This window comes from Panicum virgatum, chromosome 6N, assembly GCF_016808335.1.
Source record: "Panicum virgatum strain AP13 chromosome 6N, P.virgatum_v5, whole genome shotgun sequence".
NCBI lineage: Eukaryota > Viridiplantae > Streptophyta > Magnoliopsida > Poales > Poaceae > Panicum > Panicum virgatum.
In genome coordinates this window covers 12,007,754-12,151,932 of record NC_053150.1, presented here as the reverse complement: position 1 = coordinate 12,151,932, position 144,179 = coordinate 12,007,754, and the positions used below count along the sequence as shown (strand labels likewise).

The window sequence follows — 144,179 nt, the reverse complement described above, 5'->3', positions numbered from 1 at the left end:
TGGTTGCCGCAGGGAATTCGCCGATGACGATCATTGCGATCCGCGCATTCTAGCGCATTCGTGTGTTGATCTAATCTGCGTTAACACACCCCGCACACCAGCATGGGCGGGCGGCCGTAGCGCCTCCGCGCTCCGGATGGGCGCGGCCGGAGCCTCGCACCTCGAGGACCACCGAAGAGGAGGCCGGCGCAGCAGAATGGGCAGGCAGCGCCGGAGCAAGCCTTTGCGCGCTGGAGCTGGATGGAGCCGGTGCGATGCAGAGGCCGGCAGGTTCGATGGCAGGGGGACTCGTTGTAGATGGAGTTGGGCTGCTGGCTGTGTAGGCAGCAGGGTAATTCGGTCATTTTTTCCATACCTTTTGAATTGTTCTGAATAAAAAATAGATTGTAATGTCCCGCAGCAACATGGGATAGTTGAAGAGTGTCTTCTAGCAAAGAGATATTTTTTAGTGGTTAGAAGCAGAAATCAACGTTGAAGGATGTCTCCAAGCCAATTTTTTATCTCTTGCAACAGCTCAAAATTTGACTTCAAAACTAATAAATTTAGTTTACTGTCTTTCGTGGTTCTGTGAGTTGTCCTCACAAATTAAGGGATTTAAGAGTTTCTCAAAGCCTTCTTTTGAACATAATATGGGTTCATATATAGGGGCATATTCACACAGCTATGATATCATGCCTCTATTTGCATTAATAGGATTATCAAAGAAAACCAAAAAAGAATAAATCAGTGCAACCTATAGTTTCCAAATTCTTAGAAATCTAAATAATTTATTATTTTCTTTTCAAGGATTATGGATTTGAATTGTCGAGTGAGTCCATTTGTTCAAATATTAGGACCTGAATCAAATAAAAGTTGGGTGACATCAGTTGGGATGAATTATGAAACCTAGTATAGTAGTATCATCACGGCCGAGCCCTTTCCTCATCACAGGCCTCGCAATAAGCCCAATGTTAGTTACAGGTACCGAGGGAAGGATTCAGAGAAGGGAATTTGGGGAATTGGAGAAGCGAGGAATAGAGGTAAGGAAGAACAGAGCAATTGAGATCAGAGGACAGCTTTACTCGGAAGCAAAGTAGATGAGTTCATATATGATTTCTCTCCCCTCTAGATCAGTATATCTGTTGTCGGTCGAAACCCACCGGCGAGCAGCGACAGGCAACACGAAGAGCCGGGAGGTTGCCGGGGCGCTGGCAGGCACTGCTCCCTTGTCGACGGCCCGCAATTCTAGCACACGCCGCGGCTCGTGAAGACGCAGGGCGTGCCACCTGACCTATACCCGATCAGGAAGGTGCGAACGTGCTTGCAATGGTTTGCCTACATACACAAACACATGGAAACATAAGTCCGAGCCGTGGTCGGCTCCCCAGGACGACTCTTGCATCGGCTTTAAAGAGCCGATCAAGTCCCGGTGTCAGATTGGATCTGCATCTATTCGGATATCGATAAATAAAGCAAATGAGTGTAAAGCTGCTTCAATTAAATCTAATCAATGACAGTCAAAGTTTCACTGCTAGATCGGAACATCCTACACGTGATTGGGCCTAATAAACGTAACAGATAACTAAACCATAACCAAAACAGAGGCCTAAGAACTAGCAAGAGCCGATTCCCGGATCAATTCCCTGTTAAGACTATAGCAGAGCATCTAACACGCCACCGGATCATCCAACCCGTTTGCAAGGCCTAACCTAGCAGATATTACGCCAACTCTTAAGAATAAGAGCAAACCATAACAGATTAGATCTACCAGACATAAAAGAAGCAGGGTGTTGTCTTTACGCAGCTAACTCTACGCAACAAGAGCTAGCATAAGATGATGACATGATCGCATAAAGACAACATGATGTTCGTAGATGATAAGCAACTAAGCACAACATATCTACTAAAAGCCATGCTACGAACATCGAGATAACTAGCACTACTCGCCATCAAAAACGCTTCAGTACGAGTAATACCAAGGTAAAGGTAAGAACAACGCTGCCCTGATTGCGAGAAGCGATCAGGGCAGCATGGCGCTTACTTGGATGAAACCCTAAGATTAGGGATGGCGATGCGCCGAGAGTTGTTGTTTGTGAGACGTGATGACGTTCCTTTTTACAAATATCATAGGGTACATATTTATAGTCCGGAGACTTCTTGCCGTGCAAGGCAACCTCTAAACTCTTTCCTAAACGAAGACTAGAGATAGATTACAACTCAATAAAGACTCGAAGATTAGATAACATGATCTGGACTCTTCCCTCCACCAGTCCAGATCTTCATGAAGCTTCCAAATATCAGCCGAAACATGCCGTATAACTGTGGCAGATTCTGGTCGCCCCATTGTTTTGACAGTTCCCGTCGACTCCGAGCGAATCTGGACGTGATTCTAGTTGTATTGGAAAGCTTATCTCCTTAGCTTTCCATGCATATCTAGAACATCCAAAACAGAGTCCATATGTGGCCTGGGCGTCCATTTTTGTCCGGCCTCTTCCTGCAGTCCGAACCAGCCTCGCGAATAGACTGGGCTTCAACATGGATTAGGCCCGTGACCCCATCTCAGCTTGACCCTTGAGTGCCCAATTATCATTGTATTTGGCCAAACTTATGATATAAGCCTGGCTAAGTGGACTCCTTTACCGTGGGCTTCTTCTGACATTTGGCCTACCAATCCTGGTCAAATTCTGGCGATAACAATATCATATAGAGCAATTACATGGGTCGGGCACGAATACGTGCACGCAGGCACCAGCACCACTCATTTCCACTAAACCTTGTCTTGGCTTCCTGGCCTCTTGCATATCATCGGCCCATTACCTGGTAGTAGCATATCCATAAGCACATACCTGACATCCAAGTCCGGTTCGTCGTAGTGTGCATGGCTGCGCCCCCCACCTTCTCAAGCGGCGGGATCCGATGGCCAGATCGACGGCCTGGGCATTCCACCGCGTCGACGGCCGTCTCGATGGCGCACGGAAGTCACACTGTGGCGACGGCGGCGAGCGTTAGGAGTGCTTGCGAAAGCTTTGTTTGGTACAATTTGTGCCGACTCCGACAATAACGACGCCACTGGTGCCGTGTCCCTTGTTGGAGGTGTTGCTGAGGCACTCCTACTCATCGCCAGAGACCTTGCAAAGAAGTGTCTCATGATTCGGACCTCACGCCACTAGCATATCCGATGCCGGCGGCAGCACCTCACGCCGCTCGCGCATAAGCTGCAGGCGGGGGTGCCCAAGGTGGAGGTCGAAGAGGAGAGGATAGGGTCGCAGATCCAGTGGCGACTTCCCGTCTTTGCCAACACGACGACAGTGGCCGTTGCTTACGCATTCTAACAGTGAGCAACGACCTCTCTTTCGCCGGGACAGGTGCTTCTCCAATGGCGACCATTCGGCGTCGCGATGCACCTTGGCGACCCGGTAACGCAAAGAGTCGGCAGCATATTCAACGCTGGATCTAATCCACATTCTGGTTTTTGGATCGAGCGTGGGCTGGTTTGCCAGCTGCAGTGGGGGATATCCGGAAGGCGACATACCACTTTGCCTTCTCGTCGGGCGCTGAGGTGGGATGTCCTTGGATCTCAATTCTTCGACGCCATGGATGCTAGTTGATCTTTAGTACACATTTCTTCAGATACTAAAGTTTCTTTTTGTTTTTAGAATCTGTAATAAGTTTGGCTGTGTGTGGTCACGCAGAGGCTTTGGCTGTGTGCGTTACCGTAGAGACCGGAATGTAATTCCGTTATCTAAAAAAAAACCTGACATCCAAGTTCACCAAAGTCCGAACTGTGTTCATTGTATATTAACTCATTATCGATCTGGTGTGCCCATGAACCAGCAAACCTGGCCCCCCTCCCTCCAACCTCTTTCTACCACTGACTGTTGCTCCTTACTTTTGATGAGATCATGAGATAGGCATTGATTCTTAACCGCAAATTTTACTGTTGATACCGTTTTTTGGCACATGTTTGGCTGATGCGGTGGAGCGAATGGCCGATGGAAGCTGACTGATGCTGGAGCAGAAGGGATGGAATAGAGGAAGATTTGGTGACTTGACATCGCAGCCAATGGAGCAGAATTGATGATGGCAGATTACGTCAGCAAGTTATCGTGTTGAGTTCGAGTCCTGTATGAATCATTTGTTTTAGAAAGTATGTTTCTTTTGGGTCAAGTCATATGATGTCGTGATCGACTAGGAGTCTTAACTTAGGCTATAAATAGCAGACCTCAGAGTTTTTTGTAAACAACTATCATCAAATCAAACAAACTCTTTACATTACCTTGCATCTACTTTTATTTGTCGGCAACTTCGCCAAACCCTAGTTGCAGTAGATTTTCTTTTTACGAGTTCTTCTGGCTGGCAGGGCTGCATCGACGCGACTTCGATCTCCGGCTTGCTTGTAAGTTCCGAGTCGAGTAACGTAGATAGACTCAAAGTTGATGGCGCATCGCTTCTTCCTCTAACTATTTAATTCAAAGTTATCGAATATGTTAGGTCCTAGATTTATGGTGTATCGCCTTTATCTGGATCTGATTTATTCACCAGTTATTGATATTAGCTTTTTCTTGTTAGATTAACATGCTAAGTCTAGCTTGTTTTAGCTTTTATCACAGTTATCTAGCTTAGATTTATCGCATCTATCGGCTTGTACTATGATCTCATCATCACAGTTGATTGGATCTAAATCTAGGTGTTGCTCACGAGCATTGTTAAGTGATTAACATTGCTTGCATCGTTGAATCGGCTAACATACTTACCCAGCGATGAAATCAGCCCACTCACAGTTCATGGTGCTGCCTCTTCAGATCCCACTGCAGAACAAAAGCATTAGGGTTAGGGTTTCAGGACCTTCCTAAGCTACGCGAATGGGGTTGCGGAACTTGCCTCGGAGGAGCTGCGTCGGGTTTCGCGGCGTCGGCCGCCATCAAAGGAGCTGTGTCGAAGGACCTTCCGCCAGCCGGCATCGGAGGAGCTGCAGAAGAGGGGTCTGACCTTGCGCGGATGGGGGAGGGTGGAGGGGCGGCTTGCTGCGCTAGGGCCATGGTGTGCAGGCGGTGGCGGCCATGGAAGCAGCAGATAGAAGAGGGACGAGCAGTAGATCTCGAGCAACAGAGGGAACCGGGAAGAGAGGGAAGAAAGACGAAAGACCGAGAGGAGATGGGGCTCATGACCAAGAAAGAAGAAAAAAAGCTTAACGTTTGTGGGAGGGGCAAAAGGGTCAGCTCATGTTGCAAATAGAAGAAGAAAATGAAAAATGAATTGCAAAAAAATTAAAAGACATTCCAGCAGGATGGCCATATTTTATAATGGCAATCTAGCGAAATCCAATTGTGGGATAGCATTTAGGCAAATCCCACTTTATTTTGACAATAGCCAAATCCCAAATTTCTACTTCTCGTGATAGATGCATATGTTCCGTAGCTTGAGAACGACCCACCGTCCCGTATGTTCACACTTACAGGGACGCTTCAATTCCTTTCTTTCGTGTCGTCTTCGTTTCTGGGCATGCATGCGGTATGTATCGGTATCGGCCTGTGAACTTGCGAGACGAATGCTATTTCTGCCAACGCATCATTCATCACGTATTCCTTGTGCCTTTTTTTTCCATTGGCATGAAAGATAATCTGATCGAGCCAGAGGCTGCTGCTAGTTCCACGTGGTTCGTCGCTCCGCCGTGCTCCGGCTGGCGCCGGCCGGCCGGCCGGCCGTCTGGTCCCCACGCGTGCGGCAGCTTCCTCTAACTGACGCAAACGTTTCAGATGGCACACGTTTCAGACAGAACAGGTCTCCCGTCGGATTGAAAATTTTTCTTTCCGTCGGGAATAATAATTACTAAACTAGAGTGTACTAAATACCGTCGGTTTATAAGTATAAATCTGGTATCTACTATACAGTAGTAGTTGTAACGAACATGGCACCATTTATGCCATTTCGAGTGATTTTGGTGATCGTATGACAACACAATCAATGGGACTAATGGTTTTGTTAAGTGAACATTTCTAGATCCTAGGGATGAAGTAAAAAGTCCATACAAAGCATAACACGAAGAAAGAACTCAAAGAAACGCTGAATTGAACGAGTTCTACTGAAATCAGTAGCACCGGAAGAACCGATACCCATAGCATCGGTGCATCCGATGGTAGTCAAAAGTTCCGACGCCCTGGCATCGGTGAAAATCTGAGCACCAAATAGAGATCAAGCGAAAGACCAAGTCAAGATAGCCAGGTCACCGGTTAAACTGACAGCGTCAAGCTAGGCATCGGTGCATTGGATGTACTATATTCCAGAGACGATGTCAAGCACGCAGGAGCCAAGCCTTCAGCACCGGTTGAACCGGTGGTGCATCGGAGCAAAGCACCGGTGTAATGATGTCAGCAGGAGAGAAAGATGCCAACGGCTAGTTGAGTGTTGTGAGTGACCAGTTTAACCGACACACAGTCATCGGTTAAACCGGTGGTGTCGCAGACAGTGCGTCAGAAGCTCAACGGCTACTTCGGGTCTGAGAGTGACCGGATGAACCGACGCCACCCCAAGCAGAGGCATCGGTTCATCCGATGGTATGCTGTTTTCTGCTAACCGTTGGAGCAACGGCTACAAGACTTGGTGGCCTATATATATGCCTCACCCTGGCCATTTGAAGTTTGCTGGAGTCCCAAGACATCTCATACACACCCAAGAACACCTTCAAGCCATACAGGAGCTCATTGATCATATCCTTAGGTTTTAGCACTAGCTTTGTAAAGTGTGAGTGCTAGATTAGCTCTTGAGTGAGTGAACAAGCAAGATTGAGATCCTTGTGGCTGGTTCTAGAGTGAACCACACTTGTATTACGGTGCGCCGGCCCCTTGGAGCAATTGGTGGCTCACCGGCAAGTCAATGACCCTCCGGCTTGGTGTGGAGCGGCGTCGACGACATTGTGCGGGGGACGGAGACCCCTCCTTTGTGGGCAATCTCACTTAGTGAAGATCGGGATCAAGGTGACCGTGATTGTGTTCACGAAAGAGGCTTGATTGCCGGGAAGCGATACTCTTCGTGAGTGCTTCAACAACTTGGACGTAGGTGCGCCTTTGTGGCAATCCGAACCACAGGATAAATCCTCTTGTCGAGAGTTCGCTTCCTCTCATCACTCTCTTTAAGCTTCCGCATTTCATATTGCAACTTGTGTGCCTTTTCCTTCTTAGTGTAGTATCTTGCTAGAGTTGGCTATAGGTTGCAAAACTCTTTTGGGATGAGGGTTATACACTAAGGTGAACCGTAGTTGCACATCTAATTAGCTTGTTTTAGTTTAAGTTTTGTGCAAACTAGTTGGAGTCATAGGTTAAGATTTTAATAGTGTCTAATTTACCCCCTCCCCCTCTTAGACTAGAGCACAGGGGCGGGCCCAAGATCTAAGAGATGGGTATTCAAAATTTCAAGTGGTACAAAAAAAAATTGACAGTTCCGTATTAGTAGCACAAATTTTCCACAAAATATGAACGAATTTTCACTAACTTTGAAGATTATAAGATCTCGGTTGCCGGCTTGCCCCTTGCTTAGTTGCTTGCGTCTGCTACTCTGCTTGCTGGGTGCAGGCGCTGCTCCCTGGCCGCGGCTCGCCACCCGCTGCACGCGCCTGCGCCTGGCCGCCGACAAGGATGAGGCCGAGGGGCCGAGCAGCCATCGTTTCCTGCATTCCGCGGCGGCGCAGCCCGTCCTTACCAGGCTGCCTCCTGGATGGCTCGCCGCTCACCTACCACGCATGGCCGCCGAGCAGGGCCGTGGCCAAAGCACCGAGCGGCCGCCGTTGACCGCGCCCTGCGGCGGCGTGTTTCCTCCGGCCTCCACGGCTTCGTCCCTGCCGACCTGCATCCTGGTCGCCTGTCCTCTCCGTCTCACCTTGCCGGCCACCGTGCCAAGCGCCGCCGCCGCCGCCTAGGTTGCTGTCTGGAATGGGGAATCGGGAGCTGGAGCCTGGAGGGCAGGGGCAAGGACGCAAGGTGGTGGGCGAGTGTTGTGCACGGGGAGGTGGGGGATCGGGTAGGGCAGTGGCGGGCAACATGGGCCGATCGGTGGGAAGGGGAAGTTGGGCTGCTGTGTATTTTCCAGTTATGCTATTATGCTGTTAGTTTTACATTTTTCCTTCATATACTTAACAAATACTACATGTATAAAATTTTTTGGTAAAAATAATGGGTATTCAGTTGAATACCCTTGATACATGCTAGGCCCGCCTCTGCTAGAGCACCTGATCACTTTCAGTAGTGCGTACATTGTGAGCATCTCTCGAAAAGAAAAATTGAACCTAGCCCACCGCCGGAAGCTTTCAGATAGGATAAAGGTGACCACGCAGAACCCTGGCGCGCTTGCATTGCTTACTTGGGTTCTCACCAGCCACACACGGCCTATCTATCTTGTCGTAGCAGCAGCTAGCAGCTCGATCCTTCAAACTGATGGACCCATCGCTCGATCGGATCGAAAATGATCAACTAACCACATGTAGAAAGGATAATAATACATTTAATTTAGTAGTAAACAATAGACACGTACAAGCATGACGTGGACGTGGCCGTGGGCTCCATATATACACATCGCGTGAATCACGCGCGCTTGTATCCCAAATTAAAGTAGACCTGCAGCTGCTATCGTCTGCATGTGTGGCTAGGTAGCTAGCTACTGCTACACCTGTCGTCGTCCCGTTCCAATGGGGCCAGCCGGGTCACTGCCGTCGCTGTTAGGGGCCGCTACTCGTCTCTCGTTCGCTAGGACCACGTGGAAGCGAACGGCTGTTCGTCGTCTTCTCTCGACGACCACCTCGCCCAGGCCACCCCGCCGCCGCCAACCTCCCCCACCCCTGCCGGCGCTCGCCCCCACCGCCGGTGATGCCTTGCCCATCTCCGGCGGCATAACCGGATTCGCCGCTGCCGTCTCGACCTCCCCCACCCTAACTCGCCGCTGGAGCCTCGTCGCCGCAGCTCGCCCCACCCCGACCCTGCCCAACCGCCGTCCCCCACCGCCTGGCCAGCAGCGCCCCCGCCGCCGCGCCTCGCCGCCCCCACGCCCGCCACCTCTGCCGGGCCGGCCTGCCGCCCCCGGCCTCCCTCTACAGCCGGAGAACTCTGGCGAACCCTAGCAACCCCAAACAAAAACGCCGCCGGCCTCCCACCACTGCCCACGGCCGGCGGAGACCTCGCCGCCGACCGCGCCGTCCACCTCCCGCCCGGGCCGCTTCACCCGCCCTCCACTTCGCCTGCGGCTGGAGGTTGAAGACGACGAACGCGTGGACGAGGGCGTGCCACGTCATCCGTTCGCTGCTATCTCTGGTGGCGCACGCACGCTCTATAAGAAAATCGGTCGCTGTTAGCTACCATTGCTGGATACGTATGGATTCCTGGTTACCATGCATTAGCAAAATGCCCAGCGGCCGTCGCGAAACTACTCTCAGATTGCTGCCATTGTGACGGCCACCGCCATGTGGCTTGTCTCTCTATATGCATTGTATGATTTCTGTAGTGCCTACGATTTTAGTACATACTCCCTCCATTTACAATAATAATTTATTTAAATTTTTTAACCTTAAGTTTAACAACTCGTCCTATTCAAAAAACTGAAGCTGCACGCTGGCATGTCATCTTTTGTTGTAGGAGTAGGGTATCCTCTCCGAGGAGTTGGAAGGGAAAACAAAATTCCATAGGATTTCAAAGTCCACGGTACTGGCCTGGTATAATGAACAAAAACAGCAGAAATAAATCCATTTGGTAGAGATTATGTAAGCAACAACAGAACCCGTAATGGTTTCAATCTCTAATAATAGCACCATTCACCATCTTCTAGATCGGAATCAGACAATTATATATCCTACACCCTCCGTTCCAAATCGTAAGTTGTTTTATCAAATTTAGATTCATAGATTTTACTATGTATCTGGACATAGCGTGTATATGCAGGTTCATAGCAAAAACATTGTATCTAATTTTTTGTCAAAACAAACTTTCAATTTTTTTGCCAAAACGATCTATATTGTGAAACGGCGAGAGTATTCATCATTAAAATACCTTTTAGAATGGAGGAAGTACACCGCAGGCACAATGCATAGGAGATGATTCCTGTCCGTCCAAAAAAACCGGCAAAAAGAAGGGAAACGTACGTTCCAGGAAGAGGTTTATTCGCTGGCTCAGGGGAGAGCCGGAGACGACGCAGCTGCAGCAGTAACGCAGAGCCGGCGACGCACCGAGCCGAACCATCCCGCGCCTTCGCCTGTTGCAGTGCCCTCGGCCCACAACCCCACACCACAACACACGGGCAGGGACCTGGACACGCCTCCGGCGTTCCAGGGCTCTCGCCACCAGCTGGCTATAAAGCGTGGCCCACTCTCTCTTCTCCCTGGCCTCCCCAAACACTCTGAGCACGCGACTAGCGATTCTCTCCAAGCATCACGTGCCAGGCCGGCCGGATCCTAATTTTAGTTTAATCCCGCCCGGATCCCATCGACCGGCGACGACCCATATATGGCTCCCACGGCGGCGCTGGCGGCGCGCGACGCGTCCGGCCACCTCGCGCCGCTCACCATCACTCGCAGGTATGACGACGCGCGCGGCACACCCTCCTAGAAGTGGCGCTGGCGGCTGGCGGCTGGCGCTCCCCATGCCTGGACCTTGTTACCCTTGGAGGGCCAGCCGCCGGCCACATCGATCCAGGGGCCGTTTAGTTCTCAGGGTGTAAATTTTTGGATGTCAAATTGACTGTTTGACTAGATGTCGGGAGGGCTTTTCGGACACTAATTAAAAAACTAATTTCAGAACTCACTTGGAAACCGCGAGACGAATCTTTTGAGATCTTTGACCGTATCATTAGAACATACGGGTTACTGTAGCACTTATGGCTAATCATACAATAATTAGGCTTAAAAGATTCGTCTCGTCGTGTACATCCAAACTGTGTAATTAGTTTTATTATTTAATTACATTTAGTGCTTCATACATGTGTTTAAAGGAAAAGTGGAAATTTTTGGAAACTAAACGGCCCCCTAACCGCGCGCGCGCCCTATCTACCTAGGGCCAGCTCGGCCGCGGTGGCTCGGGTCACGGCCGCCCGGCTGTGCGCCCCAGCGGCGGTGGCGGCGGCGGCGGCGGCGCTGCGAGCCGTCGGATCCGATGGCCACGGTACGGAGCCGGGCGCACGTGCGTGCGTGCATGCCTCCGTGGAATAATCTATCCCCAAAACAGGTCGCATCTTTTGCACGACGATTGGCGAGACGCCACATGCTCTGGTGTTAAGTTTTTGGATCTTTGTGTGTCTTGCTTGAAACTTGAAAACAAACTCATCGGTCCGATGACAGCTTACTGCATGCATGGTAGTACCATCTAAACATTATTGTTGTTACGCCTCGCAATAGTACTACTGAACCCATGAAAATGGTGACAGGAGATTCACTTGTGTTTGGAAGTTTACTAGCACGTTTCCAAGTTGCGTTATTGTCCAATTTTTACATCGGACAGTGCCAAGGCTAAAAACAACCTTATGTACTTGTGGCACACGAATTTGTATTGCAATAGGCTGCCAATATGCTTTTAATTTTCTACACACATGTTTGGTTCTTTCCATCAAAAAAATTTTCATGAAGGAATTTTGTATGCATGGAATACTAAATGAAGTCTATTTGCAAAAATTTTTCACATATGAGTGCAGTTTGACGCGACGAATTTAATGATGGTAATTAATTCATGATTTGCTACAGTAATACTACAGTATCCTTCTAATCGCGTGGTCAAAGATCTCATTAGATTCATCTCGCAAATTTATCCAAGAGTTCTGCAAATGGTTTTGTAATTAGATTTTATTTAATACTTCTAATTAGTGGTTAAAGAAAAAAAAATCATCGAAACCTAACCAAACATGGCCAAGCTAAGGTACGGCTGTCCATATAAAGTGAAGCAGCATCTACGTGCAGTAGTGGCTTGGGTCAAGTCGATGTGATTTGTGGCCGTCAGACTCACAGGCTAGGTCCCTGTGCAACCTATATGTACCTTTTTCTACATGCTCGTGTCTCTATGCCTCGGTTATTTCTTTTGTTTTTTTCTTTTTGATAGGAACTATGCCTCTGCTTTGTTGTCGACCTTTGCTTGGCCAGGGCATTTGATGTCGGTTTCAGCCGGTTACTGTTGTTTGGTGGCCAATGTCAAGAGTAATTAGCTAATTCCATATCTGATTGGATAAACACAAAAATCACATTTATTCACTTGTTCGGTTATTGTAGAGATTTGTGTGGATATACAGTTTCTTCACTAAAGAAAGAAAGACACTGCTGTGTATACAGTTTATTCACTAATAAAGAACAAACTATATAGTAGCTTTGTTTCTGTTTATGGTAGTGTTTCATGTGAATGTACAGTTTGTAACTAAAGAAGGTACTGCTATAAGTGGAGAAACTGAATTTTAGACTTCTTAGGTTGACAAAAAAATTTAGCATATTTCATCTTATTTCAAAATGATTTCTAGCCACCATATATTTTACCGAGGTAATGCTTTGGGGGAAATATTTTTGAAACTTTATTTTAGCAGACAATGCAAGGTTGGAGTTGATCCATGCAAGCCAATAGTGTTTGGGAACAATGCAAGGTTTGAAACTTTATTTGTAGATGGTCCTAGCACCTATCATTGTTGATTGTTACCTTCAAAATAAAGCACAATGGATGTCACAATCATAGACAACACTGGCCAAGGATGGAAACGGATCGGATTCGCACGGATACGGATTCGGATATCTCGGATAACCATATTTGTGTTTCATTCCAATTTCCATCTCTTAGGATGGAAACAGATCGGATTCGCACGGATACGAATTCGGATATCTCGGATATTTTCGGATATCCATTTTTATATTTCCTTACCGTTTCCATCCCTAGCACTGGCCCAGTCGGCCACAGTAGGTGGCTCTGGTGGATCCAGAATTTCCAGTCCTTTCGGGACTAGCCTTTCAAATTTTATTTCTCTCTGTGCTACAAGTTGGGAGATGCTTTTATAGCACTGTCTATTTGATGAAAGAAAAAAAACAGTGTGTTTGCTAAGTTTACTGCCTTTTATACTTGAGTAGTCATTCAAAACTTTGATTTAACCACATGAATTAATTAATTAGTTGGAAAAGGATAGCAACTTGCCCGCATAATAATTCGATTATATATTGCTCGAATATATTACCAATGGTTGGTTTATAGTATAGATGAATGAATCTGCTATGAACATGCTGTCTTGCAGTACCGGATCATACTGTCAATTTATATGTGCTGATGTAGCGATAAAGATTCTGTACTGTGGAATCTGTCACTCTGACCTGCACATCATCGAGAACGAGTGGAATAACGCCATGTACCCCGTGGTCCCTGGGTACGTGACTTTTAACATGCCTTGTTTTAGTTTGTTCCTCACTACTTACTTTACATGAATGTTATTTGAATTTATGTGAACATGCTGATGAAAGAACTGTTCCTCTTCCATGGTTCATGAATGGTGGCAGTCACGAGATCGCCAGAGTGGTGACGGAGGTGGGCAAGAACGTGACCAAGTTCAAGGCCGGCGACCGCGTCGGCGTGGGCTGCATGGTGAACTCGTGCCAGTCCTGCGACCGCTGCGACGAGGGCTTCGAGAACCACTGCCGGAGCATCATCTTCACCTACAACTCCGTCGACCCCGACGGCACCGTCACCTACGGTGGGTACTCGAGGAGCGTGGTGGTCCACGAGCGGTTCGTGGTCCGGTTCCCCGACGCCATGCCGCTGGACCAGGGCGCGCCGCTGCTGTGCGCGGGCATCACCGTGTACAGCCCCATGAAGTACCACGGCCTGAACGCGCCCGGGAAGCACGTCGGCGTTCTTGGCCTGGGAGGGCTCGGCCACGTCGCGGTGAAGTTCGCCAAGGCGTTCAGGATGAAGTGACCGTGATCAGCACGTCGCCGGCGAAGAAGCAGGAGGCCCTGGAGCGGCTGGGCGCAGATGCATTCATCGTCAGCACGAACGCCGACGAAATGAAGGTATACTCCCTCCGTATTGGTAAAGGAAGTCATTTTGGACAAGATTTGGGTCAAATATTGGGAATATAAATCATCAATAACTTTTAAGTTGTTGAGTTTACAAATGTGAAAATTATATGAATAGATTTGTCTTGAAAAATACTTTCATAAAAGTTTACGTATATCACTTTTCTATAAATATTTTTAAAAAAATAAGAGATCAAAGTTGTGTTTTGGAGACCGTGTCGCTGTCCTAAACGACTTCTTTTACCAATACGGAGGGAGTATATCTATCATGCCAGAGATCGCAATACTAACTACTTTTAACTGTTCCAAATTGAACTGAACAATGGTAATGGTAGGATCATGGTTTTCCCACTCACTGTGCAATGTTGGTATTTCTTTTTTGGCAGGTTGCGGCTGCCGCCATGGATGGCATCATCAACACGGTGTCCGCCAACATGTCCATGGCCCCTTACATGGGTCTGCTGAAACCCAACGGCAAGATGATCATTTTTTTTTGAACGAACAAGCACGAGATAGTGCTTATTTCATTGATAAAGAAGAGAGGTTACAAGTCCGGCTAACCGGAGAAGTTCAAAAGAGGTTTTCTGTGCCTGAATTATTGACGCGCTAAAAACGACTCAAGGTGTGCAGCCCCAGCTTGAATCAAAGCCGCTGCCTCATTCTTTATTTTCGCAAAGAGGGAGAGCGCGCTTGACTCCCTATGTTGGAAAATTCTAGCATTTCTCTCCTTCCAGATCTCCCAAATAACAAGCATGGTTAGCGCTTGCACTGCCTTCCGCGGCGTGGATGGGTTTGCCGTGACGTTGGTCCACCATTCCAAAGTGTTGCTACTTGGCTTCCAGTTGGAAGGGCGTAAGCCTGGCAGCACCACCCATGTAGCTACTTGGTCCCAAATTCTTCTGGTGTATCGGCATTCGGACATGAGGTGGTGCGATGTCTCAACTGTTGCTCTGCATAGTGGGCAAGAAGGGCTATGGTCCCAGCCACGTCGAGCCAGCCTGTCTGAGGTCCAGACGCGATCTTGTGTAATGAGCCAGGTGAAGAACTTTTCTTTGGGCAGCGCCCAGGTCTTCCAGATAGAGCAGATTCTAGGTGCCTTTGTACAGCCCAGGAATTGTGCCCTATAGGCCGATGCTGCAGTATAAACTCCTGAGGCCGTGAGCTTCCAAGTGATGCTGTCATCCTGGTTGTCAAGCAAGTGGACGTTACGTATGAGGTTCCACTGGATTGTGAATTGGATGAAGTGTTGAACAGTGAACCCCGTCCTATGATCAAGATCTCTGATCCAGTTATTATCATGTAAGGCGTCAACAACTACACGATTCTTCTTTTTAGATTTGGCATATAGCAGGGGTGCGATGTCCTTAGGTCGCCTCCCTTGGACCCAGCTTGACTTCCAGAAGCTTGCCTTTCAGCCGTTACCAATTCGGATAGTGGTGCAGGCGGCAAATACGAGGCGGTCAGTCTCATCACAAGGAAGCTCCATGGAGACCCATGGTTTGTTTGGTGATACCCAGTCATGCAAGAGCCATCGTAGACGTAAAGCACGAGCGAACTTTTCAAAATTGAGGACTCCCAGCCCCCCTAGTTCTTTGGACATGCACGATTTCGTCCAGTTGACTTTGCATTTTCCCCCGGTCAATTCGGTGCCGTCCGCCCATAAGAAGCGTTTCCTGATTTTATCCAAATCCTCCAGCACCTCTTTCGTCGCCTTCAGACGGCAAGATGATCATGGTCGGCCTGCCCCGTGAAGCCGCTGGAGATGCCGCCGTTTGATCTCATCATGGGTAAGACGATCCTCCTCGCGGAATCAGACTGTTTGTTCGTTCCATGAGAAGTTCAATTTGCATCAGTTTAAACAGGGTACCTGGATCGAGCAAGAATGCCGTTGGTTTTGCATCAGTTTATTCTTGTGTACTCAATGAGCCTTCTGAAACTGTCAAGTAACTAATCCTGGGCGTGCAAAAAAAAAAGAACAAGACCTTGGCGGGGAGCTGCATCGGCGGCATGAGGGACACGCAGGAGATGATCGACGTCGCGGCGAAGCACGGCGTGACGGCGGACATCGAGGTGGTAGGAGCGGAGTGCGTGAACACGGCCATGGAGCGCCTCGCCAAGGCCGACGTCAGGTACCGCTTCGTCATCGACATCAGCAACACCCTCAAGAGCTCCGAGCCTCCGAGTGAGATGATCCCTTCTGGCATTGGCAGCAGCTCTGCTGCTAGCTGCTGCTTGTCTCAGATATATGATGAGCAGTATCTAATATTTCGTGTCAGTGATGTTGTAGCGATGACGGAGATAAGTAGCACCGGTACCTATTCATTACCGTGTACGTTGGCTATGTTCAAATAATGCACCTTCGCATTAGTGCATTGGTTTGCTAGCGATTGTGGATGATTTGCTCGTTACCATGAACCGTGCTATGTTTTTTTTTTGCTAACTCGAGTGATTTGGAGGAATCCATCACTCGAGGAATTAGACCTTGGGTTTCACCCAAAAGAACGATCAGAAAAATTCGAGTGAAACAAGACACGGTATCACATGAAAATTTATAACCGTCAGATCATAGATCAACGAACAAGAAGGAAATGCATTTAGAGAAGGAAATTACACTGCAACATGAACTGTAAGTTTAGAGAACAATAACTAGAAAAGTAATTATAACTGAGAATAAGTCTCATAAAAATATTGGACAACACGATTCATAATGAAAAACAAAAGAAGAAATAAAAAGCAGAAAGTGCAAAATTTTCTGATTTAATTTAAGAAATCCAGAAAGACAAATTACTCAATATTCTACGAATTACAAACATTCATAATTTTGGGGGCAGTATGTAATCCTACAAAATGCAGATGGCAAAATGGCATAACAGAAAAAAGAAACAGATATATAGAAACAATTAATGTAGGAAATTACACCCAAAATAAGTACAACTTACATAATTATAACCACTGGAATTTTAAATGAACACATTCATAATAACTAATGTATCAATCTAAATATCCATGATTCAGGAATAAAGCATCTAAACTAACACAAAACAACTAGCATAAACATAAGCAAGAATGAAATTAATGCATACTACTGACAGCGAATTCACATTAGAATACAAGATACCTAAGGGCATCTCCAACAGTTCCTTATCCCTCTTCCTCATCTTTATTTTTTTGGAAAAAAAGGAAAAAAAAACAGTCTCCAATAGTATCCTATTCTAATTTCTCATCTCCTAACAATTGGCATATTGGCATCTTTGTGCATATAAAAGTACGCACGCTCTCGTCACTCCCGATCGGCTCCCCGCGGGCATTTTTTTTCCGGCACCGGCTTCCTTTGCGCCATCGTCCGCCGTCGTCGTCAGGTACGATCGGCCGCCGTGCTGTGACCGCCCTGCACCTCACCATGCACCTGCTGCCCCCTGCGCCCCTGCCCCTGGCTCCCTGCGCGTCCCCGCCATGCGCCTGCTCTCCCTGCGCACCTAGGCCCTGGCGCCCCTGCCCCTGCCCCTACGCCCTGCACCCTGGCCTGCCCTGCCCCTGGCGCCCTAGCCCCCTGGCGCTCTGCGCCATGGTTGTGGAGCCCTGTTTTCGGCTGTGCCATGATCGGCCTGCTGGCTGCGGCCGGCTAGCTGCTGGAATTTGCGCCTTTGATACTTTCTGAAACTTCTGTTCCCACATATACTGCAAAGAAAAAATATTGTATGAGTGATGAGAATTTTATTTTATCAATACAAATAGAACTTTTATTTGTTAAAAAGGATAATGGTTGCATGTATTTTTCATTGCACTGTACATAGGTTTCGACAATGATGATTTAATATTTTTTTTGGTAGGATGGATCAAATGTCCAATGATTTGTTTTGGACAAAATCAAGATATTTCTGGTTTGGAGGATCCAAATTTTCTTTTGACAAATGAGACCCAGCAAATTGAGGAGACGGCTATTGAAGTACAAGAAATTGATATGGAAGGCGGTGCTGTTGCTTCACACCCTCGCAGTTCAATGTCAAACTCGAAGAGGTCAAAAAGTTTTGACCCGAAGGAGGATTTAGTGGTGGTCTCTGCTTGGCTTAATGTGGGCAAAGATCCTGTGCATTAAGCTAATCAATCTAAAGGAACTTTTTGGAGTAGGATTCATGCTTACTTTGAGGATAACAAGACCACTCCAAGGATGCTATGAAGCAATAGAGCGTAGGAATCAAAGTGATGCAACCAGTCAGGACAAGATAATTGTATTTCTATTATTTTTTTTCCATTTCATTCGTATGGTAAGACAATCACATTGACAAGTATTTATATTCATTTTAGATATCTGATGCAGCAGAGATGTACAAGGGATTAGACCAAGAGAACAAGTCATTCACTCTAATCCACTAGTGGAACAAGTTGAATGATGAAGACAAGTGGAAGGCAAAGAGGAGGGAGCTGGCCGAGCAAGATAAGAGGAACAAAAACAAGAAGCAAAAGGTGCACACACAGTCCACTTCAAGGCAACAGACTGTAGCACAAGAAATGACGATGCACCTGTGCAAGCACAAGTAGAAGGTGCACTTGTACAAGAAGATGCAGAAAAGAGGCCGCCCGGTCAGAAGAAGGAGGTGGTGAGGCTTGTATGGAGGCTTTTTGACAAGATGTGGGCAAAGAAGGAGGCTTTTGACGGGGAGAAAGAAAAGAAGAAAGAGGAAAGATACTTGGCTGCAATAGAGCTAGTGAAAAATCATCTATCTTTAGAGGAGAAAAAGGTGGAGGCGGACCTCATGGAGAAGGAAGACAAGGTTATGTCAATGGGCATGACCTTATCCTTATTGACCCCGATGCACCTGCAGTACTATGAGATTATGCAAGCAAAGATCGTTGCTCGTCGCCTCTCTAATTAGAAATAGCTTAATATCATTTTGTTTGAATTCAGATGCACTTGTCCATTTGGATTCTCTGTTTTCACATACTAAATCGTTATCTGTTTGCACTTGTGCGATTGTGATTTGTGATCAGCTCATATTAGATTTTTAATTGATTTGGTTCAATATAATCAGTTAAGAGAGAAGCAATTGCGCTGTGTTGCAAGCTTGATCCATCAGAACATGCACGTTGATCAAGAGTTCTTGCTAGCTACTGCATTAGTACAAGTTAATAAAATAGTGCTTCATCACTGAATAAAATAGTGCTTTATTACAGAAGCAATTCATCGAACTATTAGTAACAAAATATTCTAAAGATATTAATATTTATCCGGAAAATTCTGCCACACGTGCTTGATGAGGTCTTCTTTTAATTGGTGATGGGTTTCGTTGTCTCTAATCCTTTTGTGTGCATCAATAAATTCCTCGATGGTTCGATTACTCTCATGAGAAGGCTCCACATTTTGTCCACCGTACTCGAAGGCCTCATCAGGGTCAACGGCTCCGTCATCCTCGATGATCATATTGTGCATAATGACACACGCTTTCATGATGTTTCCTAGAGTCTCTCTGTCCCACACACGACTTGGCCCTCGAACAATGGCGAACCTTGATTGAAGAACTCCAAAACCTCTTTCTACATATGGCTGGGCATAATACCCGAAACCCGAACCCCGAACCCGAAAAACCCGAGCCCGAACCAAAAAAACCCGAGCCCGAAAAACCCGAAAACTAATTCGGGTTTCAACTCACGGTATCCGAAATTATTATGGGTAATTTGGGTTTTAACCCACGGTACCCGAACTACTCGAAAAACCCGAATAACAGCCCAACCCAAATAATTTAACTCAGTCCAGCCCACCAAGCCATTCCAGCCCAACCCACCAAGCCGTTCCAGTTTCCTAACCCTAGCTGCCCACCTCCCAGCCCCCACACCACCCCTCGCACTCCAATCCCCAGCCCTCAGCCGCCAGGAGCCAGCCCCCCACGCCCCACGCTGGTCATCGCCTCACGCTGCTCAGCGCTTGCTCACGGACGCGGCCACCGCAGCACCACCCTTGCATCACGACTCCACCGGCCACCGCGGCTCCCATGCGCTGCCAGCCCGCCAGAGCAGGAGCCCAGGAGGCAGGAGCTCGAGTCTGTGCGCCGGATCCACCTATTCCGCGGCCCCAGCTTCCGCTCTGGTCGGCTCCCGTAGCTCTGGAGGCCAGGAGCTCGAGTATGCGCCGCCAGATCCGCCTCCTCTGCAACATCAGCTTCTGCTCCCGGCTCCCGTAGTCCTGCTGGCGGCGGCGGCGGGTGGGGCTTCGAGCCTTCGGCGGCGCGGCGGCCGAGTCCGAGAGCGCCTCCTCCGCCACATGCTAGGAGAGCAGGAGGGGCGGTCGCTAACGCCTGGCCGCATCGCACGCAGGAAGGACGGCGTTGAGCTCGAGCAGCGGCAGTTCGGGTTGTTCGGGTAAACCCGAACCCGAACCCGAAATGTCGGGTTTTGTTTATTTTGAGCAAAATTCGGGTTTGAGTTTTCAAAACCCGAAATTTAGAAAACCCAAAAAACCCGACCCAAAATTTTCGGGTAGCCCGAATGCCCAGGCCTATTTCTACATCCTTCCTTGCAGCTTCCTGTGCTTTTGCAAAATATTTTTCTTATTTCCCATTGGCTGAGAGATAGACTTAACAAAAGTAACCCATGATGGGTATATACCATCAGCTAAATAATATCCCAATGTGTAATCATGCCCATTAATGCTATAGTTCACCTCAGGAGTTGTACCCTCTGCGAGGTTCGCAAACAGATGAGACCGATGCAGGACATTGATATCATTATGCGAACCAAACATATCGAAGAAGGCATGCCATATCCATAGATCTTGAGAAGCAACGGCCACTAAAATAATAGTAGGCTTCTCAACATGCCCTTTGTATTCACCCTGCAAAGCTACTGGACAATTCTTCCATGCCCAATGCTTACCGTCTATGGATCCTAGCATACCAGGAAACCCTCTTTGTTCCCTGAGCGCAAGTAAGCGTGCCGTGCTAGCTTCATTAGGTGATCTCAGGTATCTATCTTCAAAAATATCAACTACTGCAGCCACAAACCTCCGTAGGCTCTCAAGTACTATACTTTCTCCAATGCGAACATACTCATCTGCTGCATTAGCTGGAACTCCATAAGTAAGCATACGGAATGCTGCAGTAACTTTTTGGAAGCCACTCAGTCCAGCTACATTAGCGGCATTCCATTTTTGCACAAAGTAGTCATCATATGATTCTACCGCATTCATTATGCATAAGAAAAGCTCCCTATTCATCCTATACCTACAGAAAACAAATCAAAATAAATAACACATACAAGAATTAGCTAGATATTTTCAACCAAACACAGGTGAATGTGCATGAACCTTCGACTGAATAAATGTGGGGGGCACGTCGGATCATTGGCTGAATAATCTTGAAACAACCTTCCATGGCCGCCTTCTCGATCTCTATACAAAACTTGATGGCCATGGATAGAACCTCCCCATCTTCCTTTTTCATTGGCAAAAGGTTGCACAATTCGAGCTGTTGACAAGATGAAATAATCGTCATCATCATCGGAAGATGACGAATCCAATTCTTTTTGCAAAAGCGATTTCCTAGCAGTCATGGAGAAACAACAGAATGGTCTAGCTCCGTAGCTGCTGGCTCTGTGTCGAACGCCTCTGCTGGCTCTGGTCGAACACCTGGAGGCCGACAGGTCAAGGCAGGGGCGACAGGACCTGTGCTGGCCGATCAGGGAGGGTCCCTGTGAAAGACCCTTGTTTGGTTTTGGTAATTGAGTGACAACTTAGGTGGAATAATAATTGTTCATGTTAAGATACACATGTGATTAGTCCACACAAAGACACTAGTATGAGAAACATGTGCCATGGAGGAGAAATGACTAAGTGTTGATGCTATGCTCATATAGTGTGATGAAAGAACTCATTGCATATGAGACATGACATGGATTCATGTGGCTAGATGGAGGAGATCAAGACAAGACTTTGCGTCGATGGACCGGTTGCAAGTGTGAAGGGCAAGTTGGAGGCTTTGAAGCGACAAACCGCATGTGGCGGGCAAGCTTGAGCAAAGACTTGGTGCCGATGGACCAATGCAACGGTGAAGCTAAGTTGAGATCGATGAACCAATAAGGTCACATGATGATATGAAGTAGATCATATCATTCAAAGAAGATCAAGCCAAGAGTTGCCTCATAATAATGATCAAAAGGCTTGATGAAGGTTGGTGCTTGTGTGGCATCAACATTTGAGAAGATGAAATAGAATGCGTAAGGCAAAGGTATGACTTGTAGAGCATTTCATTTCACCAGTCAAAGGATGCGCAGAGAAGTGCATGACCGGATTTAGGATAGATGGCCGTACTATCAAGAGGGGTAAACTTGTTTGCATATCAGTCATTTAGTGCCACTTGAGCGAGCTAACTTTGCATACATTGCAAGGATCGAGCGGCATTGAAAGTTTTACAAAAAAATGATTTGAAAATGCTAACTAAGGCTTAATGATGTTGATCATCCCGTGGGAGATCATTTGGAGTTGGCATGCTTTGGAAAAATGGTTTTTGTTGTGTTCCTAACTATGGGTTGGATATTGGAATGGAATTCTGGGTTGATCCAGTTTGTTTTGGATCATTTATTTAGTTGGGATGTGTTGTCCTCTGAGTAATTTTTTCATAGAGTCCAAGATCACCTAATTTGGACATCGGAACTAAAAGTTATGGCCGTTTTACCGAGTCTCGGCTGTACTGAAAGTTGAGCTGCGGACGGTCCGCACTAGGGCCGCGGACGGTCCGCCGGTATGATGTTTGAGATTATACAGAACTGGTTTGGTTCTATGTGGGGAGCAAAAGTGAACTGCGGACTGCCCGGCCCCTGGGAGTGGACCTTCCGCCATTAAAACATGAAACAGGCGCATAAACTTGGTGTTTCTGTTTTGGGTGTCCAAATGAATGGTGGACCGTCCGCCATTTGTGAGGTGGAGCATCCGCCTGGGTTGTAACGGTCTACTTCGAGAAGCATTTATTGAGGATATAGCCATTGGATTTGAAATGGTGGACCGTCCAGGCCCTGTGAGACGGACTGTCCACGAAAACTCTGTTTTCACGGGATTTGAGTGTAACGGCTTGTTTGGGGCTTCCCTCTATAAATAGAGATGGTGGCCGGCCATTTGAGAGGTTGAGCACCTTGGGGACTTGGTGTTATTGTGTGAGAGTGCTTGAGAGCCCTCCAACTCACTTGTGTTTCCAAAGAGTGTGATCTGATTGCGAGTGAGTGATTCTAGTGCGTTGCATTAAGAGATTGCAAGAGTTTGGCACTAGGTGATCGAGTTGCAAGCCTGTGGTGCTTGTTACTCTTGGAGATTGCCACCTCCTAGACGGCATGGTGGTGTGTCTCCGTCGTGAAGCCCGCAAGAAGATTGTGCGGTGCTCTGGAGAAGTGATTGTGAGGGATATTGTGCTCATCCCGCGGGAGCCACGAAGAGCAACTCTAGTTGAGCGAGTGTTGGCACTCCTTAGCCTAAACGAATTACTCCGCAAGCGCACAGAGACTGATTGTAGCTTTCACCAGAGAGTATGCTTGGGATATTGAATCCAAGGAACGATAAGCTTCGACTAGTGGTCTGGAGTAATTCAGCCGGACTGCCAAGGAGCAGGGGTACGAGGGTAGAGGGCTTATCTTCAGATAGAATCCTAATTACTAAGATAACTTGATAGACTACTAACTTGATCTGCTTCGGCGGCCTAAGAGAAGGGCTCAGAATGGGATGAGAAGGGAGCCCGACGTCATTCTGCAACTACTGCTATGAAAGCACTCGAACATGGTGGACTACTAAGGACGGACAAGACTGTCACCACTTCCTGCCTACCACTACGGTACCATGGGGTGGAAAACAACCCGGGATAACTAACCAAGCCGAGGCACCACGCCTAAACTATCGAGTTACTGACTTCCGCCTCGCGCTAACGATTACTGTTCTAAATTATGACAAACTTTATGTCATCATGAAAGCTAATCTACAGACGTCACAATTTTATGACAAATTGACAACATTGATTCGTCATAAAATCCGAAAACCTAAAATACTCTATTCTCCCCTCCTTTTCCACACGTGCCCTGTATGGCCCAGCTGCTTCTCAGCTCAGCTCACCCACGCCAGCCCAATCCACCATTCTCTCTCTCTCGCCTATCACTAACAAATGGGTCCCACCTGTCAAGGTCTTCTCCCACCTCTGGTTGGTTCCTCTGCCCTCTACAGCGCGCGTCCCCGGCCACCCGACTCCTCGGGTGTAACATCCCAGATTTTTTCGGAATGTTAAAAAAGTTGAAAATCGTGAATTTTAAAATTTTCTATGTTAATGCTATATTATCTCACTTAATGGTGATTTTTACCTTTTCTAAATTTCTTAGTAATTAAAATTTTAAAAAAGGAATAATAAAATGCTAGTGTGATTTGGAGTTATTCGAATTTTATCGACTCTACCTTGTTTATTCTATTCGAATTTGGATTTATCTTCATTGGGTGAAATTATTAGGAATTTAAATTCGGTGTGCACCCATCAAATTTAAATTCAAATGCTAATTTAACGGAACGAAGATAAATTCAAATTCAAAACATACCCAGATCCGATCCGCAACACATACCCAATCCAAACCCTAGCACGAATTGCCATCAAACCCAACCAGCCCAACTGGCCATCTCAGCCTGCTGTTGCTGTTCTGCGCGGCCCAGCCCGTTTCGCCTTGGCCCGATCCGGCCCACGAGCCCAGCACGGCCATTTTAGACCAAAAGCCGAGCCCTAGCCACCCCTGTTTCCTTCACTTCCGCAGCCGCCACTCCCCTTGCCCTTCTTCCTTCTTCCTGTACGCCGCCTCCCTTCCTGCGTGTGTCGCCGCCAGCCTCCCTGTGCCCAGCCACCGCTCCTCCCTTGCCACTTCCTCTAGCGCCGCTCTCCTCAGCCGAGCGGCGCCCGCCGCCTCGCGCGCAGCCGCCTCGGGGCGCTACCGTTCGCCCAGCGCCGCCGCGCGCAGCGCCGTCGCTGCGCGGCCGCCCGCGCGCAGCCTCCCTGCTCCAAGCCGCCGTCGCCTGCGCGCAGCGGAGCCACCGCCTGCCTCGCCCTCGGCCGCTGCCTCCTTGCTCGGCCGCCGCCTAGCCCCGCGCACAGCGTCGCCCGCGCGGCCGCCGCTGCGCCGAGGCCTCCAGGTGCGCCGCCGCGAGTTCCCCCACGCCGTGGCCGCCGGATTCCTCCTCCGCCGCCCAACAGAGAAGGGAGAAGGGTGAACGCAGGGGGGGGGGACGCCTCCAGCTGGATTTGTCGATTCCATTTCGACCAGATCGAGGCGGCGACGGCCGACGAGGGCAATCTCGACCTCAGCAGCAACGTGTCAACATGCTCGCCACCAAGATCTGCCTCTGATGCGTAGAACTCCGCCACCACCGTTCATGATCTCCTCCTCGGGTTCTCTCTCCCCCCGTTTCCAGGTAATGGGCTAATTTTCTTCTATTAGATCTCTTCCCGCCTCGTATTTGTATCTAATTAAACTTGCTGGTCGCTGCTATTGTGCCAAATTTAATTTTCCAAGAGCTTGCTAGTCTGAGTTACTATCCATAGAGTATCACATCAATGTGTAACCTCGGTTAATATTTGTAGGATAAAGTTTGTTGCTGCCCTATCTGCTTGTTGTTCTAGCTTTGCCTGCCTTAATCTCTATGGTTCGAGCTGAATTTATTTGGGTAGTTCATATAGATTTGCAGCAGGCATACTAGTAACTTGCGATCTCAGATTCTCAGTATTGCTTTCTTTCATTATGTAATTTGACTGTGATAGTCTTTTTTTAGAGTTCCAGGTACAAGGCCCTGGCCCATTATGTGTTGCAATTGGACCCTGTTACATTGTTCGTAGTCAAGGTTCCCCACATGTTAGCACATCAACCAGTGATAACCCAGCACTATCAGTCAATCACAAACGATAATTCAGCAGGAAACACTCATCATCCATACTGAAACCAGAAAAGCAGCAGGAAACACTCATCCTACTGAACGTGCCTGTCTCACTTTTAGATAGCACATTGCAGAACATATGATCCACGCCCATGCAATATTTCAGCCATTTTCATTCTTCGGGATGGTTGATTGTGGCAGCGATTTTTAGTACTAGCTTAATCTTCAACGCATGACTAGTTGTCTGAGTTGGAAGCCATTCTGTAGCTCGAGTTTGTGCCATCCGTCCTAGAATCTTAGTTTCGTTGGAGAAGTTCTTAGCATGAGGTTTAGTTTTTAGCTTGTTATGGTCACTGATTCTTGGGTTCCAGGCTGGCGCTAGGGATGAGTGTTACATTCTTCACTGAATTTGGGATATGTTAATCTGCCTTGCTGTCTGTCACTAATGAATTGTGTGATTGTTACATACTTCACTGAATTTGGGATATGTTAATCTGCCTTGCTGTATTTTGAATATTGACTAGATAGTTAATTGAGATGTCACTCAATAGTAAGATAAATTTGTTCCATATCATGGTTTACTATTGCATATGTAAATTTGTTCCACATTTATTAATTGCCTTGAGTTTAGATTTCCACTAGTTGTGCGGCCTATACGTTTAGTAGGGAAATGGTGTAATATGTTAGCTAGCTTAAGCTACCCTTTTGATGTATATGTTTCTGTACACTTTCTTTATAATTCTATACACTTATTATTTTTGTTCTATTTTAGATAGTTCTATTTGCAGTTTGGTTAATTTTAATATACTGGAACAGGGAATTGTTCCTCTGCACTATCTCTTTGGAGTGCACTAACCCTCTGGAGGATGAGGGAAGGTATGCCTGCTTGCTCCTCTACACTATCTCATGCTCAATTCATCTGTTGTCTAAAGTTTGAGATACATGCTTCATTAGATTTGAATTATTTGATGATGTCACAATACTTAGTTTCTGGAGACAGTAAGTTGTTTATATTGAATGGCTATACGTGTCCCTCAATCAGATTGTTTTTTTGTGAGGGGGTAGGCTCATTCAGTTTTGTTGTTGCTAACTAAAGTACACCTGGCATTTATATAATCTCACTTGCAAATCAGTGTGTATGTAATCTCTTGCCAGTAAGGACTTATGCTCTTAAATTTTTGCACGCTTGTACTTCTAGAGTAGAACTCTGTCTTCATTACGGTTTTGACGTCAGTATGATAAGAGGTACATCTATGCTTGCTGCTTATTAGTTCCACCAGGAGTGATGGCCAAACTATCTGCTTGCTGCATTGATTGTTGTTAGCTCTGTTCTCTCAGAAATAAACTTCTAGCTGATTTATGTCTAAACTGATTGGCCAATACATAGTTCTCTCAGAAACAACTTCTAGATGATTTACATGGCTGTAAGCCTGTAAGCATAACATGTAGGTATGTAACCAAACACATTAGTTTTAGACATGGAAGCCTTCAGTGTTGTAGGCCAGTAGCAATGGTTCTTGTCATCTTCTGATTAGACCATGTTGAATCCTAGTTACTGGTCATGATTGTCTTGTTTACCTGCAGGCTGGAAGGACAAGGGACTAATACGTACTTATGGCGTTTAGCTGATTATAGCCTTTTTGTTATGTATAAATGCTGATTGTAGCCTTTTTGTTATGTATAAATGTTATGTACATGTAAGCTACTCCCTCCTTCCCCATTTATAAGGCATACACGCATATCAAGATTCAAACTTTTCTATCTTTGACCAATAATTTGACTATTAATTTTTTATTTTTATAATGTTAACTTTATATGGTTAGATTCATCATCAAATATGCTTTACCATGATTATAAGTTTATAACCATAAATGATATAACATTTGAGAAATGAATGGTCAAAGTGTTATTTGGAAGACCGTGCCATGTTCTAGTATGCCTTATAAACGTGGAAAGAGGGAGTATTGTGTACCTGCTATTATTATTAATCTATTTCTCTATTTCTATTAAACTGGGATGCAATGCATTTGATGGGCTTGGCCCATTTAATTTGAGATCAATTGTAAATTTGCAAAATCTAGATCTCATTGGGTTTTGTTGGGCTTACTACATGGGCTTTGTTGGGCTATTTATAGTTTTGTGACAAATCAAATTGTCACAATTGGTTTGCCACGTCATATCCTAATTATCACCACGTCATGTGAGGACAGAATTTTGTGACATTTTTTGCCCTTCGTGGCACTTGCTTAGTCAGTCATGGCATTGATTTTGTGATGTTTTTTGGGCTCGGTAGTGACGAAAATCAAGTGTCACAAATTAGTGACATCGTAAGGATTGTCATAAAATTTGTGACAAAAAACATGTTTTCGTTACAGTATACATTTTATGACCCACATTAGGCGACGAATGTATTTTCGTCACCTGGGCGTCACAAAATGCAAAACATAACGAAAATAATCCGTTCTGTGACAAATGGAACGTCGCCTAAAATCAAATCTCTTGTAGTGTAAGGTCGGTTTCCGGCAGTTATTTCAGGTAGTGCTGGTTGTAAGCAACTGTAGAGGCGGTGCTTGATTTCCACGCAAAGGTTGGGCATCGGACGCTGGAAAGTGGGGTCGGGCGGCCTAGCCTAGGCCGGCCAGCCTACCTCTGCCTCTATGTGGCACCGCCTTCCCGTGGGACGGTCCTGATCATCTCTGGAGGTCGGTCCTTCAGGCGGTTTGATCGTCAATCTTTGGGCCGGGCGGCCTACTTGGGGCCCGGCAGCCTGCCTCTGGAGGCCTTTCGATCCTCCGTTGCACCGACACGCTTCTCTCTGGCCATAGATCACTCCTTGATGGGATGGACATCTTGTGTCTAATCATGGCCCAGGTTGTCTTTCACTTTGGATATGGGTTCAAGCCTTCTGGGTCCAAATTGTATGTATTTGGGTCCAACCTATTGGAATGGCTTGAATTCTCCCTCTATGTGACTTTGGTAAAATCTCAATCCAAGATTCCACAGAAAGTATGCCGGTCGACTGGATTCGGGCCTTCCGGTCCAAACAGTGTCCGTTTTAGGTCAACTTTGGATATGCCATTCCTGAAAGCAAATAAACACTAAAACTTGTGGAAATCATTAGTAATAATGGTTATGGTATGTGTCGGTACCCTGTAGCAGGGATACCCACTCTTACTGCGGCAAGGCAGGACCTGCGTAGTTATCCGTAACTGCGTGGAAAGGACGGAGTAGCCAGGCCCCACGGGCCAGGCTCTTCCCTCACCAGGCCAACGGCCCCGGACCCGTTCCCCGCCTGGGGATGGGTCCGGAGACGCCACGTGCCTCTAAGCAAGGGAAGATCCGAGCTGACAGCCGAGACCTCGGATCCCATAGGGGTCCGGGACCTCCTACGCCCGCCGGACCCCCCATTTACCGCGTAGGGGTCCGGAGCCGCCACGTGGCCCGGAGGCGCGGGCTCGAGCGCGAGCCTTCCGCTGGAGGACTCGCTCGCCCACTGCATTTAATGCTGATGGACAAGGCGTGCTCTGCCGCCGCGGAACGCGAGACAGCTTTTGTCAGGCACCGCTGTGCGCCGCGTATTACCAAGGTGCACAGTTCAGCCGCCTGCACCGCACCCGCGCAGTGCCCGTCTGCTGCATTAAATAGATACGACGGCACGACACTTTTCCATCATGCCGCCTACGCCGCAAGCTACACCGCCTGCCTAAGCAACGTGGTGGGCGGCGCCATTAGCTGCATCTGGCACCGACCCGACAAGACAGTGCTAGGACATGGTGGATGAGGGACTCCAGGAGCAGGCAAAGGAATCCAGAGGAGAGATCTCCTTTGCCTGTGACGCTATAATGTATGAACAATACGTTATTTTATACTACGACGTTGGACCCACCTGTCGGGGACCCAACAGCTGTGTACGCGCCCCCTTGAGATATAAAAGGGAGGCGCTCGCTGTGCACAAGATCATCTCCAGACAGACTCAAGCTCTCGTAACCCTCTCGCTCTCGTGGGAAGGCAATACAACACACAGTGGACGTAGGGTATTACGCTCCGGCAGCCCGAACCACTCTAAATCCTGCTGTGTTCATCGTGTTCTTGAGTGAGATCGATCTAAGACTAGCTAACCCCCGAGTACACACCCTCTGGGCTTAGGCGGGTGCCTTCGGCCACCCGGCTGTGGTTTGCAGCACCACGACATTTGGCGCGCCAGGTAGGGGCATTTAGCTGGTCGCATTTCATCCCTTCTTCGTCCCCATGGTTCGCGTGGACGACGTGGAGATGACAGAGGGTGTGGCGTCCTCCACGCCACATGCCTCTCGCGTTCCTGCTCCAGGGGCAACTGTGCCCGTGGAGCAGCCACCGTCGGCGGCGGCACGCGCCGCTCGCCGGCAAGAGTCAGGGCGCCCATCAAGGGCCCCCTCACAGGCTGCGAGCGACGGAGCGCTGGCAGCGGCTAGGGAGTTGCTTCGCAACCCCCCGGCTGAGGCAGCCTCGCCAGACGCCCTGAAGCAGTGGCGGGACGACGTTGACCGTCTCCTCCACCTGGCTCAGGCCTCCCCCAGTTCTGCAAGGACTGGGCAACGACCTCCGCCCGGCAACGCAGTGGTACCTTACCACCAGCGTTAGGGCGGTGCGTCGGCATCCGTGCGCTCCCCTACCGTGAGGGGTGCACGAACAGAAGACCTGCGGGCGGAGCTCAACCGCCGGCGCGCGGGAGAGGATGCCCGCATCTCCGTCGAGAGGGCGCGAGAGCGCCGTCTCAACATTGAGGGTCGCAACCTCAATATTGATCTGGACGCGGTGGCACCCAGGCCTCCGGTGAACGCCCGGATGCAGTCAGGCGCACCAGTGGCTGGGGTGGGCTGTGCTGCACTTGCGGAGCACCTCCGCGCCGTGGCGTGGCCACCCAAGTTCCGCCCCCACCTGCCGGAAAAGTACGACGGTACTACTAACCCGTCGGAATTCCTGTAGGTATACGTTACCGCCATCACAGCGGCTGGTGGTAACGGCGCCGTCATGGCAAGCTACTTTCATGTAGCCTTGTCTGGGCCAGCCCGGACCTGGCTCATGAACCTCACACCTGGGACGATCCAGTCCTGGGAAGAGCTCTGTGCGAGGTTCACAGCGAACTTCGCCAGTGCATACAAGCAGCATGGTGTGGAGGCACACCTTCACACCGTGAGGCAAAAACCCGGGGAAACGCTCCGGGCCTTCATCTCGCGCTTCACCAAGGTACGGGGTACCATTCCTCGTATCTCAGATGCATCTATTATCATTGCTTTCCGCCAGGGGGTGCGTGATGAGAAGATGCTCAAGAAGCTGGCGACGCACGAGGTGGAAAGCGTCACTACGCTTTTCTCCCTGGCAGACAAGTGTGCCAGGGCTGCTGAGGGTCGTGCATGGCACTCAGCCCCCCAAGACGGAGACACCAAGGCTGGTGGCTCCAGTGCTACTGCTCAGGGCGGTGGCAAGAAGAAGAAGAACAAGAACCGGGGTCGCGGGGAGCCGCATTCTGGCGGACCAGTCGTTGCAGCAGCAGCGCCAGCTGCGGCGCCGGCAGCGGCGGCAGCGGCTGGGGGCCAGAATGCACATGGTAAACGCCCTCGCCCGCAAGGTGGAAGCGGAGGTTCATGCCCAGTGCATCCCACCGCTCGCCACAACGCCGCTGACTGCCGCGAGATCCAAAAGCTCGCGAAGCGGGTCAGTGGGCGGTGTGAGCAATCCTCCAAGGACGGTTCACCCCCTCCTCGCCAGCGGGCCGGCAAAGAGAAGGCCTCCGACAGCGGGGCCGCGGCCGGGGAGAAGGAGCTGGGGTACCAATCCCCCGCTCGAGAGCTGAAGGGCGTCTATCACGACGACGACTCCGATTCCGACAACGGCGACCGCCGCAAGAAGCTGTACGTAATGTATGGCGGAAGCTGGGAGCTTGTCTCCCGGCGGGACGTGAAGACCCTTCGCCGGGAGGTCCTTTCGGTGAAGCCGGGGGTCCCGAAGGCGGCGCCGCACCAGAGGTGGATGAACACCACCATCTCTTTCGGGCCATCCGATTGCCCGGAGAATATGGTCGGAGCTGGTGTACTACCTCTAGTCACCGCTCCTGTCATATCCAACGTGAGGCTCTATCACGTGCTGATTGACGGTGGGGCTGGCCTCAACGTCATCAGCTATGCAGCGTTCAAGCAGCTGCAGATTCCGGAGTCCAAGCTGACTCCCTCTCGCCCATTCTCCGGAGTGGGCCCACACCCGGTGTTCCCTCTAGGGAGCATCACATTGCCGGTCACGTTCGGGACCGAGGAGAACTTCCGCACAGAGAGCGTTCTGTTCGATGTTGCGGAGGTGAACCTTCCGTTCAACGCCATCATAGGCCGACCGGCACTCTACCGCTTCATGGCCATTGCTCATTACGGGTATTTGGTCTTGAAGATGCCTTCCCCTGCCGGAGTCCTCACCGTGCAGGGCGACCGCACCGCTGCCGTTGCTGCAGTTGAGAGACTGCATGCTCTAGCGGCAGAGGCTGCACGTTCCGAGGAGGATCCGTCCACCTCGCAACCCAAGGCGCCTGCAAAGGCTCCCAAGGTCCAACCGTCCGATCCGGACCATGTTCCCGTGAAGACGGTGCAGGTTGGAGCGGACTCCACCAGGACCACCCGCATCGCGGGGAACCTGGAGGAGAAATAGGAAGACGCGCTCATCGCTTTCCTCCAGGCAAATGTCGACGTGTTCGCCTGGGAACCGTCACAAATGCCCGGGATCCCCAGGGAAGTGATCGAGCACAATCTGAGGATCTACCCCGACGCCACGCCGGTGCGCCAAAAGCCTCGGAAGCAGTCTGTGGAGCGGCAGAACTTCATCCGTGAAGAAGTCCACAAGCTCCTACACGCCGGCTTCATCGAGGAGGTCCACCACCCCGAGTGGTTGGCCAATCCGGTCGTCGTCCCAAAGGCCAACGGGAAGCTTCGAATGTGCATCGACTACACCAGCCTCAACAAGGCATGTCCAAGAGACCCCTATCCTCTTCCGCGTATCGATCAGATCGTGGACTCTACCTCCGGGTGTGACCTTTTGTCTTTTTCCTAGATGCATACTCTGGTTTCCACCAGATTCAGATGTCTAGAGAGGATAGGAAGCATACTGCCTTTGTAACGGTAGATGGGCTTTATTGCTACATTGTCATGCCATATGGTCTAAGGAATGCCTTACCCACATTTGTACGAGCTATGAGCAAAACCTTCTGTAATCTAATTAGAGATATTGTTGAGGTTTATGTCGATGACATTGTAGTCAAGACTAAGGTAGGGTCAACACTAGTGGAGGACCTGTCCCTCGTCTTCGACCGGCTCCGCGCCACGCGCACAAAGCTGAACCCAGAAAAGTGCATCTTCGGCGTCTCAGCAGGGAAGCTGCTGGGTTTCCTGGTCTCACATCGAGGCATCGAGGCAAACCCAGCCAAGATCAAAGCGATCGAAGCAATGAGGCCTCCTGGCCGCATCAAGGACGTCCAGAAGCTTACTGGGTCTCTCGCTGCTCTTAGCCGCTTCATATCGAGGCTGGCCGAGAGGGCCCTTCCCTTCTTCAAGCTATTGAGGAGGTCCGGTCCATTTTCTTGGACCGAAGAGGCTGAACAGGCCTTCCAGGAGCTGAAGCAGCACCTCACCTCGCTGCCAATATTGGTGGCTCCAGAACCCGGTGAGCCGTTGTTTCTGTATCTTGCTGCGTCTGCAGAGGCAGTCAGCATGGTGCTGGTCGCCGAAAGGACGGAGCAAGCCCGCCAGGGGAACCCCAGGGTCCTCCCGGCCAAGGATGGTGAGCCGGACCCCGGACACGGGGGCCCGTCAGCCTCGCCCCAGCTTGAAGGTCCGGATCCCGCACAAGCGGGTCCGGAGGAGCCTCGTCCCAGTGGGAACCCAGAACCGCTGGGGGGCCAGGGACCTGATGTGGTGGACAAGGGCGAGCTGGACCCGGTAACTAGGGTCCGGACCGTCCAAAAACCAGTCTACTACGTCAGCGAAGTCCTCCACGAGGCAAATGCCAGGTATATTGAGACGCATAAGCTTATCTATGCAATACTTATTGCGTCCAGGAAACTGTGCCACTACTTTCAAGCACACCGAGTTGTTGTAGTGTCCTCTTACCCGTTAAGAGCGATCCTGCACAACTCCAACGCCACAGGCAATATCGCCAAGTGGGCAGCAGAGCTGGCAGAGTTCCAACTGGACTTCCAGCCACGCCATGCGGTCAAGAGCCAAATCCTGGCTGATTTCATAGCGGAGTGGACTCCTTCCCCAAGCAACTCTGGGGGTCCGGTCGTCAACGCTGGACCCCCGGAGCCGGAAATCAGGACACCAGTTTTCACCGAGCCTCACTGGACACTCTTCTTTGACGGGTCCGCCCGCGAGAAGTGGGCCGGAGCTGGTGTGGTCCTCATCGACCCAAACGGGGATCAGCTGAAGTACATGGTGCACCTTGAGTTCAAGGCCACCAACAACATGGCGGAGTACGAAGCTCTGATCTTTGGCCTGACGCAAGCCCTCTCATTGGGGGTCCGGCAGCTTCTGGTGAAGGGGGACTCCCAGCTAATCATCAAGCAGGTCCGAGGGGATTGCAACTGCAACAATCCCCAGCTCGCGGCATACCTCATACATGTGAGGAAGCTCGAGAAGGACTTCGACGCCTTGGAACTGCAACACGTTCCCCGCGAGCACAACTCAGCAGCAGATGATCTCTCTGCGAGAGCATCTACCTGGGCATCCGTGCCCGAGGAGAGATCTCCTTTGCCTGTGACGCTATAATGTATGAACAGTACGTTATTTTATACTACGACGTTGGACCCACCTGTCGGGGACCCAACAGCTGTGTACGCGCCCCCTTGAGATATAAAAGGGAGGCGCTCACTGTGCACAAGATCATCTCCAGACAGACTCAAGCTCTCGCAACCCTCTCGCTCTCGTGGGAAGGCAATACAACACACAGTGGACGTAGGGTATTACGCTCCGGCGGCCCGAACCACTCTAAATCCTGCTGTGTTCATCGTGTTTTTGAGTGAGATCGATCTAAGACTAGCTAACCCCCGAGTACACACCCTCTGGGCTTAGGCGGGTGCCTTCCGCCACCCGGCTGTGGTTTGCAGCACCACGACAGTATGGTTATGGCCTAGCTTTTATGAAATCAGGCAGAGCGTTGGCGGCGAAAATCATCGATATCGACCGCCAACACACCCCCACAGCCAGACTTTGCTCGCCCTGAGCAATAAGGTTGAGAAAAGAGCGAAGACTGGTTTCATGAACTCAAACTATGCATAAGAATTATTTCTTAGCTTTCTTTCTATACCTTGGATCCCAGGTGGCTAACATCGTCATTTTTATCTATTGATCCTCAGAATTTGTTACCAAGAATTAGTACGAGCCTTCCTTCTCAGAGCTTGGAGGTTTTTCAGATTTTCAAAAATAAGGCAAACTCTTGAATGCTCAAATCACTCGGACACTCATGGTGTATGATTCTCTCAAGGCAAAGCCTCTCTCTTGTATGATAACAAAGGTAGGTGCTCATCTTTTCCATTCATTTTGCAGATTCAAACAAAGTTTCTCTAAGTAGCAATGCTATTCAAGTACTTTGATCATGTGCATCTGTAAACAATGACACTTGTCCGTCATCTATACTTTTGCTCTTATCATCTTTCCCTTTCTTTTTTCTGAACAAGGATTCATGAGCATGATGACTCACTTTTCTTGTTTTCTTTTTCTTTCAGGGGGATGACTAACCTTTGTATGATTGTCATGATGGACAGTGGTTGATGTCGTGTATGTGTATGGTGAAAGTAGAGAATGTGCATAGCATAACTTAAGGGGCAACAAGTTTGAACGAGCTCAAAATGTACAAGATAGCTATGTGGAATCATAAAAGCTACTCTCATATATGTATGTGGCATTGATGGTGTCTGAGCATAAGAGAGTTGCCATGGTTTTGGTTTTGAAATAAATTCCTCCATGTCCTTGAATTAGAGCAAGCATGACTTTGGGTCAAAGTATCATAAGAGTCAATAAACAAAAGATCTGATGATCCTAACAAAGTTAAGTTCCGAAGGCGTGTAAATACTTGCATTAGAAATAAGACTTAGGCATATGTTGATTTTCATGAAAGGATTTCATCTTTCTCTAAGTTTTTGTTCAAATTTTTAGTTTGATTAAATCAGGCATCATTTGAACTGATCTTTTAGAGAAGTGAGCTATAGGAATTGCAAACCTGCAGCACGAGAAAGATCTCGGCATTTCGCTAGCAGTGGGACTGGGCGGCCTGATCCTCCACCATTTTGCAAATGGCCTGTTGCGTTGTGTCCGTTGTGCTGCGTGTGTCACAAATCCACTGGGTGTTGCTAGAGATTGCAGAATTGGTATGTCGGTCGGCCTAGATTTGGCCTCCCGACCTTTTCTGCGGCGAATCACTTTCAACTTTTTTCTGGTGCTCTCCATTGGTTTTGTATGTTGTTGTTCCCTGGGTACTTCGTGAAATGTGAGAACAGGGGTGCGGTTGGCAACCACATACAAGATATGGGGAAACTCATTTTATTCAATTCAAAAATTTTGTAAACAAACTAAGGTGCTGGAAAGAGAAACAAAATTAAGGAAAATAAACAGCACCTACTCCTAATCTACTTTTATTCTATCCTCCCTAACTAGACCTAGATCCTCAGGTTCGGGGCTCTATAGAGCTCCTCGTTCCCGGTGGCCTTCACAAGGCGTTTGATCTTGGAACAAATGGCCTTGCGAAGCGTGTCCATCTTGTCGTCCAAGTCCATCCGGTCGATCTCCGACTCCGCCACCCGCTCATCCATATTGTTGAGACGGAGTTTGAGCGCGGCAAGCTGCTCACAGAGTGCGGCGATGTCGTCCTTCTCCTCCTCCTTGTCGCTGTCCATGTAGGCGAGGATCTCTGGAGAGCCCCGGATTTGTGGTGGCGATATGAATCGCCGTACCGACCCCGAGTTGGAGTCAATCGACTCCCTCTCCTCCCGATTCAACGGCAGGCATAGCTCCTTCCTGCGGCCGACCCTCCGTCCAACCACACGGGTGCATGGTGGACTTGGGCTGGCCGGAGAGTACTCCGGGGACTTGGGCATCACTGCCTAGAGGGCAGCGACTTGCGCCACGTGACCGCAGGAAGACGACGGCACGAGACGCTTCCCAATGCCCTTGCGAGGGGAAAGTACCCCAGTGCTCGGCCGTCCAGGAGTGCGCGACCCGAACCGCCCATTGCCCCTTGATGCAGGGCTTCTGGAGGGCGATGTCGCACAAGCTGGAGGTGACCGGCACGAGGGGGAGGCCGGACAACACCCCTAGGCCGGCCGGCTAGGCCAAGTGCCCATTCGCTTGGCGGCGACGAGAGGGTATCAGCCATTGGAATTGGCTCGATGATCCGCAGGCTGTAATCTGAACTTTGGCTCTGCACGGATTTCGTAGGAGCGGATGGAGTGGAACTATCTGTGGCTGCAGATTGTGGAGTTCTGGGCGAGGATTGCGAAGCCATGGACGTTATCTTGGCTCAAGATTTTGTGGACGAAGGCTGGGGTTGCAGGAAGGGATTGGAGTGGCAAGGGGGGAGAGGCCTCCCGGCTTAAATCAACTCCGATCGCTGCACACCCTTCGGAAGTGGAACATTCATCTTACAAGGAGCGTTACTGTGCAACAGTACTCCGGAACGAGTCCGGGAGAGGCCGGGCGGCCTGGGACAGGCCGGGCGACCTGAGACAGGCAGGGCGGCCTGGGCCCTGGTATCTTGGCAGGTGCTCTCTCGTCGTGTCTAGTCCACAATTCTTGGGGTGGTATGTCCAGGGGTAGAAAGGGAAGAAAAGAAAAGAGTAGAGAAGGGTTCTAGTCCTAAGATAAGGCCGGTTTTGGTTCTGGCGAATACCATAGACGAGATTTCATATCTCGGTCAACTCGAAGACGTCTACTTCTTCGAGTTCCGTCATCTCGACTTCTAGGAACACATTCAATCTCTGGCCATTGGCCTTGAAAATGTTCCTGTCATCATCTTGGAGGGTAACCGCGCTGTGATCGGCGGCGTTTAGCACTAAGTAAGGGCCTTCCACTTACTTGTAAGCTTACCATGACCAAACAATCGAATGCGGGAGTTAAAGAGGAGTACCTTATCCCCCGCCTTAAATTGCTTGATCTTGATTCGCTTGTCATGCCAACATTTCGTAGGCTCCTTGTATAACTTGGAGCTCTGGTACGCTTTTTCCCTCCACTCATCCAATTCAGCTAGCTGGATCTTTCTCTTAATTCCAGATGATTGGAGGTCCATATTCCACCTGTTGATAGCCCAATGAGACTTGAATTCTAGCTCAACCGGAAGATGACAGGTTTTGCCATAGACCAATTGGTAAGGTGTCATCCCTATCGGAGTCTTGTAAGCTATCCGATATGCCCAAAGTGTCTTAGGTAAATTGCTCTTCCATCCCTTCCCCATGGCATTTACAGTCTTTTGCAGAATGTTCTTGATTTTCTTGTTCGATGTTTCTGCTTGACCACTCATTTGGGGATGGTATGGAGTAGCAACCCGGTGATCTACTCCAAGTTCGCTGAGGCACTTCCTAAATGTCTTATCGATGAAGTGTGAGCCTCCATCGCTAATCACGACTCTCGGAGCTCCAAAGCGCGGGAATATTGTTTCTTGAAACATTATTTTGGAGCTCCTTGAGTCGGCCGCAATGCAAGGAAGTGCTTCTATCAATTTGGACACGTAGTCCACTACCACCAAGATGTATTCGCACTACTCTGACATAGGAAAGGGACCCATGAAGTCGACTCAACATACGTCAAAAATTTCCACTTGAAGATTGCTCTTCAAGGGCATAGCATCTTGGGAATTGATGTTCCCGTGCTTCTGACATCTTGGGCAACGCCGGACAAATTCCTTAGTGTCTCCATACATGTTTGGCCAGAAGAATCCACTCTGCCAAACTTTTGCATGGGTACGGAATGCTCCATAATGTCCTCCATAAGGTGAGGAGTGACAACGCTCTAGAATTTTCCGGGTCTCACAAAGCGGGATACAGTGGCGGAATAAACCCTCAGCACAGATTTTAAACAGATACATGTCGTCCCAGAGGTGAAATCTGCTGAGGTGTATCAGCCTCCTCTTGTCTTCTCCTGGAGGTATGTATCCAGTCACCATGAAGTTTACTAAGTTGGCGTACTATGGACTGGATGCAGTAACCTTCAGGAGAGTATCATCTCTCAGATAATCGTTGATCAGAAGGTCCAATCCTTGGATTTGCATCTGGGAGAGATGATCAGCTACACGATTAGCTGCTCCTTTCTTATCCCTGATTTCAAGATCGAACTCTTGAAGGAGCAGAATCCAATAGATGAGTCGTGGCTTGGCATCTTTCTTGGTAAGTAGGTACTTAAGTGCAGCATGATCCGTAAATACTATCGCTTTAGCACCAACCAAGTAAGATCTGAACTTGTCCATGGCAAAAACCACAGCCAAAAGTTCCTTCTCCGTTATGGCGTAGTTGAGCTAGGGGCCGGTCAGTGTCTTACTGGCATAAGATATGGCATAGTGTTGCTTATCCTTGCACTGACCGAGCACTGCTCCGACGGTGTAGTCGCTAGCGTCGCACATGATCTCGAAAGGAAGACTCCAATCGGGTGGTTGGATGATGGGTGCGTGAATGAGTCCCTTCTTGAGGGTATAGAAGGCTAGGAGGCAATCGTCATCGAAGTTGAATGGGGCGTCCTTGGCAAGGACATTTGTCAAGGGTCGGGCTATACGAGAGAAATACTTGATGAATCTCCGGTAAAAGCCAGCGTGGCCCAGAAAACTTCTAACCCCTTTGACATTCATCAGGGGTGGCAATTGTTTGATTACCTCTATCTTTGCTCGATCCACTTCTATCCCTCTTTCGGACACTCTATGTCCGAGGACAATCCCTTCTCTGACAATGAAATAGCACTTTTTCCAATTAAGGACCAAGTGCATGTCTTGACATCTCTTGAGAACTTTATCTATGTTCTTGAAGCGTCCCCACTTAAGTAGAGACTAAATGTGATACAAATATCAGTCCTAGGAGGCTGATAACACATTTATTCAACAGATAGTTCAGTCACCGTACAACCTCTATGGAGGAAAATTCTTGATACAAACGATAGCAACTAGTAAAAAGGCTACAATAATACTCCAAAGAAAGAACAGATCGGGGACCGGCTCGGGCTCAGAGTAACGCGCCAGCGAAAGCATCCTAAACAGGGCCAACACCATAGGCAAAGTTGGGTGCGGACGCAACCTCTACTCAACGTCTTCAACCACGAAGTCCGGATCTTCCTCTGAAGCAACGACATATATCGGGGTGAGTACAAAAGTACTTGACAAGTCCAACCTCCTCCACGGAGGGGGGATATAAAGCATATGCACAGGGTATATCAAGGATAAGGCTCAGATTTCATTTGCGGTAAAGCCAGTTTTAGCACATGCAAGGGTTTACTTTGAAAAAGGGTTTTCTTAAAACAAATCTTTAGTAACTGAGTGGGGATGATCCTACACAAGGATCCAAGTTTTAATTTGCTACCGGACTCCTCATCCGCCGTAGCTCATGGCACAACTGCCGGACACAGTCCAAAACAACTCACACCAACACCATCCATCCCAAAGTAAATTCTAGTTATGTAACCAAACCGTAACTCACCCAGCACCGTGGGCACGGCTATCCGGATAGATTTTAAACTCTGCAGAGGTGTACACTTTACCCACAAGCGGGGTACCACAGCATGATCACCTTAGTGTCGGTGCATATCCCATCGAAGCCATTACCCACCTTAGCTAGACCTGAGTAGACAACACGGGATCCACCAAGGGATCATTGACCTACCAACGAGGCCCAACCAGGGTATAAGTCACACAGGTCTTATCCCATCTGCTTGATCACCCGCTGCTCACCAGCTCTCCTGATGACTAACAGACTATCTAGTGGGACTTATGCTAAGCCGTTGCCACACACAACGGTCGAGTAGTTGTACGATAAGTTGAGTTAGGTGAGATGACACATCAATTCGGTCCTTAATTATGACAAGATAGATATCTCCCAACCTTGCTCATCCACAAAGGTATGAGCCCAACACATGGTATTCCACACAGGAATCACCATCCATCTCATCTAAGCATCTCTTTCTTTCATTTTCCAAAAAATCCCATTTTTCCAATACTCACGCTTTTCTTTGTTTAAAAACACATTGTAATCATGTTTGGATTGTAACAAAATGAGTAACTAGTTCCTAAGCATTCTAGCAAATTAAACTGGCCATTAGGTTGTGTTTGTAAAACTGGGTTAAATATGCATCAAAGGATGAGATTGGACTTGCCATCTTCAAAGCCGAGCTCCTGCTCACGGTACTCGTTCTCGGGCTCCGGCTCATAGTACTGCTCCGCGTACTCCTCGGCGTTCTCCTCCTCAGTCACTCCGTCGGCTATGGGCGAGAATGGCACAACGACAAACAAACACAAACAAGCTCAAACATAAAATAAAATGAGCTCAAAGGGGAATGAAAATAGAAGGAATTGATAGCATATGATTTTATAGGAATTTAGGAAAAAGAATCAACGGAATCGGAGCTTGGATGGATGAGATATTGTAGATATAAGATAGGATGCCTAATTAATTCCGAAAAATGGATCAATTAAACATGGAAGGAGATGCACGTGGTGGCTTTGGTGGATCCTTTTTGGGCTGCTCGACTAGTACTTGGGCTGGTTGTTTATCTGTGAATGGGCTTGATAAAAAGGAAAAGGATGAGCAGGTTACGGGAAGGAACAGGGACTTCGTCCCCTTTTTCCCAGTGCCGCCATGGCAGCAAGGACGAGCTCTCTGAGCTCCATCGGAACGGCGCTTCTGGCCTCCATTCTCGATGGCAAGGGCATGGGGGGATAGAGAGGAGGGTGAGTGGATTCCACTTTGGTGACCCCGGGCATGGAAGACCAAGGTGGGTTGCGTCGGCCGCAGCAGCCAGTCTACGGCTCCGCGAGCTGGTCGTGGGGAGCTTGCTGGCAGCAGGGGAAGGGAAAGGTGCAGCTCAGGGGAGGTCGAGGAGGGTACAGGGGTGCTCACATTCGAAGGAATTGGATCGAGATGGCCTAGTGGGGGAGATCGATGGGGTGGCTTTGTTCTTGGTGGAAAACAGAGAAGCGGGAAATTGGAGCAGCGAGGAAGACGAGCGGCGGAGCTGCGCAGCTCGGCGTGCTTGGTGGTGGCGAGGCGAGTGGGCTGGGGCGCCTTTTATAGGCGGCGAGGGCAGAGCTATGCCAGTGCTCCACCGGCCGCCATGAATGCCGGCGACTGTGGCTGCGCGACCACATGTAGGCGTCCGCTAGCGGTGGTGGTGGCGCTAAGGTGACTGCGGCGTTGACGGCGCGTGCGCCGAGGCGGCAAGGCCGGCGAGAGGGCTGGGACGAGGTGGGGACGCGGCAGTGGGCGGCACGGCGTGGTGCTGGCGGTAGTGTGCGGCAGCCTGCGGTGTGGGGGACGCAGCGAAGGGCGAAACGGCGTGATGCCGGCGGTAGTGCGCGGTCCCGTCGCGGGGGTGGCGTGTCGCGCGTGCGACGCGAGCACGGCGAGGGATGGGGGGCCTGGCTTCACGGGCCTGCACGCGGTGAGCTTGTAGCTGAGATGACAGCAGCGTTGATGGTGCATGGCGAGGCATGGCGTGTGAGCTTGCATGCGGTGTTCGTGTGTGCTGCTAGAGCTTGGAGATGAGAGGTGACAAAGGGAGGTGGCGTTTGTGCATTGCAGCACTGCAGTTAATTAGCAAGGAGGCACCAACAGCAATATGGTTTGCATGAATGCGCTTGCATGCTGAATCATGCATTACTCTGATGCTTGTGTGTGTGCGTGCTGCTTGGCTTGCTGGCTCTCGAGTGTAGTTTGCTTGAGGTCTGAACGTGGGAATAGACAGGAAGGAGAGATAGCAAGAGAGATTGTATTAGGAGGAAGAGGATTTGTGCATTGATGGATTGAAGGGAAACATAATTAGATGGATATTAGATATAAGATGGAGCTTAGATGGTAAGGGAGTTGAGCTCAAGAGATAAGTTTTGTAATATGTTTTGAAAATGATTTTTAGCGAGTGAATTTGTTTAGTGAATTTTAAGGATGTTACAATTCTCAAGGCATTCATCAAAGCTCTTTCCATAGACCGAGAAATCATCTATGAAAACTTTCATGATGTTTTCGATCAGGTTAGAGAAGATCGCCATCATACATCGCTGAAAAAAAGCGGGTGCGTTGCATAGAGCAAACGACATTCGCCGGTAGGCGAACGTGCCTTATGGGCAGGTGAAGGTAGTCTTATTCTGGTCATTCGGATGGATAGGAATTTGGTGATAACCAGAATAGCCATCAAGGTAGCAGAAGAAGGAATGCTTGGCCAACCGGCCAAGCATCTCGTCAATGAAGGGGAGATGGAAGTGATCTTTTTGGGTAGCTTTGTTAAGCATCTGGTAATCGATGCACTTTCGCCAACCAGTAACGGTCCTTTGAGGTATGAGCTCATTTCTCTCGTTCTGGACCACTGTCATTGTGGCAGAACCACCTGAATTATCCCGTTTGAAGTGCGTTTGAGCTGTGACACCCTAGGTGTCTGCATAGTAGAATTGTATTTATTTTATGCATCATGTGCTTAATTTGCTTGAAAAAGGATCTTATTGTAAAAATAAAAGGGTAGTTGTGTAAATATGATTTATTGCAGGGTCCTTTCTATAGTTTAATTTGAATAGGGAGAGCTAATATTGCTTTTGTGGAGGATTTATGTGTAAAATTCAGTGTAATCATTACATGGCAGAAAATTTTGCTTTTTAGTTTGTAATTAAACTGAATTTTCAATGGAAAAGATAAAAGTCCATTAAATTCAAAATCATTCCTATGTTTTCAAAATAACTCTTTAACCTTTGGTCAGATCAATTTTTTCACAACATCAAAGTTGTAGATCTTGAAAAGTTGAACAACTTTCATGTTGGACACTTTTTCAATTGAGCCCTAGTTTAAAAGTTATTATTGATTTACAATAGGGTCCCTGGAATTTTCAGAAATTGCAAAACAGTCCACCCTTCTTCAACCTCCTGCCTCCCTCTCTGCTTCACCGCCGCCTACACAGTTAAGCGCCGTCCGCCGCTGAGGAGGGCCGCAGGCCACCTCCTACTTCGCCCACCGCCCCACGCGGCGCCCCCGCGACCTCCTGGACCCACTCCACCTCGCGCTGGAGCCCTGCTCCCCTCGCCACGCCACCCCGACGAGCTCCGCGGCTGCCACCTCGCCGTCGCCATGGACCGCTTGCTGCAGAGCCTTAGCTCCCCAACTCGCGTGCACCTCAGTACCAGGAGCCATCCCGTTTCACTTTCCCCTCCTTGCCTCGCCCGCTCCCTGCTTAGAACCCCCAGAACATCGCCGCCGCCCGCCCGAACGCTGGCGAGCTCGAAGCTCACCGTCGCCCCGCACCGCTAGACCACCTCCGCCCGCGCTGACAACACCAATAGCTCCGCCTTGTCCTCGCGCAGCTCACCGACCCCTCCTCGTCACCTATTCTCCACCGGAGCAACCTCACCGCCATTTCCCGAGCTCCGACCGCCGTTCTTCTCCGCTGCCGTCGCCCTGCTCGCAGTGGACCTCCTCGCTCCGACCATCCCAGACCCGTCCAAGCACACCATTAGGTGCGCCTTGACATCCTCTTGCTCCCACGCCTCTCCACCCTCGCCGCCGGCGACAAACCTCGCTGGGATTCGGCCAGTCAACCCCCTCCCCTGCTCTGACTCCGGCCAGGGGCTTCCCTGCAAATACTTTTAGAATTCTAATGACCTCTCTGCAAGTTTTCAATCCTTTCTCATTTGTTTCTAGGCTGAACTTTGAAAATACCTAGAAATTCATAGAAAACTTAGAAAAATACAAACCCAAATATTTTGGAATCCGTGTTACAAGAACTACAAGTTTTGTTACATGCACATCTTCATTTTTGGTCTGTATTTTAATCCAAGAAAAAGGAAAGAATAAATAGGCTTTATTTGTTCTAGGAGTTCTACTCAGTAACTGTCTGTGATTTTTGGTTTGATTGTGTCTTACAGTGTTACTAGTGCCTGATAAAAATTTGAAATCTTTTTGACATCATTAACTAGGTAAAAGTTTCAAGATTACTAAATCTACTAGTTTTGCTAATTTATTTGTGCTGTTATAAATATTTAAGTTCTGAGTGTGAAACTTTTTCCATACTTACATATCACTACATCCTTGCTGTGACCCAAGTTTGGGAAATTTTAGAGCTCTCTAGCTATATCTTTGATTTAATGCTTTTTAAGTATGCTTTAATTGTGATAAATAGTTTCCTTCCTTAGAAAATTTTGATAAAATTTATGGAACTCTATTTTGGTCATATATTCATGTCTGTAATTGTTTAGAACCAGAAAAATTATATAACTCTATGTAATAATTAGTTTTACCATATGTGATATAATTTTGTCAAAATTATTACTTCAGTTTTATGTCTATATAAATTATGAGAAATTTATGGAACGTTCTTAAGCATACGAAACATGTTCTGAAAACGTTTGAGCTTCATAAGTGTTTTCTTTTGTTCTGTAGAATTCAATCTTGTTCTAGGTGTTGTCTGAGTAAATGAATTTTTCTGAATTATTGGCTGCATGAATTAATATGAAATTTTCAGGATTAATTACTCTGTATACCTTCTATTTAGAGTAATATTTTCTGAGTTTATTGCTGTTTTAGTACTGAGTTGTTGATTTATTAGCAAACCATGTTTTATTTGCTATAGGAAACAACTACCACTTGCTTTATGAAGATAGTGTAATTCTTTTGTGAAGCTGATCATGTTGTTCTGTGGAGTAAGAGATGTTAGTTAACTACTCCATAAATGACTGCCCATGTGTTAAGTTTGTTTGCTAATTGTTAGACTGCAGTTTCTTCACCTCGTGTGTATGTTTATAATACTGTTCTTGCATCACATATAGATACGACTGATCTAGCTGACGGGACGTACGAGTTGATTCCGGATTCTGAAGGAGGTGATCCAGAAGTCCAAGTGAACGCTGTTGTACTGACTGAAGACCCGGACCAAAGTTCGGAAGAGCATAAGGATGTTTTAGCTAGCGAGTACCGAGAAGGCAAGCCCCGGACATAACCCAGTATTTCAAATTATTACAATTTATTGTTATTACTTACTTGTGCATTTACAGTTCTTAGGATTTGAATTGAAACCCTAGATGCATGATCCTAGGAACCTATGTACTGAACACTAGACCTGAGTTCGAATAATTGCTAAGCTTATAGAACCGGTAAAAGTCGAGTGATTGCCTGTCATTCGCGAGCTCTATAGGAATTGCTTATTTACTTTCTGCTATCAATATAAGGACGACGGACGGGGTCGTGTTCGATATCATGACCTTGGGTGAGACCCCGTCTGTATTGATAAATTATGCTAAGGTCGCGGTGTGTGGTTGCGGTGGTTAAGTTTTTGAATGTACTAGCCACATGCCGTAAATATGGTATGTGGTAAGCCTAGTAGCCGATCGGACCGGGGAGTGGATATACCTTTCACTCTCTCTTAGAGATAGGTTTTATTTATGTTTATGTTGCGCAACACCACGGGTGCAGGGAGGAACTTGGTGCCCTATAGTCGAGGAGAGTGACCCTATCCACAAGCCGGAATGAAAGGTCAACGGTTGTTTGGGAACGACCCGATGGTGTTCCAAACGTGTGTGTTAGGTCTGCCTGTCCAGGTCAACAAATTCGATTCGAATCGTCCGCTTCTCACGGTTTGGGACTGCTTGATCCCTTTGCCACACAGAGTAATAAGAGTAACATTATTATGATAAATCTTGATGTTTGCTTAAAGTTCTACCATGATTGAATAGGAGTAGTTGCTTACATAGAATGGTTAATCAACTAGAATCTTGGAAGCTAAAATTTGAAAGTAAGGACCTACTCTTTATTGCTTTTTAGCAAAAGAAAAACTAGAGCCTACAAAATCCTGCATAGTCTAGCTAGGTGGACTAAGTATATCCGTTGACGGTTAAGTCTTGCTGAGTATTAGAATACTCAGCCTTGCTGTTGAAACCTTTTTCAGGTATGAGTTTTGAGGACCAGATCGCTAGTCTGTCTTGGCCCTGCTCTTTGCCTCCTGGCTGGTCCGTAGAGTGGGATCCGTCTTCGGTCGGCAATGATCCCGATGAGTGATACCTTGCTTGGGCTAGCTTGGTATACTTTTGCGACGTGTTGTAGCCGTCGTGTTTTCTTTCCGCTGCTTTTAAACTCTGAACTTTAAACTTATGTCTTGTATAATGTTTTACTAAGTTTGGATCTGTATTAAGTACTTTGAACTTGATGTAATAAATACTATGCCTGTGTTGTAAAATATGTATGGTTGTAATATCTCTGGACTTGCCTTCGTGCGGGGTATGCTTGTTCGATCCGAGAACCGGTGGTTGTATCAGGACATTACTCGACAGACCAAGAATTGTTCCGTTTGAAGTGCGTTTGAGCTGGTGTTGCCTTTATGGTGATGGCCAGCGCACTTGAGCCGGGATAATTCAGGTGGTTCTGCCACAGTCATGCCTCCCTTCTTTGGGACTATTTGAATTGGGCTAACCCGTTCACTATCTTGCATAGGGTATATGATGCTCGCGTGCAGTAACTTCTGAACCTCTTTCTTAACTACCTCCCTTATCGCATCATTAAGCAGTCGCTGATGCTCTCTTGACGGCTTATTGTCCGGTTCCATAGAGATGTGATGGGTGCAAAGGTTGGGGCTGATCCCCTTCAAGTCCTGCAGCGAGTACCCGATGACGGATCAGTACTTCTCCAGGACTGCAACGAGCCACCAAGTCTCACTCTCTGTCAGCTTATTGCTGATGACGACTGGCATGGCTCTATTGTTGTGAAGAAAGGCGTACTTCAGTCCAGGAGGCAGCGGCTTCAGCTCGGGGAGAGAAGGTTGTGGTAGCTCCTCTCCGTCAAGCTTAATCTGGCCGTCCGGTTCTGGCTCCTGAGTGAAATGAGTGGCAACATCATCGAGGGAGGGTTGAGTTTGCCCTTCCTGGATGGTGCACACAGCCTCTTCGAGTGGGTCTTGCTCCGGTCTAGCTTCCACAATTGTGTTGCAAGAATGCACTAAGCTGATCGGGATAACTTCTCTGTCAACCTTAACCTCGAGCGTGGCTCGGTCTCTACTGGGGTTGACGAGAGGCTCTATTGGCCTTCCGACCAAGATGAACTCTACACCTTCCGGGATATCGAAGATGTGGAAGTCCAGGTAGACCCTGTTGTTTCCCATCATGAGGTATACTGTGACATTCCATGATCTGGCCGTCGATCCACTTTAGGTGCTTAGGAGAAAAGGTCAGGGGATACTCGGGTGAGATGTGATATGCTAGGGTTATGGACATCACGTTTACCCCAACCTTCGGATCATAAAAGATCTCTTGCGGAAAGGCATCCCCAATAGCACAGAAGAGAATTCTCGGATTGCGGTAGATCTGAATAATACTACTGTAAGATTCCACTTCTTCTGTCCACTCCCGGCTCATAATGGCAGAAAGACCCTCGATCTGCGAGGTGGCTTTGGGATTGAACGCCTCAGATCGTGAGCAAATGCACTTATGTTCCTTCGGCATGTTTGAAACATGGCCGAGTTCAATGTACTCCTCTTCTGAGAAGAGGTCGGATACGAACATTGGCATATCCTCAAGGAGTGGCTCATGATCTAAGGACTTGGGTGGTTCGGTGATTTCCTCTATGTGTGGTGGAGGTGGAGAGGAAACAATGAAAAGGACGTGGAGTGGCTGCCTTTCGGTGGGGGGATTTGCTGGCTCAGGAGGATCGCCAAAGACATCTGCATACTGAGTAGAGTTAAGGACCTTCTCTAGGATGGTCTTTGCTTCAGACACTGTCTTATACATGACATATCCCTCGGAGGTGAGATTTAAGAAATGCTCGCTTTCCGAGTTGAGGCCGTAAACAAAGTGTTGCATCAGCATCTCCTCCTGGATGTTATGAGGGAGTCCAGAGGTTGCTAGATGCATAAATCGTGCCCACACTGCTCCAAGTGATTCGCCATCGCCTTTCTTAAAAGTAAGCAGTTGAACGCGATGTGGGATCATTTTGGAGACAGGGAAAAAGAACAGTCCAAACTCGTCCTTAAGCTAGATCCAATCTCCTCCAACTCTCACTGCAGTTCGGTTGTACCAAACTTTCGCATTTCCCGCCAGAGAGAACGGGAAAAGCTTCCACCATAGGGTGTTTTGGTTCATTTCGGGTATGCTGAGGAGAGAACAATTCTCCTCGAATTCTTGCGAGTGAGTGTAGGGGCATTCGTCATTTCTACAAGAGAAGGACTTTGCACGAACCATAGCTATGAGACTGGGACGGATCTCGTAGCCATCAGATAGGATGGGATGGCAGGATGGAGGCGGTTCCATATACTCGCGGGATGGAACTGCCGGATAACTAGGAGAAAACTCCATGTGAAAAGATGGATGGATGTATGGATAAGTGTACAGCTGAAAAGCTCTAGTACTAGGGTTGCTACCGTTCCCCGACAACGGAGCCAGAAAGCTTGTTGGCACTCCTTAGCCTAAACGAATTACTCCACAAGCGCACGAAGACCGATTGTAGCTTTCACCAGGGAGTATGCCTGAGATATCGAATCCAAGGAACGATAAGCTTCGACTAGTGGTCTGGAGCGATTCAACCGGACCCGCCAAGGAGCAGAGGTACGAGGGTAGAGGGCTTATCTTCAGATAGAATTCTAATTACTAAGATAACTTGATAGACTACTAACTTGATTAGCTTCGGCGGCCTAAGAGAATGGCTCAGAAAGGGATGAGAAGGGAGCCCGACGTCATTCGGCAACTACTGCTATGAAAGCACCCGAACGTGGTGGACTACTAAGGACGGACAAGGCTGTCACCACTTGCCGCCTACCACTACGGTACCGTGGGGTGGAACACAACCCGAGGTAACTAACCAAGCTGAGGAACCACGCCTAAACTATTGAGTTACTGACTTCCGCCTCGCGCTAAGGCTAGAAGAAACCCCAAATGGATAGAACTTGCTACCCATGCAGACAAGGGATCCCGCAGATCAAAGAAAGTAATTAAGCAAGTGACTTAAGTAAAAAGTAAAACTAGCGAGAAACTAAAGATAAGCGAGAAACTTACTTGATTATAAGATTCCCCTGAGGTGGGTACAAAGTTGGGGTAAGGTCGAGAGAACTCGACTCCGCCCCTTTAGCCCGGCTTCCACCAAAGCTATCACCTCATACTCTCCCTATTCTACTAAGATGGAAACTAAACTATGAGGCACTCAAACTCCAAGTGGTGTGTGTTAGAAGTGAGGTGAGGGGGTCCTATTTACAGCTTGCTAAAGTCGGTACTCGGCAATTATTTCAGGTAGCATCGGTTGTAAGCAACTGTAGAGGCGGTGCTTGACTTCCACGCAAAGGTTGGGCGTCAGACACTGGAAAGTGGGGCTAGGCGGCCTGGCCTCGGCCGGACGGCCTAGCTCTGCCTCCACGTGGCACTGCCTTCCCCTAGGACGGTCCTGATCGTCTCTGGAGGCCGGTCCTTCAGGCGGTTTGATCAATCGTCAATCTTTGGGCCGGGCGGCCGACTTAGGGCCGGGCGGCCTGTCTCTGGAGGCCTTTCGATCCTCCGTTGCACCGACACGCTTCTCTTTGGCCATAGATCACTCCTTGATGGGGTGGACATCTTGTGTCTGATCATGGCCCAAGTTGTCTTTCACTTTGGATATGGATTCAAGCCTTTCGGGTCCAACTTGTATATATGTTTTTGGGTCCAACCCATTGGAATGGTTTGAATTCTCTCTCTATGTGACTTTGGTAAAATCTCATGCCAAGATTCCACAGAAAGTATGCCGGTCGGCCGGATTCGGGCCTTCCGGTCCAAACAGTATCTGTTTTGGGTCAACTTTGGATATGTCGTTCCTGAAAGCAAATAAACACCAATACTTGTGGAACTCATTAGTAATAATGGTTATGGCATAGCTTTCATGAAATTAGGCAGAGCGTTGGCGGCGAAAATCATCGATATCGACCGCCAACAGCGAGACGCGAAGAGCAACCAGTGGTCCGGCCGAATCATGTGCTAGAGCTCGGTGTGAGCACTCCACGTGGGAGAGTGTTACTTGAGAGTCACCACTAGAAAGAGGATCGCCGGCAACCTTGGAGCTTGTCTCAACGAGGATTAGCTTGGTGGCAACCAAGTGAACCTCGAGATAAAAATCACCATATCAACTTTGTCTACTTTTCTCGGTGGTTTGCATTCTCCAAATCACAAGCCTTGTATTTACATTCATTCATATATATATATATATATACACACACATTCATATATATATATATATACACATTCATATATATATATACATTCATATATATATCTTGTGCTTGTGTAGTCACTCTAGTGATTAGTTAGTTTGTGTAGCTTGCTAATCATCTTCTTGCTTATGTAGCATAGAAGTAAAGGTCCTAGTGTAGCTAATTAGCTTGTGTAGCATAATTAGTTGTTGTGCTTAGTTCGTGTAGCTAAGTAAGTTTGAGCCCTTGGATTTGGATTGTGTAGCCTTGACGTTTGTGCATCTAGTGAGCTTAAGTTGGCTTTGTGCTTTTGCTAATTAGAATTGTGTAGGAGCTCTCCCAGTGTGTGAAGTACTAGTGCTTAGATTTGAGTGACCTTGCATTAGAATTGGTTAGGTGAACTCTAGCTATCCCGGCACTCCTTTTGCTTTGTATAGGATCTTTTGGAGGTGCCTTAGAGTTATAGTTAGAGGGGTGAAGTCTTGACTAAGCGAATAGTTTTAATTCCGCATAAGTTTTATTAGCCCGCACAATTGGTTTAAGAAAGGACTATTCACCCCCCCTCTAGTCCGCCATCTAGACCCTACACCCTGCTGGCCGATAGGGAGGGGCGGTGGCAGCTCATGGTGGGGGGCAGGCCTGCAGCAGCAGACAAGACAGGCTGCATGCGTCAAGGAGGGGCGGCAGACGACAGACTATAGTGGCGGCGGGCGGAGCAGTTCGTGTTCACGATGTTTCTCGCGCCACAGATTCTCTTTTTGGAGAGTAAAAATAGAAAACTAATGGAGATGAAGTTTTTTTCGTCCCCATACCTATTTGGGGAGTTGACAAATAACAAGTTTAGGGAAGAAAATATAGGGAATTCTTGGAAATGCTCTAATGACAGTTATTTATGGCTGATTTCACATTAAATATTGGACTGTAAAAACAATAAGAAATAACTGTAAGTACAAAACATAAGGTATCCAATGAACACTTTAAGTAGAAGGATCTGAACACAAAAATTAGAAAAGAGAAATTCATAATAGAGGAACTAGAAACAGATACTAACCCAATTAATCAACAGAAAGGATAGCTAAACAACTAAATTAATTTAACACAAGCAGGAATAATAACCCAAGAAAACACAGAGCTCATAAAAATAAAAGTTAGCCACACAAAAACGATAGAGCAGCTAAAATCCCAAAATCTACAACCAAAGAAACACTGCACCAAGAATACAAAATCTAATCGCTGCAACATATGAAACATAGCTACCCGGATCAGGAATCTCTGCAACAAAGAAAAACTAGGAGTTCGAACAGGATATTGATTTAGATGTAACCAGACTAAAAAAGTAGCAAAACAAACCTAGGAGTTCGTAGGGGGAAAAGAACCAGACCTGCCCTGACCACAAAAACACCGCAATAAAACTATGAGTACTGACGGATGATGAATCAGAGGAACACAAAACAACCATAATCGACACAAATAATGAAGGATTTTCAATGGGAGATGAATGAGAACAAAAGAGAGAACCAAATCGCCAAACTAAATCTACTAATACAAACGGATTATCAATCAGTGGTACCCAAACCACCAAAATCGCCACAAATAACCTAGGAGTTTGAACGACATATGAATCACTGCTACCCAATGTTGAGTTGTGATCCAAATTCAGTTGTACATGTATAAAGGCCGACTTCAGATGGAGCGAAGTGTATATCTATTAGGGTTTCACCTTTATACATACCTCTTTTAAGCCGCCATTCGGGATAAAAAATCATTGTAAATCCCCGGCATTTTGTAACCGCACTCGATATAGTGAAGTTTTGCTGGCTGGCGCTCATGGTTTTTCCCTTCTATCTTGGGAGGGTTTTCCACGTTAAATCTCGTGTCCTCTATGATTGGTTCGTTCCTTTTCATCGTTTATTTGTCATCCGTTTGTAACACCCAAATAACAAATCGCCTTACTAAAACCAGGATTTCCAAGGGGGGACTAGAACAAATAACCTAAACGAACAAACCTAACAACACAGAACGGAAGAAGCATGAGAGCACGAGAGCTACCAAAAGATTGAATGAAATAAACTGATCAAATAGAAGAGATGAGAAGAGATCGGATCGAAATCCTACAAATCGCCGCACCTGGAGAGCTCTGCACAAGCAAAAATGGTGGAGACAACGAAATGAATCTGCCGGAGGGGAAAGGTAACAGGCACGACTCCCAAAATACAAACAGTGAGGGCAAAAGAAGTTGTTGGATACCCCATTTAGTATCGGGTTTCCCAACTAGTACAGTCTCTCCGATACTAAATGGCACCAACCGGTACTAAATTGTTTCATGCCATAAAATAAAGAAAAAAAATAAACCCACACGCGCAACGTAAGTCACATGATTTTTGCACGTGTAAATGCGCATACGCGGTGCATGGGGTTCGAACCCACGATATTTGGCCTCATGCAAGGCTTCCTTACCATCTCACTGACTCATTACCTGTAACTAGATAACTAGATAGGAGATGCAACTAGATGGGAGATACTTACCTTTTGAAGTAACCCATGGAGGGGCCATTAATTTCGTACCGGTTTAAAATGTGTTCGTGACCGGTACTGAGCAGGGGCACCGACGAATGCCCAATTTTCTAGCTGTCGTATAACCACATAGTTAAGGGCAATCCGATCCTAACTCACAGAGCAGTACAGGTTGGCACCGGTTTTTCTGGCATTCAAAAAAGTTATTATAAGTTCTCTAATTTTAAAATCTAGAAATTTTGATGTTTTTCAAACAACCTCGAACATAGAGTAGCTTCATATCAAAGTTGTAGTGTAAGATCTAAAATTTTATTGTTTATGCAATATTCATTTAAGACATTTTATAATTGTAAGATCAATTAAGAGTTGTGCACTACATACGGCTATAATTGTATAGTATCTTATATAACTCAAGTCATACTTTGAGATTTCCATAATCTTAATCCTTATATATTTTTTGAAGTGAAACTGTGGGGGAGTTCCCCACAGCAAATGCATTAAAATAAAACTTTACAGGGAAGGGAAATACTTACAAGAAGAAAGTACAGAGGGAGGGAAGCAAAAAAGCAAGATTAAGAAATTGTCTCTAGCCATTGTACAAAAGGTGGTCTATCTATGTCTCTAACTCTCAAGAGTTGGAGGTGAGCCTGCTGTTTGAAGTTGTGTATCCAGAGCCGACTTGTTGGTCTACCATTGTCAAAGATCTTCGAGTTTCTCAGGTTCCAAATCTCCCAACTTGCTATTACAAATATTTCCATGAAGAAAGGGGTGTTAGAATTCCTAGCTGTCAGGAGAATTCTATCACTGACATTGATTGCAGTTGACCAATGTATCCCTAGTTTTTGCCAGCATGAGGTCGCAAAAGGGCAAAAAAAGAACAAGTCATCAATGTCTTCTATTGAGGATGTGCACATGATACAGAATGTTGGGCTGGACTTGGAAATGTCGTCTGAGCAGCATGGCTTTTGTGTTCAGCCTGTCTACAAGTAAAAGCCATGCAAAGAACTTGATTCTTTGAGTGCATTTAGAGCTCCACATCATTTTGAATGCTGGTGATGTTTGCAAATATTGGTAAACCAGCATATAATATTTTCTACAGGTGTAGATTTGGTTGCCCCATATTAGGCCCTATTTAGATCCCAAAACACAAAATGCAAATTTTTTATAAATCGCTTGCATGGTGTACTAAATGTAGTCAAAAAATAAATCGCATTACACAAATGGACTGTAAATCGCGAAACGAATCTAATGAGCCTAATTAGGACGTGACTAGGCACTAAATTACTACAGTAATGCTACAGTAAACATGCTCTAATGATGGATTACTTAGGCTCATTAAATTCGTCTCGTAAGTTTACAGACAAGATCTGTAATTAGTTTTATGATTAGTCTATATTTAATACTTCAAATGTTGAAGATTCCCTTACAAAAATACAAAAATGCAAAATACAAAGTGATCTAAACAAGGCCTTAATGTCCAGGTATAAGTAGATTCTGCAGTGTAGGTACAAAAATGGGCAGTGTAGGGAATAAGTAGACTGAATCCAGATCTTCAGCGTACATGATGTCACAGTATTCTTTGTATATTGAATATATTTAGCATATTTTTTTGTATGTATAGTTCACAATAACCACAGTGTAGATGTTTTATTTTTTGATTTCTTACTATATTCAATAATTTAAATGAATTTTTGGAATAAAATTAAAATATTTTTAGAAATGGGTTGTGATATCACCCGCTCCTACTGGAACAAGAAGAAAAGAGAAAAAAACATGAGAAGAAAAGACAAAAAAAACATGAGTGTAGTGACGAGCAGAGGCCAATTAACGCCGTCGAGTAGGGGGCACCTGCCCATACGGGCACAGGGTATTTTCCGTACCTCACAAAGATATTCTTTCACGGTAGGGACCTCACAACATACAATTTCATCGTAAGATCATAGTTGTTGTGATCTTTATTTGCAACAACAACAATAACCATTACACAGATTGTACAACATATTCTTTATGATGGGTCTTGATACTGGTAGGACGTGGGATTAATGGTCAAAGTCGAGTCCCGGCGCTCACCATCTGTGCTTTCATGATCGAGCAAACCCAGTGTGATCAAGCGATGATACAACAAACCAACAGTTAGATAAGATACATGACTGCATAGACTAGTTGGTAGTAAACTAGTAATATTTTAATCGTTAAACATATATATAAACTATAACAGTTAACAATTACCTTGGTAGCTCAAGTCAACATACAGTAAGGAGCCAGAGCAAACAAGCAAGCGTGCATGCAGAATTAGGTAGAGTCTGAATGGTGACCCTGAAGATTCAGTATGCCATGGCTCCCCAAGGAAGCTCCCTGAACCTGGTGAAGGGACTGTTCATGAAAGAAGTACAGAACCCCAGCTGCAACCAGACGAAGCTGAGGAGCTCTCCTCCTCTGGCTAGCTGCGCCGCGAGTGTCTCCGGCCGTGCTTTGCTTGCGGCGAAGATTATGAGCTGCATCCACGCGTCCTTGATCTCCTTTAGTATTTCCTTGCGTGTGTGCAAAGTATCAGCTCTATTTTCAACATTTCTCACCCAACTTCTTCCGGCATCGTCTTCCCGACACCATTCTAGCATAGCCACCGAGCTTTGGTCAACAGGCAGCAGGGAAGGGGAAGCAACCATGAGATACATCATGTAGCGGTAGCGGGACAGCTTCCGGCAGTCCTCCACCAAAGCATTAGTGTCCGGATCTGATCTGCGATATTTGATCAGATGTACCTCCGTGCTAAGTATCACCGATACGCGATACGCCGATACGGTACGGGTACGGCGATACGGCGATACGGCGATTTTCAAAAAATAAGGATACGCCGATACATCAAGTATATATATTTTTAAAAATATAAATTGCCAAATAATTCGTAAGAATGAAATAGATAATAAATATTACATTTTCAAAGAGCCAACATACGTAGTAAATGTTCAAGTTCAACCAAATATAGCTAAATGATTAGTTCAACCTGGATGGGCCTACGTTGATGGGCTCCCGATGCTCTTTCAAATGAGGTGTTATTGGCCCAAAAGTATCGGACGGAGTATTGGGAAGTATCGGACGGAGTATCGGGAATTAAATCTTTTATTTTTAAATCATAATTTTTCGATACTTCCCGATACGCGTATCGGGCCGTATCGAGGCGTATCGCCGTATTGGGCCATATCGGATACGGGTACGGCGTCCATTTTGAAGTATCGGTGATTCATAGCCTCCGTGAGCACATGAAAACCAATGACATCTAATAAAAAACCAACCTTCACTCTTTCTTCTCTTAAATAACGATCAATAATGTTTGGCAATTCTCCAGGATTGTGTATGTGTTCGACCCTGTCTACCAGACATTTTAGTAGCACTCCATCCACCTTGATGTGCTCTCTGTCCAACAGCTTGCTGATCCAGAACAGTTTTTCTTTTTCAACGCCAAATAATGTGGCCATCCTTATGATCATGGTCATACTGAATGACCTTGGTATGTGTTGCTCACTTTCGACAGCAATCCAACGATACAAGTTGTACTGTCCCATTGCATTGGACCACAGTGGCCTTTTCTCCGACCACCACCCAAGAGAAAAAGAAAGCCAGGCAAGCTTCTCATTCTTACGAGCATTCAACCATGCCAGTGTCCATGGCGACGCCATGAGACTAATCAGCCCACAAACTTCCAGGAAAAGCCCTCCGACAAATAATGAGTAGGTGATTGCTATGTCTGCTCTGCTATACCTGCTGCCTCTGTCACACGCAAGGAGGAACACTGCAAATGCAATCCATGAACATACCTGAGTCATGCAAAGAAGTATGACACCACCCCTTGTTCTAAGCACAAGAGCCTTGGTGTAGAGATCATCGTACATTATGCCAAGACCAATCTCCAACACCTTGAGGCTCTGCTTCACGCCATGAAAACTATGGCCAAAAGGGTGATTAATAAATCGTAATTCTGACATGCGAGAAGCAAAAATAGAAAAGACTATTGGCATTGAACACACCCAAGCAAACTGTGTTGTGACGGTCCGTATGCTGATCAGTAATCTCTCTTCGATCCACAGGGAGTTTCTCATAGATTTTATCCAGCCATGGCAACTGATACTGATTTCCAGTGGATTCCTCAAGGCTTCCAAACTGCCCACACCTGAGAGACCATATCCTTTCTCCATACTTGATTACCCCCACTATAAACACAAATGTACCTGAAACAAGAAGCCCCACATTGTGCCTTCCGATTGACTTCCAGAAAACATATGCAGCAAGAAAAACCTGCACCGCAAGATTCAACAGATGCCTGAGCCACAAGCTGTTGTCCTCCATGGCAAAAGCGGTGATTGTGTCCTGTCCGCCAAGGTGGACGAGGAGGAAGGGTGCCCAGAAGAAAGCCAGTGGGTGGGCATCCCCATGTCTTGAGAGGTAGCCAAGGGCATAAACTGCTACCATGTCTGCTCCCAAATATGCTATCCAAATGGAAAGCCTGACGTGCAACTTGATGCTGCGCCGGCGAAGGCCGCCAGTGAACAAGAGGAACAACTGTATCGCAAAACTTAGAAGCACCAGCAGCTGAATCTCCCAGTCATTATAGAGCTTGACCAAATTCTCCATTGCGCACAAGATTATTCCTGTCTCTAGGACCACCTGTTTCTGACAACAAGGTATACAAAATGAGTTAGCTAGGTTTGCTTTTTTTTAAGACTACTATGGTTCAATACAAATGGATTTAGCTCCATGTCTGAATATCAAAATTATTTCAAATAATAGACATGGACTTAGCTCATACGACAAGAACTTTGTAAGTACTTATTTTTACAGAACTAATTGCCCCAATATATGAGTAGTGTCGTAAACCGGGATTTATCCTATCTGTATATTTAGATCAGATACAAACAACCGAAGGATTTAAAAGCAAAATTGTAATATGAAAAGGATAAATAAAGGAGGTTGGGACATCTTAGCGCACCCTTTTAATAAATTAATCCATTTATCACAACATTTTTCTGAGATATTTATTACATCATATTAGGTGCCCTATATATGATGATCATGTGTACTTACGTTTTGAGCCTATACACACTGCTACAGAAACTACTTTCAGCACTGACATTTTCACCGCCTATTCTTATGAGACCGGCAGTGAAAATGTTTCACCGCCAGCCTTAGAGTAGTTGCACGCAGCGGTGTACATGGCCGGTAGTGAGAATATACTCCATTTTCACCGCCGGCCCTAGCCACGTCTTGCAATGAAAATCATTTTCACCGCCGGCCCCACACCCAACCACTCTAGAGCTGGCGGTGAAAATCACCAAATATATCCTAAGGTAGCCTCTATGATTAGTGAAGGTTCAATGTAATGCATTATATGCACATCTACACCGGAGAAGATATATCTGTCGGTGACTGACAGGTTAGTACAATTTGAGTATCTTTATATGTTTAGTGTTTTAATATATTTTTTCTATTCTCATTCTTTGTCGAAGCATTTAATTAGGATAACTTGATTATAAATAGATATTCAGTATTTTAATACATTCTTTCTATTCTCATTCTTTGTTGCAGCGTGCAAAGCTTCAAACTTCAGAGCTGCAACTAACTGATATCATATAGCACTTCCAGAGGAGCTTGCTGGATTTATCATGGACCACATAGTGAATCCGGGTGCATAGTTCTGCCTCATCTAGCTTGAATGATTTTGTTTTAAATTTGTGCATCGTATTATGTATGACACTATGTAAGATTGATTTCTATTTACTATGGAGATTTGATGTATTTATTATGTGAGTATAAATTGTATGAATTATGTAGTCATGTGAATTGTATAAAATTATTGAAATGTCGGTAATGATGCTAGAATAAGCTGGCGTAAACAATTATCCCCACTGGTTCGTAACACGGACCGGCGTGATAATCCTATTTGCACTGCCGGTTCGTAACACAGGCCAGCGGTGCTAACAATGTTTTCACCGCCAACGTGTGTTACAGATCGATATTTCACCGCCAGCACCTAAACTGACGGTGAAAATAGGTTTAGGGCATGCGATAAAAATAATTCTATAGTAGTGGCATACCTACTTCTTCATGGACCTATATTTACATTTATAAGAAAAAGATAAGGACTAATAAGTTCTTTCTTAAGTTTGATGAGCTTAGGTAATTTGTATTTTAGGAAGGTTCAGGCCTTACTTAACTACTCTCATTTGTTGATGATTGAAGCATGCGTACAGTCTTCGATTGATCTATGCTATATATAAGTTCCTACTTTCTTTCCTATATGTAGCAATATGATTAGTACATTGTTTGAATATTGATCTGTGCAATATACTCTCGACATTAAAAGTTGTTTATGGTTATAAATTAAATTACCTTTAGGTAACAATATATTTCTTGTCAGATGGTAGCACTAGAGGAAGTAATATTATAATGGATCTGAGACATATAAAATTGATCCAAATATTGTGCTTACCTTAGCATTGGGGATGAAACTTCCTCTACTTTAAGACAAATGTCCAAGTGTTGGCTTGTGGTATTCCATCAGCTTCTGAACAGTAAAGAGGTCCCAGCATTCTCTTCTCGTGAATATATAATGCAAAGGAAGCGTACTGAACAAGCGCTTTTTCCCCCTAGAGATGCTTCTCTCTGGCTGTATGCAACTATGCGAGTCCTTTAATGTATACGTTTCTTGGCGTATGAGCAATGTAAGGTTAGATATGCCTTTCCTTCCTATGCCATCCATGAGTCTGCACCTGCTTTATTTGGAAGGAAAAGTGCTGCAATTATCACCTTTCTCTTTCTCCTTTTTCTTTTGTATGTATGCCGTCTATCTCGCTTCTTATTACAGTTGCCTGTAATGCCGTAGTAACTTGCATGCTTCCTGCTTCCTTTGATACTGAGGCAAAAACCAGGGCCGAATCTAGTGGTGGGTTAGGGGGGCTTGAGCCTCCCCTACCACCGCCGGAGCCATGGAGCCCTCTTGGAGTCCCTACATGAATTTTTGGTGCAAGATACAAGCTGTAGAGGAGGCTGGAGGTGAAAGCTAGACAACCTGCAATTGGACTGCTCATGAGTTGGGCCAAAAAATACAGTATAACGGCCCACTAGGATCTCAAGCCCAAGGCCCAACTGAGACGGAGCAAAGAAAACCATAGTGGCTAGATGCTTTGCGGCCTCCCATCCGACGGCTCAGCGCTTGCGTAGGCAGGGGCTAGACCTGATCATCTATCGGGTCGGGTCGGATTCGGGTCAGGTCACTTCGGGTTTCGGGTCAAAAAATATTGACCCATGTCCGGCCCATGACATGGTCGGGTCGGGTCGGGTTCGGGTTGGATCGGGTTGGCCCCTAACTTTGTGTGTAATTTTCGAGTTGGATTGAGTTTTTTTGAGTTTCGAATCAAATATTTTAGTCTGTACCCGGCCTGTCACTTGGTCGGGTCGGGTTGGATCGGGTTTTTTTCGAACAGATTGGGTCGGATTTATCGGGTCTGGTTGCCGTAATTAGGTCTAGCAGGGGATGGAGCGACAGCAGCCGTCCGGCGAGGAGCGAGCAGCCGCCAGCCGGCCAGGCGCCGGCGCGCGGCGAGCAGAAGGCCACCTAGCCAGTGCCTAGCGCCCAGCCACGGGGTCAGGGTCAGGCGCGGCAAACAGCAGGCGGCCGGCGCGCGGCATGCCTATGCGGCGCGTCAGCGGTGCGCCTATGCGGTGCGGCGCTCCAAGCGCTCACTTGTGTAACGAACATGGCATCATTTATGCCATTTCCAGTGATTTTGGTGATCGTATGACAACGCAATCAATGGAACTAATGGTTTTGTTAAGTGAACATTCTAGATCCCAGGGATGAAGTAAAAAGGCCATGTAAAACAAAATACGAAAAAAGAACTTAAAGAAACGCTGAATTGGACGAGTTCTACTGAAATCAGTAGCACCAGAAGAACCGATGCCCATAGCATCGGTGCATCTGATGGTTGTCGGAAGATCCGACGCCCTAGCATTGGCACAAGTCTGTGCGCATCTGGAGATCAAGTGAAGAAAGAATGAAGCACCGGTTGAACCGACGGTGTCAAGAGAAGCGTCGGTGCATTCAACGTACTATGTTCCAGAGATGTTGTCAAGCGTGCAGCAGCCAAGCTTTCAGCACCGGTTGAACCGGTGGTGCGTCGGAGCAAGGCGTCGGTGCAATGATGTCAGTAAGAGCAACGGCTATCTGCAGATCAAGTGTCACCAGAAGAACCGACGCCTAAGCATCGAATCAACCGATGGTCCCTAAAGGTGCTGCAGCCGTGTCAGAGAAGCCAACAGCTAGTTCAGAGCGCAAAGTGACCTGAAGAACCGATGCACTATGCACCGGATGTTCCAATGCCTACGCAGAAAGCTGCTAACGGCTACAAACGACTAGTTCGACTTGGAGGCCTATATATATGAGCTCCCCCGGCCATTTGAAGTTTGCTGGAGTTGCTGAACATCCCACACACACCCAAGAACATCTCCAAGCCATCCAAGAGCATAAAGATCAAATCCTTAGTCCTTAGCACAAGCTTTGTGAGTGTTAGTGTAAGGTTAGCTCTTGAGTGAGTGATCAAGCAAAGTTTAGATCCTTGTGCTGTGGTTCTAGAGTGAACCATCCTTGTGTCTTGGTGCGCCGGCCATCCTTGGAGCTTTGGTGGCTCGCCGACCCGTCAACGACCCTCCGGCTTGGTGTGGAGCGGCGTCGACAATATTGTGTGGGGGACGGAGACCCCTCTTTCGTGGGCAATCTCCCTTAGTGAAGATCGGGATCAAGATGACTATAATTGTGTTCACGGAGGAGACTTGATTGCCGGGAAGTGATACTCTTAGTGAGTGCTTCAACAACGTGGACATAGGGGCGCCTTTGTGGCAAACCGAACCACGGGATAAATCCTCGTGTCGAGAGTTCGCTTCCTCTCATCCCTCCCTTTAAGCTTCCGCATTTCTTATTGCAATTTGTGTGTCTTTACTTTCTTAGTGTAGTATATTGCTAGGATTGGCTATAGGTTGCAAAACTTTTTTGGGATGAGGGTTTCACACTAAGGTGAACCGTAGTTGCACATCTAGATAGCTTGATCTAATTTAAGTTTTGTGCGAACTAGTTAGAGCCATAGATTAAGATTTTAATAGTGCCTAATTCACCCTCTCCCCCTCTTAGGCTAGAGCACCCGATCACTTTCACACTTGATAAAGATAAAATGATGGCCTGATGGGGCGATGGATGATGGATGATGAGGCAGCTGTTAACTGTTTGGAACTGTTGGAGGACTGGTAGTAAGTTATTTTTCCTCCATAAACCTTTATTTTAGGAGGGACATATCTAGTGCAAACTAAGGTAGCCATGCAAACTTACAAACTATGGGCGTGTTTAGTCCCAAAAAAATTTAGGCAAATTTTGGGCCTTTGTTCCAGGCCATTTGTCCCGGCAGCCTTTGGGCCCGGGACAATAGGTGGCTTTTGTCCCGGGTCCAACGGCTAGCCGGGCCAGCGGGGGGACAGGGGCCTTTTGTCCCGGTTGGATCCACCAACCGGGACAAAAGGACCCCCTTTTGTCCCGGTTGGTGTCTCCAACCGGGACAAAAGGCCTTGGCCCCCTTATCCCCTTCCCTCTCCCCCCCCCCCCCCCCGAGCCATTCAGCTCACTTGTTTTCTTGCTGTTCTTGGCTCGGGATAGAGGAGTTCTTGCTCATTTCTTCACCATATTTGTGAAGATCTTTGATTCCCCATCCATCCATCGGCGCTAAAGGTTTGGGGCTTGTTTTTCTCTTCTTCCTTGGATTGTATAGCTCATTTCATGCTTTAGAAATAGAGAAAATGTGTAGTTAGCTCATTTCTTGGACATTTAGCTAGATTGCATATATATGTAGGTGTGGTTTTCTTTTAGATTTAGATGAGTATGTGGATAGTAGAAATTTTTAGAATGATTGTAGACACTTCATGTGATGTACTTGTATATATGACCATATTGTGGATAGTTGATTTTTTTATTCATGAATGAATTAATGAAATGAGTATATTAGAATTTTTTGTATTATGAATGGATTATTTTGACACTCTAGTGATGTATTTAATCAGGCTCACATTGAAACCATCTAGAAGCTAAAAAAATCTTTATTTCGTAACAAGTATACGTCGTTAATCTCCATTCAATGGTGATGGCACTACCTTTCGGGGATACACGATGCGCTATAAGGACGTCGCAAATCGGTTGGTCGCATCACCAGCACTTCCGATTGATAAGAAGACAGCATTTGACGCAGTCAGCATGCCCGTTGTTGTACTGAGAGCATATCAACGAGCATGCTGCCTGTGCCAAGTGCTGTGCCTATTAATCGTAAATGTTGGTGCTGCGACTGGCCGATTGGTGACATCCTTGTACCGCACCGTGTCCCCCCGAAAGGTAGTGTCATCACCGCAGGGTTGAGGTTACTGACATATACATTTTCAGAAATAAAGGTTTATTTTTCTTCTAGAGGGTTTATGGATATTGAAAAGAGTGTACTCCTGGAACTGAAGGGTGTCAAAGTAATTAGAAGTTATAGAGATTTCTTTCAATTAATTAGAGATTTCTTGAGGATTAATGATACATTTCGTCTTTTTTATCTAATTTCATTATTATTTGCAGGAGTTATTAATCTGATCATTGTAATTGTAATAGTAAATAATTTTTGCTTTGTAATGGTAAGAATTTATAATTTTGTGGAAAATAAAGGTATTTTCAGTAAAATATGGCTTCAGCAGCTGGAGGGAGTGGCGCCGGTGGGGGTGATCGTTGTCCTTCTGGAGAGAAGGGCACAACTCGAGTAGGTCGTCGGTCCAAAAAACCTAGTGCTTTTCATAGGGCAGCGCTCCGTTATTTGGAAAAAGAATATAGAGAATGCATGGCAAGGGGCGAGGAACCTCCGTTTGATCTTGAGGATTTATTGCGGCGTTACGGTTAGTCACCACCAAACTCGGAGGTTTCAGCTCCGCCATCTTCTTCTGCGCCAGCAAGAAATCCGTTAGAACATTCTGCGTTCCAACGCAAGGACGGTTGAAAACCTATGAGTTGTTGACCGAATTTTTAAATTTCATGTATAGTACTCCTTTGTTAAGTTCTGTAATGGATTAAGTACTCCTTTTAATTAATCAAGATGTATGATGGATATTGCATATCTTTTAATTATTCATGTTATGTTACATTTAGTTTAATTTAGGTTTGATATATTTTATTTATTCGATACGTGTAAAGAATTCAAATCGATTTATTTAAAATGCAGATGGACCGGCAATGGATGTACAATGCTGACCGACGTTCGAAAGAATTCATTGATGGCCTGCATTATTTTTTGTCTGTGGCTGAGGCAAACAAGCAGAATGGTTTTATGTGCTGCCCGTGTGTTCATTGCAACAATAACAAGGATTACTCATCTTCAAGAATCCTACACAGCCACATTTTCGCAAATGGTTTCATGAAAAAGTATGTTTGTTGGACGAAGCACGGAGAACAGGGGGTTACCATGGAAGACAATGAAGAAGAAGATTTTGACGACCACTTTCCCGGGAATGCTGGAATCGGTGCACTCGATGACGATATTCCCATGGAAGAGCCCGAAGTAGATGTAGCAGAAAATGATCCCAGCGACGATCTGGGGCAGGCATTGCACAATGTGCAGGCAGACTGTGAGAGTGAAACGGAGAGGTTGAAGTTCCAGAAGTTGTTAGAGGACCACCATAAGTTGTTGTACCCAGATTGTCAAAATGGATTTAAGAAACTTGGCACCACCTTGGAGTTGCTGCAATGGAAGGCGACAAATGGTGTATCCGACAAGGGATTTGGTGAATTACTCAAACTTGTTAAAAAAATGCTTCCTAAGGACAATGAATTGCCTGCCACAACGTATGAAGCCAAACAACTTGTTTGCCCTTTGGGACTGGAAGTCCAAAAGATACATGCATGCCCCAACGACTGCATCCTCTACCGAGGCGAGTACAAGAATTTGGATGCATGTCCCGTATGCAGTGCATTGCGTTACAAGATTAGAAAAGATGATCCTGGAGATGTCGAGGGGGAGCCTCCCCGGAAGAGAGTTCCTGCGAAGGTCATGTGGTATTCGCCTATAATACCACGATTGAAGCGTCTGTTTAGAAATAAAGATAATGCTAAGTTGATGCGATGGCACAAAGAAGAACGCAAGAAAGACTCGATGTTGAGACACCCCGCTGATGGGTCGCAGTGGAGAAAAATAGATAGAACGTACCCTAAATTTGATTTGGATGCGAGAAACATAAGGTTCGGTTTGAGTACGGATGGCATGAATCCTTTTGGTGAGATGAGCAGTGGTCATAGCACTTGGCCCGTGACTCTTTGTCTGTACAATCTTCCACCATGGCTCTGCATGAAACGAAAGTTCATCATGATGCCAGTGCTTATCCCGGGTCCAAAGCAGCCCGGAAATGACATTGATGTGTACCTAAGACCATTGGTCGAAGAACTCTTATTGCTCTGGGGCGATGAAGGTGTACGGATGTGGGATGAATACAAATAGGAAAACTTCAACCTACGAGCATTGCTGTTCGTAACGATCAATGACTGGCCTGCTCTTAGTAACTTGTCAGGACATTCGAACAAGGGATACAAAGCATGCACACACTGTTTAGATGATACCGATAATATATGGTTGACTCACTGTAAGAAGGTTGTATACATGGGTCATCGTCGGTTTCTTCCCATCAGGCATGCGGTACGAAAGAAGGGCAAGCATTTCAAAGGCCAAGCGGACCACCGAACAAAACCGATGCACCGTAGTGGTAAAGACGTCTTCAACATGGTAAAAGATCTAGAAGTTATTTTTGGAAAGGGGTCTGGTAGCCAACCTGTTCCGAACGAAAACGGAATGGCGCCCATATGGAAAAAGAAATATATATTTTGGGAGCTACCATATTGGGAAGTCTTAGATGTTCGTCATGCAATTGATGTGATGCACCTCACGAAGAATTTTTGCGTCAACCTGATAGCATTCTTGGGAGTGTACGGAAAGACAAAAGATACAGTAGAAGCACGTCAAGAATTGCAACGTATGGAAGAACGAGATGCCTTACATCCACAACAGCGAGATAATGGACGACAATACTTAAGTCCTGCCAGCTATACTCTTAGCAAGGAAGAGAAAGAAACCATGTTTGACTGCTTGAGCAGTATAAAGGTTCCATCTGGATACTCATCCAATATAAAAGGAATCTTAAATTTGGCAGAGAAGAAATTTACAAATCTCAAGTCCCATGACTGCCATGTGCTTATGACCGAACTTCTTCCGGTTGTGCTGCGGGGGATTCTGCCTGATAACGTCCGGTTAACCATCGTGAAGATATGTGCTTTCCTCAACGCAGTTTCTCAGAAGATAATTGACCCGGAGAATTTGATAAAGCTGCAAAAAGATGTGGTGCAATGTCTTGTTGGCTTTGAGCTGATATTTCCACCATCTTTCTTCAACATCATGACACATCTTCTAGTGCACCTTGTCAAAGAGATTGATATCCTCGGACCAGTATTTCTACACAACATGTTTCCATTCGAAAGGTTCATGGGGGTACTCAAGAAATGTGTTCGTAATAGAGCTCGTCCAGAAGGAAGCATCGCCAGTGCCTACGGAACTGAGGAGGTCATTGACTTTTGTGTTGACTTTATTGATGACCTTAAACCGATTGGAGTCCCTGAATCGCGATATGAGGGGAGACTAACTGGAAAGGGTACATTAGGAAAGAAATCTTATGTCTGCACAGATGATTTCTCATTCAAGAAAGCGCATTATACGGTTCTTCAACAATCATCCTTGGTTGACCCATATATAGAGGAACACAAGAAAATTCTGCTCTCCAATTTCCCGGAAAAGTCTGAGGCATGGATTACACGTGAGCACATGAACACTTTCTGCAGCTGGTTGCGGAAGCATCTAATGCATAACATGGATATAAGTGAACAACTGTTCTTATTGGGTAGGGGACCATCTTGGAATATCTTAACATACCAAGGGTACGAGATAAATGGAAACACATTTTATACGATAGCCCAAGATAAAAAAGAGTACCAACCAAAACAGCGGTGTTCGTATGGATGCCACGGACAATAATGGAAAAAAGGACACATATTACGGCTACATTGAAGAGATATGGGAGCTGGATTACGGTCCCAATTTCAAGGTGCCTCTATTTCGTTGCCAATGGGTTAAGCTATCTGGAGGAGGGGTAACAAAAGATGAGTATGGGATGACAATAGTTGATCTCAACAATCTTGGGTATAGAGACGAGCCATTTGTCCTAGCCCAGGATGTTGCTCAGGTTTTCTACATTAAGGACATGTCCAGCAAGCCAAAGAAGGGGATAAACAAGCAAAAAGATGAGCCTAAGCGACACATAGTTCTATCAGGAAAGAGAAACATCGTTGGAGTGGAGGACAAGACAGACTTTTCAGAAGAATATAATAATTTTGTTGCCATTCCACCTTTCGAAGTAAATGCAGATCCATGCATCCTGCTAGCCAATGATGATGCTCCATACTTGCGCCGTGATCATAATCAAGGGACATTTGTGAAGAGAAAGTCTGTTACCGCTAATCCTTCATGTACTTGAATCATTTTATATTATTGTATAAAAACATAATCGCAATTCGAATACTTTTATTATATATGTACTGTACAATTATACTTTATGTGTTATATATATTATTTTATATATTTTTCAATTAATTACTAGACTCAATTATAATTTTCATTCAATAATGGATTACTCAACAAATTTTATTTATTTCATGAAATTACATTCACATTAACACACTGTACTCTCTCACTAACACACACAATCTCACTAACACACACTATCTCTCAAACTCACACACTACTCATTAATATCATGAAATTGCTTAATTTTATCTAAAATTCACTTTTTAAACGTTAATATCGTGATAGAATCCACTTTCTGTCGAAAAGCAACAGTTTGAAAAAAAAATCACCTAATATATTTTTGCATGGTCAAAATAACAAATATGATTTCAAAAAAGTTAGATATTTCATTGTCCCAATCACTTGAATGAAAATTAATTATTTTTGTTGCGTGTATCAAGTTTATATAGAGATAAGAAATTTTGTTCCATAATTTTTGGAATCATAATTTTATTAACTGAATTAACAAATGAAAGCCAATTTTAAAAGAGAAGTAAAAAGAAACAAAAACAAACATAAGATTAGGCGGGAACGAGGGAAAACGGGCCCCTTTTGTCCCGGGTGGTAGATCCACCCGGGACTAAAGGTGGGCCGCGGGCTGGGAATTTTCCCGGCCCGCCAAAAAACACCTTTTTGTCCCGGGTGAATCCACCACCCGGGACAAAAGAGGATTTTGTCCCGGGTGGTGGCTTAACCCGGGACAAAAGGCCCCCCATATAACTTCCTCCTTCGCCCTTCCCCTAACACTTGGTTTCTCATCGATCTGCGCCTGGTGCCGCCGCCGTCCCCTGCTCCCCCCACCGCGTGAGCCGAGCACCGCCGCCGCCATCGACGTCGCCGCCGCCCAGAGCCCCGACCTCACGCCGCCGCCCAGAGCCCCGACCAACCCGCCGGAGACCCGCCAGAACACCGCCGCCGCCGTAACGCCCTCGCCGGCGCCGCCATCCCCTGCTCGCCGTCGACCCGCCGCTACCTTTTCCAAAATCAGTATGTGCTAGAGAACATCCAAGTGCTTTGAACCTATTTTATTTCAGAATTGGACTAATATGAGTATGCCTACCTTTATTAGAAGATGTCTTCCCTTCTTCAGCAGAAACCTATAATATACAGATATACACAAGAATTATATTGTATCCAGCAAGCATAACGAGATTAGTAAGGGTAAAATTTGACTGTGCATTGGTTGGTGAAAATCTGACACAATAAATAGCTAGTTCAGTGAAGGCTTGGTACAATTGTGTATGTTGCAATCAAGGCATATGATGCCTGCCATTTTGGTATTATTGTTACAGAAATTAAAATTCAATTTCATAGCATGTATTATGATTGTGTCACAGTTGGAGCCACAAGCTGTGATCCAAACAACAAACTACCAATAAATTTGAAAGCTGAATCCCAAAAGTACAGACAGCTGAAATGTTGATGTTGGTAAAAATAATTTTCCATCTAGATTATATCATTTGCGCATGAAGGATTTACAACATAACAAAATTCAACAGAAAAAGGAATGTATTCTACTTTTGTAGGAATATGACAATTATTACGAACAGCTGCACAGTAAAAAACTATAAACATAACTCAAAAGCTTACAGATAGCAGCCAGTCTACAAATCAAATCACAGTTGTGACCTCGCCTACACACTACATTTTAACTTCTTCACCATATCCAACAACAAAAAGGCCTTTACCACTTTAGAGTAGATTCTGTATAGCCAAACCTAGGCTCTAAAAAAAGTCTAACTAAACAGTTTAAGGATGCTTACTTCACTAATTTACATCTATTGTATGCAAAAATAAACTTGTATCCAGGTTTAGTTGAGTACGCATCCCAGAACTTAATGGGCTATTTGGTTTAATGGTAGAAGTTGGTCTATCACCAACCTGTCTGTAAGAACAAAGGTAGTAGGGGGGGAAGAAGCACACGGCCATCCATGAATTATGGAATGATCCTATGATGGACAAATCAATCTAGGATGGGGTGGTTTGAACTTCAAATAAATAACACTTTAATCTATTGCATAAGTCTAGAATGCAAAAAAAAGAAAGAAAGAAAGAAAGAAAGAAAGAAAGAAAGAGTTGGGCTAGATACCTCAGTCTTCACCACATCTTTTAGTATATTTTTTTCATCTTTCAGAACCTGTATACATAAATAAAGCATACAAGTTTATGCACACCAGTACTTCATCTCAAGTACAAGGATATTCAAGATATTTGAGCACTATTTCATTACTAATTTTGGTTACTTTAGTGTACTTAATGAGAGAATGCAAAAATCATGAACAAAAGATGACTGGCATATCTATTATGCTGCTGTGGCCGCCGGCCAGTCAGGAAGCAAAGCAATCTTGGGCAATGCGTGCTCGGCTACTCCACTGCTAGGGCGCCTAGGAGTCAGCACTCAGCAGAGAATCAGAGAGGGCAAGCGTGCATCCATGGGATTCATGTGAGCTGGCTGGTAGTGGTAGATGAGAAGATGAAACGTCGATACTTGCAAGCAGAAAAAAGATGAGGATGAAGCGTCGGGCGGCCAAGGAACTGATTTTGGCGTGTGTACTAGTGGGGATCATTCCCTGGAAGCAGCTGGGCGTTTTGTGGTTGCGTGGGCTCATCAAATTTAGAGTGAAATCATAATTAGTTGTTAAGAGTGAAATCATAATTAGTTGTGTAAATAAAGGTATATTTACAAATTTTTAAATGTATGAATGTATGTATGTATGTGTAAAGTGAGTTTAAATTTCTTTTAAATATTTCATGTATATTTCTTGAATTACTTAGTGAAAAAACCGTCTAGAATATTTCATATATAGATGATTTCAAGTTTATTTCTTGAATTACTTAGAGAATATTACTCGACCTCGTCCATCGATCGGTACTTAGTGAAAAAACCATCTAGAGTATTTCACAGTCGATACTTAGTGAAATTATAGATAGAATATTTCTCGACCTCATCCATCGATGGGTACTTAGTGAAAAAACCGTCTAGAATATTTCATATATAGAATATTTCAAGTTTATTTCTTGAATTACTTAGAGAATATTACTCGACCTCATCCATCGATCGGTACTTAGTTAAATGCTCGCAAATATGTGGATTATTTAGAGAATTTTTTAAGGGTTTTATTTGTATTCATATTTTAGTTACGATGGACCCGCGACACACAGACGCGGAAGACGAATAGTTCCTGTTGAATATGATTGGCGAAGGTCAAGGAGATGTCCCTGAACAAGCTGATGATGGCAGCAATACCAACATATATTAGAATATGTCCGGTGACGGAATTGAGGCACCATCTATTCAGGATGACGCTGCTGCTGAACAAAGTGCTAATGTACACATCACAACTATACTTATTTGTAGTGACAATCATATTTTCATCTGAATCTATATGAATACTATGAATGTTTTTTTATAGCCGTCTGGATCATCGTCGCAGCAGAAAAAGACGAAGCGAGGCCCAACAAAAAAACTGGAAGGGCGGTTCATTATAACGGAAGTTGGTCCAGATGGTGAACCGATCGCTCCAGAAGCTGCCGCCAAAAAATTCATAAGACAATCCGGATGTATTGTCAGGGACCACATCCCGATCAGCTTCATGCTCTGAAAAGCTTCCAATCCAAGCAAGGAACGGGATGCGGTACCCGAAAGAGAAAAAGAATGGTGCTGGCGGGAGCTTAAGAAAAACTTCACGGTTCCAGCTGAATCCGAAGAGATATGCAAGCACTGGACCCTGAGTAAGATGGCTGAACAGCTGCGATCATTCAAGAAAATTTTGACGAAGAAATATATCAAGACCGGGACCACACCCGTATTTACCGGCGAGCTCGAAAAGCTCAGGGGTCACTGGGATGCATTTGTGGAATACAAGTCTTCAGAGCTTGGGCTTCAGAAGGTGCAGAAGGCCAAAGACAACGCCTCGAAGAAAGTGTACCATCACACTCTAGGCCAAGGAGGCTACAAGCTTGCAGTACCCAAATGGGAGAAGATGGAGCAGGATCTGCTTGACAGAGGCATCCAACCTGCGACCATGAACTGGCCTGAAAGGTCAAGGACCTGGTTTTATGGTCACGGGGGAAGCTTGGACCCAATGACTGGTGACTGCATCTATGGGCCAAACATCCAGCGAGCAGCCCAGAGACTACAGGAGGCCATACAAGCAGCGGCCGAGGGAACATTCCAACCGGATAGAGAGAGGGACGAGCTGACTTACGCCCTTGGGAATCCAGAGCATCCGGGCCGCACAAGAGGCAAAGGCGTGGTTCCGTGGAAGTATGGGTTCAGGGATTACATTGATTCATATAGAAGCCGGCAAAGAAGAAAGAATGATGAGCGGGAGCACTTGCGAAGGCTAGAGGAACGGCTCATGTCACACGATCAAAGACTGGAGGACGAGGTTCAATGCCAAGTGGCCGTAGCAATGAGCCAGCAACAGCAAGCGCAAACGGTGCCTCCAGAGCCTAGTGTCGCAGCCGATCACCTGTCTCAGCGGAAAAGCAGCTGCGCTTCCACAGACGTCGCCATCGCCGAGCCCACGGGGATCCAGGCCGCAGTTGAAGCGTCGGCCCCGCAGCGATTTCCAGTGGATGAGATCACCCACCGGACACCTTGTGACCTGCAGACTGCCGTTAAGAACTTAATGTTCACTGTTGCGTACGGTACCACCATGCCAACCGAACCAGGCGACGTGTACCACGGCCAACAAATTCCGCCTAGATACACAAGAGTTGGCGTGGAGCAGGTGTGCCAGGGTTGGGAGACGCTCGAGCTTGATATTCCTGGAGGCGATGGGGAGAGGACACTAGCAGAAGCCATTCATGGCTACATCCTATGGGATAAGCGCTACATTGTCCTAAAGTCGGATGATCAAACACCAAGACCGGCATCTCAGCATGCCTCTCCAAGACCGGCATCTCCGCAAAACTCCCCAAGGGCAGCACTATCTCGGCAAGGTTCACCGGCACATTCTCCATCACCATCATCTAATGCGCCGATGAACACTCAAGCGTCACCGTCGCCTCCATGGTCACCCCCTCCGCCGCCGGCAAAGAAGCAGAAACGGCCGCCGGCAAAGAAGGTAGCTGCACCAGCTAAGGAGCCTCCAAAGAAGAAGAAGGAAAAGGAGAAGAAAACCAAGGAGGCTCCTATTAAACCCTAGGACATGAGCCTTGAAGAATGCGATCGGATAACTCAAGAAAGAGTTAAAGAGCACTTCAAGCCGAAGCCGGAGCCCGAGAAAGTGATAAATCCGATAGATTTGAAATTTTTTAAGGGAATGTGCGAAGCAAATAAGAGAAAATTCATTCCGAGAGACCCCCCATCAGACTACGAACGCACAATTATCAAAACTACTGAGAAAAAGAAGAGACAATCAAAGTCGTCGTCGTCCGACGTTCCACAGCTCGGAGCCCAAAAGAAACAATCAATAGAGCCTCTCGTAGTGGGACAGACGACACAAGAACAAGACTTTGTTACATTTCTGAAAGAATCAAACCTGACGGCCGCTCAGATTGCAGGGGGAGAAGATATTCCAAAGGCCGATGTGGTCGTCAAATGGACGTTTGAGATCGGCAAAACTCTTGTACCCCCCGAAGTAGTGTCTGTGCTTCCAACACAAATGTATAAGCTGCACCAGCACTACATGCGTGCGATGGCCGATTGCATCTTCATGCAGGGCGCAAAGATTAAAGATGACGATTTCTTACGGGGGGAGGCCATTATATGGATAAACTGGGAAGAAATTTACCAACTATTCCATCGGGAGGCCCTCGACATCTCTATGGTCGGCTTGTGGGTTCTGTAAGTATTTTACTCTCCTTACGTATTGTTTTGCATGATCTCAACATACTGATCTCTTGATTTATTCGGTATCATGTAGAATGGAGATACATACTTGCAGAAGAAAGGGATACTCTCACCTCGGCTTCATCGACCCAATTACTTGTAATTGGAGGCTTCTACATGACAATCCCGATGAGATATTCCAAAACTTGTTCAAGTACATAAGTGTTCATCACAACAAGCAAATGATATTGTTTCCTTACAACTTTGCGTGAGTGATTCCTTCCGTCTAACTCTTTCTATTCTGTAATCGAATTGTTTAAACCTTAACTACCAAGAACTGCCTCCGTATAATCTTGCAGTGAACACTTTGTCCTAATTGTCATAATTCCCGAGAAGAGCCTACTCGTGGTTATGGACTCATTGAGGAGACCTCCAGAACAATACGAAAATCTTCTTAACATGATGAAAAAGTAATTCTACCACTACTCCGTCCATGACCGATAATTTGAATCACTTTGTTACTTGACTATAATTGTTCTAATCATGCACAGGGTTTGGAAAGAATTCGCTAAAAATCATCCAGGCAAATTTGACAAGGAATTGAAGATCAAGACAGATTTTCCGGTACGCGCTTGGATGATTCGTTGCACGATTCATTAGTTTTATTATATATTCATGTAAATACCTGATAATTTCTTCTCTCTTAAAGTGTATGAGGCAGAAACCAGGCACTGTATTGTGCGCGTACTATGTATGCGAGAACATCCATGGTCTGGTAGGTCCTCCAAAGGGCTGGACAGATTGGGAGGAGGAAGTAAGTAAAAAAACTTGTTAATATTTGAACTCGTATTTTAATTAGTCGAAATTAATTATCCCCTTTTTCCATAGGTCGGGGAGATGCGCGATAAACTCATACCGGAGGAAAAGATTATGGCGATTCAAGAACAAATCTCCGGATTTATTGTTGAGCAAGTCCTCGATCCAAAAAGCGAATTCTGCTATGATGGAATATCTAATATTGACAATCACAGCAAATATGACAATATATGCGTATATATGTAATTAAGAACGAATATAACTATGTAAATATATATGTGACTCATAGGTATTAAATTTCTATTTATGAGTATGTATGTATGTATTAAATTTCCAAAAGGCGAATTCTACTATGTAATTAAGAACGAATATACCTATGCAAATATGATGGAGTATGTATGTATTATATATATAAGCACTCCAATAATATATATGTGTATATATATATTTATATAATATTGGTCCTAGACATTTTCATATGTAAAGGAATTCACATGTATAGATATGTGTATACATATATATATATATATAAGTGAATTAATTTATATATGAAAACTATCTAGGACAAATATTATATAAGTAACTATATATATATGTATATATTAGTGGAGATCATACACACTGAATTCCAATACATAAGTTTAATTGAAATGCAAAAGTATAATTGAAATAGAAAAAGAATTGAGAAAAGAAAAACATGAAAAAAAAAGAGACCTTTTGTCCCGGTTGGTAACACCAACCGGGACAAAAGGGTGCGCCAGCCACGTGGGCGCTGGCTGCACCTTTTGTCCCGGTTGGTGTTACCAACCGGGACAAAATGTCCTCTTTTGTCCCGGTTGCCACACCCGGGACAAAAGGGCACCGCCTTTTGTCCCGGACAGGCGTTCCCGGTTGGGAAACCGGGACAACAGCGGTTTCCCAACCGGGACAAATCAACGTTTTTGTAGTAGTGGAGGTCTGTAAGGATCACCGGGGTGTCCGACCCTAGAGGGGGAGGGGGTGAATATGGTCGCTAATCGCTTTTTAACCTAGGGCTCAAACTACTTGCATAAGATAAACCTAACACGTCCTATACATGCTAGTTATGACTAAGGTTTATCTATGCTACTCTCTACTTACTCTTAAAAGACTTGCAACCTAGCCAATCCTAATCATACTAACTAGGAAAGTAAAGGTACGCAAGATAGAGTAAATGCGGAAACGTAATGCGGTAAGTAAAGAGGTAAGTGCAAGAGGGATGCAAACTCCCGAGTAGACACGGTCATGTAACGTGGTTCGGCACAAACGCCTACGTCCACGGGACACCGAGGCTCTTCCGATCACCGTCTTGCACTACGCCACAAATGGCGATGCCGGCAAGCAAAGGCAAGTGCCCACAAGACACCGAGTCTCGTGCACCGCCACCGTCTCTCTCGGTCACCCGGCCGAAATCCACTACGGAGCTTCTCCACCAAGGAAGGGGCCTCCTCTTCCCCTGCACAAAGTGTCGTTGCCACTCCACACCAAGACGGAGGGTCACACGACGGATCACAAGTTGCTTGCCACAGCAAGACTTCTCTTAAGGGAGCTCTCGCAAGAACTAATCCCTATTACAAGCACTAAGCACTCTCACAAGTGTGCTTAAGCCTATATGATGTACAATGAAGCTCTATGGTGGTTGGAGATGTTCTTGGGTGTGTGTGGGATGTCCAGCAACTCCAGCAAACTTCAAATGGCCGGGGTGAGGCGTATATATAGGCCACCAAGTCTTGTAGCCATTGCTCCAACGGTTAGCTGAAAATCTGTGTATCACCGGAAGAACCGATGCCTCTGGCAGGGGTAGCGTCGGTTCTTCCGGTCACTCATAACCCGAAGTAGCCGTTGGACTCCTGACGGCTGACGCAGTGACCACCGGTTGAACCGATGCTTTGCACCGATGCTTCACCGGTTCAACCGGTGCTGAAGGAATCTTCTCCTGGACGCTGACGTCATTACACCGGTGGTATGCACCGATGCACCGTCGGTTGAACCGGTGCTGAAGAAACTTCTTCTGGGCACTTGACATCGTCTCTGGTACAAAGGACTGCCAATGCACCGATGCCCTTTTCTTGGACCGTCGGTTCAACCGGTGCCTAAAGGCTGACTTGGCTTCGATTCCCTTCTGCACCAAAGTGTCATGGCGTCGGTTCTTCCGACTACCACCGGATGCTCCGATGCCCTGGCGTCGGTTCTTCCGGTGCTCCTGAACCGAAGAGCTTTCAGGGCGCTGCCCTGAGACCCGCGAGGGGCGGAATCCCCGTAGGGATGGCCCTTCGGGCCTTGCTACGCCTATCTTCTCTTTCTCTTTGTCATCACTTGAACCTAAAAGCCTGAGAATGGTCATCTTAACAATCATATTAGTCCAAGTGTTGTGTTGTCATTTGATCACCAAAATCACTTGAAATGGCATAAATGGTGCCATGTTCCTTACAAGGTCCCAGCATTCTCTTCTCGTGAATATATAATGCAAAGGAAGCGTACTGAACAAGCGCTTTTCCCCCCTATGGTGGAGATACCAATTGAAAACTATACTATGGTGGATCACAAAATCACGAAACTAGCATGACATGAGCTAAGCTTTCCATAAGTATGTGCACAAAATGATAATGTGAAAATCAAGTGCACAACTAGAAGTAATAATTAGAAAGCTTAGATCATATCATGCACGGAGGTAGCTCTAAAGTAAATAGGATATGACAAAGATACCAATTTAATTAGTTTAGAACCTTGCATACCTCCGGGGGTTACTATGTTTACCTTGTATGTACCAAAAGAAAGTGACTTGCAACCAATTGAAAGTCTTTAAACAAGAAGCACTTGGTACACCAAGGTTAAGCAAATGTATGAGCACATAGCCTACGAACTTAGATATGAGCATTTAAGTTCAATAGAGCATGGCTCAATATGCATGAAAGCACAATTTATCTAACCACTCTTAGAGAGTTATTTGTTCACATTGATCGTGAGAAACATTCTCTTAGAGTGTTAACTCCACGTGAGACTACAAAAGATAAGCTTGAAAACGTGTTAGTCTCAAGAATCACAAGCTATAAAGTGAACTCCCCCTAAATGTGTGCATTTAGTGTTTGAATCACCAAGCAAATGTATGCACATTGATTTTGACACAATTAGGAAGTTTACCCTATAGCTTGTGTTCATGGTACACATATGAAATACATACCTCATGAAGTTCATGTACCATGAAGGGTGACTTTGTGTAGCTTTCTACACACTTATCAAACCATGTAGGTTGCTCATGGGTTAGAGTCATGACATAAGCAACCCACCATATATAACACTAGGTGATGCAATGCAACTATCCTAGCAAAAGGCAATGGAGCTACATGATGCTTGAATTGAATTCTAGCTACTATTACCTTATGGGGGACTTGGGCAACAAATGTCCAAGTTGTGAGCTTAGCTTCTTTGGCTTGAACCTTCACTTCGACTTGTGAGCTAAGCCTCCAAATCCCCCGAAGCCATTCTTGGGCTTCAAGTCTCCTTTGGAACCCACACCATTTGAGGCCCCTTCATATTGATGATGACATCCTTGGGCACCCAAATGGGGCGGTTCCAACTCCTTTCTTGCTTCCCAACCTTGTGAGCAACCACCTTGCCATTTGTTTTCTTCTTGATCACATAGGAGGTGCTCTTTTGCTTGTTCTTGTAGGGATGGCCCTTCGGGCCTTGCTACGCCTATCTTCTCTTTCTCTTTGTCATCACTTGAACCTAAAAGCCTGAGAATGGTCATCTTAACAATCATATTAGTCCAAGTGTTGTGTTGTCATTTGATCACCAAAATCACTTGAAATGGCATAAATGGTGCCATGTTCCTTACAAGGTCCCAGCATTCTCTTCTCGTGAATATATAATGCAAAGGAAGCGTACTGAACAAGCGCTTTTCCCCCCTAGAGATGCTTCTCTCTGGCTGTATGCAACTATGCGAGTCCTTTAATGTATACGTTTCTTGGCGTATGAGCAATGTAAGGTTAGATATGCCTTTCCTTCCTATGCCATCCATGAGTCTGCACCTGCTTTATTTGGAAGGAAAAGTGCTGCAATTATCACCTTTCTCTTTCTCCTTTTTCTTTTGTATGTATGCCGTCTATCTCGCTTCTTATTACAGTTGCCTGTAATGCCGTAGTAACTTGCATGCTTCCTGCTTCCTTTGATACTGAGGCAAAAACCAGGGCCGAATCTAGTGGTGGGTTAGGGGGGCTTGAGCCTCCCCTACCACCGCCGGAGCCATGGAGCCCTCTTGGAGTCCCTACATGAATTTTTGGTGCAAGATACAAGCTGTAGAGGAGGCTGGAGGTGAAAGCTAGACAACCTGCAATTGGACTGCTCATGAGTTGGGCCAAAAAATACAGTATAACGGCCCACTAGGATCTCAAGCCCAAGGCCCAACTGAGACGGAGCAAAGAAAACCATAGTGGCTAGATGCTTTGCGGCCTCCCATCCGACGGCTCAGCGCTTGCGTAGGCAGGGGCTAGACCTGATCATCTATCGGGTCGGGTCGGATTCGGGTCAGGTCACTTCGGGTTTCGGGTCAAAAAATATTGACCCATGTCCGGCCCATGACATGGTCGGGTCGGGTCGGGTTCGGGTTGGATCGGGTTGGCCCCTAATTTTGTGTGTAATTTTCGAGTTGGATTGAGTTTTTTTGAGTTTCGAATCAAATATTTTAGTCTGTACCCGGCCTGTCACTTGGTCGGGTCGGGTTGGATCGGGTTTTTTTCGAACAGATTGGGTCGGATTTATCGGGTCTGGTTGCCGTAATTAGGTCTAGCAGGGGATGGAGCGACAGCAGCCGTCCGGCGAGGAGCGAGCAGCCGCCAGCCGGCCAGGCGCCGGCGCGCGGCGAGCAGAAGGCCACCTAGCCAGTGCCTAGCGCCCAGCCACGGGGTCAGGGTCAGGCGCGGCAAACAGCAGGCGGCCGGCGCGCGGCATGCCTATGCGGTGCGGCGCTCCAAGCGCTCACTTGTGTAACGAACATGGCATCATTTATGCCATTTCCAGTGATTTTGGTGATCGTATGACAACGTAATCAATGGAACTAATGGTTTTGTTAAGTGAACATTCTAGATCCCAGGGATGAAGTAAAAAGGCCATGTAAAACAAAATACGAAAAAAGAACTTAAAGAAACGCTGAATTGGACGAGTTCTACTGAAATCAGTAGCACCAGAAGAACCGATGCCCATAGCATCGGTGCATCTGATGGTTGTCGGAAGATCCGACGCCCTAGCATTGGCACAAGTCTGTGCGCATCTGGAGATCAAGTGAAGAAAGAATGAAGCACCGGTTGAACCGACGGTGTCAAGAGAAGCGTCGGTGCATTCAACGTACTATGTTCCAGAGATGTTGTCAAGCGTGCAGCAGCCAAGCTTTCAGCACCGGTTGAACCGGTGGTGCGTCGGAGCAAGGCGTCGGTGCAATGATGTCAGTAAGAGCAACGGCTATCTGCAGATCAAGTGTCACCAGAAGAACCGACGCCTAAGCATCGAATCAACCGATGGTCCCTAAATTTTTTTGGACTTCTATAACACTAATTAGGAGTATAAATATAGACTAATTATGAAACCAATTACACGGATGGACGAGAAATCGCGGGATTAATCTATTAAGTCTAATTAATCTGTATTAGAGGTTGTTTACTGTAGCATGATATTGTCTAGTCATTGCATAATTAGGTTCATTAGATTCGTCTCGCTATTTTGCTTGGGTTATGGAATGAGTTTTGTCAGTTATCCATATTTAATACTTCTAACTAGTGGTCAAACGTTCGAAGTTACTGAAACGCGTGAAAATTTTTGAGAACTATTTGCACACGCTACTCATCCGATGGTTCCCTTTAGATGAGGGTTCATTTAGCACTTAAACCCCCCACCATTAGAAAAACTAATCACAACACCTCCCGCGTGATCGTTTCGTAGTTTCGGACCGTTCCGTTCGCCCGCTCGACTCCTCGTCGCGCCTCCCGCGAGGTCGCGACTCGCCGGGCCTTGGCCGGGCCGGCCACCTCGCCCGCCGCCCCTTCGCTGCGCGCGCCGTCCTCGCGTGCAGGCGCCCTAGTCGATCAGCGCAACGGCGATCTCGCTCGCCGCCCCTTCACTGCGCGCGCTGTCCTCGCATGCAGGCGTTCCTCTTCGTTTTGCTTGCCCAGTGCCACGCCACGACGAACCCTGCCGCTGCCCGTGGAGTCCCTCAGCCTCACGTCTGCCGCGCGCTGCCGTGAGTCTGCCGCCGCCGATCGTCCAGACCTTAGCCGGCGCCGCCGCCATGAACTCCGGCTCCACCATGGAGTTCGACACCGGCGCCGCCATGGACTCCGACGGGCCAAACGCCATGGAGACCGCCGCCGGCGCCGCCATGAAGTCCGCCGGCGCCGCTGCCATGGAGTCCGCCAGGGCGCACGCCATGGAGCCCGCAGCAATGGAGCAACATCTAAGTGCATATTTGGTTCCCAGTTGCAGTGGTGCCAATCATGGTCCTGTTCCCCAATTTAGTTGATGGTGCAGATTTGAAGCTCATGCCTAATTTCATTATGGAGAAAAGGTGGACAAGTTGATAAATTTGGTTCAGTTTCTGGTGCTGATTAGTGTTGTCATCTGTGTTCTAGTGTTCATTGGTGAGGTAGTAATACTTGTCAAGTGATGTGGTGTGTGTCAGTGATGGAAGATGTAATGTGCATTTCGAAATGTAATTGGTACTATCTTGCAATGAAAATGAAGTTGGCTGCAAATTGGTGACAAGCACCGAGTAGCGAGTACTGAATATTGTAGTGTCAAAAAAAAAACATGTCACACACACTTTCTGTCATCTTCAGAATTCAGAATGCAGTGCTCTTTGTGAATGGAAACAACACATTTAGTTGACTACTGTCATAATTGAGTTGCATAAACATGGCAAATACATCTCAGTTACACATACTGAATTCACATCTCAGATACATGAAAGTAGACACTGAGTTCACATCTAAATTACATTAAAGTAGACACTAAGTTCAGTTCACATCTCGGTTACATGACACGGTTCCCACACAAAAATGAACTGTGCTGTTGGCACAGCAGGAGTAAAAAATGACCCAATCAGTGTCTGGATCCAAAGACAACACTAGCACTCCCGATGAATGACTCAAATTTAGAGTTTGTTTGGATATGGGTGGATTATTGGAGGGGAATGAAGAGGATTGAGTCTAAAATGAACTAATTTCCCTTTCAATCGCTCCCATTCCACTTCAATCCACTAGTATCGGCCTTAAGTATCCATCCAAACATACTCTAAGAATACTTGTATTTTCTTGTGCACAAGAATAAGAATACCTTTAGAATGTACTAGATCTGTATACCACTGGAAAATGATGTCTGTGCAAGGAGTAAACGATGCCGCGTGGCGTTTATTAAGTTGTTTCGAGTCACATTTATAAGTAAATAATAAATAAACAATATCTGACATTTTGAAAATCGACAACCGGCGGCCCAGCATCCACGCTAAAGTTTCGGCCCAGCATTGGTTGCGGCCCAGCTCGCCCGCCCGCGCGGCTCCGTCCGCTTGATAGCCCATGCCGCGAAGGCCCACAGGCCCGCGGGCGCCGTTACGATTGGTTGGACCCAAGAGCACGTCATGTCAAGCCATTTCCGACCGAGCCTTTCGTTCTATCCTCGCCGCCGCCGCCGCCGCCGCGCCGCCGCCTCGTCACCCTCGGAGCCTCCTCGTTCCCGCGCCCTCCCGCCCGCCGCAGGTACGGCCCCCCTCCCTCCGCGGCCAACCACTTCCTCCTCGCGCGCCCCTCCTTGGATTGGCTAGGAATCGCCTCGCAATCCCACACCGCGGGCGCCGATTTCCAGTTAGGGTTTAGCCCCCCATTTCGCTGCCCCGGGGCTGCGATTGCGTGCGGTGGGCGCCTCCCTCCTCCTGCTGAGCAGCTGAGGTTCGTCGGTTCCGTCTGGATGCGGATTGGTACGCGCCCCGGGGGTTGGCAGGGTTCCGGAATCTTTGGTTACCGGAACTTTAGCGCCGCCTTGCGGAGAGATTTGCGGCCATTTGGGGGGGCATGGTTTCCGTCCCTTGTGCCCTGCCCTGTTTGATTGTTGTTTGCCCGCTTTGCCGGTCACAATTCAGTTTTAGTTCGGGATCATTTGTCACGATACGGTGCAAATCAGGGGGGAAGCTAGAGCTCAAACCCGGCAGATGCGCCACTTTGATGTTGTCGTATTAAGGGATACAGATTACCCTATACGTAACTGGCAATACGAACTTTTTGAAGATCGCAGATGCGACAAGCAGTGCTACCTGGACAACTATGTCGGATTCTAACACCCGTGTCGGATTCCAAATGGTTTATGGTGTCCCTGAAAAAGTTGCCGAATCAGACACCTGCACCCAAGTCGGAAGCCGACATCTGCTCATGTGCCCTATTTGTATCATTGTATGTGTGTTCTTATACATAAATAGCAACATAAGGCGACACATGGCACTGGGCTAGCTCAGATGTAAGCGGAAATGCATGACACATTCTGCATTTCTGCTTTTTCTGCACCTAGATCTTGGGTGGAGCAACGTGGCTGACTGGCCCGTGGTACGGTGGATGCTGGGAACATGCCTTTGCAGTAAAGACAGGGTTGGGAGGTCATAAATAGTCAAAATGAGCTGGTAACCAGTACGATTGATCTACGATTTGGGCGTATCTGCACCTCCTTGGCCCTACATAGCTTTGCCCTGAGTGCAACGATTGCTTCTTTCTTTCTCTTATTTGGTACTCAACTCTTAAATTAAGCATTAGTACTTCTTTAAATCAGAAAAAACAATTGCCTTCACGTATAGATTAATTTTGAAATAAAGATTACTCTATTCATTTATATTATTGTTACTGGCATCATAATAATTTACATCTTGCAATTTTGACTGATCACAACTTCAATAGAAATGGTTTAGGCGTTAAATGTGTACCTGAAATTGGTTACTTTTGTCAGATATCTTCTCACAGTTTTTACTCTGTTGTGGTCTTCCATTTTACTGTTACGATTCACCCCTTGTATGCAAAAGCTTCCTCCACTTATGCATCTTGGCCTTGTTCTCCACTGCAGGTTAATCAAAGATTGAAGCTCAATTTTATGCCTCATTGTTTGATCTGAAGGCAAATAAAGTTATCCTCCAATCTGAAGCCGAAAAAAAGGATTACCAAGATTTGTTCTATAGGATAAAGGTTTCTCAGCTAGTTGCTTGACATTGGAGATTCCAGTGGTGATTGTATACCTTGAAAGGAATTCTTAGTAAATCCCCCCCTGTATCTGGTTTTATTAGCATCATTATTTTTCTGGCATTGGGCAATCATGTCAGAGAGTGAGTTAGCAGTAATAAAACCAGAGGTATATTCCCTTTTGCACTTATTAATTTTTACCTTTTTGTTTGCTGCTAATCAGAGGTAAAAGTTGGATCCTTGTATCTTGCTTGGGCCTGATTCAAGTTTATTGTGAACTCTAACAGTCGTTGAAGACTTATATATGGCTTCAGTGCTTTGATGGTTCCATACAGCAAGTGGAGGAGGAAGTTGCAATGTTCTGCCCTATGATATGTCGAGAAATAGTGAAAAATGGGACAGGATCATCTAAAAATCATGCTATTGTCCTCCCAGAAAGAGTTAGTCCGGCAAGCTTGAGTTTGATTCTTGACTATTGTCGGTTTCATCAGGTCCCTGGACGCTCAAACAAGGTTTGCAACAGTTTATAATTTTCTTGAAGATTTTATTTACTTTTTAGATTAGACTATAATTTCTCCAACATATCTTAGTAGGGATTTCCTTAATTTGCAGGAGCGCAAGTCATTTGATGAAAAGTTTGTCCGGATAGACACAGAAAAACTCTGCAAGTTGGCTTCTGCAGCCCTCGGTCTACAGTTAAGGCCACTAGTTGATCTTACTTGTGGAGCACTTGCTCGAATCATCGGAGGAAAGACACCTGATGAAGTTCGAGATATATTTCACTTACCAGATGACTTGACAGAGGTAAGAGTACCATTTATACTCTCATATCGAAAAAGGTCATTTGATCTCTTTGATTATAATTCACCCCTCTGGAGCTCAAAAACCAGACATCATCACAAGAGCAGAGGGATAAAACAGGGCCTTTCATTTGACACACTAACACATGCAATATTTATTTGTCAAAACTTATTGTCACTCAGGAAGAGAAATTGGAACCGCTAAAAAATATAAATGATGATCCTACAATTCGTTTATTGAACCGGTTGTATGCAAAGAAGCGTAAAGAACTCCAGGAGCGCCAGAAACTAAAGGTATTTATGGCTGAGTCAATGCAGCGTGTTCAATGACATTTCCCTCATTGACCTGGATGTGTTCTAGTTTTATGTTGCTTTCTGATGTTCGCTTTATTTCAGGATGTTCAAACACAGGAAGAGCAAAAAGATGAGAGATCTTTGGATGAATTACTTTGTTTTATAAATGGTGATGGAGGTTAGTGATTATTTGAATATTTGAGAATTTTGCCACAGAAACTACAAAAATGTGGTGTTTGCACTTCACCATTTGGTGTCCTGTCCACTGCACAAAATGATGTCTTATGGTGAATATATGTATTGTCCAGTAATTATAAGTTATTTTGGTTTCTTCAGAGAAAAAAATGCAAATATTTGAGTATCATGGTAAAAAATGCACTAGAATTTAGTCTGTTCATCATTTGACTGTTAATTTTTATGTTGTTTAATTTTGAGCAGTCATAAAACTACAACAATTTTTTTTTTCTCAGGACCAAATATATTAAGCTACTATGCATGAACTTGATAGCAGTTTTAGCAGTATTATGGTACTCAAACATTAAAGTGGATGAATATGATTATTTGTGGATTAAAGATAACAAAACATTATCTTGTCACGGGCTTTTGTAGAGTCAGAGTTTATGGTGGTGTTTTCTCCATCAAGTTTAATACAACATTTATTGGTAGACTGCTTCCTTAGATTAAGGAAATTTGAACTGGGCACTGCAGGAGCACGTGATTATGTTTGTTAAGTTGATTCCTCCACCTTCTGATGTGTTCAAAATTTCAAATGAAGTTATTATTGCACTTTTTTTTGCTTGTTATATTTTAGTCTGCTGTAAGATTGATAATCTGTTCCCCTAATGTCCACAAGCCAGCAAAAGCATGCAACACAAGAACTTCTTTCATGAGTTCTTTGTTTTTTTGTTAAAAAATTCTTAGGTTTCTTGTAACCATTTTACAGGTTCTAGGGGTGGGAAAGCTGCTAAAAATAAGAGAAAGAATAAAAGAAGGAAAGATCAAGCTAAGAATCCTGCAAAAACGAACTCTGAACCTGTAAATAAGGTTAGAGCTCCAGTCTCTTTTCTCTTGGGTGCCACTTTATATATATTGTATTCCTTACATAAATTTTTTGGTAGTTCAGGAGGGAACTAGCTGTGTGGTTCCGCGCAAAGCAGATAGTGGTAATATTTCTGGGCTTCCTTGCCGTCCAAATTTGCAGGGTGATGTCGAGGACCCCTTTGACGATGCTGAGCTCGATGATGGACTTGATCCTGCAATGAGAGAAGAGATTGATAGGTGAGGACATGAGATTTCTTATGGGTGCATGCATGTAGGCTCCTTTTTTTGCGCCATCAGTCTGTTCCTCAGTTGTAATGCATTTTGTTGACCCGAAACAGTCATGAAATCTGAACTAAACTTCTTGACTGGAACATGGATTCTGTAAAATACTGCTACCCATCATTTCATCCAACTTCTATTTGTACGTATCTATTTGTCCATCATTTGATTCAGGCTGTGTTTAGGACGCCATTAGTTTACTGTTGGCATGGATGAAACTGGCCCTGTTCTGAAATAATAAGGCTTGTTCTTGACATGCAGAGAAGTGGCGGACTTTGCGATGAAGTTGAACTTAGTTTGGCCTGAAAGAATGCGTTTGGACCAGGACCAACGGATGGAGTCGCATGTTGGTGCACGGTGGTAAATGGTTCTTGCAGAATTCTGTTAGTTTTTCTACATAGGATTACCTTGATGAGTTTTTTTGCTGTTAGAGTGGCGGAAAACCTTAGGCTGGGAGGAGTTTTGTTCGAGAGAAACACAGGACGACATTGCAAGCAGCAATAGTTTGTTCTGTGACTTGTATGTACCCTGCTTTTCATCAAGAAAGTAGTGTCCAACCTGTGTTACCCTCAAAAAAGAAGTGGAGTGACATGTGAGTGTAAACCAGAAGTTTTGCACCTATGTATGTTCATTAATTTTGACAGGAACTCATCGTTTTGAATAATTACAAGGGTAAAAAATGTCGTGTCTTGGAAGTTGGCGAAAATAATTGGGTTGATTGCTTCAGTTTGATATGCATCATCGTTTCCCACAGTTTTAGCCCCATTGGAGTTTGGCCTGTTGGGGGTCTGGGGTACTCATGAGGCGTCAAACTCATTATATGAATGAAGCACAACGATCCTGGCAACTTACGGTCAAAAAGTCTGTGATAGTATTGAAACATAGGTTGTACATGCTGCTTTCTGAACTGTTGTATACTCTGACTCCTGTTTGTGTCTTACTTTTTATCGGACGTCTCCGAAGAGACATTGTCTTATTTGCTGCTAACGGGAAGCACCTGTCAGGCATTATTAGGTTAGGAATAATCTCACGGGACAAACATTTATAACTAAAATCTTACTACAATTAGCCGGTGCAATAGAAGGTGTACATGGATTTTTTTTTTCTAACCCCGATCGGATCAGTTAAAACAAAAGAACGCAGTAGTATTCATCAGTAATGGAAAAATCTTGACAAATCATTCTGAGGGAAGGAAAATCATCAGACACTGTGATAATGGTTTTAGATGGTTAGTTTTCCTTGCACGATGCATGGCGGTAAAGATAAATCAAAGTAACGCTGTTGTCAAGACAAACTGAAATCCCTTGACTGTTACAAAAATGATGGGCTGCGTATAACTAGCAGACTGTCTTTGATAATGTTCTGCAGACGACCAGCAAGGTCATCAGATTATTACACTAGTGTGTCAAGCAACAATCGAGATACAGAATTAGGGCGCAGCTCTTTGAACTTTGAAACAAACTAAAATGAATCAGTAGTCTGGTACAGACGTATCTATATCACAAACACAACATTTGCTGCGTGCTCTGCCACTTGCCCACTTTGCAGGCCATATGCCTGTCTCCACCAGATCATCCAAAATGTTGCTGAGCTAGATCATCATCATCATAAACTCATAATCATAGCTCATAATCTGCATGTTAGGGCATATTTTGGTGCCCTCATAGGAGCAGAAGTTCTACCGGCATAGTCAACAGACCTGGTTTATCCAAGCTCCAGCTGACTAATCAAATTTCTGGCTAATGCACTCAAGCCAGCATTGCACATTTGCACTGCAGTTCTCAGGTCGGCAGCGGTCTATACAGGTGCTAGAACTGCACAAAATCATACATTATTCCTTTAGACAAATTACTCAAGTCTTCAGGAGATCAGAGCCAAAGGAGCTGGACAAATTCTAAAAAAAGGAAATCATCATTTAGGAAGTTTGAAGCATTTCCAGCAATGCTACAGATAGATATGGTGAAGAAACAGAGTACTGTATCATGGAGTCAATGTCTCAATGCTATGTGAAATGAACTCACATTCTGTTCAAGCTCTCCTCCTTTTCGCAACTCTAACTTGGAGAATTAGATGGACATTTCTCTTGAATATGGACCTCAATTCTTCATTGGCTTCAATACCAATTCTCCTGAAATATTTGTCCGAATTCAATGGTGTGAACACAGTAGTATCAATAATACACATGAATAACTTAAATAATACATCTTATTGGACATGTTAATTGACAAAGCTCTTCTAACTAAAATACACTATCAGGCATTCTAGCATAGGAGCTAGTTTTCTATGAGAATGACTGAATGACTTACCCAATTTTTGAGCCATTTTTCCCAACAAGAATCTGACGTTGGCTTTGTTTTGGTGTAATGAAGTGCTGCTCCACTCTAAGGGAACCATCTTTTAGCTCCTTCCAGTCCATCAAACGATGCTCAATTACATAGGGAATTTCCTGCAGCAGGTCATACACGAGCAAATAAATTCCTTTCCAATTCAAATTTTATGGTAGAATTCCTGCAGAAGATCATCCATTGACAACAGGTTCCATCCAAATTAAAGAGTACAAAGATTCCAGTTGGAATGTAAAGGAATTACTTGGTGGATGTGATGCAGCATCTTCTCCCGCACAACCTCCAAAGATATGGTTTTCATTACTTCTTCAGTCATTACAGTTGGTTCTTCATCCCAAGGTCTTCTTACAGCCTACAAAAAATATATACATAAACAGAACACATAATTAGGGTTAGCACTGAATAATCAGTAAACAAACATGGAATCGTAAAAGATTCAGGGTTCACTTTCAAAGGGCAATAAGACTAAGTTACTCCTTCCGAGTCAAAAATATTTTACAATGGATGCAATAAACTTTTTGAACATAACACCAAAGGTCAACCCAAGTGAACAAGTAGATAAGAGGGTACAATAAAAGGTGACCACCACGGGGGTGTTTGGGAGAGCTCCACTCCAAGAACTCCACCAACTCCACCAACGAGTCATGCCAAACGCGTTCAGCTCCAGCAACTCCAACTCCGAAAAAAACCTGGAGTTGGGGGTGAACTCCTGGTTTTTCTTGGAGCTCCTCAAGGGGTGCTCCAAAAACACCTGTTATGGACTTCCACATGGAGTTGGGGTAAAATTACCCACCAATGCCACTCTTTACACAACGTACCGTTTCACAGGAAAAGAATCGACACCCCCACCCGGTGCGCCTCCCCCTCCCTGCGCTTCCCCCCTCTCCCGACCTTCTCTGCAGCCACCCCAAACCCTAGGCGCACCCTCCGAGGTTTGTCACCGGCGGCCTCATCTCTCATGCGGAATGGATTCCCAAGATGATGATCTCCCTTCTAGTACAGGTATTGTGGCCTAATTCCTTCTATTCCCCTTCAATTTTGCCTCTTTCTCACTGCATATCTTCATGACTCCATGGGCAATAACTGGTGCTCCTTCCTTAGGGGGCAGGGCGCCCTTCATCGCACCGGCGGCGGCCAGCCTTGGGACCGCTGAGGGCGCCCAGGCCGCAGAGCGCAGCCAGGTTGCCGGGCGCGGCTGTGGGGGGCATAGCCACAGCGCGTGCCTGGCACTGGCGCCGGCCGCACCAGGGGCTTTAGCGCCGGCCGTGGCCGCGACGCGGCCTGCGTACCTCCTAGTGCGGGTGGCAGGGTGCCTGGCATGGCCGGGTAGGGCCTTGGCCATGGTGGCCACAAGATTGCTCAGGGTGCACAAGGAGATGGTGGCCACGGAATTGCACAGGGTGCACAAACTGTTGAAACTTCTTTCCAAGCCAACAAATATGTTGTGCCATCATCGGCGTCCGATGGATCAACATCTGAACCCAACGCTCCAACAATGGATTCATTTCGTGATGAGCTGGCGACCGCCTATGTTTTTAAAGCGGTAAGGTGAGGCGAGGCGATCCACCACCGCCTTATCGCCTAGGCGACGCCTAGGCGGGCTAAGGCGAGACCTTAAGCAAGGCGAGCCACCACCGCCTTGTCGCCTAGGCGACGCCTTGAAAACAGAGGCGACCGCAGCTTCTCTTGCTTGGAAGTAGTTGACAAAGTTTATTATTCTCATTTTGCATGTGAACTTGGAATGTGAATTTGCCATGTGAACTTGAAACTTGCATGTCAACTTATTCAATGATCACTGCAGTTTGGAACAGTAGTGTGGTACTGTATCGAAATACTGTAGCAACGTAGCTCGTGACAAAAAATTAAGGGCAAAAATGACCATTCCTCATAATTACTCCCTTTTCCTGGAGCTGGAGTCATCGAATCAGCCAAACACGTTAACAACTCCTTATTTTCCTGGAGTTGGTGGAGTGGAGTTGAAAAGACGTGGAGTTGCTACTCCGGAGCTATTTTTCTAGAGCTGGAGTGCTGCCAAACACGCCCTAAGTACATCAACTAGAGAACAGTGATACGAGCCTATTTTCAACTGGCAAACAGAGAGAGCAAGAGAATTATTTACATCTACTATAATTGTCCAGGACCAGACTTATGGACTGAAATATGCCTACTCATGTAGTTAGCTCATTAACATCTCAGAGAATAATCAATTACAACATGGTTGTCTAGAGCACATTCAAACAGCAGCAAAATGATACCAAAAACTGACAAGTTAAGATCCTTACTGCAAACACTACTTAATACATATAAAAAGAGAATTTCACAGCATGTCCGAATCATACTTCGTGTTTGATATACAGGCCTGGCATGACAATATTCGTATTTGAACACTTCATATGATAATAACGTTGCAGTTCTCAAAATTATATAGTAAGAGAACTAACAGTCAAAATTCGGATTTGGAAGAAGTACTAAATCAAACCTTGCCTTAGGAAAACAACAGCGGAAAATCCAAGCATTTAACTCATGAAGCTGTATCTCCAGGATTTAGAAATGCAAGGCAAATGAAGAATATGTACAGGGGAAAATACCTGTTCCATCAAATACTGCACAAGGTCTTTCACTCCCTTGCCTTTTAGTCCAGACACCATGAAGTACCTAGCATTTCCAGGAAATTACAGTAAGCCAACTGAAATGGTAAGAACACAAGGTAAGCCTATAGATAGAGGAAACTAATGAACCTTTCATATCCAGGAAGATCTTCAAATTCCTTTGCAACTTTAAGGAGGTCCTTTTTGTCTTCCACCAGGTCAACCTTGTTCATGCATAATATACGCCTCTGGTTTGGGTTTACCTCCGTACCCAAGCGTTTGATTAACTTTATAACACGTGAATCAGGCCTGCATAAGATGAATACATAGTTTAGAGGTGCACTTACCATGGGATCTAACAAGAAATATAAAAAAAAACGTGAAGACGACTTACATATTAAGATGCCTATTGACATCAAACATGACTATTAATAAATCATAGAGGTTAATTGAGCTCCAGGCACTCTCCACACGAACCGTAACATCCCTATAAGGAAATCCATGGTGCCCTAACATGAGCCCTGGGGTGTCAAAAAAACACTGCAGAGAATTTTATTAGCTGAATACAAGAATCTTTACAGCCAGTACTGATGGATATAGTATTAGCAGCAAGTTATTACTTATGTAGGTAATGGTTCTATGACGGATAAATCAACAACACATTATTCATACTAACTTTTCAAAAAAAAATTATTCATACTAGAATTTTGTAAATTTACATAGAATTAAATAGAGCCAGATCAAGCCATGAAAACAAGCTTGCACTATTTGATATGAAAGGCTTTCTTAACGCAATTAAAATCATGCGCAAGCACACAGCACAAATAAAAAACAAGCTACTTCATATATCATGAGACAACACATCCAAAACCCAGAGCATAAAACACCCTAATTATGTAAAGAAAGATTCATAGAAAATAATATAAGCTAAAGTCAAAAGATGAAGATGTGGTTTCATTTTTTAGATGTGGTTTCATTTTTTACTAGGCAGCAGCACAAGAAGAACTTGGTAAAATGACATACTATCTGCGTGTTCCCTTTTGTCAGCACCCCCAAAATTTCATGGGTCGTAGTATTTGTCTTGCGGGAGACTGCAGCCACTTTTGTCCCAACCTGATAGATAAAATGATGAACATAACATAAGATATCATTGTGATCAGTTAATGAATTTGCTTGTTATGGATTGGCTAGAGATAGATGGAATAGCAGAGATACCCCAGAAAGCTGCCCCTGCTAGGGAACTATCTTAGGGTTTCTTCTTGCTTGACTCAAACTGATACATGGTAGTCTCTTTTATAGAGATGACTTACTTGACCCCTAAGTAAATATCATAGCCGAATCAACTATCTTATTTCCTTCCCAGTGTTTTAAAAAACGTTTTTAAACGTCATTTAATCTTGATTAAACGCTGAATAGTGGCCAAGTGTTGCGTTTAATCACAGTGTCGTTTAATCACAACACACGTTTAATCATGTTCAATCTACATTTAATCACAAAAAACTCTAAACCATAGGTAAGCGTTCGCCTAGCATCTAGCGTTTTTTAAAACCTTGTTCCTTCCTAACCTATCTCTTTCCTAACTAATCCTAGGTAAGGATGGATCTAAACATCCGAATTCTTAGAACAAATTTGATATTTTAAAATAGATATGTTTAAAATTTTATGCTAATCTTTTTTTATATTATAAAGCATATTATTACACATAAGAATAAAATTTTGTATAGATTTTTTTATGTATTATTTGCTCCCTACAATTAAAAAGGTGAAAAAAGATTCGAATCCGTATCCGATCCGTATTCGAATTTTTATATCTATTATTTGAGAATATATATGATAAATTTGAGGTTTAGTTTTTATGAATCTTTACAAGATCAATGTTAAATACAAGGCTATGAATTTACATAGTAAATTCTATATCTTATTTGTCCATAATCGAAGAAAAATGACCAAAAATCTGACATTCGAATAAACATCCGAATCCATCCTTAATCCTAGGTGGGTACTGTTCACGCGGTACTATTCATGCTGCAGTACCGCCCCTCCTCCTATCGTAACATTGCTGGACTGAATTGTATCTAATTATGTATCAGAAAAGGGCATTACATCAGACACAATGCAAGCCTCAATTGAACCATCTATTATTACTGGTTGGTGAAATAATACAAGTCAAAATGCAGATATTGATACAACTCATATACGTAGATTTCTGCAAGAGTGAAAGGCTGAAGGCACAACGGATAGTGGGTGTCACATTGTGCATACACATAACAGCAGAAATGGTACCAATGAAACACTGGGGAGTAACCAGCAGGGGTTAAAGGAACTTTGGATTGGAAGTCTTGAACTAAAAACTATCAAAAAATCATTTGCTTCCATCCACACGAACAGAAGCATTGTAAAATCAATGAACCTCGATGCCTAGCTCAAATTATGCAAAAGTTATATAAGCACCTAATGCCATTTGCCAACGAAACTAGCGTTATAGGTGCTTTACTATCAACTGAAACATCCATTATTACTGGTCGGTGAAACAATGAAAGTCAAAATGCATGAATTTATAGAATCCATATACATATATTTCTGCAGGAGTCAAGGCACAAAGGGTTGTGGGTGTCCAACTGTGTATAAAGTATAAACATATCAGCAGAAATGGCACCGGTGAGACTCTGGGAAATTACCAGTAGGCATCCAAGGAATTTTGGGTTGGAAGTCAAGAACTAACACTATCAACTATCATTATTTTGCATCCACACTGACACAAACGTTGCAAAATCAAATAACCCTACCACGAAACTACCTAATGTCATGTGCCAATGAAGCTAGTTTAAGGTGATTCACTAAAACTACACATTTCCATGTCCTACTCCGACCCTGTATCACAATTTCGTTTAAAGCTCTTGTGGAACAAAAAATGCGTCTTTCTGAAGTCGTCCATACCATGATGTTGGTGAGCGAGGACTTGCCGGCGTTGGGCGCGCCGACGATGCCGACGGAGAGCGACATCTGGTCCTCCTCCCTGACCTCCCCGGGGTCCTCGTCCTCCTCGTCGGGCGGCTCCATCGCGGCATCGAGCAGCGCGAGCGCCACGTCCCGCGACCGCTCCTCTTCCTCGTCCTCCACAGCCGCCCCGCCCCGCACCTCCCCGAAGAGCGCCTCGTCGGCGCGCGCGCGGAGGGCGGGGTCGAACCGGAGCTTCCGCAGCGCGGAGACGGGGTTGTTGATCTTCCGCGAGGGCGCGGGGCCCGGGGTCGGGAGGTCGTACTCGGCGCTGTCGAAGTCGGCGTCGGCCGCGGGGGCAGTGGCCGGGGCGGAGTCGGAGTCCGAGGACGCGGCCGCCGAGGAGCTGGAGGAGAGGAGGCGGAGCGGGGCGGGGATGGCGGGCACGGGGGTGAGGGATAGGGTTTGGAGCGGGCGGAGGGCTTGGAGGAAGCGGCGCATGGCGGCGGCGGAGGAGACGGCGGCCGCGGCGGCGGCAGAATGGCGGAGGCGGAGGGTTTAAGGGAGGGGTATTTTGGGGAAAGAAGCGGAGGTGGGAGGAGGAAGAAATGGTATGGTTGTGGCGGGGCAAGTGGGCCTTTGGGCCATTTTCGGAGGGGAGGCCTTTTTGTGCGTGTGGTTGGAGGGCCCATGTCCAAAAATTATTACAACCCAGCCAGGATCAAATCAATCTTTGATGCAAGGGCCCAATTAAGAGATGCTGTAAACCAGAAAACTTATACATCTTCCGGAAAACAATTTTCTACTTAACTTCCAATATTTGATATTGGTGCACACAATTTTCTTCGTCGGATCCCTATTGCCTCCTTCCTTTTCACCCCGTGCGACGACGTAGCTAGCCATCGCCATTGACCTAAGTGAGGTAGGGGGAGCTGGCGTCGGCAAGACGTGGTGGATGGGGGGAGCGACTATTGGAGAGGTCGCGCACATGGCTGGGGTGTGGTGGTCGAGGACGACGGAGCTTTAGGGTTTAGGATGACTAAGGTCTGGGGTTTCAATACCCTTCGACTATATAAGAGGAGGGGGCTAGGGCATCAGCGATGGTTCGGCCGGTGGAGGACAAGGCGGCATGGGAGAGCCGCCGACCGGGAGGGCGGGTGGGGCACCAGCCCCTGTCGGGGGTGGAGAAGATGAACAATGGACATTAATAGGCTCGAAGTTTTCAACCCTATTCATCTTCCGTTTGATGTATAATAGAAGAGAGCCCCCCCCCCCCAAACCAAAGTTGTCAGCTTGTTAACTTGAGAATTTGTTGATATACAAGAAGAAGAAAAAACGAGAATTTGTTAGCTTGTTGTTTTCGTTGCTCAAGCTAGAGTCTAGGTCTCTTTTTTATTTTATTTTAAAAAATAAAAAAATGTATAATCGGCATCGGACAGCTCTCCTGGCTAGCTCGTGTATAATATTAAAGAAATACCAGCCAGACAGCCAGATTGAAGGCATTGGGTGGATATATGGTACGCCTAGTTCACTGGATTTCTTTGTTGTTCAGCATGGCTGAAACAGCTCTGTTCACATCTTCAGTTCGTTGTTCACACTGCCACAAAAACGATTTGTAGCAATGACTAAGATTTTTTTAGGGGTGGCTCAAAATTTGCCCCGTTGCTACAAATAGAGTGAAAGTACTGTAGCAACCGACTCGTCCCTAAAAATATATTTTTAGGGTTGGATCCTCCCATCAGCCGCCTCTAAAAATAAGTTATTTGTAGGGGCAGGTGATGTGGTAACCCGCCCCTAGAAATGGCATTTCTAGGGGCGGCTCATCGCATCGTCCGCCTCTACAAAGTTTGAACCGAGAGAGCGACAGCTATGAAAAATTTGTGTGGATGGCGGCTCGGGCACGGTACATCTATTAATATCTCCTCGTCTCTCTCCTGTCTATCTACTCATCCCTCATCTCTCTCCTCTATCTTATCTCTCACCTCTATCTCATCTCCCTCATCTATCTTATCTTCTGGGGCATGGGGCCCGGCCAGGATCGGTATTGCACCGCATGGCCGGCGGCCCATGCGGCGGCGCGCCGGTGGCGCGTGGTGGCGGCGACTAGGAGCCCGCGGCCTGGGCGGGTGCGGCGGTGGCTGCCAGGAGCCCGCGTCTTGGACGGGTGCAGTGACGACGGCCTGGGTGCAGAGGCCGATGCGCCCACGGCCTGAGCGGGGGCGGTAGCGGCGTCCTGGGTGCAGCGGCCTGGGCGTAGGTGCCGGCGGCAGCGGCCAGGATCCCGCGTCTTGGGTGGGTGCGGCGGCCGGCGCGCCAGCAGCCAGGGCGTGGGTGCGGGCCCGTGGATCTGGCGGACTGGGTGTGGTGCTGCTCCTGCAGCGTGTCTTCGGCGGCAAGGGGAGGCACGGGCCCATGGATCCGGCGGCCTGAGCATGGTGGGGCTCCGACGGTGCGGCATCGGCCTCTGCGGCGACGCGCTCTTCCCGACCTAGATCCGGCCGGTGGCCGTCCTCCCCGACGTCTGTAGTGTGCTCGGCTGCAGGGAATCACGGTGGCCTCCTGCAACCGGTGGGGCACGGACGCAGAGGCCAGGCGGAAGTCAGTGTTGGCGACGCTGTGCCTGCTTTTTTTTAATCGATATCTTGGGCCGGACCATCCCCTCACCCGCCCCTATAAATCCATTTCTAGAGACGGGCAGGGGCTTTATCTGCCCCAAGAAATAGGTTTGTAGGGGCGGGTAAGGTGGTGACCCCCCTACATATGCATTTTCATGGGCGGATAACGTTCCCGCCCCTGTAAACAACTATTTTTAGCTGCGAAAAGGAGGAGCGGGTGAGATATCCGCCCCTAAAAATACTTTTTTACCTGCCTCTACAAACTGTTTATGTAGTAGTGTCAGCTGCTAATGTAGCAGGGACTTGTGCAGATCCTCCTCCATCTCTATCAAATTTTATAAGGACTCATACACATGCACTGGCCTTATTATTGTTGTACTGGTTGCGTGGTTTACTTCATCCCTAAAAGGATCCTTGAACGAAGTGGTCGATATCTCCAGATCGTGCATCATAGCACCCTGATCGAGCTGAGCCAACATCCAACTGATCCAGTGTGCATATGGCTGTCTCCTGCTTGACGTCAGCCCCTCCATAATCACATCCTCTATCTCACAAATAAAGAAGTCAACGATGTCGAACTGCATGCCTGAGAGGATATAGATCAGTAACCACTGCTGGAGTGTTGTGATCCCCTCACTGTAGCCAATCCTAAATAGTAAGCTCCTCCTCAGAGCAAAGTGAATCACATAGGCCACTGTAGTGAGCCGTCCTGGAACCCTGGGAGTGCCTGGGTGGAACGGCTGCTGGAACAAGATACTGACGTCCTCGTCGGAGGGGAACATCGTCTCCTTAGAGCGACGTGGTGGCTCGGCATCACCATAGGTGTGGAAGTGGAGGGAGTAGGGCTCATCTGAGAGTGTGACACCTAGTTACCTGGCCAAGCTCTGTCTGTTCAACCGCCACATTTTCTTGTTGAACATGAACATGATGTATTTCCTGTCCTCTCCAATGAACAGGGTAGCGTAGAAGACACGCACCCACTCCTGGACGTACTAACGCCTCTCAGCTAGAAGCTCTGGCAAACCGGGGTATCTCTCAAAGAAAGTTATAATGGGCACTCCCCCGGCTGCTACTCTCAAAGCCCCCCAGTGTAGCATCCTGTGCTCACTCATATGTATCCCCAGCTACAGGTACCCGTGGTAGAAAGACTCCTGAAGGAGTGTGTGGAAGTACTGGTCTGCATGCCTCTCCCACTGCTCGGGAAACCAAGTCTGCTCATCCACATACCTCAATCTCTTCACCTTGGCCACTGGAAACTCACGAACATCAATCAGATACACTGACGGCCTGTCCCCAGACTGATCCTCTGCCTCACTCTCAGGCTGATCCTCTGTCTGTCCGGCTGTATCTGACGGCTGAGTACGGTCCCCAGGCCTCAGAGGGCGTCCACCTCGGGTGCGAGCACCACCACGAGCAGGTGGGGTCTGAGCTGGGCCCCGGGTACGCACAGAACGGTGCAAAGTCGGAGTGCCTGGAACTGACTGAGCATCTGGCTCCGACTCCCCCTGAGTAGCTGCCCGAGACTCTCTGATATGGAACGGCCTCTGAGGGCGGTCTGCAACAGCTGCGGCTGCTTGAGCACGCTCCCAATCTCGCTCCTCATGAGACCGCTTCTTCTTAGGCTGTTCATCTACCTTGGCCTTGCCCTTTCTGTCATCTACCATCTGTTCAAAGAGATAAAGTGGAAGATAATAGAATAAGATAGGGCTATATAACAATACAAGATCATATTCTAGAGATAAAAAAGCCCTAAGCAAAGCAATGGATCGATTGAGCCTAAGCATGATCTCTAGTGGATGACAAAGACTTGCTTCAAATGATGTTCAGTGAACTCGTGCAAGTGTTAGTGAAACATGTGCTAGGAGTGATTCAAGATATGAAAAAGTGTAAGTGAACTCCTAAGCATGGCAAAGATGTGCTCTAATGGTGATAAGGAAAGTGTAGGCATGTGTGTGATAGAGATAGAGTGAGTGGACTAGTGAGTGGTACAGGATGTGAAAAAGTGAGAAATACACTCCTAGTAAGGATAAAGATGTGCACCAAGTGAGAAAACTAGATGTGTAAGCAAACATGTGTAAAAGATGTTCAAGGGTAAGTGCAACACAAACTATCATTAGGACCAACACAAACCCTAGCAGATCAGCGAAGAACTCGAGGAAATCAGGAGAAATTGCCCTTAAGGCAATATGTCGAACACCTTGAGGGCACAACTCGAAGGTGGAAGGAGAGTGATCTTGTGTGGCTCAGTAGTGGCTCGAGCTCTGTGACAGCACAGAGCGGCGGCGGGTGGCGGCGCTAGGGTTTGGATTCGCGCGCGGCTCTGCGTGGATGAGCGGCGCGGTGGAGGCGTGGCGGTACAACGGCGCAGTGGAGGTGCGCCGGCGCAGTGGTGCGGTGGCGCGAGACGAAGTTGGCGGTGTACGAGCGGTGGTGAGATGTGTAACGGGCGGAGAAGAAAATAGATATGACATGCGGGGCCCACGGAGGATTAAGTGAAACTGACAGATCTGGGCCCGCAAGATTTAGACGCATCGGATAAACCGACGAAGTGAAGTAACGAGCGTCGGAGCAAGGCGTCAGATAAAGATTGACTTGATTCGAATCGGTCAACAACCAGTGACTCATTAGTCCGACAGGGTGGGCGTCGGATAAACCGACAAAACGACTCGGATGATCCGACGGCCGAAATGGAAGAGGTCGGACTAATTCTGACGCAGAGCTCAGAATTGAGTTAGATAGGCTGATCGGATGATCCGACTTGTGAAGGATCAACACGTCGGATTATCCGACCGCACTGAAAGATTTCTGCTGAACTAAATCTCTACTTCTGATCCAAATCTCGAAAACCAAAGCATTAAACACTCAATTTGGACCATTTTCGAGTGACAACCTCACCCCTCAAACACTCATACTTATAGATGCTCAAAGAGCTTTTACATAACTTAGGCAAATGAATATCCAAGTGATTAAGAGCTTAAAAATAGTAATGTATGAGTCATTTGCCTATGAACTTAGAGATTGAACCTTTAAGTTCGCTAGGACATGACTCAATAGGCATGAAAGCGCAACATTTGTCTTATCACTCTTGTTGAGTGCCAAAACATATTGAGCATGTATGACATTGTCTAAGCGTGATTTCTCCTTTGTGATGCCACTAACGCGATGTAATGCTATGCAAGACAAGTATTAAACATCAATGCAAACTATATGACAAGAAGAATGCATTGCAAGAAATTTAAATCTATCTTGTCAAGTTTGAACCCTCGGCAAGCTTCTTCATGATGAACCTTTCTTTATGCCATGAGCGAAACAAAAGATCCACCGGCTCATGCAAAACCCATGTTCATCACTATCTTGACAAGGTTAGACAAGCCCTTAATATGTACAAATGAGATGCAACTATATGACAAGGAAATTACATGACGTTAGAAGCATCTAAAACGTTAAGCTCACTTCGCAACCTACAAAAGGTGCTCTCATCTAGGGGTTTTATGAAGATATCCGCCAATTGATCTTCGGAACGGACACCACAAAGTGATATGTCATTCCTTGCCACATGATCTCTTAGGAAGTGATGGCGAATATCTATGTGCTTTGTGTGAGAGTGTTGAACCGGGTTGTTAGCAATTTTTACGGCACTCTCATTATCACAAAGGAGAGGGATCCTATCTAGTTCCACACCATAGTCCAAAAGGCTTTGCTTCATGTAGAGGATTTTAGCACAACAAGCCCCGGCGGCAATATTCCACCTCCGCGGTGGACAAGGCCACGAAATTTTGTTTCTTTGAGGACCAAGAGACCAAAGAACGCCCTAGCAAGTGGCACCCACCCGAAGTACTCTTACGATCAACCCGACATTCGGCAAAGTCCGAATCCGAGTACCCTAAGAGTGTAAAGCTAGCACCTTTGAGATGCCACAAACCTATGCTAGGCATGTGCTTGAGATATCTAAGGATCCGCTTCACGGCACTTAGGTGAGACTCCTTGGGATTAGCTTGGAAACAAGCGCACTTGCAAACGCTAAACATGATATCGGGCCTAGATGCGGTTAGGTAAAGGAGCGACCCAATCATAGAACGATAAAGAGTTTGGTCTATCGATTTACCTCCATCATCAAGGTCGAGATGCCCATTAGTTGGCATTGGAGTCTTGATCGGCTTGCAATCATCCATCTTGAACTTCTTGAGAATATGCCTTGTGTACTTTTCTTGATGGATGAAAGTCCATTCCTTCAATTGCTTGACTTAAAAACCGAGGAAGAAGTTGAGCTCACAGATCATAGACATCTCGAATTCCCTAGCCATCATGTCTCCAAATTCTTTGCAAAGAGTAGGGTTAGTTGAACCAAATATGCTATCATCAACATAGATTTGACATACGAAGAGTTCTTGATTGATGATCTTGGTGAAGAGAGTAGTGTCCACCCTTCCGATCTTGAAGCCCTTGTTGATGAGGAAGTCACGAAGGCGTTCATACCAAGCCCTTGGTGCTTGCTGAAGCCCGTAGAGCTCCTTGTGTAACCTATAAACATAGTTAGGATATCTAGGGTCCTCAAACCCGGGAGGTTGATCAACATAAACCAACTTGAAAGGATCTTAATCACGCGATGTCGTAGCCTAGAGGGGGGGGTGAATAGGTGTTTCTTCAAAATTTGGCGCTTAATCCCTGCTGAAACTGCCTGGACCGGTCAGACCGATCTATGCAGGCAGACAGTCCAGTCAGCAGGAACAAGTCCCCTCTCGAGCTTGAACCTATAAGAAACTTGGGATATGTGTCTTGTAGAGTATTTTTAACAATATAAACAAGTCCCTACACACAAATAGAGCACACCCAAGAAGATCAAGCGGAAGCACAATTTAAACTCAAAACTATAAATGCAAGGTAAGTAAATCAAACCGAAATAGAGATGATGCAATGAAGACACGGTGATTTGTTTGACCGAAGTTCAGATTCACCCCGTGCACCCACGTGTGAATCCTACTCTCCGTTGAGGAAGCTCGTAGTGACCTCAAGGTCAAGCTATCTCCTCTTCTCCACTATATGACCATGCGCCCTCTTGGCACACGATCGAAGCCGCAACAAACTTGCCGCTGCTCACCACAACTTTGGGAGCTAGCCGGCGACGCCTAGCCGTCTAGGAGCCGATGCTCCAAGAGTAACAAATGCTTCAATTGAGTTGGCCGATGCAACCTCAAGTGCTCAAAGCTCGGGATGTTTCTCTCTTGTTCAAATGGCTCTCAAGGAATGGATTCACTCAACCCAACTTAAAGATTCACCTTGAATCAAGCAACTCTCACAAAGAGAGAGGTTGGGGAGGACTCTCCAAGTGCTCACAAGGATCTCAAGATGTTCTGAAATGTTCTAGCATCAGCACCCACGAATGGGTGAAGTCATGGGGTATAAATACCCTTTCTCACAAAACTTGTCGTTGCCCTGTCAGTGTTAGACCGGTCAGACCGGTCCCCTAGACCGGTCAGACTGGTCTGTTTTGAAAACTAGCTGTTGGAGGCTCACCCTGCTCAGACCAGTCAGACCGGTCCCTCTCTGTTTTCTGCAGTTAGCTCTCACTCCTTAGGCAAAACTCTCTAGGGACTAGTTTGAGCACTTTTGGTATTGTTTAAACCTATTGATGTTGCATCCCTCTTGATAGTAAGGCATACCTATACTCAAGTGCACAAATGAAATATACAATTTCCACGATTACTTTAGTTTCTTCATAATATGATCATGCCGACTTTTCTTTGATCAAAACCGTGAGGGCATCAACATCTTCTTTCTTTTGAGCATACCCTCTTTGAGCTAGTGACTTTGAATCTTTGAATTGCATAGGAATGAAATCCACCTTGATTCACAAGTCACCTTCTTTTCTTGAATAATGACACTCTTCAACATAGAGCTCTCCATGACTCTAGGATCTCCGGCCTTTGACCCGTATCGGTTTCTTTGCTCCCCCCAAGCCGTCACTTGCGTAGCCTCTTGAAACACGCCTCTCGGTCCTCTACCTTTATCCTAGCCGTCCATCTTGAACCTATATTGATTTGTGTCATGCATGAAATCTTTAAATTCTCAATTCAATCTTATATGCAAGCCTTCCAATTCGAGACATCATATATGTATCAACTCATGTCTCATTCTCTTTTGCCTTGCTTGCTTGCTTCTTAAGTTAATAATCATTTATCACATGTGACAAGATCTTCTATATTTGAGACTATGCATAAGCATATCACATCTCATTCACAAAATCTTTAGTTGTCACTTTGAATCCCATCATAGATCGAAACAAGCCTTCGCAAATATTAGAGCATTTATATCAATCATGAATACTTTGCTCTATTTTCCTTTTCTTGTTTTGCTTGTCACATACACATTTCATAATTAAATGCTTGTTCATAATCTCATGCAAACAAGTTAGTCCTTTAATCGCATTGTCAATCAATGCTCCAAAACCCACTAGGGCCTAGATGCTCTTTCACAACTCATTAATGAAGCCATTTAAGAATGTATTCTTCACATCCATTTGAAAGAGTTTCATGTTGTGATGTGAAGCGTACGCTAGAAGGATACAGATGGCTTCAAGTCTTGCATCGGGGGCGAATGTCTCTCCGAAGTCCACCCCTTCAACTTGAGCGAAGCCCTTAGCCACAAGTCTTGCCTTGTTTCGAACCACCACTCCATGCTCATCTTGTTTGTTGCGGAAGACCCACTTGGTGCCGATGATGTTCTTGTCTTCAGGACGTTCTTCAAGAACCCAAACTTCATTGCGGGAGAAGTTGTTGAGCTCTTCTTGCATTGCCATCACCCAATCCGGGTGTAAGCATCTAGGCCCTCTAGGTTTGTTTCGGTGATTAATGACAACTATTTTTGTGACTAATGAGTTTGTGCAGCTTAATAGATCATGATCGCTCATTTGGTCATATGTCAAAAGAGGCCCCTCAATTTCATTATTCAAAAAGGCGATCTCGGTATTCAACTCAAATATATAACAAGACTAAGGATCTTTCTAGTCCTAAGTGTCGTAAGGTTGAGAAGGACACTTAGGTTAGTATAGGTTTTATAGTTTTGTAGTGATCGCACTATTAAGAGGGGTTAAGGTCAAGTAACTTGAGCATGGACATGGTCATTTGAAAATGGATGCACACTATGGTCACTCAGGTTCCTAGAAGTTCAAATAAGTGGTTTTCAACTTATATCTCAAGAATATTTGGATTTCACTCAAGACTCAAATCAGAAAAGGCAAAATCAGAAAAAGTCTATACACCGGTTTAACCGACGCTTCCACTTTTCTATACGTCGGTTAAACGCAGTCAGTAGAGTCTGGACAGGTTCCATACACCGGTTAAACCGATGTTGTTTGAATTAACATCGGTGCATTAGTCCAGAGTTGGTTTTTCTAGGGCTTTTCAAGTTCAATACACCGGTTAAACCGACGCTGTTTGAAATGAGACGTCGGTGCAATTGACCAGTGAGATGGTTTTTCCAGGGATTTCAGAAGTTGTACTTACCGGTTAAACCGACGATGGATTTGAGTTAACATCGGTGCAGTTGTCCAGAGACTTGGTTTTCCAGTTGATCAGTGGACAACTACACTCACCGGTTAAACCGATGATACGTCGGTTAATCTGCCCAAGTTGTAACGGCTAGTTTCCAAAAGGGGTAGTTTACTTTCATCGGTTAAACCGACGCTGGCTATTGGAGGATCATCAGATTAACCGGCGCTACGCAGTTTTCTGGCAGCTTTTCTCCAACGGCTCTATTCGTGTGAGCTGCCTATATATACCCCTCCAATGGGTCATTTTGCACACTCTTGACACCAGGCAACATTCATACACTCATATATTGTTGAGAGCCATCTTGAGCTTCATCATTCACACATTTGTTCATTCAATCATTCAAGAAGCAAGACTAAGGACTTGAGTAGAGAGAAGCTTGTGTGCATCCGTTCTTGGTGATCGGTTCTTGCTCAAGTGAAGACCCTAGCTTGTTACTCTTGGTGATTGGCAGCACCTAGGCGATCTTGGTGATTGAAGGTGTTTCTTCCGGAGCTTGCCAACGATTGTGGGAGCCCAAAGAAGTTTGTGCGTGGCTTGAGCTCCACCACGCCGGGATGGTGAACGGAGACTCTTAGTGAGCGCCCTCGTCTCGGTGACTTGGGAGGTGACAAGACTTTTAGTGAGTGTCACAACGTGGATTAGGGGTGTGTGCCAACACATCGACACCACGGGAAAAAATCCGGTTGTCTCTTGCCCACTCTTTACTTTCAAGCACTTACTTTCATGCAATTATTCATGTGCTTCACCTTAGAGATCATAGCTTAGCTCTACCTTGCTTAGTTTCATATCTAGTTGTTTCTTCGTAAGCTTGTGTAGTTTGCTTAGCTAGCCGGTTGGTGAATTGAGCCTTACTAGTATTGCATAGGTTAAGGTTACTTTACTTTGTTTTAGAATTTTGAAAAAGGCCCAATTCACCCCCCTCTTGGTCCATCGATCCTTACACCGGGTCCTCAAGAGCTTCATCTACATTAGAGGGCTCCAAGCAAGAAACAAACGAGTAATATTCACAAAAAGAGGCATATTGACGTCTACGAGTTCTTGTACCACCCGTAGGATCACCCATGACCATGTCAATGGGATGGTTCCTTAAAGTCCTTGTTAGCCTCTCTTGTGGTTGAGATGATGAATCTTCTTGTGGTTCGATATTTTGTGCTTGAGCTTGGGCTTGTTCACTTGTGATGTGGGTGTCATCAAAGTGGAGTTGTTCTTGAACCACTTGCTCATCTTGGACATCTTGAGGAGGAGGTTGTGGAGCTTCATCTTCTTCATTGGATGACTCATCATGATGGATTGTTGGTGAAGCTTCTTCTTCATTCTTGGAGTCATCCTTGGAAGGGGCTCCAACTTGAGTGAATGGTGTAGTGATCTTTTCATCCTCATCCTTTGGCTTGACTTGTCCAATGGCAATGTTCTTCTTGACTTTCCGTAGTGGTTCATCACCTATATCATCACCAGCAAAAACTTCCCATTTGGAGCCATTAGTCTCATCAAACTCCACATCACAAATTTCTTCAATCATGCGGGAGGTATTATTGAATACTCGATATGCTTTGGAGTTTGATGAATAACCAACTAGAAATCCAATGTCACACCTACTCTCGAACTTATCTAGGTGCTTCCTCTTCTTGAAGATGTAGCATTTGCACCCAAAAACTCGGAAGTAGGAGATGTTGGGCTTCCTCCCAATGAGAAGTTCATAAGGAGTCTTCTTCAAGAATCTGTGGAGGTACACCCGATTAGATGCATGACAAGCGGTGTTGATCGCCTCCGCCCAAAACCTTTGTGATATCCCATAGTCATCTACTATTGCTCTTGCAAGGGTGATGGTCTTGTTCTTTCTTTCTACTACCCCATTTTGTCGAGGGGTATAGGTTGAAGAGAATTCATGCTTGATGCCGATGTCATTGCATAGCTCCCCAACTTGAGTATTCCAAAACTCGGAGCCATTGTTACTCCGGACCTTCACTACACTTGACTCGAACTCGTTTTGGGCTTGCTTGATGAATATCTTAAAGATCCCGACGGTTTTGCTCTTGTCCTCTAGAAAAAATGTCCAAGTATATCTAGAGTAATCATCAACAATGACTAGGCAACAAAGGTTACCTCTAAGGCTCTTGTAGGTGGTTGGTCCAAATAAGTGCATGTGTAGTAGCTCCAAGCACCTCGATGTGGATAGGTACGCCTTCATGGGATGTGATGAAGTGAATTGCTTCCCGGCTTGACATGCACTACACAACTTATTTTTTGTCAAAGATAACATCATTTACACCAACCACCATATCTTGTTTGAATGCCTTCTTTAGTTGACTCATCCCAATGTGAGCAATCCGTCGATGCCAAAGCCATCCCATAGAGTTCTTTGAAAAGAGACAAGTAGCTAAACTAGCATCGTTAGATGAAAAATCCACAAGGTAGATATTACCGTGCCGGAATCCTTTGAAGATCAAGCTCTTGTCTTCCTTGCTTGTAACAACTACACCACTATCACTAAAGGTACATATCAAACCCAAATCACAAAGTTGTGCAATTAAAAGCAAATTAAAACTTACCGACTCAACAAGCAACACATTTGAAATTGAGAGATCTTTGGTAATAGAAACCTTACCCAAACCTACCACTTTCCCTTTAGAATTATCACCAAAGGTGACATGCTCGTGATCGCCCACTTCTTCATCTAGTGAGGTGAACATCTTTACATAGCCGATCATGTGTTGTGTACATCCGCTATCAAGCACCCAATGCTTTCCACCGGCTTTAGTAGTTCACCTACACACAAATGAATTACTCTTGAGGTTTGGGAACCCAAGCAACTTTGGGTCCTTTGATGTGAGTAACTAAGACTTTGAGAACCCATTGTTGGCGGGGTAGCTTTTTCTTCTCTTAAGTGCCAATGAACTTAGCCTTCACCTTGCCATTCTTAAGCTTGCTCAACAGAAAGTGATGATTGTTAAATTGAGACTTATAATTTGAAGGCAAAGTGGGAAGAGGGCGAGTTGGAATAGGACACTCCCTTGTATGATGTCCAACATCTTGGCAATGTTGACAATAGGAGCCTACTTCCTTGTTGAAGCAATCCTTGAGCTCCGGAGACCTTGGGCAATTCTCCGGTGGCTTGGGGAAGGATCCAAGACCCTTAGTTCCAAAGTGTCTTGCATTGTTGAAGAGAATCTCCTTGTGCAAGTATTCTCCTCTTGTCACATTGAACATGCATTTGGTCAAGCTTTGGAGCTCCTCCTCAAGTTCCTTTTCCCTATCATGGTTAGTCTTGGAAGAACTAGGGACATCATGATTAGTGAAAGATTTGTAAGCCTCCACATGTGTTTCACAAGAAGTTGATGCATTGATGTTTTTGGTTTTTAGAGTTTCAAGCTCATCATCAATAGCATCAAAAGCAAACTCAAGTTCTTGGTATTTTGAGTTTAGGTTAGCATAGTCAAGCTTAAGCTTCTTGTTGGATGATTCAAGCGACTTGTTGAGCACAACTACTTCATCATGTTTTTTAACTAGTTCATTGTGCTTAACAAGTAACTTATCATGATCCTCTCTAAGTTGCTTGCTAGATACAACACATTTTTCTTGAGTCTCTACTACCTCATTGTGTCTAACAAGTAACTCATCATGCAAAGTCTTAAGATCAACATGCAGATTTTTTAAACACTTGAGATTAGATTTTAGCTTCTTGATCATGTCATTGTATTCATCTAGGAGCAACTTAAGATCTCTAGGAGACAACTCATTATCACTATCATCATCACTAGAGCATGAGTCATCGGAATTCACCTTGGGGTTACCTTTAGCCATGAGGCACATGGGTGGTGGAGGTAGTGGTGGTTCATCTTCATGGATGGCGATCCCCACAACGATGTTCTCGGTGTCATCATCATCATCATCGTCGTCGTCGTCGCTTGAGGTCTCGTCGTCGGTGATCCACTCCCCAAGGAAAGCCTTGATTTGCTCTTTCTTCTTGAAGGACCTCTTCTTCTTGTACTCTTTCTTGTCATGGTCCTTCTTGTGATCATGATCTTTCTTGTGCCTTGGTTGATTGTCCTCATCTTGCTTCTTGTTGGATTCTTGAGAGCAATCATATGAAAGATGACCATACTTACCACAAACATAGCATATCTTCTTGAGTACGTAACTTGTTTTTCTTGGAGTCGAAGTTGTACTCCTTCTTGTTCAACCTTGACATTAGATTTGTGGTCTTTCTCATGAGGAGAGCAAGCTTGGTGTCTTTATCACCTTTCTCATCATTTGAGTCATCATTAGTTTCACTTGAACTTGATATAGGTGCCTTGCCCTTGCTCTTCTTATTTGACTTGTGTTCACCTTTAGCCTTGAGAGCAAGATCACCTTTGACTTGAGGAGGTTCAATTTCTCCCATGAGAAACATCTCATGTGACCGGATCCTCCCTTCAACTTCGCCCACCTCTAGAGTGTTGATTTCCTTCTCATATAGGAGAGATGTGACAATGTTGTACTTTGGTTTGTGAAGTGAATGGAGAATCTTCCGGATAACATCGCTGCTAGACAAAGGAGAAATCTCAAGTGCATTAATGTCCTCCACAAGCACGTTAAGCCTAGATTACATTTGTTCCACAAGTTCATTGGGAAGCATCTTGAAATCATTGAGTTTTTCTTTTAGAACTTGATACTTCTCTTCACGAACCTTTTTATAACCATTATGTATCTTATCAAGCTCAAGCCATATTTCGTGAGCGGTAGCCTTGCTACGGACACGAGCAAACACTTCTTCACTTATGGCCTCAAACAAATAATTCTTAGCTCTAGCATTCCACTTAGCTTGTGACTCCGTAGGAGCACCACCAATCGGCTTAGAGGTGACTTCCCAAGCTTCGATGGAATGAGCTTCAATGTAGCTCTCCATCCGAGCCTTCCAACAGGAGAAATTCCGCCTATCGAACTTGGGAGGTCCACTACTACCCCCGGGGGCCATTTCTCTAGGTTGTTAGACCCCTAAAAAGAGAGCCTAAGCTCTTATACCAATTGAAAAAATCGTGGCCCAAGAAGGAGGGGTTTGAATTGGGACTTTTTCGATTTCTAACCGTCCTTAACCTACCTCTAGTGTTGCCCAAGCCTATAGTTCAAAGACCTAAGATCTAAAGCACACTAACATGATGATTCTAGGTAGGTAAGCACACTAAGATAGCCATCATCCTAGTTGAGCACAAAAAACAAGCAAAGGCTAGCCCAAACAAAACAAACTATCAAAAGCAAATCCTAGTTCCAAACAAGCAAGCTAAGAGTAAGTAACTGAAAACACTTAAGTAAATTGCTTGAATATAAAGGAGAATGGACAAGAGACAACAGGATTTTTTCCCGTGGTGTCGAGGAGTTGACGCTCCCCCCTAATCCACGTTGAAGCACCCACAAAGGATTAAGCTCCATTGCATCATGAAGAGCAAGTGATCACTAAGAATACCCCATCTCCATCTCCGGAACGGCGGGCTTCAAACCGTGTACAACTTCTTCTTCTTGGGGCTCCCACAAACTCCAAGAGCTCACCAAGAGCCTCCGATCACCAAGACCGTCTAGGTGCCGTCAAACACCAAGAGTAACAAGTCCTAAGCCTTCACTTGGCCATCACTAAGTTGGCCCTAAGGTTCTAGCACACTTGCACTCTTCCAAGGATTGAATTTCTTGATGTATTGGTTGATCTCAAGGTTTGGATATCTTCTCTCAGCACTAGGGTGGCCTCTGGTGTTCAAGGGTTCAAAAGGCAGCTCAAAAGACCCGGGGCACCCCCTTATATAGGCTAGGGATCACCTAATAGCCGTTACCAACTTTTCTGGAAAAAGTCAGTAGGCGTCGGAAGTCAGTAGGCGTCGGATAATCCGACGGTGCTTTGAGAAAGGCATCGGATCATCCGACCCCATTGTGATTTTTCACCATAGCCATTATATTTTAAACAAGTGCTGATGTCATTTATCCGAGGCCTTGGTCTGATGCATCATGAATAGCCTGTCGGATAATCCGGTGCTACTGTCAAGTTTAAATTCCAATTAACGGTCACTGATCATTGCCACTGTCAATTTGTCCGACGCTCCATGAACATCCCGTCGGATATCCAACCCTGAAGGGTATTTTCTAACTCGAGAAAATGAGCTCTCTGAAGAATGATCCGTGCCTTTGTCAGACGTGCATTTTCTCATCATCGGATAATCCGACCGTGAAGGAATTTTTCCAACCTTGAGAATAGCTTCTCTGAAGGATGCTACTACCCAAAGTCCAACGCACATTCTCAAGGGTCGGACAATCCGAGTGCATTGGCCGGATAGTCCGACCAGGGGGTCATTGGATTATCCGAACCAACTGAATTTTCCTGTTTCTGTTTTTCTGACTTGGACTTGATTCGAACTTCGATTCTTTATGCTTCCAAGTGTTTTTCTGAGCTTCATAGCAGGCTTTGAACTGATCTTGAGCAAGTGTGCATGAATTCTAAGGCCAACTCATGGAATGATCAAGCTACTAACTTCGAACTCCCCCTTTATAGTACGGTCACAAACTAGAAACTATAAAACCTATACTAAATCAAGTGTCCTTCATCTCCTTTTGATACTTGAGTCTAGAAAGGTCCTTAATCTTGTGAATTTGAATCCGTGTCGTTGAATGTTAATTTTGAGGTGTCTCCTTTCATTTGCGACTTAACAATTGAACGGTAATTCCTTCAAAATACACGTTAGTCACAAACATTGTCACTAATCACCGAAACTTACCAATTAGCATCCACGGGCCTAAATGCTTTCAAATTTGTTGATTCAAGAGTCTACAATGGGGTTCTTCGGTGACAACAATTCACCACTGGAATCATCTAGAGGGGCGCCGACGTACTCCTCATAGACAACTAGGAGTGCTACTCGTGCCCGCAAGAAAGGACACAAACCAAATGGCCAGAAGACAAGGTCACCGCCATTAGAATCGATAATGAAGGCTAGCCTATCCCATAAGCTGCAAGGGAGAGATTTGTTCGGGGGAGGGTTTCAATAAATGTCGTATTTGAATCAATCCCAATGGAGATGAAGGAGAGATATGTGCTCTACGATTTAGAGGACAAATTAGAGTACCCAAGGAATCTTTCCATGGCAGATCAGTAGAAGACAATACAACGAGCTATGACAATAGACATTTTGCACCAATGGTTCAAGTCCCATTTAAGAGCAGATTTTGTAAGACAAGAATTGACACCCTTTGAGAAACATCCGTATCTCAAGCAAGAAGATTGGAACCAGTTTGTGGAGATAACCACATCTGAAGATTTTGAGTGGAAGAGCCATGAGATGAAAGATATGCAAGCGTTGCACACAAAACCACACAAGATGGGTCGGAAAGGTTATGCAGATAAAAGGAAGGATTGGGAGGAGGAGGATGAGAAGTACGCCGACGAAGGAAAAGAAAACCCTAGGACGCAATTTTTTGGTCGATCAAGGCCATATTTGTGGGCTAGGTCATAAAAGAGATGACTAAAAGCGGAGATATATCATTCAGTTCCTCTTTGGTGTCGGTTTTTGTAGATAGGATCAAAGCCATTGCAGCTGAAACTAGCAATGGTTCCTTTTTTGGTGTTAAAGAAAATAATGTTCTCACTAAAGTATTTGAAAACCTTGAGCATTGAGGTTGAGTTCGAGGAGTGTCTAGTACAACCGGCTAGCAAAAAGTTATGGGTGCAGAATTTGTTGGGATGTATAAGAAGAAAAGGGGATATGGTAATCTAGACAAGGAAGAGATTGTGGGCGAAGCAATATAGTGAATGGTGGGCATGCTACAACTTGCAGGCATATCAATACCACCTGAAATTGTCAATATGTCCCACCAAGGACGAATCTCAAGTTGTGGGGATGTGGAACAGAAAACATAGCATCCATCACCCATTGAAGACACCATAGATGGCCTAACCAAGCCGACATTGTGCAGCCTTCTAGATAGCAACTATAACATGGAGCTTGCATCTGCATATGTGCTATCTAGGTCAGGAGGTGTGTCGTACAGTACCTTTACAATTTGGATATGCTGTGGTACAACATACTTATTGTGGGCTAATATGAGGGACATGAAGGTACCTATCCCAGTCAGTGATGAGATCTCAATCCTTGGTAAAACTCTTTTTCAGCGGATATGGTGGCCAAGGGGTTGTATCCAAATACCACCAAGGACAAGGCCTCCTCCCACCTCTGGCCCCACATCATCTTCAGGTGTACCTCCTCCTCATCATCATCCTCGCAAGTCAGCTTCGTCGTCTCCTTCTATTTGCAAGGATGATGATTGGCGTGCTCAAACGGAAGACCCACCCTATCGTCCTCCTCAAATGGAAGCTCGAGTGCATGAACTAACACCACCACCTCCTCCTCCTCCTCCAATGGATGATAAGTACCGGCATTCTTTGAAGAAGGTGCCACCTCAGAAGAGAAAATATGAAACTATTTGCTTCATTTGGACTCAGGCCAATAGTAAATACAAGCCTGGTGAGTCTATGCTATCAGAGGAGGATCTAAATGTTGCTGGACCGAATTGTGCGGACTTGCATAATCATTACATGGTACTTAATGCACATGGTGCTGAGAACATTATTGTAGCTTAACATTACTTTGAATTTAAGGTAGGTAATTTTTATGTTAGATTTAATGACTCGTATGACCTATTCCACATTGACGCATAGGACAATAGCTTGCTGAGGTGCTTCTCACCGTAAGTACCTTCATACTAGAGTTTCGTTAATTACTACCACATTATTGAAACTAAAATTTTGATTTTTTTTATGTAGGAAAGTGTTTGAACCAGCAAAAGAGATGAAGGTAGATGTCGGATTTTTGGACTGTTGGCATTTCTTAACATCACCACAAGGAGGGGTTAGTCCCCAGCAAAGGCGCCAGAAATGCGTGTTTACCTTCCTTAGCGTAATCACTAGGAACGGGGGTGTTAAGCCCATCCCTAGCAACTGCACCAAGGATTGCCACTCTCGTGGTATAGTCCATACAATTACAGATGGGATCAGCAAGCGCACGGATATACCGTTGTAGCATTTCACCCAGAGAGTAAGGGTGTCGTTATTTATATTTTCCCAAAGGATGGCAGTGGCAAAGGTACTGTACTTAACATTAATCATGACATCGTTCCTCAAGTAATAGGCAAAACTCTAGCATGGGTAAGCCATGATAAAGAAGATAAAATCAGGGTAATGTGACATGATCACACATCCAGCACCCAAGGAATAATGAAAGAATGAAAGAACAAAATAACTAAAGAACGAACTAAACTATCCTATATTAAGTTAGCTGGAGCTTAGGCTAGGTTAGGGGTCCTAGTGTATCTATTCAAAGCAAAGGTTATGTTAGAACATGGTTAAGGCTGCAGGTGCCAGGAAAATGGGATAGCGGGGGAGAAGGTCCCGCACTGGAGAACGTCCAGTCCCGTTACCTCTTTGCATGAACTCCTACACCGAACCCGAACGTCGGGGAGTACGCTAAACACAACAACTGTTGTTACGCCGGACGGACATGGCTGTCACCTCACGCCGTCTACCCTAGTCACACCATGGAGCACGATCATACCCGAAGAATCCCGCATACCCGAGCACCATGCCCGTGTATGAGGTCACTACTCTAGCGTCCTCGGGTCTCCAACCCTTTGCATGGACAAGTAAAACACTAGAGCAAGCCCGAAAGCACAACGAACCATTATCCATATCTAGATCATCTGGCCTAACCATATTCGTCATACAACTCATGATAAACATAAGCATGAATTGATAAACTATAGTTCTCTATATTATGAATATAGTACTGACAGAAAGAATACAAAGCCATACCGAGAGTCGAGGATCACTCAATGACTCCGAGGATGACTTGATTCGCTAAAGGAAAACTACCCTAGCTCCACTACTCTACACTAAGAGCAAGAGAGAGCCTTGAGAGAGAGAGGGTGTGGAATGGTGTGTGTGTGTGTGAAATGAGAGGGAGAGGGCCCCTATTTATAGTCTTGGAGGTCGGTTCCCGCCAAATACATAGATGTAAGGTAATCAGGTGCCTTGGCCACGACTCCTCGAAATGCACCTGGACGGAAGGCCGGCCAGGTTCGGCCGACCTCTCGCCCTTATCCTTCTCTAACAGGCTGACTGGTGGGCCCTCAACCTTATCCTTTCGTGCATCTTCCGTGGCGCCCCCGTTTGCTCTGCCAGGTGGGCCCTTCTTGTAAGGGAGTGACGCCGATTGCGATCTTCTGTGTAGTTGTGTGGTGTCTTCATCGTATTTTCCTCTTAATTTGCTCTTGCTCATCTAAAATCATACAAATTCCAAAATAACTATGGAACTAGGTTAGTGATACAAATATGCGAGTAAGGTGTATAGTTTTCCATTATTAATGAGTCTAGTTGACGGTTAGAATTGTCACTTAACGACAGTTAACATGGACCCACAAACATTCTCCTCAACGATGTTTCAAACCAACTCCAATTCTGTACTAAATCGATTTGGTAAGCTTATGAACCATGACTTCATGGTACGAGTGTACAATACGGGTGGCCCTGGGTGCTCGTACTCATTGTCATCAAGTGGAATCTTGTATTCTATCTGGACTCCTCAAAAATTGTGCCGAGACTAAGTTCCCACATGTCCAAGAAGTTATTAGCATGTAAGTTTTTTTGTAGGTTTTTTCTATATATGCAAATTTCCTAACTCTTTAATGTAAGCTACCTCTACATGCAGTGCCTTTGCAAATTACACTAAAAGGATAAAACCAAAATCCAAAGCAATGAAACTGATGCATAAGACTGATTTTTCCGGTAATTCTAGCCAGGAAATGATTGATTCCATTATTGATGCAGTTTTGCCCTGATTTATGTCATTTAATCTACTACAATATTTTTGTGTATTGTAGTGCCCTCAACGACCATCAAGGAGCATGCTATGTGGTTTCTATGTTGCAAATAACATGATGAGCCTAGTGTGTGATGCAATAATCTACAAAAGACCTGCTATATGTAGTACTCTTCATAGCGCGTTTACACATCTTTCACTTATTTAATTTTTCTACTATTTGCCGATATACTTTTTTATTAAGCATGGTGTTCTGTGGGATTATAAAACTCTAACTGGCACAATATCACAAGACTCATATGCCATGATCTGGGAGATGCTATGCGAATTCATCATCAAGGATGTCATCCAACATATCACAAGTTTGAAACTGTGAGAACTTGTGATTATAACATGCGGCTGCCAATTTGAACTTGATGTCCATGTACATGTACATGTGTATTTATATTGGGTTACATGATAGATTTTTGTGAACATGAGATGACATGTGAGGCTACACTGTAATTGAGTTAGTGGCTACACTGTAAACTTGTGATATGTGATGACAGATTTATGTTAAATTTCTGCATTATAAACCTGTAGGTATTGCTGTTGTGGAGTATACACAATATATTGCTTGCAGATTTAAGGTGGCTGTCAAATCCTGGCTGGTTCCAGGATGCAACCAGAAAATGGGGCAGCCCAATTGGGCTGGCACAAATATAGGTAACGTGCATCATGTACAGCCCATTACCATCATGTACAGCCCATTACCACTACGTGAGAACTCCTGATTTGTAACGGGCACAGATAGCCTTTTGTAACAGGCATATCACCCGTTACCGTTATCGGGTTACTAATGACCCATCATCAGTAACGAGTATTTGCCAGTTACCAATAACAGTCATTTGTAACGGGCATTAAGTCAATGCCCGTTACCTATAACAGAATATCGGTAACGGGCATCAATTACGCCCGTTACCAATAACAGAATATCAGTAACGGGCATCATTACATCCGTTACCGATAATAGTTATAGGTAACGGACATTATGGTAATGCCCGTTACCTATGTGGAATTAAAAAATAAAAAAAGAAATCAAAATTTTTTCTATTCCTTTATTACATCCATACTCAGTTATATCCAGTTATATCCATACACATTATTAGAGTCCTACAGAAAACATAAATTGTATCCAACAAAACAAAAAGTTAGCAATATCATCCCTCGTGCCCTCTAGCTCTGTACTCCTCTGTGTTAGCCAGCTGCAGGCAATAGAGAGAGAGCTAGTAATTAATTTTGCATGTCACTTCATATCCAATAGTATTTAGATATTTAAAAAAACACAGTAACAACCATGTTGAAGTTTACAAGAGCAAGCTTCAAACAATTTGAACCCACATATCCAATTATCACAACAACTGACTGAGATTTGAGAATGACATCTAGCGGTCAAAATTATTGAACCAGAGAGTGCAAAATCATCTTCAGAGCTTTCAGATATCATTTTGCTATCTACAAGATATCAACACATCGAATGAAATTTTAGAGCCAAATGGCTCCAACAGTTGAGAGCAATAAGGCATTTTTGTACTGGTCACAAGGCAGCAACAACAGTACATCATATAGAATAAACTAATAAAAGCAACATGGCAAAATCGGTAGTCAAAACACATGCACAAAGAATATAGCATTCCGATCTTACAGGTAATATACAGGGCATTTAGTGTTACTGCCTTATAGACAAACAATGGAGCAACTAAAATTAGGAGCACTTATCTACAGCCCAGAGACAAGATATCTATATAGCAAATAATCAAATGAGCACGACAACTCAGCACTAGCAAATATATGTTTCCAAAGCTCAAACAAAAGAAGAGGCTTATCTCAAGTCTGGTGTACCACATTTGTAATGGAGCATGCTAATAGCATGCAACTTATATGGCTAAGCAAATAAATGAATGCGTAGCACATAAGTTGGATGTAGAATTGCTGATTCTGTCAAGAAATATTGTTACCTGATTATCGATGCAGTGCTCCACGTGACCAGCGGATCTTCATGCTGCAGAACGCGTGACTGTTGCCACAGCGTGTCCCATCTTGACTCAGGCTGTATCTGGATATTTGGGCCAGCTGTCCTTTAACTGGAACAGAATGAATTAATTCATATCAAGTGTGCCATTAGCTACAACGTTTATGTTTGATACTAAAGCTTACTAACAAAAGAAGTAAAGAACCATAGATCAGTACTAAAATTTAAGAGGGTCTCTCAAATGACCATGTCATATAGAGGACAAAACTATGAACCTATCCACTCCTAAACATTTAGCCAATCGAAAGAGCAAAGGTACAGAACTCCTAAACGGGCCATATAACAGCAAAGATCAGTGCTTGCTTCCTGATGAGTTAAAATAATAATAGTACAAAGCTAGTACTAAAAGGCTAAGGAAATTGTTCAAGCATAATAATAGGCTAGTATTAACAGCCTAACAGAGATATCTAGTAGTCAGGTATCTAGTACTAAGCTAAGGAAATTGTTCAAGCATAATAATAGGCTAATAAGTAATAAACATAAAAGTGTTCAACAGAAGTAATACAAAGTTAGCACGGGATGGTGGATCTGTACCTGATAACTAGGACCAAAGGCCTACCCAGTGAGCTTGGACTTATCCTGCTGTGGTCGATTCTTCATCAGCTCCACCTGTTCTACCTCTAAAATCAGGCTAATATTAATTCCAGACATAGTGCAGAACTATGTATCGCCTAAATAGAGCTAACATGAAAATAAATTCCATGCTATGCGAGTAAATAGTTCTTAGTAAATGCACGGTTTGGTTCACTTGTAGGTATGAGTACGCATACTAGCAGACACAAGCCACCGGTCTAATCAGATGGTCTAACCAAGCAGGAGTTATGTCGATCTTATTGATGAGCCAGAATAACGCAAATAGATCTAGCAAATGCTTGGGCTACTGTAGGGACACTATAGAAAGAGAACTCAATCTATTGGTCTGAACGGTAAATCAGATCCAAAAACGTAACGTAGGAGGTAAAACAAAGGAACAAATTCGGAAACAAATCACTGTGCATTGTCGAGGTCGATGGCTGTGCGCTGCGGGTTGTGGGTGCTCCGTCGCAACGAGGCTCTCCGGCCCTGGAGGAAACCGTACCCCGGCGATCTCCCTACCTGCTGTCGCCTCTGACCGTGCGCTGCGCCCTTCTTTGCTGCCATCAGGCTTGGCTGCCATCCGGTCCTGGAGGAGATAGAAGAGATGGGAACAGGAGAGGGGAGGGGAAGGGATAGTATGTACGGGGCCAGAGCCGGAGCTGCCTGTCGCGCCGGGACGCCGGCAACCGCGGCACGCCGCCCCCTACACGTGCGCTGGCGGGCGAGCCCTGGCCCCACCGCCGCGCCACTGCCGGAGCTGCGCAGGAGCTTGCTGTGGCCCCCACTCCGAGCCGCACCCCAGATCCGGCGGGGAGGCGGGCCGGGGGAGGGAGGGGGCGGTCGATGGGGGGGAGGGCCCCAGATCCGCCCCACCTCGGCTGCCGCGGCGTCCCCGAGATAGACCCCATTGGAGAGGTCGAGGTCGGCGAGGTCCGGGCAGGCCCCCGGAGCGAGAGAGGTCAAGGGCGTGGAGGGATGATCCTGAGGGGACACGCGCACAGCGGAAAGGTCGAGGCGTGAGGTGGACGGGTAGTGGGCGAGCGCGGCGGGGAGGAGGTCGGCGCGGAGCGGGCGGAGGAGGCGGTGAGAGGCGGAGGGGGCGAGGGCGAAGGACTTGAGCGCAGCGCAGGGAGAGGATAAGGGCGGACGTGAGATCCAACTCTAGGGGCTAGTTTGGGAGCCGGTCCCAGATTATCCCGTGGAATAGAAGCCCGGCGGGAATTCCACTAGCGAGGCGATTCCCTGGGCAGCGATCCTCAACCCCTCCCCCCATCCCTGTCGCTGTTTGGAGGACAGAGGACAGCAAGGGCAGACCAGTGGCAAATAAATTGATAGCTGCCATCTGATATGGTGCTACTCTTAGTAAATTGGCGGTTGCTATTTTTTACATGTACACGAGTAAATTCACAGCAGACAATTCTAGTACTTTGGTAGCTACCAAATTTCATCACGTGTTCTGAATATTTAACCCAGCAATTCACACAATCAACAGCAAGAAATACATGAGAAATAATTTCATGATCTTTACACAAATATTCAAATTACAATATACAACTATGAGTTAAATAGATATAATTCCATCATAGAGATGGGATAGCCTTCCAGGAGCACCATGTCAACCCGGAGATAAACAACACATCGAATGTTGATTTGTATCCACCGCAAGCCATATAAAACAAGAATCATCTTCTATGAAAACCAATACATCATATAGCTGTTTCGGTGTAAAAAAATTCTCCTGTGTAATAGCCACAAGCAAACTAATTTGTGTGGGCCAAGTATGCTGAATCCTAAAATGCTCTAATGATGTTCACTGAAGGACAAAGCAAACAGGGGAAATATCATCCTTTTGACCATTGGTTAGGTGACAAAGCAATATGTAATTATTAGTAGCAGCTTCCAATCATAATTGATGGCAACTGGACTATACATGTGAGATCATTAATGCATCTCAGAAAAGCAATATGTAATTACCTGAAAAATCGTTTCTCCAATACGTAATTCCTGAGAAAAAAAATGAGCATATATTAATACCTAAGAGAACAATGGGGCTAGTAGCCTAGTACCAGTTGCAAGCCACTATTCTGATTTAATTAGATGGTCCCTGCAATTGCTGTTTGAAAAGCCATAGTATCAACAATAGTACTCTAACTCCCCGATTATGCTCATGCTGATCACTTGATCTAAATAGAATAGTAAAAGGATATGGCCATACTGGCCAGTGCCAGCTGCTAACTGCATACTCTACAAGAGACAATCTCTAATTAGCAGCAGCATTGAAAAAAGGCTGCCAAGTAAAATTGATGGTAACTGAACTATACTCTGTTAAATCACTAACACATCTCAGGAAACCTTTACAGGGAGCCACCACTATACTTATAATTGAGCACAGTAGATGCGTGAACAGCAAAGGAGCAATTAAAATTTGATCAAAGCACCGAAGAACATGGCACACTTTTTCCCAATCATTTAACTCAAATCTGCCAGTTGAGTCCCTCAAGAAGACCGTCGCTGGTTTGGTCCTAAGACATCTGCAATTGCCAATTAGATACACATTAGTTCTCACATCTGAGATCAGTATTACATCCTCACAGCCAGATGTCATCTTCACAACAAGATACATTTAATCATGAGCTGCTCATGTGCCCATCTGTTAAACACGGGAACATGAGATCAAGCTAACTGAAAATTCAACAACAACAATACAAACTTAAGGCTGAAATGAATTAGTGTTGTAGTTAGTGAAACATGAGATCCAATAACGTAAGTTTTCTATGCCATAGCAACATAATCAGCAGGTTACCAATAGATGTTTGAATCAGCATCAAACATAATTCTGCATGCACAGTCTTTTGCTCTGCAGTCTTAATACTTTGGTATAAAATAAGTCCTATCAGAAGCTACATATATAAAGGAGCATTTACCAGTACCTCACCTAGAGCAATCTGGTGCATGCTCCTTTTAATTACATATTTTCTTCGTTCCTCCAGTAAAGCCGTAAGCACTCCATGGAATTTGTACCTCACAGTTGCGTTGCCTTTGGAATGAGTGGCGTCAGGCAAACATATTCTGCAGCAGGGGTTCCAGTCGTGGTTTGACACAGTAGTCTATGCTAAGCGCCGTCGCAAAGGACATCTATGATGATATGCCATGGTGCTCAGATTTGCACGAGGCAAGAGGTTTCTCATGGTGTGTTGGCGGTTCAGCTGCGCAAACAGTGGCGGAGCTGGTGAATTTCCACACCTAGGACCAGTATATTTATGCATCCGAACCACATGTACTAGGCTGCCTAAAAACACAACATATAGATACAAATAAATAATAAAAAGTAACACATAAAATGCAAATTTTTAGATGATATTCCAATTGTGTGCTTAATTGGACAAAAAATTGGTGAAAACCATAAAAAAAATACCTAACTAATAACGATTTGGTTCATCCTGACAAATTGTTATGCATTAAAGTTTGGTTGATTGTTTCTGATTGTGCTTGAACGGGGGAGGTGGCTTGGTTGACGTAGAGGCGTAGAAGCAGCAGATGAGTAGTAGAAAAGGATTCATTGTCTTTGCCTTCTTCATTTTATAATTCTACTAGGCAAATATACTCTTGCGTTGCAACAGGCAAAGTTGATACAAGTATCGAATACATATAATTGCCCGTGCTTTAAATTGTAGGGATCCACGTGATCAAGTTATGGATAGAGGGCTTGTCCGACTCATATATAATTTCGAATTTACAGCATGTGGACAGAATGCTGCCTGGGACTGGTGTTGCAGTATGGTAGTATTAATTGGGGATAGCTGCACAATATATATATATATATATATATATATATATATATATATATATATATATATATATACATGTGGGAATGTTTTATGCAGTATCACTTTTCCTCCAATGGGTTAATGAAATAACTTGTGTCCTTAACCTATTATTTTTTGCTTTAATATATATAATTAGTAGGTGCGTACCCTCATGCTCTTTCAGAAAAAAAAAGCCTCAATATTAACCTTTTCACGAGGAGTCAAATAAATAACATTCTAAACAGTGAAATAAGAGATGCTGCTACAGTGGACTGATTGTGTTGTTGCTCAATTCCATCAAATACCAGACTACAAGCATGTGGCCATCAAGCTTCATATAAAATCTTGAGAGTCTAGGCTACAGAATTTTGAAACCCTTGAAACATGAAGACCAACTTGAGTCTTAAAGACAAATAATCCAGGACTACTGTGAACTCGTGGATACAAAAAGAGGCATAGCACAGATCTGGTAGGCATAGTTTTACCAGAGTAACCTTGAAAGGCAAAAATGTATTTTCTGAAATCTTTCTTTTCGCACAGCACAAATTAAAGTAAACCGCACGAGTGGAAACATGGGACAAATAGAAACACATCTCCCAGTGTTTGTTTGAGCAAGGAATCCGTCATTGTATCTGAATATCCAATATTAAAAATACTCCTGATGAACCTAGAAACAACATCTCACTTACAGAATGCTAATTGCTACTTATAGCACAACTCGCAGTTCTTCGTCTCTCAAGCACTACTATGCAACAATCACTTATGAAAATATTCAATGTACTTTTCAAAAAAATATTCAATCTACGTAGCAACATTGATACTAAATTATTATATAATAATCGAAGTACTCTGTGATGCTCACTGACGTAGCTGGAGCAAAAGTCTGTCACTATCCATCATGTGACATCATATTACAGGAAAATTAAACATACCAGATAGTGTCTAGGCACTGCTTAACAGTTCTCCTAGCTTTCTTTTTTGAAAATAGAGTGGAGCTGAATTTCTTTGCATAAAATTATTTTTCTAATTTTGCATGCATTAATCTTGCTTATCTAGTAGTGTGCTTGTAACAGTGAAAATTGCTTTATGACAGGAACATGCTGAGAAAATGAGAAGTGACATGCCGCATTGGTGAAGAGAAACGAGCAATTCAGCCAATGCCAAAATGAACCAGCAATAGCAGTTCAGAAGGCTGAGAAGATTCGCCAAACAGGACAAGTTCCAGGATCAAATATCCTATGTTAAATGTAGTGGTGGGAAATCTAAACTCCACCCCCTAAATCAGCATTCCTTGATTTTAGTGTGGAAACAGGAATGTCTGGTTAGGTATTCAGATGCAAACAAATTCTTGTCTTGTAAATTATATTCAAATGCTTTTTTTTTTTGTCTTGGCCAGTGTAAAAAGCCCCCAGTTATTTGTAGAGTTTTGCTCCGGTGGCCCCTTCCATGAAGTTTGCACGAATCGTAAAGCAATTAATATTTAATTAATTTTTTCCGTCGGTTTAGTTTGGGCCTGGTCCTATTCGCGGCTTAGAGCATCTCCAAGTGTTTGCTAAAATTAGCTTGGCAAAAGTTGGGTTTTAGCAACTTGGCAAAAGATATGCCAAGTAAAAACAAAGTACATCTCCAATAGTTTGATATTTTAGACTTGGCAAAATGAGAAAAGAAGGCCCACAAGGAATTGTTGCTAGCCGCAGGGCCGTCGGCTTCGAGCCCATCGGAGAAACAGCGGCCAAGGAAAAATCACAATCGAGGAGGAAGAACGAACCTGACCTGGCGGACTTGGCGAGGAGAGTGACGGGATCGATCTGATGGGGAGGACAGGCGATGAAAAATCCTCGTGAGTGCGGGAGAGAGGCCGACGTCTTCGCGCGCTCGGGAGAAGTCGCGACGGGGCCGGATTTCGCGATGCGGAGTCGTATCCGCGCGCGGATATATGCGCGCCGGGAGGGGGATTTTTACCAAGTTGTTAAATTTGCCAAGCTCTTTGCCAAGCTGTTGGACACCTAATTTTCTTTTTTTGCCAAAAAAATTAGGATGGCAAGTTAAAATGGGGAACTCTTGGAGATGCCCTTACCCTCCCTCCAACCTCTGATCGCCTCCCTCCAACCTCTGATCGTGTTCTTTCTTCACGATTTTTCTCGCGGGAGACTAAGATGACGGCGGCGGCGGCAGGTGTGGGGGCTCAGGTCCTGCCAGCTCCCCTTGGACAAGGAGCGCCGCGAGGGCCGCACCTGCGCGTCAGGCGCGACGACCGCGCCGAGACCTCCAGGCTCCGCGCCAGCTGCGCGCTGACCCAGTGCGGTGCCGTGGGACGGGCGTACAGGAGGCGGATCTGCATCATCGGGCTGGTCTTCGCGGGGTCGAGAGCGCAGCGGCTGGGCTCCGCGGCGCGGACGACCGGAAGAACACCATCGCCGCGGGGCTGGGGCTGGCCTGCTGTACCGTTCGAGGGGCGGGCCTCTGTCCGCGGTCTTTGTTTGCGTCGTCCGGGGACTGATGGCCGGCGCAGCCGTCGTGGGGAATCAAGCTATCGACAGATACATGCCTCATCTGAGGTTATAAACATAAATCCCTAACGTACTAGCTTCCTATGAATAAAATAATCGGGATTCACTAGGGCTGGGTAGGGCCGGGCTCAAACTAAACCCACTCGAAAAAAATAAAATAAAATTCCAGGAGCTTTAAGATTCGTGCAAACTTCATGGAAGGGACTACCCGAGCAAAACTCTTATTAATTGTATAACTGAAGTTTCTGCTACCAAGTGAAACTAATTGTTTGTATATCTATATATTCTTTCTAGATAAACTCAAAACGAATATAGATATGCATGTGAAGGAGGGGAACCACCATCTTGTATGGAACCACTACCTAAGCACAATCAAGCAAGTTGCTACCGGAAGGTTTGGAGTTTCCAGCTAGATGAGCTGCAGTTAATCATCATGCAAACGGGGAGCTGGATTAGGGAGCGACTACAAGAGGGAGGCACCTGACGTCCTAGATTCGGCACAGTAGCAGGAGTTCGACACAAATGTGGGGTCAACGGCGAGGGCCTCCGGATGGAGAGAGGCGCATGGAGAGGGCGTGCGGGTCGGTGGTGCCGAGCTGGCAGCAGAGCGTAGGTCCTCGGTGCCGTCATGGCGGAGGAGGGGTACGGTGCATGGGTCGACGAAGCGCGGGCTGGCGGAGGAGACCTGCGTAGGCTGGCGGAGCGCGGGCACAGAGAGGGGCGTGCGGGTCGGCGGCACCAAATTGGCTGAGGATGGGTGCGCGGGCTAGCCGAGGAGGGGCACGTGGATTGTCAGAGCGCGGGTCCTCGACGCTGAGCTGGCGTAGGAGGGGCGCGGGCCAGCCGAGGAGACCCGCATAGGTTGGCGGAGCGTCGGCCGACAGCGCCTGGCTGGCAGAGAGAGTGGAGCAACGTATAGTTGGCCATGCAGCCCGTAGCCCGGCAGCCCGCCCGGTAGCCTATTTTTTTGGCCCGGTCCGTTTCATGCTCGGGCTGGCACGCCTGGCAGATAGTGCCGAGCTTGGGCCGCCAACCCAGCACGCCGGGCGGCACGGCCCGGCACGGAAAAAGCAGGCCGGCCCCGGTAAGGGCCTGTTACCTTCGACCCCATATAAAATGGGCAAGCAAAACCCTAGTCACTAACCCCCACCACCATCCTCCTACCCCAGGCCGCCGCCGCCTGCCACTCTCGGTTGCCCCATGGTCCCCTCCCCGCGTCGCCCCCTCTCTGGGCTCTGGCTCACGCTTGGTGCTCCTCCCTTCGCCGCCGCCCGCCGGTGCTCCCTCTCTCGTCTCCTACAACGCCGGCGTCGCCCCCCCCTCTCCTACGGCGCTCCCACACTCGGCCTGTCCACGACTCCTCTCCAAGACTCCGACCACTGGCACTCCCGGCCTCCCCCGCTCCTCTCCTCCATCGACGGTGTGGCTCCCCGTGACGAGCAAGCCGCAGCTCCTAGATCTAGGAAGGCCTGGGCGGCACAGGGTGGCTCTGCCTGCTTGGCTTTCTAGATCCAAGATGGCGGCGGCGGGTACTAGCGGCGGGTGGCAGCCAGCGGGCAGGCGGCGGACCTGTCGGAGTGGATGCTAGCGCGCGGGCGGTGGGCGACACGGGCACGAGGAAGGTCACATGCTTCTCGGGCCAGCACGGCCTGAAATCGGCCCGTGGGCTCGTGCCTGGGCCATCCACGCAGCCCGTGGGCTGACCCGGCATGGCCCGCTAAGGAATAGGGCCGTGCCAGGCACGGCCCGGAGGTGACCGGGCCCGGGTCGGGCTGGGCGGCCCGAATGAACATCTATAGAGTGACGGGAGGCACAGGAGGGGCGCATGGGGCGGCGGAGGAGAGGCGAGGAGGAACTGTCGAGAGAGGGAACGAGGCCAGGAGGGAGAGATGGGGTGTTTTTTTAGCGTGGGCAGACTCACGGGGAGCGGATTCATCCGAGGGGTAAACGACTTTGTTTTTTTATGTTGTAGAGATTTTGTTGCCATTGCGTGTTTCTAACCCTTTGATTTTAGTTTGCAAAGTGCAGCTACAAGTTATTAATTTTTTATGAACAACCTACCAAAAATAATGCATGACTATCATGTCATGTACACCTTGCAAGATAGGAATTGCATTTCAAGTTACAAAACATCAAGCTTTCTTGACTGAAACTCATCAATATTCTCTACACATGCTAAGCAAAAAAAATAATTTATTTGAATATAATTAAGTTATAGAGTAAAGTCCATCACCGGTCCCTAAACTTGTACCGCTGTATCATCTCGGTTCCTAAATTTGCAAATCAACCGTTTAGGTCCTCAAACTTATTCTTCTGGGTTATCTCATTTCTCAAACTTATTTGGCGGTATCATCTCGGTCTCTAAACTTAGAAAAATCACCCATTTAAATCCTCAAACTTGTTCAATTGTGTCATCGCGCTCCCTAAACTTGATTTTGAGTCTCATCCAGATCAAAACAATATGATCTAAAAACTCTATATCAAAAAATAATTCATAACTTTTTCATATAAACTCGAATGAAGACAAACTTTATATCAAAATTGTAGCCCTCAACATGATCTATAACTTTGTAGTTGAAAAGTTTTTGAATTAAAACTGTTTAGGGTCACAAAATATTGTTTTAAGTCTATAGATTTTGAAATTTAAAATATAAAGTTGAATTTTGGAACACTAAAAGACTTCAAATAACAAACTTTTCAACCACAAAGTTGTAGACTGTGTCGAGGGCTATAATTTTGATATAAAGTTTATCTTCAATCGAGCTTATATGAAAAAGTTATGAATTATATTTTAATATAAAATTTTTAGATCACCCTGTTTTGATCCAGATAAGACTCAAAACCAAAACCAAATTTAGGGACCGGGATGACACAACTGAATAAGTTTGAGGATCTAAATAGGTGATTTCTAAGTTTAGGGACTGGGATGACACGAATGAACAAGTTTGAGGACCTAAACGATCAATTTGCGAGTTTAGGGATCATGATGATACAGCCGAACAAGTTTAGGGACCGGTGATGGATTTTACTCTAAGTTATATTTATTGAAATAAGTTTTCCAATATAATTGGAAAAATGCTCCATTTTGAGAGTACATGGACCTAGATGACAGCCGAAGTCAAGTTTAAGGGTCCAATTATGTATTTTGAAAGTATAAGGACCTAACTTACACATTCGAACAATCGGTTATGCACTTTACTCTATAAAATAATAAGTTGTCCATGATTGAATATTTTCTGTTACGGTCAGAGCCTCCATTAGTGTACTGCTTCAACACAGGCACGTCAGTCACAAATTCTGAATTCTCGATCAAAGGACTCAATGTCTGATTTCGCTCGTGCAATGTTATCAACCTCAATTCTGCCACCCAATTTGTGATTTCATCTTTTTATTACCCTGTCCAAAGGGCTGTATGGTAGGTGCCAGTGGCGGACTCAGAAATTAAGCGGAGCCTGGGCCAAGTATACACCCATGCACAGAGTATTTGCCTTGCCTCACTCTGGCGGTGGTCAACTCACAGCCATTCTCTTCCTACGGACAGGTATACGCATGGAACTAACACATGCGACTCTTGCAGCTACTAAGGTATGGCGACGGGAGCCCGGGCCGGTGCCCAGGGTCGCTGGGCCCTGGGTCCGCCGGTGGTAGGTGCAGCTTGACATCTGCAGGTCTTCAGGTTCCTTTTGGTCTCAAGTAAATTAGCAATAAAGAAATGGTATATATGCTCGCAGGTCGCCTTTTCTTTTCTATATATATATATATATATATATATATATAAAGCATCAACGTGGTGCTCACTTCAGACATTCCAGTTCTTGCGACCGTGAGTGCACGTGCTCCTTCACCTCCCTCCCTACATAGTGTTCTTCTTCTCTGCATGTTTTGTCAACACTAAAGACTCGATGGGGGCTAAACTAGCATAGTAGCATCTAGCATGTGCATCTGCTCATCACTAGCTCCGGAATGAGCGGTATCAGGGAAATGTATTCCACAAGTATGGTGCGTACCACAGCGTGCTACCATAGATCGATGCTCCGTGACACAGTCAAGTGTGCCTAGGTACAATGAAACTGCAGCCTTTCAGCGCTGTTGTGGCCATTGCTTCAGGTTTTTGGTACTACTATTCTCACCCCCTGTTGTTGCAATTGCTTCAATAATACCCTTTGGCAATATGTATATATAAATTATAATCTATTAATTAAAATGAGGTATATATAATAAAATTACTGAGGGTAAGGAACAAGTACATATATATTAGTAGATGGAAATTATGCAGTTCACCTATCAAGAATATTTATATTAGTGTCTATAAATTAAATCCACCTAGCTAGTTACTCCTAGGTTGATGGAGTTTAATTTTTTTAATTAGGCTTAATTTGACAAACAATAAATAAAAAGAATAATATGATATCTTGCTCCCACTGAGCACTCGATGGAGGTCAATTTGACATTTGCATCCGGATATCTTGGGTATGGGTGGCATTCATTGTGGAAAGATATTCCACAACGAAAATGTGGTCACCGGCTCACCACACTAATACAGTGGCATTAACACTTTTCGTTGAATGCTTAGATATTTGTGGGGTACAAGGACGAATGGATGATCGTGTGCATCCGTACAGCAGATGAACAGCTATGAATCTCTGAGTCAACTCTCTTCAAAAAGAAAATTCACTAACTCAGCATGTATGTAAACTGAAGGACAAAGGGAGAAGGTTACCAGCACGACACGGCACGTTTGGAACTTTCCTCAAGTAGGTTGAAAGTTTAATAGCAAAAGGACTAGAGGTGATTGGAGCTCCACCTTTTGCTATATAATTTAAGATTTCTTTTATCTTGATTGATATAAACGTTGCATGGTCATACCTGAAGATTCTCAAGCAGTGAAATGCGATGCTTAATTATATGTGTTTCAGTTCAACTGCTCAATTTGGAAACCTTTGTGACTTTGTTTTTTGAAAAAAATTTGGAAATGTTTGAAAAGCATATCTGTCCAGCAGTGGTGTTGTGCTGGCCCGGTACACCAGCGGTGATTTAAGCCCATAGTTGCCATGGGCGGAGCTAGGGGTATGCCCCTGTATTCCTTGGCATACCCAAGATTTGGGAGAAAATACAAATAAGTATACACAAATTTAAAGTATCTCGAGAGTCTTTCTAAACTACACTCTCTAAATTATTATTTGGATAGTCTTCTGCACAAAAATCGTATTCTATATGTTTTCACTCTCTAAAAGTTTTTCTATATCTTGTGTACACTCTAGAAAGTTATTTCCATTATCTATCTTTGACTAGCGAGAAACGCGGAATGGAGGATGGCTACATTTGGATAACCACTTAGAGAAGCTGTTGAAGGATATTTTTTTCCATCAAAATCTCTATTCCTATCTACGAAGAAAGATATAGAGTCTTGCTCTGCGTGTCGCGTCCGCCCCTGATGGCCTGACCTCCGTATCCCGTCCATTTAGCCATTTAGCGTTAGTGAGACGGTGGCTCCACGCTCAGGTGCTCCTCCCCCCACTCCGGCAACCTGACAGCCTCGTGACCTCAGGTCCTTACCCCCCATCAGCTATCACTCATGACTCATGTCCTCTCCTCCTAACGCGAGTTGCGAAGGACGGAAGGTGCCGACCACCGGCCCGTTGGGGCACTGGGCACTATCGGCCTTGCAGTGGCGGCCAAGACGCCAGCAAGCGGCGCACCTTCTGCGACCCTTCTTCGACCGGTGGCCCTACTCGGACCACTATTTTATAATATTATTTAATTATTCATGTTTACAACTTATACTTGGATCACTATTGTGAATTTGTTGTTATTATTATTATTATAACTTTTTGTTCATTATATTTCGTATTTGATTTTGAATTTTTTTTACATATGGCATACCCATACATAAATTTCTGGCTCCGCCACTGATAGTTGCCATCAGCTCACGGTGGGGAGCTACTGAAAGTACTAGCCCTGCAAGGCGATGCTGACGCAGCAGCCATGAAGGCAGTTGTGGTAATAAATAATTTTGTACTTCCTCATCAAAACCAAATAAGTAAACAAAAATATTTTACTCTGTGCACACAATGCTGGCACGTACGGTAATACTATGGCCGATGATTTATGTCACAAACCCTCTCAAACTAACATTAATATTGCGTTTCCTCCTGGCGCAATCTTCAACTGACTAGTACCACCTCAGATCTTTTACCTTTCGATAACTGCCGAGCACTCAACCCATCTATGCATCAGCAGCATGCCACTATAGCTTCGGAATGAGCGGTATCAGGGAGCCAACCTGTTGTCTGGACATGTGGAATACATTCCCCTGATGCCAAGGTAGGAGTGCAAACCTTACCTTTAAATATGACCACGTGGGAAATGGTAGAGATTCACCGAGTCCCATAGCAATGACAACAAATCCTGCGCTATTTGTTTGCATCCGAATCCGATTCAGGCAGCTTTGGTAGATGGGTGTTCTCCGATTCAGCAATAAGAATTGACTGTTTGTCTGCAACATCTGATCAATCATGACTGATTGTTTAGTTTCATGAATAAATCATCTTACTTAGAGTCTCTTATCACTTTTCGCCGCCGTTTACCAAGATGGCATTGCATGATTGCAATGATTACTAGACTTTGTTGTCATGTGTGTCTTGTTGATCATCTGGCTATACGGGAGCGGCAATCGGCCACATTATCCAGCTCGACACTGCCGTCTCCGTTGAGTAAAGCATGTGCGCCATGTACATTGTCTGTTGCGTGTCTGAGGAACTCATTTGGTTTCCTGACGCTTTGGTTAGATTAATTGCATTTGATCAATGGAAAAGCTGCCGCTTAGCAGCACCAAAAAATCAACGGCGAGCCAGGCTCTGACGCCCGGTCGTTACTAGCAGATGGGATCACAGCCTCGTAACCATTCCCGGGATGTCCAAACATAGAAAATAAAGAGTCTAGACGAGATTTGACTATGTTTATTATATTATCAGTAGAGAAGTGATAGGTGCGTGGAGTGTTAGTTTTCGCCAACCTAAAAAGCATTCAAGAACATTTTCAGTGATTCCTTAACCAGTTCTACATTGCACCCAAGCACTTGTGCAAGATGTTATATTTAACAGTGGGCAAAATTGGGGAATATTAAGTAGCCGAAACCCTAGAACCCGAATCGCATAATTTAACCATGAAATCAAATTAATTGCCTTGGTTTATGTAATGTGGTGCATTACTTAGGCATGATTGATCTAATCTGGTACTTAATTCATAAATAGATCGGGATTCAATTAAAACATAACTTAAATCGATATGCATTAGATCTAATTGCTTGATCAGGACTTAATTAAATACATGAATTAGATCTAATTTCATTCAATTAATCCAAAAAAACTTTTCTGCAGGAGCTAATTGCATCTAAAACTTGATCCTTTCTTATTGTGCAATAAGATCTAATCTACACAACTCTTATGCTTCTAAAACTGACAGATCAGGCATAAACATGGCTAACAGTAGGTGATAGGTACTGCATTGGCGCGAGCAGATGCTGCGCTTGAGCATCTTGCATTGACCCATTACAACTAATGTTTGGTTGGTGGGTTGATCGCCAAGAAAATAAACAACCGACCTGGCCCACACGCAGCCACGCAGGTACACTTGTTCTTGTTGAATGAGTCCCTCACGTTCTCGCCTCCTCCTTCAGTTCTGCTTGGCCGATGGCTCCGCCAACGGCCTCGCCACGCATGCACGCGCGCGCATCTCACGCACCAGCACACACGACGCGCAGCTCTCGCCCGGCTCTCGCTCCACGTAGCTCGCTCACCCGGTGCTCTCGCTGCGCACCCGCACGCACAGGCGCTGCCTATTGTAATCTATATATTGACTTGAGATCAATACAGAAGAGTGTGTTGGCTCTCTCAATCTTTCATGGTATCAGTTGCTCAAACCTGATCATCCTCGCCCTTCCTCGCCATGGCTTCCTCCGTCAACCCCCTCTACGATCTCGACGGCTCAGTCCACGACGATGCTTCCTCTTCCTCCTCTTCTACTGCCGACGGTGGCGCTGCTGCGGCGCCGCCTCCTCCGCTCTCCGCCAGCGTGCTGCAGACGGTGAACATTCGCTCCCACGTCCCGATCGTGCTCGGCGTTGCCGAGCCCAACCATGCGGATTGGCGGTGCTTCTTCGACTCCGTCATCGGCAAGTTCGGCCTCACCTCCCACGTTGCCGTCCCTCCGACCTGCCGCCAGCGCCACGATCCGGAGTGGATGATGATCGATCAATGCATCGTCAGCTGGCTGTACAGCTCCGTGTCCCGGGACATCCTCGACTTCGCTCGCGTTCCCGACGCCACCGCGTACGAGGTCTTGGAGCGCATTGACGACATGTTCCGCGACAACCAACTCCACCGCACGGTCTACCTAGAGGCGGAGTTCGCGGCCTCTACCAAGGGGACATGACGATCGGCCAGTACACCGCTCGGCTCAAGCAGCTCGCTGACGCCCTCCGCGCCATCGGCCAGCCCGTTTTGGAACCAAGCCATATTCTGAACTTTATAACGGCCTCTCCCCCAAGTACCGCCACACCGTCTCCGCCCTCACCGCCAAGACCCCGCCCCACAATTCCTCTCCGCACGCTCCTACTTGCTCCTTGAGGAACTCTACGACAAGGAGCAGTCCAAGATGGCATCCCACCACGCCCTTGTTGCCACCGCCAATGGCTCCGGTCGGGCTTCTGCCCCGGCTGGACAATCCGGTGCCCCTGGCAAAGCCTCGTTGTCCTCCAAGAAGAAGAAGAAGCTGGCTCCCTTCAGGGGCTAGACCTCCGCCTCCAACACCGCTGCTAGCCAGGGCTCCGGTGGCGGCAACGCGTCAAGGCACCCCTTCCCCAACACTCTATGGGCCTCGGGCTACAACCCGTGGACCAACATGGTCCAGGCATGGCCCATGTCGTTTCGCCACCTCGGCGCCGGCGTTCTTGGCCCACGTCCCGACTCCAACCCGCATCAGGCCCACTATGACATTCCCGCGCCCGCCAGCGGCCCAGCTCCGACTGCCTATCCAAATCTGGGCGCTCCCGCGCACGGCATCTGGGACTAGAGCGCTCTTCTCGCCGCCCTCTCCAACACCGGCGTCCCTCCCGCTGGCTCCAGCTCCTCCGAATGGTTCCTAGACACTGGCGCCACGTCGCACATGGCCGGCTTCTCTGGTAACCTCCATTCCCTCTATCCCCTTCTCCGAGCCGCTCCGATCACCGTGGGCAACGGGGCCACTCTTCCCGTTACTCACGAGGCGGCGACCTCGGTTCCCACCTCCGCTGCTCCTCTCCACCTCCGCAACATTCTTGTCTCGCCTGATCTGATTAAGAATTTAGTTTTTGTTCATTCCCTTACTCGTGATAATAATGTTAGCATCGAGTTTGACCCCTTTGTCTTTTCCATCAAGGATCTACCAACTCGAACAGAGATGCTCCGATGTAATTGCTCCGGCAATCTGTACCCGCTGCATGTTCCGGCGCCACAAGCCCTGCTCGCCTCCACTGAACTATGGCACCAGCGCCTTGGACATCTGGGTCTCCACTCCACCCTGTCGTCTCATCAAGATCTTCAGTTCAGCACCAATAAATCTGCCGGCCACACTTGCCACGCCTGCCAGCTTGGGAAGCATGTCCGGTCCCCTTTTTCAGATTCTAAATCCATTAGCTATTTCCCTTTTCGGCTTGTTCATGCCGAAGTTTGGACATCACCTATTGCTAGCAACTCTGGTTACTGATATTATCTTGTAATTATCGATGACTTTACCATTATACATGGACCTTTCCTCTGCGTGCCAAGTCTGAAGACTTCCCCCTCATTCAGCACTTCCACGCCTATATCCGGACTCAATTTCAACTTCCATTGTTGGCTTTGCAAACCGACAATGGAAAAGAGTTCGACAACTTCGCCCTCCGCTCGTTCTTCGCCGATCATGGCATCACGCTGCGGCTATCGTGCCCCTACACGTCGCCACAGAACGACAAGGCGGAGCGCATCATCCGCACCCTAAACGACAGCGTTCGCAGCATGCTCATCCACCCTAACATGCCCGCGTCCTTCTGGGCCGAGGGGCTGTCTACTACTACTTATCTTCTTAACAGGCGGCCATGTCGAGCTACTAGGACGGCGACCCCATTCGAGTTCATCTTCGGCATGCCGCAAGACTATGCGCACCTATGGGTGTTCGGGCCCTCTGCTACCCCAACCTCGCCGCGACCACGTCACACAAGCTGAGCGCTCGGTCTACGGCGTGCGCCTTCCTCGGGTACTCGCCAGACCACAATGGATACCGCTGCTTTGACCTGGCCTCCTGGCATGTCATCGTGTCACAGCACGTGGTCTTCGACGAGACCATCTTCTCGTACAGCGCGCCGCCGTCCCCATCGCCCGCACCCGTTCCCGGCCCTATCGTCAACAACACTGTCTTGGTGCCAGTCGCGGGCGCTTCGTCTCGACCGCCCAAGGGTGTTGGTCAAAACCGGGAGAGTTGGCCCAACCGGGCACACACCCGGGGGAAATCCTGCTACACCCCAAAAGCTAGCCCAAGAGGTGAGAGACTCCCCCCACTTTTATGTTGGTTCAACTCTCCCCCCACAACCAATGTGGGACTAATCCCAACAATCTCCCCCGTCACACATTGGTGCCCTTTAGCACTGACCAGGCCCACACCACAGTCCACCAGTGACCGGCTCCACACACAAGCACATATGAGCCTCACACCCGCGGTCCACCACTGACCGGCTCGACACACGAGCACACACGGGCCTCACACCCACGGTTCACTGGGCTTCGGGCCTACACCACTCAAGTGTGCACGGGCACAGGAGATTGCGGACCCAGCTTTGATACCAATTGTCGGCCCAAAACCAGGAGAGTTGGCCCAACCGGGCACACACCCGGGGGAAATCCTGCTACACCCCAAAAGCTAGCCCAAGAGGTGAGAGACTCCCCCCCACTTTTATGTTGGTTCAAAGGGGCGCCGGCTGCATCACGCACCACCTGCTCCATTTGCCACCGCCACCCCCCCCCCCCCCCGCTCCAGGACTCACCCGGCGCTGGCTCCACATCGCCGTCATCTCTGCAGGTGCCATCGGCGGGTGCTGCAGCATCTACCGACTCCGCCCGTGCCCCTCCGACCACGACCAAGCTCGCCACGCCTGCTCCATCTAGTGCGCCCGTTCCGGCCGAGCGCACCCACCGCATGGTGACACGGGCACGGTCCGGACACCTAAAGATGAACCCGAAGTACGCCCTCGCCACGAGCGCTACTCCGACATCCGCACCAGCCGCCATCTCACCGATCCCATCCTCCGCATGCTCGGCCCTCTGGGATTCGAACTGGCGCATGGTGATGCAGCACGAGTTCGACGCGCTGCGATCCAACAGCACCTGGCGCCTCATCCGGCGACCCCCCGGCTCCAACGTAGTCACCGGCAAGTGGCTATTCAAGCACAAACTCCACCCCGACGGCTCCCTCGAGAGATACAAGGCAGGGTGGGTGGTACGGGGGTTCTCCCAGCGCGCCAGCGTCGACTTTGAGGAAATCTTCACCCCGGTGGTCAAGCCGGCCATGATCCGCACCATGCTGACACTGGCAGGTTCGCGTGGTTGGCCGACCCGGCAGCTGGACGTGTCGAACACCTTCCTCCACAGTCACTTGCAGGAACACATCTACTTCCAGCAACCAGTGGGTTTTGTCAACCCCGAGCAACCCGACGCCATCTGCCTCCTCGACCGCTCGCTGTACGGCCTCAAACAAGCCCCACACGCTTGGTTTCAGCAGTTCGCGACATTCATCGCCAAGCTCGGCTTCGTCTACGCCCTCTCCGATGCCTCCCTGTTCGGTCTACGGCAGGGCGATGAGCTCGCATATCTGCTCCTCTATGTCGACGACATGGTGCTCACCAGCTCTTCTACGGCGTTGATGGATCGCATTATCGGCTGGCTTTGCGCCGAATTCCCCGTCCACGACGTGGGACCTCTCCGCTTCTTCCTCAGCATCAACGTCACACGCAGCGCTAATGGATTCGCACTCTCGCAGCAGTAGTATGCCGAGGACATCCTCGAGCGTGGTGGGATGGCCAACTGCATGCCGATCTCGATGTTGGTGGATGTCAAAGGCAGGCGCCCCGCTGCGGAGGGTGAGCCGGTCAGCGATCCATTCTCCTACCGGAGTCTCACCGGCACATTGCAGTACCTTACTGTTACTCGGCCAAACCTCTTCTACGCCGTGCAACAGATATGCTTGCACATGCATGATCCACGTGTGGGTCACTTGGCGTTCTTCGGTACGTCCGCGGCACCACCGGTCTCGGCCTCCATCTTCGCTCCTCGCCATATATAGCTCGCCATCAACGCCTACTCCTACGCCGACTGGGCTGGGTGCCCGGACACTCGATGGTCTACCTCCGGCTACTATGTCTTCCTCGGCGATTCCTTGGTGTCGTGGTCATCGAAGCGGCAGCCGACGGTCTCACGCTCCAGCGCGGATGTGGAGTATCGCGCCGTGGCGAACGCGACGTCCGAGTGCATCTGGCTGCGGCAGCTCCTCGGTGAGCTCCACTGCACCGTCAACAAGGCGTCCATGGCCTACTGCGACAACATCTCGGCGGTGTACATGTCCGCGAACCCGGTTCATCACAAGCGCACGAAGCACATCGAGCTCGACATTCATTTTGTTCGAGAGAAGGTGGCGCTTGGCGAGCTCCGTGTGCTCCATGTTCCGACCACCCAACAATTTTGTCTTAGAGCGTCAAGAACATCATACTGTACATTTCTCAGATAAAGTCAATCAGACTGTACATGACCTGCAACCATCTTGTGTTAAGAACCTTTTTTTTTTGTCTTTCATACGACCTAATCTAAGCATATGTTGCAGCACGTACAAGGAAAATGCTTGGATGTTTTTATTTCCTCATCTGCACTAAGCATGGCCTAGTTAAAATAATTAAGCTACTTCTACCAACTCCTACTGTACTTGCAGTACCACTGATTCATATGACCTACCAAGACTCATTCTATATATATCAGAGTCCAGACCTGTAGAGAACCAGGCATAGACGCCCTCTTCTAGGTTCCAATTATACAGTCGCCACACACCTCGCCGAGGACTCCATCCGGGTCGGGCAAATGTGCCATGCCATGATCCGCGTCATTGATCTCCTAATAACCCCTTTGGAATGAATGGCATCATGAAAACGCACTCGCTGTACACATTTATGCCAGTAGTTTGCCACCCTAGTCGATGCACTAATCTCTAACAGTGCACTCTACACTACTGGAAACCGCTAATATGCCTAGTGCCTAGGGGTTTGCCTAGTACCAGAACTCAAGCTCTCGGCAAAAAGGCCCTTTGCCGAGTGCCTAGTCTTAGGCACTCGGCAAAGTCATGGCACATGGCCCACTTTATCTTTGCCGAGTGCTGGCTCTCGGCAAAGTTAGGCATTCGGCATACGTGATCTTTGCCGAGTGCCTGGGGCCCCCACACGGCAAAGCCCTCCCATGTACCCGGCACGCGTGCAGGACAGGTGACAGCCGTCAGCCGAACTGACGGCCGTTAACATACGTCGAGTGCTGCGCTTCTGGCACTCGGCAAAGGGCTAACTTCGCCGAGTACCTGTACAGGGCACTCGGCAAAGGTGTTTTAGCTGAGTGCTGCTCGTCAAACACTCGGCAAACAGTTTGAATTTTTTTTTGCATTCAAAATTTTTTATTGTCAACTCAAATTTGAAAAGTTAATCCCTAGAAACATATCATACTTTTATTGATTGGTTTACTATATTTCGTTATTTTTTTCTGTTTGCAGGAAATAATCGGTCGAAGTTAATTATAATTAGAAGTGGGTCAAAATTTCGAAATCATTGAAAGGAAAAGTGATATTCATGTACATGAATCAAAACTGATGCCGTATCCATGAAAGAACTTAAAAGTTGAAGCATCTTTATCACAAAACTTGACTGCAAGCTTGTGCACGGACGTTCGAAAAAAAACAAAAAATAGCAAACAATGTCTGAAAATCATGGGACTTGTTGAAATGTCATGGTTTCATGCGGGGATTGTGTGAAAAAAATTAACCGCATTTCAGACAAGTGATAACGTACGCTGCTTACAAATCGGAGGATCTCCGAAGAAGTTTCAGAGAGATGCGGAGTATCCGGCAAGAATTGTAGTCGGAATGAAAGTCGCATAGGATTTTCACTGTGACACTTTTTGTATAGATAACTAACAATAAAATATGTGTCCTGCGAAATTTGGGTTAATTTTTGAGTTCGTTATATTTTTTGGCACTCATTCAAAATAAATGTATTTAGTTTGAACTTGAACTTTAAACGCATGAAATAATAGAATTTTCCGCATGCAATAATGAACCATAAATTTTTGAATTATTTTGGCAAATTATCTAGTTGACATTCATTAAAATTTTGTTAAACACCTGATCAACACGAATTTGTTGATATAAATTAAATTTGACTTAGAAACTTAACACATGAAATTATAGATTTTTTTTGCATAAAATCATGAAACATGAAATACGAATTGATTTAATTTGAACTTGAAATAATAATGCATGAAATAATGAATTTTTTGAATTTGTATCTTAATTTCAAAATTTTTTCCAACGAGGATTGATTTTTCTGTAAAAATTCTTTGCCGAGTGCCATCTGGGCCGGCACTCGGCGAAGCGTAGTTTGCCAAGTACGACCTGAGCCGGCACTCGGCAAAGTGTTTATTTGATTATTTTTTTGAAAGTGGCTTTGCCGAGTGCCGGATCAGGGCACTCGGCAAAGCTGATCCGGCACTCGGCAAAGTTTGTCACAGGACTTATCCAACGGGTACCACACACTCCACACACGCACACCACACACTCCACATGCACCGTGCACCGCCGCCGCCCGCGCCGCCGGCCGGTCCCCACATCCACGAAGGCCCGCGGCACCGCCACCCGCGCCGCCACCGCCACCGCCGCCCGTGCCGCTGCCGGCCCGCCTCCACGCCGGCCCAACTCCACGCCAGCTTGCGCCACCGCCGCCTCACCTCCGCAACGGCCCGCGCCGCCGCCCACCTCCATTCCGGCCGCCGAGCCTCGCCGCTACCGGACAGAGGAGGAGGAGGAGGAGGAGGTCAATTTCTATGGTTTGCTCCGATCTGAGTCAGAGTTTCGGCATCATCTCCCTCATGTTCTCCGGATACAGAATCGTTCTTTCCAGACGTCTATCTAGAGAACAGCGGGCAGGTGCTGCCGAAATTCTGTCGCGGATAGGAATGGATCATGGAAACTGACCGCATCTACGCATGCTCGTGTGGGATTAGGACATATCTTCACCTACTAGACTCTAGGCCCAATGTCTACATGCACTTAATTTTGATAGTAGTCGCTGATATCTTGGAAAATGGATGACTGTGAGTGGATGTACACGGGCTGGGAAAGTCGAGCTAGCATGACCGATGAATGGATTGAGAAGACCAATGAGTTCTTGGAAGGGGCATGGGCGCATGCTGAAGGGTCAAGTTTCATGTGGTGTCCCTGCATCAGTTGTGGAAACCATAAGTGAAAGACAAAGAAGGTCATGGGCGAACATCTTGTCAAGTATGGATTTACGCCAGACAATACCCGGTGGATCTTTCACGGTAATGCCCATCGTATGAGGGACGAGGTCATTTGGCAACGCATCGATGAATGCGATGCAGCTGGTGGGATTATTGGAGACATGTTAGACGACTATTAGGAGGCACATTTCGGTGAAGGACAGTAGGAGGAGGAGCCAAAGCAATCAGAAAGGCATTTTACGAGATGTTGGAGGCGGCACAGAAACCCCTTCACGGCCAAACAAAGGTTTCTTAGCTGGATGACATTGGACGCCTAATGGCCTTGAAGTCCCAGTTTAGCCTGAGTCGAGACACTTTTGATAGCAGCATGCTTCCAGAAGATCACATTCTGCCCAAGATAATGTATCAGGCGACAAAAATCCTTGGTGCACTTAAGATGCCATATGAGAAGATACATTCTTGTCCAAATGGGTGCATCTTATTTAGGAAAGAGTAAAAGGCTGAAACTTTCTGTCCAAAATGCAAAGCCTCTAGGTTCCTGGAGGTGGATGTTGGTGACGGTTAGCCTAAGAGGCAGCTCATGATTCCTATGAAAATCGTACGTTACCTTCCGTTCATTCAGAGGATCCAAAGACTGTATATGACCGAGGAAATCACGAAACAGATGACATGACACAAAAATGGTGTTCGATACAACCCTGATAAGATGGTGCATCCCTCCGATGGTGAATCATGGACTCATTTTGATGAGATTCATCGTGAGAAAGCTCAAGAAGCTCGTAATGTACATGTTGCGCTGGCAACAGATGGGTTCAATCCTTATGGTATGGTGGCTACATCGTACTCATGTTGGCCCGTGTTCGTTATCCCCTTGAATCCCCCCCTGGCGTTCTCTTTCAAGGACATACCATATTTGTGTCGTTGATTATTCCTGAGCATCCAGGGAATAAAATGAGTGTTTACATGGAGCCTCTGATCGATGATTTGGTCAAGGCACGGGAGGAAGTGGTGTCGACGTACGACCGACCGACAAAGACAAACTTCAGAATGCATGTCTGGTACTACTACTCCCTGCATCACCTCCCGGCATATGGCATATTCTGTCGGTGGTGTACCCACGGGAAGTTCCCGTGCCCAACATGCAAGGCAACTCTGCAGTTCATTTAGTTGAGAAAGGGGGGCAAGTATTTGTCATTTGACAAACATCGCCAATTCCTCCCTGCTGACCATCCATTTAGAAGAGACATTAAGAACTTCACGAAAGGTGTCCAAGTTACAGACCCTGCACCGCAGATGATGACGGGTGTCGTGCTTCATGCTCAGATAGAAGCTCCCAGGTCAATGAAGCAGGTGGTTTTGTGGGATATGGCGAGGGACATTCCTGGACTCAGATCTCTGGCTTGTGGAGGCTTCCCTATATTAATGATCTTCTCCTTCCACACAACATTGATGTCAAGCACACTGAAAAGAACTGGGGCGAGGCTCTTTTCAGAACAGTCATGGATATCCCTGATAAGATGAAGGATAACGTTAAGGCTCGAGTGGATCTGGCAACATTGTGCGATAGACCAAGGTACGAAATGAAGATTCCGAGACCAGGGAGACAATGGAAGAAGATTCAGGCAGATTTCGTCCTAATGAGGCCCCAAAAGCAGGAAGCACTAGAGTGGATCCAAAATTTACAATTCCCCGATGAGTATGCAGCGAATCTGAGGAGGGGAGTGAATTTAACTACGATGCGAATCAATGGGCTAAAGAGTCATGACTACCACATATGGATTGAGCAGCTTCTTCCAGTGATGGTTCGAGGCTATCTCCCTGATAACATCTGGCGAGTGTTGGCAGAGTTGAGCAATTTCCTCCACTAGCTTTGTGCTAAGGAGTTGTCTCGGGCCGTCATTTCGGACATGGAAAACCTAGCCCCTGTGTTGCTATGTAAGCTGGAGAAGATCTTTCCACCCGCCTTCTTCAATCCGATGCAGCATTTGCTTCTACACCTGAGGCACGGATGGGGGGGCCTGTGCAGTCCCGTTGGTGCTATCCAATTGAGAGATGTCAGTAGGTTCTTTGAACGAAATGCAAAAATAAATGCAAAATTGAAGCTTCAATTGCTGAGTCATATATTCTGGAGGAGGTGTCAAACTTCACAACCAAATACTATGGTGAGAAGCTTCCCGGCGTGCATAATTCACCCCCTCGTTATAATGCTGGCGATAATGAATCGAGTCTCAGCATTTTCCGAGGACAACTTGGAAGTGCAAGTGATGCGAGGTACAAGACCTTGAACCATGAAGAGTGGCACCGTATCATGCTATACTTGTTGACCAACGTTTCTGAGGTGGAGCCATAGATTGCGTAAGTTCTCAGCATTGTTTCCACTTCACGAGTTTCCGCTATTTAACATCCAACCCCCTTTATCATGTTTCATATAGGGAATTTCATCAGCTATTTTGGCGTCGCTCGAGGGCTCCAACCCCGATGGAATCGGAGGCTCTTCTTAAAAATGGCGCGGGAAATTCACAACCTGATTTCATTTATTGGTTTCAACAGAAGATAGTCTTCAATTCACAGTCATATTATGCATTACTAAGTATGTTAGTACTTCTTTGTTGTGCATTATATATGTTGAAAATCACAATACTAACTAAAACTTTACCTTAAACACTCTTGCAAGAGTTGGGTTTTTTTGCAGCCAGGTGACCACAAACGGAAGCCCAATGTTATCTTGGGTCTTATGTGCAGGTTGCACTTCCCCGAGCTCGTGATGCATGTCGGGATCCTGGAGCTGGCGTACACGTGGGACCACTACATGGTCGTCTCGGACGCAACTGATCGAGAAGGTTGGAATTTTGGCACCAAAGTGATGCGGGAGGTCGGAGAGTTGTGGGTATGTCATCCTCGCACTAAAATGGTTGAAATATCGCATTCTTTTCAAATTTAAGGAATAATGATTGCAATTATCGGGTCTATATGCAGGATTTCTATAGATGCGCGGAAGGGCAAGAGGCCCGGGCGAATGAGCTGGCTCACATGGTTTGCTACAAGCTGGTGAAGGACATGCACTACGAGGTGCGTGTTCAGGCCGTCATTTCATACTGCGCCAAGTACGAAAATAGGAGTGTCAAGAAAGGAGTTGCAAGGGACCTCCTTCTCACGTAGGAGCAGTACTTAAAGGTAAATAAATACCATATCTACTCATTTATCTTGATTTTGATATTACAATATATGTCATACACTACCTTACATTTAGGTGCCTCCGAACTGGTGCGCCGGCAAGGGCGCGTGCTGGTCTATGATGGTAGACAAGTGGATCAGCGAGGAGTGGGCCCGCTAGCATGCCTTATGCCGGGAGCGACATTTGATGATGCCGGGCCCAGCACATCATCAAGGGAGCCGTAGCCTCGCCGAGTACAAAGAGACTTGGGTAAGTTCACAAATTTCTTAATTCTTTCTAAAGCTAAATTTTGAATTCTTACTAATCATCTTGTTGATTTCTTGGCAGTCGGCGTCACATTCAAGCTAGTCTTGCAACGAGTTCACGGCATACGCCATGGCTCACAAGGGCAGGGCGACGTCCGATGTGGCCTACAACCCGGCGGATCCACCAGAGGCCTACACAAACCCCAGCTTCCACACGCACATCAATGCATACACGGAGATGGGAATAGCACTCCACAGGGAGACTTGGGATCCGGCCACTACGCCACTTTCAAGAGAAGCCATCATGAGGGCAGGGGGAGGGAAGAAGCACGGCTAGTACTGGATCGCCCACAGCTTGGTCGACACGGCGAGTACGTCCAGCCTCTCGTAGCTTCGGGCAAGTACCACCGACTCGACCCTGCCCATACACCCATGGCCTGAGTCTTCAGTGGCTAGCGTGCACCAGAGATAGGTTAGTTTAGATTCAGTTGTCGGTCTATGATTTTTAGGAAACTTTGCTTCGCAATGTAACATGGAGGTTAAAATCTTGTAGGCCGAGATGGAGGCTAAGTTTGAGGAAGAGAGGCGGTGCAGAATGGAGATCGAGGCCAAGCTGGAGCTGGAGCAGAAGCTGAGGGAGGAGCAGTCCGCTATGTTGCAGAGCATGGTCACCTGGATGCAAGGACTTGGCGTGTCGGTAAACTAT

The 144,179-nt window shown here is 46.1% G+C and overlaps 2 protein-coding genes, 2 long non-coding RNA genes and 1 pseudogene across 10 annotated transcripts; 3 read left to right on the top strand and 2 right to left on the bottom strand.

The window, feature by feature from the left end:
• The first annotated feature begins 10,351 nt into the window (after positions 1 to 10,351).
• On the top strand, positions 10,352 to 15,957 carry LOC120680022 (annotated as a pseudogene).
• Positions 15,958 to 24,937: 8,980 nt separating this feature from the next.
• Positions 24,938 to 27,619, top strand: LOC120680291. The gene is made up of 3 exons (XR_005677573.1): positions 24,938 to 25,397; positions 26,673 to 26,732; positions 27,441 to 27,619. It is a non-coding gene; the product is annotated as an uncharacterized LOC120680291 (long non-coding RNA).
• Positions 27,620 to 82,646: 55,027 nt separating this feature from the next.
• Positions 82,647 to 87,407, top strand: LOC120678484 (SKP1-like protein 21). Of its 4 annotated transcripts, none has more exons than XM_039959687.1 (10): positions 82,647 to 82,803; positions 84,149 to 84,430; positions 84,549 to 84,773; positions 84,874 to 85,065; positions 85,245 to 85,355; positions 85,458 to 85,533; positions 86,299 to 86,399; positions 86,557 to 86,633; positions 86,937 to 87,035; positions 87,107 to 87,407. In XM_039959687.1, coding segments are annotated over exons 2-10 (918 nt in total). In that variant the 5' UTR covers positions 82,647 to 82,803; positions 84,149 to 84,394; the 3' UTR covers positions 87,108 to 87,407. The 4 variants fall into 4 exon arrangements, with proteins under 4 accessions (XP_039815621.1, XP_039815619.1, XP_039815620.1 ...); XM_039959685.1 differs by having other exon boundaries at positions 86,479 to 86,633; XM_039959686.1 differs by having other exon boundaries at positions 86,937 to 87,407.
• A 519-nt stretch (positions 87,408 to 87,926) lies between these two features.
• Positions 87,927 to 95,132, bottom strand: LOC120678482 (GTP-binding protein ERG-like). Of its 2 annotated transcripts, none has more exons than XM_039959683.1 (9): positions 94,546 to 95,132; positions 92,632 to 92,721; positions 92,003 to 92,148; positions 91,759 to 91,917; positions 91,609 to 91,675; positions 89,265 to 89,372; positions 88,982 to 89,121; positions 88,697 to 88,803; positions 87,927 to 88,569 (listed from the first exon to the last, which is right to left on the bottom strand). In XM_039959683.1, exons 1-8 carry the CDS (start codon positions 95,044 to 95,046, stop codon positions 88,704 to 88,706), a joined length of 1,311 nt encoding a protein of 436 aa, XP_039815617.1. In that variant the 5' UTR covers positions 95,047 to 95,132; the 3' UTR covers positions 87,927 to 88,569; positions 88,697 to 88,703. The 2 variants fall into 2 exon arrangements, with proteins under 2 accessions (XP_039815617.1, XP_039815616.1); XM_039959682.1 differs by having other exon boundaries at positions 87,927 to 88,489; positions 94,546 to 95,129.
• A 21,476-nt stretch (positions 95,133 to 116,608) lies between these two features.
• Positions 116,609 to 121,030, bottom strand: LOC120679543. 3 transcript variants are annotated; one of them, XR_005677226.1, is made up of 4 exons: positions 120,158 to 121,030; positions 118,142 to 119,921; positions 117,534 to 117,659; positions 116,609 to 116,780 (listed from the first exon to the last, which is right to left on the bottom strand). It is a non-coding gene; the product is annotated as an uncharacterized LOC120679543 (long non-coding RNA). The 3 variants fall into 3 exon arrangements; XR_005677228.1 differs by having other exon boundaries at positions 118,142 to 118,227; XR_005677227.1 differs by having other exon boundaries at positions 118,142 to 120,187; positions 120,639 to 121,030.
• Positions 121,031 to 144,179: the final 23,149 nt, after the last annotated feature.

Coding starts and splice junctions, on each gene's coding strand:
- LOC120678484 (XM_039959684.1), top strand. CDS start 84,395: ATGTCAGAGAGTGAGTTAGCAGTAATAAAACCAGAG. Junction 84,431..84,548: donor TAGCAGTAATAAAACCAGAG/GTATATTCCCTT, acceptor GAACTCTAACAG/TCGTTGAAGACTTATATATG. Junction 86,400..86,478: donor ACTCTGAACCTGTAAATAAG/GTTAGAGCTCCA, acceptor TTGGTAGTTCAG/GAGGGAACTAGCTGTGTGGT.
- LOC120678482 (XM_039959683.1), bottom strand. CDS start 95,046: ATGCGCCGCTTCCTCCAAGCCCTCCGCCCGCTCCAAACCCTATCCCTC. Junction 92,722..94,545: donor CCTCGCTCACCAACATCATG/GTATGGACGACT, acceptor TTTATCTATCAG/GTTGGGACAAAAGTGGCTGC. Junction 91,918..92,002: donor GTCAATAGGCATCTTAATAT/GTAAGTCGTCTT, acceptor CATCTTATGCAG/GCCTGATTCACGTGTTATAA.